Below are 117,979 nucleotides of genomic sequence, written 5' to 3'. Positions count from 1 at the left end.
TTGAAAGCTGTGAACAGCATCTACACACGTGGTGCATCATCTAGGCATGGGCGTGCACTTTTTACACAATTGCACAATTACATGGAAGTCTATGGTAACCATGGCAACGCGAGACATTGAAGAGAAAAAATCATTGCAACATAAGTGTTAACACAAATTTTATATTCTTTAATTGCAATCTAAAATATGAACCCTTGTAAAAAAAACAAAGTTGTCCTTTAAGCCACAGCTAGCGCAAGCTTGCCTTGTGTAGAGTAGCTTCGTAGGGACTACTTCAGTTGGAGTAAATTCGGGACACAATGACAGTCCTACTCGTTAAATTGTATGTATTTATTTCTATTTTATTTTGTTTCTGTTATTTATGCAGTTGATGAATCACACTCTGTGTAGCTAATCTATTGCGGGAATACGTAGCATTTAGAATGGCTGGTTTTAGATTGTGTCTGCGACTGGGCTCACACGCAATGCAGTCTCTCTAGGATATCAAGGGAATTAATTACCTGTGTCCAATTTTTATACTTCACAATCACATTGGACAAACCAGATGCATTGATATAAGTGATTTTAGCACAAGTGCTAATTCTCATCACCTGTCCACAGGAGGCTTTTTACAATAATCAAATCTAACACCCAGTCAAGTACAGTAAACATTAATACTAGTCTAAAACCCAATCAAGTACAAAAACAATAATACTAGTCTAAAACCCAGTCAAGTACAAACAATTATAATATGCGATTACTAATAAGAACTAACAATCCACAATCTGACCCATCAGTCTGTAGGACATACAAAATCATAAGTAGCCATAATCAATTCACACAGCAGGTAAGGAACAGAAACTATTCAAGTGAGCACAGTTGATTTGATTTCAACCATAACTTGAGTCCTCTGTAAAAGACATTACCATCTGTCTCTAGTTTTAAAACTTGATCATTTCCATATTTCCCAGCAACTTCAGAGGATTGAATGTTTGACCAGCAGGTGGCACCATGGAGCTTGTTCACACATGTATCAAATGCATAGAGCAGGGGTCTTCAACAGGGGGTCCGGGACCCCTATAGGGGGTCCTCAGAGTTACTACAGGGGGTCCTTAAAATCTTTGAGTGATAGAAACTTTATTTTCCTCCTATTTTATATTAACCACTTGAACCCTAACGTCCATATTCTGAGAACTTTAGCCAAAAATTGCAGATCTACAAGCGCGAGGCGTTGTGAGCTTGTAGATCGGCTATTTTCGGCAGAGAGGTTTGGTGTAGAGGGGAAAAAAGAGCACACTAAGTACAGAGTGAAAGGTCAAGTTTATTAAGTATTGACGGTTCAAGTGGTTACATATCTGATAACACAAATTGACATGAATCCAAAATACACTGGTGATTGTGCTGTCAAACGATTAAACTATATGGAATCTGGGGGTCCCTGCTTCATCGCTCTCTCGGCTAAGGGGTCCTTGGCCTGAAAACGTCGAAGACCCCTGGCATAGAGACGGTGTAGTGCCTCAGTAAACTAGGAGCACATGGCAAATCAACCTAGCATCAGTCTAGCTCTAAACAATGTATTATTAAAAAAGAAAGCGGTGCTATTTAGTTGAGATCAACTTAAGAGAGACTGATGCTAGTTTAGGCTATTGGTTTACCTGTGATCCTAGCATCAGTTTAAACGTAATATAAAAAATAAAGAAAAGAAAATTAAGTTAGCAGTGCTATTTAGTTGAGTTCAACTTAAGAGAGACTTTGCCACACAAAATGAATGAATTCTATATTTAACGATGAATAGAGATGATGAAGACATGAATGCAGTAGTATTTAATTGTTATTTATTATGCACTTATATTTGATATGATATTTTTGAACACTTTGGCGCAGGCAACATTGCAAGAGAACTAAACTCATGAATTAACATTTTTCTAGAAAGGTTTCATAAAGCAGTAAGACTCCCTAATCGGGAGATAAGCGACCGTCAGGTCACATGTATACACAAATAGGCCAAAATGTGTTTTGCAAGATTGCATGTGTATCGTAATACAGCTTGGAAATATATTGTGATATTGTATTTTTCCATATCGCCCACCCCTACTTTTAGTTTAATTTAGTGTCCCGTGAAGCTTGGCCAATGTGGGATGGGATGGGGCGGGACGTACGTACGACAATGGCAGATGAAGGAGCAGTTTGCACCGTTCATAAACATTTGAAATTGAACTATAGGATGCTAATAATGAACCTATCGCCTGAATAACATGCTATCTAAATGTCATTTTAACCTTTTTGCATAAGACAAGGTTTGGTCTAAGGTGGAGTCTGAAGAGGTGAGAGGTCAGATTACAGTGGTTCAACATCCCTTACAGTCTATGTCACTGGTTCCTTAACATAGTGAAATCTCACTGTTTCTACGTGTCGTTATTTCGACTAGGGTTTTGGTTGGGTTTAGGCATAGTTTTACTGAGGTTAGGGTTTGGGTTAGGTTTAGGCATAGTTTTTAACAATCACCAGGTTAGCATTCACCAGTGTCAAAAAAAAAGAACGTTGAACACATGTTACGTCGAAATATCGACACTCTCCCCCCAAACACTGGGTCTGGAGTCAGAAGGCATTTGTAGGTCATGGATAAATTGTTATGGGTCTCTTTATTTTATTGTATTTTGTTTCCTACTATTTGTTTTTAATCATTTATTTCAAAACATTTTCTAAAAAACATCCACCCCAAAAAAGCAATATTTAAGTAATTTCATTCATAAATAAAAGCAAAATCTAAGAAATTCCATAAATTAGGAAACATTTTTAAAAAGTAGTGAAGAAGCTCACATCAGCTATTTTCACTAGTTTGGGTCATGGGCAAATGCCTAATTTCTCTTTTGGGTCTGAACCACACACACACGGACGCATGCACACACACACACACACACACACACACACACACACACACACAGGGCAACGTGACATAATTAGAACCACAATACCTCCAAGTAAACAGTTTTAATATTTTATTATGGTGTTTGTTATAATTGTATTAACAGTGATTCAAGTGACTGCAGGGTTCATAGTCTACCTCAGCCGTTGTGGTTTCATAAAACTAATGTAATATTTAACATACTGACCTCTGCTAGCCATCATATTATAACATGTCATTCTTTATAATGTCATAAAGAGATTGTTCCAACGTGATGATTCTATAATCTATATTAGGAAATAGTGTAAAAAGTACAATATAGTTAAGTGCAGGAGTAAAAGTATCATAATAATCTGATACATTTTATAGTAAAGTATCTCAATGTTTACTATAGAGACAATTACATTTCTATAAATCCCCATAATATTAATTACCATTATTGTTGGCACTATTACTGATCTGATTAATACATCATCATCATCATCTCTAACTACGTGGTTCCAGAGTTACACTGATCTTCCATGGTAACATCTTCAGAGGGACAGTAAGAAAAGTGCCAATGAATGGAAAGAGTGTTTCAGTGAAAGTGTGTGTGAAGGTGTGTATGTCTGTGTTAGTATCAGGATCAGAGAAGGACAGCTTTCCTTTGTTCCAGTCCAGCTGGACTCTGATCTTCTTGGGGTTCTGCTTCACTGAGAGATCAGTGGATGACCCTGGTGAGGAGACTGCTGTGTATTTACCTTCATACCACCATATGCTCCAGGGTTGACCCCCTCCATATCCCTTCCTCTGATAAGACTCTGCTAGCACACCCTGTTCCCAGTGTGTATTGTCTCCAACCTCAACATCCCAGCTGTGAGTCCCAGAGTTAAAGCCCTCAGAACCCAGGACACGGCGCCAGTTGTCAAACCTCTCTGGGTTGTCAGGAAGCTGCTGTTCATCTCCACGTCTCACACTGGTCAGATCATCAGACAGGATGAGGTTTGAATGGGCAGTGTTGGGGTCCAGAATGACAGGAGTGTAGGAGACAATGTCCTTCATCTTGTCCCAGACTCTGAAGGTCAGGTTCTTCAGGTGTTTGGTCTCGTCTATCAGTGCTCCTGAGAGCACTGATAGACGAAAAAGCCCTCAGAGCCCTCAGAACCCAGGACACGGCGCCAGTTGTCAAACCTCTCTGGGTTGTCAGGAAGCTGCTGTTCATCTCCACGTCTCACACTGGTCAGATCATCAGACAGGATGAGGTTTGAATGGGCAGTGTTGGGGTCCAGAATGACAGGAGTGTAGGAGACAATGTCCTTCATCTTGTCCCAGACTCTGAAGGTCAGGTTCTTCAGGTGTTTGGTCTCGTCTATCAGTGCTCCTGAGAGCGGCTGTGGGTCCTGCAGTGTGAACTGGACTCTTTCCACTGTGGTCTTGTAGTTCTGCAGGAATGAGATGTGTTCAGCTCTCAGATCCTCCTCTATGGCTCTGATTGTGTCTGAAAGGGTTGATATGTCTCTGTTCAGACCCTCAATCTTCTCCTTCACCATCTGAGTCTTCTGCTGCTCTTCCTCCCTCAGTGCAGTGATGCTGGCCTCCTCTTCCTCTTGTAGAAACTGATGCATCTTCTTAAAGTGTTCCTTCATCTGCATCTCTGTGTGCCGGGCCCGGACCTTAATGTGTTCTGCTGTTTGGTCACATTTTGTTTTAAGTTCATTAAAAACCTTCCGTTTATCTTGTAAAGGCTTCAGTGATTTCTGGACCTCCTCCTTGTGTTCCAGTGCAACTTCATCGATGGGTCTGAAACTGTGTTTGGTGTGTTTTTTAGAATCCAGACACACAAGACACGCTGGCTGTTGACATTCCAGACAGAACAGTTTGAGTTTCTCAGCATGCAGACCGCAGAGAACCTCAGACCCTGTTGAAGCTCTCTGATGTCTCTCCTGTATGAAGGCCTCACACAGGTTCTTCAGAGCCAGGTTTCTGGGTGGATCCACTGAATGTCTCTCCTTACAAACTGGACATTCTTTTATTACCTTCTCTCTCCACCATTCCTGCAGACAGGCTTTACAGAAGCTGTGGCTGCAGGACAGGAGAACAGGATCTTTAAAGATGTCACAACACACAGGACAGCAATAATCCTCTTCTGGGCGAGTTGCCTTGGATGCCATTTTGTCCCTGAATGAAGCAACAAACACTCCACACAATAAAGGAAATGAGCCAGTCAGTGGTGGTAAAACTCCCTCTGCTAGAATGTTCCCTGAAGTTTACTTTCACTTTGAATGGTGGTTCTTGTTAAAGTCCATTCAGCTGACAGAGTCAGCAGCAGGTTCCAGTGGTCTGGGTCAGTATTCCCTCCTGTAGCTGTGGAAAGTCTGTCTGTCCTCCTCACTGGAAGTTGTGCGTTTGATCTGAACGTGAATCTTCGCCTGTCTCTGTGTGTGTGTGTGTGGACAGAGAAGAGTGTGCTGTTGTAAGTTTCTGTTTCCTGACTCCTCTGCGTCAGAGAGGGGAGGAGCTTTGACACACCACAGAGCTGTTGCAACACTGTCACACACACACACACACACACACACACACACACACGCGTGTGCGCGCGCGCACACACACACACACACACACACACACACACACACACACACACACACACACACACACACACAATGGGGTCCGCAAAAATAGTGAAACTATAGCCTCTAAACTGTAGAGGGAAAAAAGCTAGACCAAGTACAGAGCCAACAGTGAGGCTTTACTGTATGAAATATTATTATTGAGTGAGAAAGGCATTGCATTGAGAGAGACAGGCGATAAGATTCACGTTGCACCCTTGAATTACTCTGTTAACTTTTAGAATCTTACATCATATCAAGCCACATAAATATGCACATCTTCCCACCTGAGATACAGTAGGCTATGTTAAGGAGAAATATCCGTTTCCATCAGAACTGACTGAAAATAACGTTACAACTACTTGAAACCCAACATCCCTATTCTGGGGGGAAAGTTCACCAAAAATAGCAGATCTACAAGCTCACAACGCGTCTAATTTATGGAATTCATTTGATATTTCATAAGCGGGTGAAGCGAGCACAAACCTCTAATTCAGAGTTCAAACGGGTAAGGACGGGTAAGGACTAGTACTAGTAAGACGCCTAAGGGTCTAAAGGGCGAGGTTGCACAAGTCAGAATTCGCACAGGACGGACAAAATGTGGACAAAATATTTTCCCAAATATGGATATGACTGACATCATAGATGTCTTATGTTATAGACCACATGAGACTCACACAATATGTCCATATATGGGCATTCCAAGCTATGGGCTTAATATTGTTGACATCAGGGATCTCCATATACAGTATGGGGATACCAGGGACAAGGGTGGAATGTGATGTCACAACAATGTGATGTGACAGGTCAGCTATTGACAGATGGTGCCAGAATAACAATCTCTCTCTAAATGTTAGTAAAACAAAAGAGATCATCGTTGACTTTAGGAAATCTGAAGTCAATCACAGTCCTGTAACCATAAATGGTTCACCTGTAGACATAGTGGACAGTTTCAAATTCCTGGGTGTTCACATAACAAACTCACTCACATGGTCTCAAAACAGCGAAGGTATCCTTAAGAAAGCGCAGCAGCGATTGTACTTTCTGCGGCGCCTCAGGAGATTTGGCCTAAGCACCAAGGCTCTTGTTAATTTCTATCGCTGTACCATAGAAAGTGTATTGACAGGATGCATAACAGTGTGGTTTGGTAACGTGACTGCTCAAGACAGTAAACAGTTACAGAGAATTGTGAAGAGAGCTGCCAAAATCATTGGCACAGAATTACCACAGCTACACACAATCTATAACACACGCTGTAAGAAAAAGACAGAGAACATCTTAAAGGACAGCTGTCATCCCGCCCATTCCCTGTTCTATCTCCTCCCTTCAAAAAAACGTTACCAGAGCATCAAATCTCACACCACCCGTTTCAGTAATAGTTTTTATGCTCAAGCAATCAGGTTGCTTAACGAAGAGATGGAAGCGAGACGTAGGTAGTCATGTGCAATATACGCAGTTTTTAAGCTGTACACTGTCACACTGTATGGTTGTTTTGTTGTTTTTTGGGTTGTCCTGGGTGACCTGTTGTTGTCGTATTGTTTTGTGTGCAATAAGGCTGAGAGTGCTCTTGGCACAAGCATTTCATTGTTTGTCTGTACTTGTATGGATACGCATTTGACTAATAAACCGAACCTGAACCTGAGGGCGGTACACTCTGACGTTACTGTGATTTTTGAAGCGGTGAAAGCCGCTTCCAATGAGTGGCTTTGTGTGTCCCACGCCCATATATGGTCATTTCAGTCCAGAATGAACAGGTTTTTTCAAAAACAAAATGTGTGTTTCATGTCCATATACAGTATTTTCTGGACTATAAGGCGCACCTGTCTATAAGGCGCACTGTCAATGAATGGTCTATTTTCAAACTGTTTTCATATATAAGGCGCACCTGACTATAAGGCGCACATAATAGACGCTACCGTTGCGTTATGCATCCAACAGATGGAGCTGTGCTAAAGGGAATGTCAATGTCAGTGAATGATCCATATATAAGGCGCACTGGACTATAAGGCGCACAGTAGTTTTTTGAGAAAATGAAAGGCTTTTAAGTGCGCCTTATAGTCCGGAAAATACGGTATGGTCATTTCAGTCCAGAATGAACAGGTTTTATCTGTCCCGTACGTCCAGAATGTCAGTCCAGAATGAATAGGCTTTTTCAAAAAGCAAAATGTGTGTCCCATGTCCATATATGGCCATTTCAGTCCAGAATGAACAGGTTTTATCTGTCCCGTACATCCAGAATATGTGTATAGTGTCCCTATCCCTGTCTGATGATTGGATACTTTGAGGATTTGTCAAGCTTCACATGATAATTCGGCCCTCCAGATAAAATCATTCATTCATTCAGAATATATATAAAGAATGTAGAATTCAGAATACCTGTATATAAAGAATGTATAGATCACAGAGTTCATAACTCTAGAACACATAGAATAAAAGTTCACCGCTTCACTTCGAAACGAGGTTTGATTTTTATTATAACATCTCATAATTCTGATGTCATGAAAACTGCAATTTGCAGGAGATTCTGACATTATAGGCTGTCTATCTATTGACCAGCGTTGCAAGCTGGTAAATACAAAACAGAATTCAAGAAGGGAACTTTCTATGAAACTCATGGATTACAAGCAGTGGTGTAAAGTAACTAGATTTACTGTACAATTTTGTATAACCTTTGAGTACTTTTTCCACCACTGATTACAAGTGTGCAAATGGAGATCATGATGTGCTTGGACCTGAATTAAGTCTGGTGGCCGTGGATTCCTTGCGTCAGTGCAACCACTTTCCCACAATTGCACCTTTTCTAGTAGGGGTGGGTGATATGGTGATAAATATTGTTGAGACAAAATGTCTCCACAGTCCACAATATGCCTTTTCAGAGATATCGTATGTATTGTGATACAATGGAGGGAGCCTGGTTGAAATTAATACAGACATTCATTGCAGAATTCAATTTTAACCTGCATTTTGGTCTAGATTAGTAGTTCTCCAACTTTAAAATGTCAAGGTCCTTAACCTTAACTCTGACAGTATACAAATTAAACCAAATGGACCCGTTCATTTCTATACTGTCAAAGTACATACTTGTACCGGTATATGGGTCAATTTAGACCTCCCAAAAGGAACCCAGAGAGTCCCTCCCTGGACCCCACTTTGAGGACCACTGGTCTAAATGGTCTGTTACTCCTTTTTTTTTGTTTTTGGTTACCTTGTAGGCAGTGGTGTGATATGGATTTTAGAAGTGTGGGTCCTCTAAATTCATGACGTCATGCGCGCACGCTGTTTTTATTGTTAAGTGTGTGTTTAGTGTGTGCATATGAGGCACGCGTGCTTGCAGCAAAATAAGTGTGAGCTCGCCGAGCCCACGCGAGCCCATGGCATCTCACCCCTGCTTGTAGGTGGATGTACTGTTAAAGGACAACTTTGTTTTTTTACAACAAGGGTTCAAATTTTAGATTGTAATTAGAGCAAAGAAAATATGAGTCTTAAAATGTTTTCATTTACTGCTTTCTAACGTTTTAGCAATTTTAATGTCATTGATTTCATTGGTTGGGGGCATGCGTGAAAGTGGCTAAATATGTATTTTTCGATAAGCCCATTCCCAAGATGCACCGCAATCTTGGGAATGATCAAAAAGCGCGAGGCGTTGTGAGCTTGTAGATCGGCTATTTTCGGCAAAGAGGTTTGGTGTAGAGGAGAAAAAAAGAGCACACTAAGTACAGAGTGAAAGGTCAAGTTTATTAAGTATTGATGGTTCAAGTGGTTACATATCTGATAACACAAATTTACATGAATCCAAAATACGCTGGTGATTGTGCTGTCAAACGATGAAACTATATGGAATCTGGGGGTCCCTGCTTCATCGCTCTCTCGGCTAAGGGGTCCTTGGCCTGAAAACGTCAAAGACCCCTGGCATAGAGACAGTGTAGTGCCTCAGTAAACTAGGAGCACTTGGCAAATCAACCTAGCATCAGTCTAGCTCTAAACAATGTATTATTAAAAAAGAAAGCGGTGCTATTTAGTCGAGTTCAACTTAAGAGAGACTTTGCCACACAAAATGAATGAATTCTATATTTAACGATGAATAGAGATGATGAAGACATGAATGCAGTAGTATTTAATTATGTTATTTATTATGCACTTATATTTGATATGATATTTTTGAACACTTTGGCGCAGGCAACATTGCAAGAGAACTAAACTCATGAATTAACATTTTTCTAGAAAGGTTTCATAAACCAGTAAGACTCCCTAATCGGGAGATAAGCGACCGTCAGGTCACATGTATACACAAATAGGCCAAAATGTGTTTTGCAAGATTGCATGTGTATCGTAATACAGCTTGGAAATATATTGTGATATTGTATTTTTCCATATCGCCCACCCCTACTTTCTGGTTTAATTTAGTGTCCCTTGAAGCTTGGCCGGGACGTACGTACAAACAGACGTGGGACAAACAGACAATGTAGGAGCGGTTTGCACCGTTCATAAACATTTGAAATTGAACTATAGGATGCTATAGGTAAATAATGAACCTATCGTCTGAATAACATGCTATCTAAATGTCATTTTAACCTATTTGCATAAGTCAAGGCTTGGTCTAAGGTGGAGTCTGAAGAGGTGAGTGGTCAGATTACAGTGGTTCACCATCCCTTACAGTCTATGTCACTGGTTCCCCAACACAGTGAAATCTCGCAACATATTTCTAGTACGTGTCATTATTTCGACTAAGGGTTAGGTTTAGGTTTAGGCATAGTTTTACTGAGGTTAGGGTTTGGGTTAGGTTTAGGCATAGTGGCTAACAATCACTAGGAACAAATGGAACGCCGAACAAATGTTATGTCGAAACACTGGGTCGGGATTTGTAGGTCGAGGACAAATTGTTATGGGTCTTTTTATTTTATTTTATTCCCTACTATTTGTTTTTAATTATTTATTTCAAAACATGTTCCAAAAAACATTCCCCCCCAAAAAGCAATATTTAATTGATTTCATTCATAAATAAAAGCAAAATCTAAGAAATTCCATACATTAGGAAAAGTATGTTTAAGAAGTAGTGAAAATAGCTGATCTACAAGCTCACTGTGAGCTTGTAGATCAGCTATTTTCACTAGTTTGGGCCTGGTCAAATGCCTAATTTCTCTTTTGGGTCTGAACCACACACACACACACACACACACACACACACACACGCACACACACACACACACACACACACACACACACACACACACACACACACACGTGAGCAACATGACAGAAATTAGAACCACAATACCTCCAAGTAAACAGTTTTAATATTTTATTATGGTGTTATCATTTTATTAACAGTGATTCAAGTGACTGCAGGGTTCATAGTCTACCTCAGCCGTTCTGGTTTCATAAAACTAATGTAATATTTAACATACTGACCTCTGCTAGCCATCATAGTATAACATGTCATTCTTTATAATGTCATAAAGAGATTGTTCCAACGTGATGATTCTATATTAGGATATAGTGTAAATAGTACAGTACAGTTAAGTGCAAGAGTAAAAGTATTATAATAGTCTGATACATTTTATAGTAAAGCATCTCAATGTTTAATACTGAGATAATTACATTTCTATAATTCCCCTAATATTAATTACCATTTATTGTTGACACTAGTACTATTACTAATAGGATTAATACAACATCATCATCATCATCATGTCTAACTACGTGGTTCCAGAGTTACACTGATCTTCCATGGTAACATCTTCAGAGGGACAGTTTGATTAGTGGCAAAGTATGGAAGGAGTGTTTCAGTGAAAGTGTGTGTGAAGGTGTGTATGTGTGTGTTAGTATCAGGATCAGGATCAGAGAAGGACAGCTTTCCTTTGTTCCAGTCCAGCTGGACTCTGATCTTCTTGGGGTTCTGCTGCACTGAGAGAACAGTGACTGACCCTGGTGAGGAGGATGCTTTGTATTTACCTTTATGTAAACCTATGCTCCAGCGTTGACCCCCTCCTTCTCCCTTCCTCTGATAAGACTCTGCTAACACACCCAGTCCCCAGTGTGTACTGTCTCCAACCTCAACATCCCAGCTGTGAGTCCCAGAGTTAAAGCCCTCAGAACCCAGGACACAGGGCCAGATGTCAAACCTTTCTGGGTTGTCAGGAAGCTGCTTTCTCTCTCCACGTCTCACACTGGTCAGATCACCAGACAGGATGAGGTCTGGATGGGCAGTGTTGGGGTCCAGAATGACAGGAGTGTAGGAGACAATGTCCTTCATCTTGTCCCAGACTCTGAAGGTCAGGTTCTTCAGGTGTTTGGTCTCGTCTATCAGTGCTCCTGAGACCGGCTGTGGGTCCTGCAGTGTGAACTGGACTCTTTCCACTGTGGTCTTGTAGTTCTGCAGGAATGAGATGTGTTCAGCTCTCAGATCCTCCTCTATGGCTCTGATTGTGTCTGAAAGGGTTGATATGTCTCTGTTCAGACCCTCAATCTTCTCCTTCACCATCTGAGTCTTCTGCTGCTCTTCCTCCCTCAGTGCAGTGATCCTGGCCTCCTCTTCCTCTTGTAGAAACAGATGCATCTTCTTAAAGTGTTCCTTCATCTGCATCTCTGTGTGCCGGGCCCGGACCTTAATGTGTTCTGCTGTTTGGTCACAGTTTGTTTTAACTTTATTAAACACCTTCAGTTTCTTCTGTAAAGGCTTCAGTGATTTCTGGACTTCCTCCTTGTGATCCAGTGCAGCTTCATCGATGGGTCTGATTCTGTGGTTGATGTGTTTTTTAGAATCCCGACACACAAGACACACGGCCAGTTGACATTCCAGACAGAACAGTTTGAGTTTCTCAGCATGCAGACTGCAGAGAACCTCAGACCCTGTTGAAGCTCTCTGATGTCTCTCCTGTATGAAGGCCTCACACAGGTTCTTCAGTGCCAGGTTTCTGGGTGGATCCACTGAATGTCTCTCCTTACAAACTGGACATTCTTTTATTACCTTCTCTCTCCACCATTCCTGCAGACAGGATTTACAGAAGCTGTGGCTGCAGGACAGAACAACAGGATCTTTAAAGATGTCACAACACACAGGACAGCAATAATCCTCTTCTGGGCGAGATGCCTTGGAAGCCATTTTGTCCCTGAATGAAGCAACAAACACTCGGCTCAATAAAGGAAATGAGCCAGTCAGTGGTGGTAACACCCCCTTTCCCTTACTATGTTCCCTTTGTGAAAGTTTCCTTTCACTTTAATCGTGGTTCTTGTTAAAGTCCATTCATCTGACAGAGTCAGCAGCAGGTTCCAGTGGTCTGGGTCAGTATTCCCTCCTGTAGCTGTGGAAAGACTGTCTGTCCTCCTCACTGCAGGATGTGTTTGATCTGATCGTGAATCTTATCCCTGTCTCTGTGTGTGTATCTGTTTGTGTGGACAGAGAAGAGTGTGCTGTAAGTTTCTGTTTCCTGACTCCTCTGAGTCAGAGAGGGGAGGAGCTTTGACACACCACAGAGCTGTTGCAACTCTCTCTCTCTCTCTCTCTCTCTCTCTCTCTCTCTCTTTCTCTCTCTCACACACACACACACACACACACACACACACACACACACACACACACACACACACACACACACACACACACACACTCAGGGGTCCGCAAAAATAGTGAAACTAACCTCTAACTGTAGAGGGGGAAAAAGCTAGTAAGTACAGAGCCAACAATAGTATGAAAAATGCACATTATTATTATTATTAAAGCTGCAATATTTAACTTTCCTCTGCTGTCCTGGATTTGAACCTGGTTTCTTGCATTCAGCATTTTACCATTGAACCATGAGCTCAATGGTAAGCTGGCCTGCTTGATCAGGGGATAAATTGAATCTTGACCATCAGGTCAAACTGTGTGTCAGATCCTGTGTCTAGGTGAGACATGACCTTTGACACCATCTAAATGTCTCAATAGAAGAGCAGGGAGACACAATACAACCTCCCCTATTGTTATATTGTATTAACATACTCTACCATACAGATTATTATATTGTATTAACATACTCTACCATACAGATTATTATATTGTATTAACATACTCTACCATGCAGATTGTTATATTGTATTAACATACTCTACCATACAGATTGTTATATTGTATTAACATACTCTACCATACAGATTATTATATTGTATTAACATACTCTACCATACAGATTATTATATTGTATTAACATACTCTACCATGCAGATTGTTATATTGTATTAACATACTCTACCATACAGATTGTTATATTGTATTAACATACTCTACCATACAGATTGTTATATTGTATTAACATACTCTACCATACAGATTGTTATATTGTATTAACATACTCTACCATACAGATTGTTATATTGTATTAACATACTCTACCATACAGATTGTTATATTGTATTAACATACTCTATATTGTTATATTGTGTTAACATACTCTACCATACAGATTGTTATATTGTATTAACATAGGCCTACTCTACCATACAGATTATTATATTGTATTAACATACTCTACCATACAGATTATTATATTGTATTAACATACTCTACCATGCAGATTGTTATATTGTATTAACATACTCTACCATACAGATTGTTATATTGTATTAACATACTCTACCATACAGATTGTTATATTGTATTAACATACTCTACCATACAGATTGTTATATTGTATTAACATACTCTACCATACAGATTGTTATATTGTATTAACATACTCTATATTGTTATATTGTATTACCATACTCTACCATACAGATTGTTATATTGTATTAACATAGGCCTACTCTACCATACAGATTGGACTAAATAAGTAGATCTGCTAGTTTTGGCTAAAGTTATCAGAATATGGACGCTATAGGGGTTCAAGTGGTTCATATAAAAACTGAGAAAAAAAGTTTCTATCACACAAAGATTTGGAGGACCCCCTGTAGTAACTCTTGAGGACCCCCTAGGGGTCCCGGACCCCCTGTTGAAGACCCCTGGTATCCTGGAACAGTGGGCGTCTGGGAACTCGGGGCACCGTTTGTTTTCAGAACACTTGCCAGCTCCAGAACCAAAAGGAATCCGAATGAAGACTGGTTCACACCGAACGACCTTAGCCCCGAGTTATCCTGTCGCCGATCTGGTGTGAAATCGGGCTTCGTCCCCCCCCCAGAGGTTTCGCTCGCTGTCTCTGAACGGCTCAAAGGTGCGAGGCGGGTATGATTCCAGCCAGATTATCTCCAGATATCTGACGAGTTTAATATCCCGAGTTGTCGCTGACTGGAAAAGATGCAGTATGAACCAGGGCATTCACAAATAGTGATTTTTAGTATTAGAATTATTCGACCTCAAAGTATTCGAATAGTCGAATATTCGACAGGACTGGCCAAAGTAAGCAAGAGGCGAACATTGTGCGTTGCGAGGCGTTGTGAGCATGTAGATCGGCTATTTTCACAATATTTATCTGTGGAACAGAGTCACATTAAATGTAATACCTACAATTCCAAGTGCTTGTCAGGGTGGGGGTCCCCAGTTCAAATATGTTTATTTTGGGGGCAGGGGCGTAGCACCAAATTCTGGGCCCCTAGGACAGAAATCTGTATGGGCCCCCGGGGGGCCCGGCCAGAGAGGGGCCGGCCAAAGTGTTGCCGGCCAACCGGGAACACTTTGTTACTGTTTGAATGACAGGTCTCAAAATGATACGTAGACCCTGATTGCCTCAGCACATGTATTCCTGCATAATAGGGGAGACAGACACATTCACACTCACACAGAGGGGGGTAGTCAATCTAAGGTTTGACCAAAATAAATTGCAATAGTAATGGTTCAAGGTTTTTTATGATCCTTAGGGTCATCCAAATAACATATTAAAAGTTGTGAATTATATATTTAGTGGATTAAGGTAAATTTAAGGGGTTCATGTTTGGGTCCATTCACTTACTATACAGGAAAAAAAAGACCCCCCAAAAATCTTCTTTAAGTAGCATGTGAGGGGTCTAACTAGGGGTTTTTCATGGTCCTGAATCCATTGCAATTATTCATTTTGCACAAAAAAACATTTGTCGGCTTAAAAACGGACACCACAAAACGGAGCTGACCCCAGAAAAGTGATGACTCATCACTATACCATAGTTCTATGGGTCCATTTTTAGCCCAAGGAATGTTTTTTTGTGCAAAACAAATGCTTGCAATGTATTCAGAATCATGAAAAACCCCTAGTTAGACCCCACGCATGGTACTTAAAAAAGATTTTTTGGGGACTTTTTTTCCTGTATAGTAAGTGAATGGACCCAAACTTGAACACCCTGAATTTACCTTGATCCACTAAATATATAATTCACAACTTTTAATATGTTATTTGGATGACCCTAAGGATCATAAAAAACCTTGAACCATTACTATTGCAATTTCTTTTGGGTCAGGCCCTTTTTTAGCTTAGATTGACTGGCCTGTTCTATCCATCCTGTCATTCAATGTTATATGAGATACTTCAATGGTTTCCTGTGTAAATAACTGCAGCAATGTAGGACTTTCCTAGGATCTCCTTTTAGTTGAACTGTACCGTCATGAAACTGTACCTTTTTCTATACAAACTTCTAATAAAGTCTTCAATCAATCAATCAATTGACATAGGAATGTACTTTTTGCTGTCTACTGAAGCACCAGGAGAACAAGGGAGAAACTGGTCACTCATACCTTAGGGAAGACTACCATCTAGTGGCCAAAAACAGTACTCAAAACGTGGAAGCAGGATAAACCATTTTTGGGCTGTAGGGGTGTGCACAATATAGAGACTCAATACAACAGTCGCTCATTGGTTTTATTTCGGCGGCGGAAATGTTAAGTTTAGACACAAATGATAATGATAATAGTTATTATTATAATTGGGGGGGGGGGGAAAGTTTTACTCCAGACTTTTCGAGGGCCCTGGCACCTTGGGCCCCCCTACCTCAGTCTAACTTTCCTAGGCCCTTCAGCGCCACTGTTTGGGGGTCACGGCCTAAAAAGGTTTGAGAAGCCCTGGTATAGAGCATTAACAAATTCATCCACCAGGGGCATTGATAACTCCTTCTTATGACTTCCTATATAGATGCCTTAATGGTCCACGTCACATTGATATAAACCAGTATGCGCACGCTGGTCGGCACCAAATGAACCCCACCGTTCATAGGATGCAATGGATGGCACTCGTGTTTAAAAATGCATTCCATCAAACTTTCAGATGCCGTTTTTCTCCCAGTGTGGAGGAAGAATGCTTAGGATTTTTACTGTAAATTCTCACTCTTGAAATATATAATATATAAATATATAAAGTTTCTGTTGATTGTGAACAATAATAGCGATTCAAAACAGTTGTCCTTCAAACCCCACCTCTATTCACCGTCATCAGAACAGAGGGAGCGCTCCTCATGATCACCCACCCGATCCACTGGATCACCAGAGCGTCTACTGCTCACCCAGCTGCAGTCCATGAAGCCTAATTATGCTCGCGCGCAGAGCCGCAGACCTCCAAGCTCAGAGGGGTTGCATTGGTGACGCGATGTGAGTTTGTATATCAGCTACTCTTGACGAGGAACACCGTTGCGCAATGAAGTATATATGTCTCGATAAGGGCGCACCCATGGGAGCACCTCACTAGCACACAAGAGGAGGTTGAATAACCAGTGCTCCCCAAAACAACAGGTTTGGGGATCTGTTGGGAATTGATTACATGATACAGTCAGCTGTGCATTCAGTCTCAATGTTTGTAAACAAATAATTGGCCTATATATAGATTTTTTAAAGAGAAAACGATAAAAAAAGCGAATATTCGACTTCGGTGAACAACGTCGAATAATGACTTTGATATTTGAATATTCGGTGAATGAACCGGACTGAACGACCAGCACTGAGGGCTACTGCAGCTAGGGATGGGAAGATAATCATTATTATCGTTTATTGTGATAAAAAACGATAATCGTATTGTGGACATTTGAATTTATTTGTGTAATTATCCTCCGCCCATGCACTAGGATCAATTCACCTTTTATTTGCCAAGCTGCATATCTGGTACCACTTAAACCCTCTAATTCAGACCTGGGCATTGTGCGGCCCGGGGGCCGTACGCAACCCTTTGGTTCACTCTGACCAGCCCTTGTAGGATTAATGGCAAATTACAAAATGAACACATTTTCTAATTTTACCTCATGCATGGACTAAAGCTGCATTTCTTTTATTTGTATTCATTTTTATTCACGTACATATAGACGCAGTGCGTATATCAGCACGTGTGTGTGATCATTGGATGTTGTCTCAATAACAAGCAGGTGGTCAGACTGGTCACACGTCAAGACGACCTGCCTTATCTTACCTTACCCCTCAAAAATGAAAGTGGCTAAAAAAAGAAAAGTCGGTGCCGAATGCCGGGTTTTCAACAAGAATTGGACTGCTAATTATTTAATGAAGTCGGAGGTAAAGCTGTGTGTTTAATTTGCAGGGTGCACATCTTGTGGGGAGCACTGCCTTTAGGCCCCGGCTCTCCATAATATTTTCTGTTGTTCATGTGGCCCCATGGAAAAGAAATATGCAGTATGAACTGGGTTGAAGGACCAGTACTGAACAAAGCAGTCAACATAGCAATGCTTACTGTAAAAATATAGAGCCTCAACCTTTCAACTAAAAGTATTGTGTTTTAACCAAGTAACATCACTTAAGCACAATCGTTTGATTTGATTGTGATGACACCAATTAACTTGCCCTATTTCTTCTAGATATTAATAAATGGATGGATGGATGGATGGATGGATGGATAGATCTCTCACATGGCCCTCTTGTGCCACCATGAGGCCGATTCTTGCAAAACACATTTTTTTTACACTGCTCCTACAGATTTTGCAAAGCGGTACACAGTATCTCTAAAGTCATGTCATCAACACGGATCTGTCCCATTTCCCATATTCCCTCCTGCTTGGCTACCATTGCCTTATAAAGTGTGTGTATGCGACCTGACGGTCGCTTATCTCCCGATTAGGGAGTCTTAAGCCCTTTGCACACAGGCGCGTTTAACCGCACGGATAAAACGGACAATATCATTTTTTGAAAAGAAAACAATGATTCTCTATGACCTCATGCACACCAGCTCCGAATTAGCCGTGCGATGAGTGGCTGCCGCCGTGCGTTTTTTTCTCGATCGAACCCAGTTCGATTCGTGCGTCTTGCCGCATGCGGTAAAAAACTCATCACTCCTTTTATGACTCCTTTTTGGATCCGCAGCGCCGATACCGCACAGCCTTGCACACCAAATCCAATGCGTTTTATTCATGCCGCAAACGAAAAAAACGCAACTGTCCTGTGTGCAAAGGGCTTTAGGCCGCAATCACATATATGCGTGCAACATTTTCTCCGTCTCGTTTTGAGAATGAGGGTAGGCGGGGAGTCCAATTAATTTTCTATGTAAGTCACGTGTTTCATGTCGTTGCCGTGTCTCTTGCTCAACCGAAGGCTGTCTTTTGGCCAAGAGATTTGCAAGAGACAAAAAAAAAACATGTGACCTCCATTGAGAATGAATTGGACCTCCCCCTCCTCTCCCCTCATTCTCAAACGATACGGACACGATAGCTGTCGCAAATGTCTGGACGGCGCTGTACTGTTAACAATTTTGCTGCCATTTTAAACATAGCTGTAGTAAGCAGCTGCCAAATTGTCCTTACCTTTTAACGTGTGCACGCGCACGCATCGTGCACAATCTGTGCGGAACTCATCTAGTAGACGTGTAGACTCGGTGACAGCTTTCGAATAAAAAAAACCCCCATTGAAATAGACATATACGTTGCCACTTGCCACGCTGTATCCCTGCTTATCCGCCAGTGTTTACATGAAAAAACATTGAAAAAAGCCAGATGTGCGCTATGGTACAACGGGCATCGCAGAGAGGTACAGCGGGAAATCCCCGGTTTCGATGGGGATCGCAGAGTATGAGTTAACATAGTGTTTGTGTTTCTCCCCCCCCTCCCACACACTCACAGTCCATCATGGCGGCGCTGGCGTTCGGCTACAGCAACTACCTGCTGCTCCACTGGCAGCTGCTCATCCTGGTGCTGGTGGGCTTCATGGGCTCCCTGTCCTTCTTCCTGGCGGAGTGGACGGTGGAGGCAGCGAGGAGGGACTGGGACTACCACAGCATCTGACCTGGTGGAGGCTGCGAGGAGGGACTGGGACTACCACAGCATCTGACCTGGTGGAGGCAGCAAGGAGGGACTGGGACTACCACAGCATCTGACCTGGTGGAGGCAGCAAGGAGGGACTGGGACTACCACAGCATCTGACCTGGTGGAGGCAGCAAGGAGGGACTGGGACTACCACAGCATCTGACCTGGTGGAGGCCGCGAGGAGGGACTGGGACTACCACAGCATCTGACCTGGTGGAGGCCGCGAGGAGGGACTCGGACTACCACAGCATCTGACCTGGTGGAGGCAGCAAGGAGGGACTGGGACTACCACAGCATCTGACCTGGTGGAGGCAGCAAGGAGGGACTGGGACTACCACAGCATCTGACCTGGTGGAGGCCGCCAGGAGGGGTGTCGCACCAAATTCACCCTTTGTCAAGTCCCACCCGTTGTCCCACCCCTCTTCACACACATTGGTTGCTGTGTCTTGGTGGGACACTCGGTGGGACACTCCATCCACTAATTCAGTTGCTTCGTATTGTTATTCTGTGTGTTCAATTCAATTCTAATTTCAAACTTGGTTTCAGTAAAATGGAGCTGCTCAGTGTCCGTATATTGAGTCATCAAGTTTTTTAAATGTTTTTTATTTCTCCAAAAATTATGTTTTAGCAAATTCAACATAAAAAAGGTGGAACCAGGGTGGGTCAAGGCATAAAGAGCCTGCTGGTTGGTCAGTCAGGGACCAACCAGAAGGCTAACAAAGGGTGAATTCTGGGCCCGGGTACAAGGATTCACTGCCGGGCCCCCCATGAATGTTCTTCATAGCGGGAGGGGGTTCAACCCATTTAGACTGGGAACGCGTGACTTTGTGCTTTAACTACTGAAAAATAGCAGATAATACAAGCTTGCAGTGTGGCACCGAGTGCCGCACTGCAAGCTTGCAGATCTGCTATTTTTGAAAACTTGTGCAAGTCTGTGCAAAGTTTTGTTTTTTTTCTTTCTTTTTTTTCATTTTTTTTTTTGTTGAAAAAACTATGTTTCTATGTTAGGTGTGCTCAAACATTTTCATGTGAAGGAGACCCAAAATGATATCTATTTGGATAAAAAAAAGAAGATTTGGACCCGTGAAGATCTCTACTCTGAACCCCCAGCTGCTCCCGGTGAGCAGGTTGGTGCCTTGCATGGTTTCCTCCACCATTGGTGTATGAATGTGTGTGTAAATGGGTGAATGTAATGCACAATTTGTTAAAGGCGCTATATAAATGCACCATTTACCATTTATGATCGATTCATAGATTCATCGCGATACGAACATGGACGATTATGAATCGAATCACAAATGTAATTATTTTTTTATACCAATACATTTTGTGTATGTTGAAAAGAAAGCTGCTTAATGTACATTTGTTTATATTATCAATGAAATATAAAGATGGAATGGAATCGAGATGCATCAGTAATCGATTTATAATCGAACTGTAGCCCTCTGAATCGGAATCGAATTGAATCGTCGGTACCTGGCGATTTCCAACCCTAGTGGCCAGTGATTCTCAAGCCATTTCCTTTTTTATATTTTTTTATTTCAAGGATATGCATTCTTAGGCCGGGTTTGCAAATTTAAGGCACATGCCTTGTGCTTTACTTAGGGCGGCGGTCAGCAACCCGTGGCTCTAGAGTCGCATGCAGCTCTTTAGCACCACCCCAGTGGCTCCCTGGAGCTTTTTCAAAAATGTATTAAGGGAAAAAGATAGGGGGAAAAAAATATTTTTTGTTTTAAGGTTAGGAGGACAAACATGACACACACATTCTTATCGCTTTCCAATGCTGTAAAAATGTGTAGTAAATACATATTACATGTAATGCTCATTATGTATTTGTAGCCTACTTAGTCATTTTGATAGTAGGCTAATATAGCTAATATAGACGTTTAATATATTGTTACTGTCGGGCAGAAACCTTGTATCTCCAAGTTTCAAATTTGTATGTTTTTTTCCCCCGCAAAGTAAAGCCCTGCTTCATCATACAACACTGACGCACAAAAGTAGTGAAAACAGCAGATCTACAAGCACACAACGCCTCGCGGTGCGAGGCGTTGTGTGCTTGAAGATTGGCTGTTTTCACCAGTTTAGTTCATTTTGTAAATGATAAATACAAGGTTTCCACCGACAACGACGATAAGGCTTTTATAGTTTTTTTGCGGCTCCAGACAGATTTTTTTTTTAGTTTCTTTGGTCCAATATGGCTCTTTCAACATTTTGGGTTGCCGACCCCTGACTTAGGGGAAGGCGGGGTGGTAAAGCACCGTCCAATTCATTCCCTATGGCAGCGGTTCCCAAACTTTTTTGTCTCAGGGCAACTTTTTTTTTTAATCCGAGGCACCCCTACATTATAATTTTCACTCCCAGCACTTTATATTTATAGCATATCGTTGTTGTCGGGTGGAAACCTTGTATGTCCAAAACTGTTCGTTTTGTATTTATCATCTATACAATGTACTAAACTAGTGAAAACAGCAGATCTACGGCGTTGTGTGCTAGATCCGCTGTTTTCACTAGTTTTGTGCGACGGTCTTGTATGATGAAGCAGGGCTTTACTTTACCAAAAGACGTACACATTTGAAACTTGGAGATACGAGGTTTCTGCCCGACAGTGAGGATATTTTAGTGATCATGTTGCGGGGAAAACGTTGAGATAACAGCCATTTTGGTTAGAACTGACTGAAAATAACTTAGTTTGTACTTCAAGTTTAAAATGATACTAAATATTTTTTCAAGTGTCCAAATAAATTCCAAATGATCTCGCGGCACCCCTGGACTGCCGTCACGGCACCCCAGGGTGCCCCGTCACCCACTTTGAAAACCCCTGCCCTATGGAAGTCACATAAGGCAAGCTTGCTCTAAGCTTTGCATAAGGCTGTCCTTAAAGGGCAACATTGTTTTTTTACAACAAGGGTTCATATTTTAGATTGTAATTAGGGAAGGGAAAAATGAGTGTTAAAATGTTTTCATTTGCTTTGTTCTATTGTTTTATCGCGTTTACCGTGCAAAAATGTGGGGCATGCGTACGCATGGGGCCCCGATGGGGGCATGCGTACAAGTGGCTAAATGTGTCTTTTTAGACACAATAAGCCAGCAGTTTCTTTATTGCTATTTACAGTAACACTTCTAGCCCCCATAATTCACATCCAACCATGAAAGGTTGCGCTGTATCTTGGGAATGGGCTTATTCTGTGTAAAATGACATATTTCATACTTCATACTTCAGCCACTTGTACGCATGCCCCCAATCACTGAAATAAGAGTCTCTAAAACAACAGAAAGAAGTAAATGAAATAATTTTAACACATCTTTTATATTCTTTAATTGCAATCTAAAATATGAACCCTTGTAAAAAAACAAAGTTGTCCTTTAAGCCACAGAGCAAGCTTGCCTTGTGTAGAGTAGCTTCGTAGGGACGCTACTTAAGTTGGAGTAATTTCGGGACACAATGACAGTCCTACTCGTTAAATTGTATGTATTTTATTTCTATTTTATTTTGTTTCTGTTATTTATGCAGTTGGTGAATCACACTCTGTGTAGCTAATCTATTGTGGGAATACGTAGCATTTAGAATGGCTGGTTTTAGATCGTGTTTGCGACTGGCTCACACGCAATCTACAGTATCACTAGGATATCAAGGAAATTAATTACCTGTGTACAATTTTTATACTTGAATGAAAAAAATCACGAATTACATTATGCTTGCTTGTTTTTATTGTGTGCAGCGTAGTGTGTCTACCCTGTTAGCGACATATCTATGTTATGTTATGTTTTATTTATTTGACATGGACATCACAATCACATTGGACGAACCAGATGCATTGATATAAGTGATTTTAGCACGAGTGCTAATTCTCTTCACCTGTCCACAGGAGGCTTTTCTATTTTACAATAATCAAATCTAACACCCAGTCAAGTACAGTAAACATTAATACTAGTCTAAAACCCAATCAAGTACAAAAACAATAATACTAGTCTAAAACCCAGTCAAGTACAAAAAAAAAAATCAAACCTCGGTTTGAAGTGTGAATTTGTTATTCTATGTGTTCTAGAGCTATGAAATCTGTGTTCTAGATCTATACATTCTGTGTTCTAGATCTATACTTTCTATGTTCTTTAGTTCTATATTTTTACGAATTCTGAATGAATGAATGATTTTGTCTGGAGGGCCAAATTGTCATGTGAAGTTTCACCAATCCTCAATTCTGCATGCACGGGACATGTACGGGACAGACAAAATTGACCAATCAGATGGCCCACATGTACGGGACAGACAAAGCCACACCTTGGAAGCCGAAGCGGCTTTCACCGCTTCACTTCAACAATTATAATATGCGATTACTAATAAGAACTAACAATCCACAAACTAACCCATCAGTCTGTAGGACATACAAAATCATAAGTAGCCATAATCAATTCACACAACAGGTAAGGAACAGACACTATTCATGTGAGCACAGTTTATTTGATTTCAACCATAACTTGAGTCCTCTGTAAAAGACATTAGGCTACCATCTATCTCTAGTTTTAAGACTGTAGGCAAAGATCTTTCAATGGGATTTCCATATTTCCCTGGAACGTTCAGAGGATTGAATGTTTGACCAGCAGGTGGCACCATGGAGCTTGTTCACACATGTATCAATTGCATAGAGCAGGGGTCTTCAACAGGGGGTCCGGGACCCCTAGGGGGTCCTCAGAGTTACTACTGGGGGTCCTTAAAAGCTTTGTGTGATAGAAACTTTTTTTCCTCCTATTTTATATTAACCACTTGAACCCTAACGTCCATATTCTGAGAACTTTAGCCAAAAATAGCAGATCTACAAGCAGATCTACAAGCTCACAATGCCTCGAAGACCCCTGGCATAGAGACAGTGTAGTGCCTCAGTAAACTAGGAGTACATGGCAAACCAACCTAGCATTAGTCTAGCTCTAAACAATGTATTATTAAAAAAGAAAAATCACACCCAGGGTGAATTGAGTGGTGCTATTTAGTTGAGATCAACTTAAGAGAGACTGATGCTAGTTTAGGCTATTGGTTTACCTGTGATCCTAGCATCAGTTTAAACGTAATATAAAAAATAAAGAAAAGCAAATTAAGTTAGCAGTGCTATTTAGTTAAGTTCAACTTTGCCACACAAAATGAATGAATTTTATATTTAACGATGAATACAGATGAAGACATGAATGCAGTATTATTTAATTATGAATACACTTATATTTGATATGATATTTTTGAACACTTTGGCGCAGGCAACATTGCAAGAGAACTAAACTCATGAATTAACATTTTTCTAGAAAGGTTTCATAAACCAGTAAGACTCCCTAATCGGGAGATAAGCGACCATCAGGTCACATGTATACACAAATAGGCCAAAATGTGTTTTGCAAGATTGCATGTGTATCGTAATACAGCTTGGAAATATATTGTGATATTGTATTTTTCCATATCGCCCACCCCTACTTTTAGTTTAATTTAGTGTCCTGTGAAGCTTGGCCGGGACGTACGTACAAACAGACGTGGGACAAACAGACAATGTAGGAGCGGTTTGCACCGTTCATAAACATTTGAAATTGAACTATAGGATGCTATAGGTAAATAATGAACCTATCGTCTGAATAACATGCTATCTAAATGTCATTTTAACCTATTTGCATAAGTCAAGGCTTGGTCTAAGGTGGAGTCTGAAGAGGTGAGTGGTCAGATTACAGTGGTTCACCATCCCTTACAGTCTATGTCACTGGTTCCCCAACACAGTGAAATCTCGCAACATATTTCTAGTACGTATCATTATTTCGACTAAGGGTTAGGTTTAGGTTTAGGCATAGTTTTACTGAGGTTAGGGTTGGGGTTAGGTTTAGGCATAGTGGCTAACAATCACTAGGAACAAATGGAACGTCGAACAAATGTTATGTCGAAACACTGGGACGGGATTTGTAGGTCGAGGACAAATTGTTATGGGTCTTTTTATTTTATTTTATTTCCTACTATTTGTTTTTTAATTATGCATTTCAAAACATTTTCCAAAAAACATGATCTACAAGCTCACTGAGCTTGTAGATCAGCTATTTTCACTAGTTTGGGCCTGGTCAAATCAAATGCCTAATTTCTCTTTTGGGTCTGAACCACACACACACACACACACACACACACACACACACACACACACACACACACACACACACACACACACACACACACACACACACACACACACACACACACACACACACACACACACACACACACACACAAACACACACACGTGAGCAACATAACAGAAATTAGAACCACAATACCTCCAAGTAAACAGTTTTAATATTTTATTATGGTGTTATAATTTTATTAACAGTGATTCAAGTGACTGCAGGGTTCATAGTCTACCTCAGCCGTTCTGGTTTCATGAAACTAATGTAATATTTAACATGCTGACCTCTGCTAGTCATCATATTATAACATGTCATTCTTTATAATGTCATAAAGAGATTGTTCCAACGTGATGATTCTATATTAGGATAGTGTAAATAGTACAGTACAGTTAAGTGCAAGAGTAAAAGTATTATAATAGTCTGATACATTTTATAGTAAAGCATCTCGATGTTTAATACTGAGATAATTACATTTCTATAATTCCCCTAATATTAATTACCATTTATTGTTGACACTAGTACTATTACTAATAGGATTAATACATCATCATCATCATCATCATCATCATGTCTAACTACGTGGTTCCAGAGTTACACTGATCTTCCATGGTAACATCTTCAGAGGGACAGTACGACTAGGGCAAATGAATGGAAAGAGTGTGTCAGTGAAAGTGTGTGTGAAGGTGTGTATGTGTGTGTTAGTATCAGGATCAGAGAAGGACAGCTTTCCTTTGTTCCAGTCCAACTGGACTCTGATCTTCTTGGGGTTCTGCTGCACTGAGAGAACAGTGACTGACCCTGGTGAGGAGACTGCTGTGTATTTACCTTCATATAACCATATGCACCAGCGTTGACCCCCTCCCTTTCCCTTCCTCTGATGAGACTCTGCTAACACACCTAGTACCCAGTGTGTATTGTCTCCAACCTCAACATCCCAGCTGTGAGTCCCAGAGTTAAAGCCCTCAGAACCCAGGACACGGAGCCAGCGGTCAAACCTCTCTGGGTTGTCAGGAAGCTGCTGTTTCTCTCCCCATCTCACACTGGTCAGATCATCAGACAGGATGAGTTCTGGATGGGCAGTGTTGGGGTCCAGAATGACAGGAGTGTAGGAGACAATGTCCTTCATCTTGTCCCAGACTCTGAAGGTCAGGTTCTTCAGGTGTTTGGTCTCGTCTATCAGTGCTCCTGAGACCGGCTGTGGGTCCTGCAGTGTGAACTGGACTCTTTCCACTGTGGTCTTGTAGTTCTGCAGGAATGAGATGTGTTCAGCTCTCAGCTCCTCCTCTATGGCTCTGATTGTGTCTGAAAGGGTTGATATGTCTCTGTTCAGACCCTCAATCTTCTCCTTCACCATCTGAGTCTTCTGCTGCTCTTCCTCCCTCAGTGCAGTGATCCTTGTCTTCTCTTCCTTCTTTAGAAACTGATGCATCTTCTTAAACTGTTCCTTCATCTGCATCTCTGTGTGCCGGGCCCGGACCTTAATGTGTTCTGCTGTTTGGTCACAGTTTGTTTTAACTTTATTAAAGACCTCCAGTTTATCTTGTAAAGGCTTCAGAGATTTCTGGACTTCCTCCTTGTGATCCAGTGCAGCTTCATCGATGGGTCTGAAACTGTGGTTGATGTGTTTTTTAGAATCTCGACACACAAGACACACGGCCAGTTGACATTCCCGACAGAACAGTTTGAGTTTCTCAGCATGCAGACTGCAGAGAACCTCAGACCCTGTTGAAGCTCTCTGGTGTCTCTCCTGTAAGGCCTCACACAGGTTCTTCAGAGCCAGGTTTCTGCGTGGATCCACAGACTGTTCCTCCCTACAAACTGGACATGCTTTTATTTCCTTATCTTTCCACCAATTCTCTATACAGACTTTACAGAAGCTGTGGCTACAGGACAGGATAACAGGATCTTTAAAGATGTCACAGCACACAACACAGGAATAATCCTCTTCTGGGCGAAATGCCCTGGATGCCATTTTGTCCCTGAATGAAGCAACAAACACTCCACACAATAAAGGAAATGAGTCAGTCAGTGGTAACACTCCTTTCTCCTAGAATGTTCCCTTTGTGAAAGTTTCCTTTCACTTTAATCGTGGTTCTTGTTAAAGTCCATTCATCTGACAGAGTCAGCAGCAGGTTCCAGTGGTCTGGGTCAGTATTCCCTCCTGTAGCTGTGGAAAGACTGTCTGTCCTCCTCACTGGAAGGTTCGTTTGATCTGAATGTGAATCTTTGCCTGTCTCTGTGTGTGTATCTGTATGTGTCGACAGAGAGGAGTGTGCTCAGTGCTGTAAGTTTCTGTTTCCTGACTCCTCTGAGTCAGAGAGGGGAGGAGCTTTGACACAGCACAGAGCTGTTGCAACACTCTCTCTCTCTCTCTCTCTCTCTCTCTCTCTCTCTCTCTCTCTCTCTCTCTCTCTCTCTCTCGCACACACGCACGCACGCACGCGCACACACACACACACACACACACACACACACACACACACACACACACACACACACACACACACACACACACACACACATACACACACACACACACACACACACACACACATACACACACACACACACACACACACACACACACACACACACACACACACACACACACACACACACACCATCAGGGGTCCGCAAAAATAGTGAAACTAGCCTCTAAACTGTAGAGGGAAAAAAGCTAGACCAAGTACAGAGCCAACAGTGAGGCTGAAGGATGAAATATTATTATTATTGAGTGAGAAATTAAGGCATTGCATTGAGAGAGACAGGCGATAAGATTCACGTTGCACCCTTGAATTACTCTGTTAACTTTTAGAATCTTACATCATATCAAGCCACATAAATACAGTATGCACATCTTCCCACCTGAGATACAGTAGGCTATGTTAAGGAGAAATATCAGTTTCCATCAGAACTGACTGAAAATAACGTTACAACTACTTGAAACCCAGCATCCCTATTCTGGGGGGAAAGTTCACCAAAAAATAGCAGATCTACAAGCTCACAACGCGTCACAACGTTTTCACCTGTACATATTTTGTTTTCCGATTGTATTGTATTGTGTACACTTCTGCTTTGGCAATGTAAACGTATGTTTACTCATGCCAATATAAAGCCCTTTGCGTGTGTGCGTGCATGCGTGCGTGCGTGTGTCTGGGTGGGTGGCATGGCAAGAGAGAGAGCTAGATCTCACACCTTTCAACAAAAAGAACATAAAATAGGCCTAAGGCCCTGGCGGTTTGCATATCAAATAGCCAAGGAACTACATACAGGCCTATTTTAATGGCTGTGGCTGCATATCTGCGGGTCTTTGAAAAAGGGTGAAAATTCTGGATCAGGAGACATGGTCATTTGGTTAAATAACAGGAGACTTCTTCCAAAAACAGGAGGGTTGGCAGGTGTGTGTGTGTGTGTGTGTGTGTGTGTGTGTGTGTGTGTGTGTGTGTGTGTGTTTTGATTGATTTATTGATTGATTGATTGATTGATTGATTGATTGATTGATTGATTGATTGAAGACTTTATTAGAAGTTTGCATAGGAAAAGGTACAGTTTCATGACGACACAGTTCACTGGTACAAGGTCTACTAAAAGGAGATCCATGAAAAGACAGCTTATTTCCACAGGAAACCATTTAAGTATCTCATATAACATTGAATGACAGACGAATAGAACACAGTAGGCCTACTATGCAGTAGATATGTAAATAAAATAAAATGAGAGAACAAAAAAAAGAAAACAGTGTGTGTGTGTGTGTGTGTGTGTGTGTGTGTGTGTGTGTGTGTGTGTGTGTGTGTGTGTGTGTGTGTGTGTGCGTGTGCCGTGTGGTCAGTAGATGTCCTCATAGTGACACAGTTCCATGTTCTCGTCACTGACCGACATTCAGACCAATAGGAAGACGCGGACACATTGATTGACGGCGACTTCGTCCACTCACAATGCAAAGCACAGGCCGGGGGCGGGTTCCTTCTGAGGAGCGCTCGTTCATATGACCCGGTCCTTCCGGTTGCCGCAGATACAAAATGATATATCACCTCAAAGTGATGTTCTGCACTGTACCAATAACTATGTTTTGTTGTTACAACGTTTTTCAAAATAAATAAAAAGCCAATTATTTTTGGTGACATACAAGCAGAAGTGATGCATAATGAATAACAAATAACATATGAACAGTTACTAGACCAAACATTTATTAGCCTTTCAATGGTTCCCAAACTTTTATCTCAAGACCGAAAAGAGAAATGAGTTTGCCCGGAACCCAAACTAGTGAAAATAATTAAGCTCACAACTTTTGTGCCGCATTGTCGAGCTTGTAGATCTACAATTTTCCCTACTTCATCTTATGTTCTTAAACATTTGTTCTCTAATTTATTTTTTCATTTATTTTAATAGGCTAGTTCTTTAATTTCTTTATGGAGATTATTGAGGGGGGAAAAAGATTGTATATAGTTTTCAATTAATTAAATGTGTTGCTTTTTGGAAATGTTTTTTGAAAATGTTGAAATAATAGTGATAAAAAAGAAACTATTGGGAGAAAAAAATTAAGGGGTTTCGGAAACGGTGATATACATTTTTTGGTCTCCAGCCCCGCCCGCCGGCGGCAGGGCAGCAGGGAGCAGGCCATTCGCCGGCTGTTATTGAATCGAGCGCCCCCTCGTCGCAGTGTTTTTGTTGTTGTCCTCATCGACGGTAGAGACGGTGTGTGTGTGTGTGTGTGTGTGCGTGTGCGCGCGTGTGTTATTGTTATTGTTGTTGTCGAAGATGATGATGGTGATGATGATCCGATCGCAGCGTTGACATTAGCAGCGGATGGACAGGGATGCACATGACTAAAAAGTACCTTTTATCTTCTCTTCTACAGCACGATCACGTTCAGAAACAAGCACTACTAAAGTAGACATGTTAGCTAGAGCTGGGGTTAGCCAGCAGCTATCGCAGGCTAACTTAATAACAATATATAGGCTACTAAATGATGATGGCTGTGTAGCAGCTGTCGATTTGTCTTAAATAGTGCTTATTCCGTCGATTACTTTTTTTTCGATTATTGTATTAATCGAGAATGTGTGTTTTTAACATATAGGTCTATTACTTTTTGTTATTTTATGCATCAACGTAAACGTTGCATTGATTAAAAATATGTATAGGCTACTGCATTGATTTGTCCGATTAACTCATAAGCAGTATTTTATATGGTGGCATGCATACATTGTCTATGCCTACAAGATCACACCATGGCATGTTATTATCAAGGCGTAGTGAGGTTATTACAGATAGACGTGCTATTATACTATTACACTAAAGCTATATGCTATTTTTAAACAATTATTTTTTTGTTCATTGGATTTCGATTGATTGAATACTTTATTAACAGTTTGCAACAACACCAACAAAAGCTCAGAGGTACAGACTCATGCAAAAGGATGCTAAAAGCATAACCCAAGATAGCACCACTATATTTCCAAAGGGGTCCATGTGTGTATGTGTATTCAAAACATAATTCGTTATTAAATCGTTTTTTTTTTTGTTAGTAATAACTGTTTAATAACGTTTTAGAATAGTAATGATGAGGTTGACATTCATATGCATGGTCGATGCTGTGCCTTGTTTGTGATGTTAGTTTATCTGGGCTGGCCCATTGTGTTGGTGTCAGCTGACCAGCCTGGCTGCCAGTGGCGTCAGTTCAGCAACAGCTAAGGTATGGCAACACGACTGGTGGAAGGCGCCAGTCATACCTTAGCAACAGGCATGATGCATTTATTTTAAGAAGTACATTTCATAATTTTCCCCCTGTTGCCAAGGTATAGCAGCTGCCATACATTGCCATACCCAATTGACGCCTCTGGCCTAGCTGCTTGTTGTCACCTCACATAAACTTTGTTGTTCCTCCTAGTGACCAGTGTGTTGCCATGTCTGCTTATTATAAGTGTACATTTCTCTCTCTCTCTCTGTAACGCTTGAAAATAATAGTAGGTTGGGTGGGGGGGTTGGGGGGGGCTTGATTCTATAAAGTGTAGTTGCTTATTTGGGTATTTTTCCTAGTTTAAACAACGGTTTCTCAAACAATTACCCTCAAATTAATAAGGAGAGTAGCGTTAAAAGTAACACTTTTTACATTGTCCTTCATAATTCACAGACTACTTGAAATTCGATCACTAGTCATCTTTTGTTATAAGAAACATATGTGCCATAATTAGTAATACCACACATAAGATTTCAGTCACACAGCACTATTTTACAGTTACTCAAATGAATTGAATTGAATGTTTGTGTTTCTAAATGCCTCCTCCTCCACTTAATTAAAGAAAAACACATTATTTGATAACTTTCTATCGTGAACCTACAGTCACCACTCGCCCTTATAGCGTTTGACTTGTAATTGTTACTTATTCATGTTTTATATACAGTATTTCATTGCAATTATGTAAATATTAATTCATTTTTTTTTCTTCAAATGTATGCCTATACTGTTGTATTTAAATATGTTTTTACTTTGACATTTAGTGATTTTCCTTTTCCATTTACTAAGATGAAAGTATATAGATAGTGTAAAAAAACATCACAAGGATGCAGCTGGGACGTATCATCAGTGATGTAGCCTGGGGTCGACGGGTGTTTCGGGTCTCGCAACATCATACACCCTCGCCCAGGTGACCCAGCCGGGGTTGATCAAGTCCCGACTTACGTCCCAGTAGCTATCCACGATCAGTCCTATTAGGGAAAGACAGGGTCACTCAATGTGCAGCACCGGAACTACTCTGCCGGGATTGGGGGTACCATTCTGGCGCGTGGAAGAACTAGGCTCTATGGGTTGACTCCTGGCCGGGCTCCTCCTACGTCTCACCAGGTCCTCCCCTGCTCTCACCAGGTTCAGAACCTGTGCGTTGCACCAGACCCCAATCCAAACATTCCATTCAGCTGCTGCAGTTGAATGGCCCTCCTAAAGGCCTGACCGTGGATTTGTTGGGCTTCTTCCTCACGGAAGACACAGGCTGGGGCGCTAACCCAACCTGCTCCCGGGTGCCGTCTAAATTCCGGCCGTCAACCGAGTCTCCGGTGGTCACCAAACTATTCCTGGTTGTCACATAGTCTATTCCTATGAGCCACTATAAATAGAACTAATAGTGTAAAAAACATCACAAGGATGCAGCTGGGACGTATCATCAGTGATGTAGCCTGGGGTCGACGATTAGATTAGCAATCTAATTTGTGACCAATAACATAGCATAGAGCAGGGGTTCCTAAACTTTTTTGTCTCAGGGCACCCCATAAATATATATATTTTTTAATCCGAGGCACCCCTACATTATAATTTTCTCTCCCAGCACCTTATATTTATAGCATATCGTAGTTGTCGGGTGGAAACCGTTCGTTTTGTATTTATCATCTAAAATATGTACTAAACTAGTGAAAACCCGACAGTGACGATATTTTAGTGATTATGTTGCGAGGAAAACGTTGCGATAATAGCCATTTTGGTTAGAACTGACTGAAAACAACCTTGTACTTCAAGTTTAAAATGATACTAAATATTTTTTCAAGCGTTCAAATAAATTCTAAATATTATCAAATGATCTCGCGGCACCCCTGGACTGCCGTCACGGCACCCCAGGGTGCCCCGTCACCCACTTTGAAAACCCCTGGCATAGAGATACAATTCATCCAAGTTCAAATTTGATCAAAACATTTTACCAAAAACGCTTTGATCGCAAAGAAACACTTTTTTTCACGGCGACACTGGGCTGTGACTGTCGGCCGCGATTCGAATTTTTCATTTACTTGTGAAAGTAAACACCCCGGTCTACATCCGGATCTAGTGAATTTCCACAACGTGGACACGATTGTGGCTTTCGGGGCTCTTCAAAATAAAGCGCAGTGAATGGCGTCACACTGTCTGGATGATTAGAAAAAGAATGGCACTAGAAGTGTTAATAACCAGCTCATAACGTTAAACTAATCTTTCTATTTTATTTTATCTGTATTTATTTTTTTCTTTCAGGACAAGAAACACAATGAAGCCACCGTCACAGAGTCAGTCATCTCCCGTAAGTATTTGAATGTCTCTTTCTGGAACAGCTTATACACGAAATGCGTTTTTCAGGGCAAGGAGAGAGAGAGAGATAGAGAGAGCAAGGGACCGAGTGGTGCGCGAAACGGACGGCAGTGTGCAAACGTGACTGACATAACGTGAGGTTGATTTTTTTATTTGCGTGCTCCGAAATTCACTCCGATATTCGGCCCGAAAAACGCAGCAGTGTGCAACCACCTTAAGGCTTCATTCAAGCTCACAATGTGATGCGTTGTGATCTTGCAGATCTGCTATTTCCAGCACTTTTTGAAGTGTGTTTGAAACTATATTAACATTTCTCAACATGGAAATGATTATGACGATCATGCAAAATTATTGGGGCTTTTAAGCCGTGACATCATTTTGTAGGCAGAGAACTCTGCCCCCAGAGCATTTTCTGTCCCTCGCTATTTCAACAGATCCGAGACAAAAATAACGACTAAAGTATAATTCTAACACTTTCCTTTCAACAACAAAGAGAAGAAAAATGTGTAAATAGTAAAAAGATTCACGGAAACTGGGGGCAGAAATTCTGCTCTGCCTACAAAATGATGTCATACTTAACAGCCCCAACATCACATAATTGTGATTAGACGATTATTTAATAACTAGCCCTTACCCGTTCAAAGATATGAGCTCCGAAATGATGTGCAGTGTGTGGGTTATGGGATGTGCACTGTGCACACAGTATATGAGGGATGGAAAGTAACTTTAACTGGTGCTTGCATCATAATATGTAGGAGCATCAATGTAAGAAATACCCGTTTCGTTTAATGGCTACAGAGATACTGTGTACCGATCTGCATGATTTTTGGACAACATCTGTAACCCCCCCCCACCCCCCCCCACCCACCCACACACACACACACACACACACACACACACACACACACACACACACACACACACACACACACACACACACACACACAGCTGGTTAAACATGTTGCCTCATGCTAGATGCAGAATAGATATGCCTCATGCTAGATGCAGAATAGATATAGATACACCATAAAAATGCTAATATACAGCATATGATTTGTGAAAGTGACAAACGGGCTTCACAGTTATGTTAGGTGTGTTCATATGCTAATGGTGATGCGATTTCAGATCAATTGCTCCAGCCACTGAGGAGAAACGCTGTGACAGACAGACAGACACTCAGACAGACACTCACTCAGACAGACAGACAGACAGACAGACATTTGGAAAATTATATGTTTGATTGTGACAGCCCTAGCTAGCCATAGGAGACCTTGTATCTGAACTGTACTGTCCTGTGCTTTTCCTACACAAACGGCTAATGAAGTATTAGTAATAGTAATCAAACAATCAATCAAAAACAACAACAACCAGACTCTTTCTGTCTTAGTGATTCTCAACCCTATTGATTTCAAGGACCGACTTTTTTCATTTTCATGAATGCCCCTACTTGATCACACTGTAGCAGGGCTAAGCAACCTTAGGCACGGGTGCCAACATTGGCACAGGGGAGGGTGATCACCGGCACACTGGCAGAAGTGAGTGAGAGAACGTGGTCAATTAAATGAAGTTAGCTCATTTATAGCAAATAACATCTTGCACAAAATTCGACATTCATTAAAACTCTGAACTCTGACTGGGGAGGGAGTCGGGGAGATAGGTGGATTATTGCTCTGGGTCTACTGACCGTTATAACAATGTCCAGCCAATCAAAATTTGTCAAAATATGTGTCATTAAAATGTATGTTGACATTGATTGAAGACTTTATTAGAAGTTTGCATAGAAAAAGGTACAGTTTCATGACGGTACAGTTCACTGGTGCAAGGTCAACTAAAAGGAGATCCTAGGAAAGCACTTGGCTTATTTACACAGGAAACCATTGAAGTATCTCATATAACATTGAATGACAGACAGATAGAACACAGTACTATGCAGTAGATATAATAAAGTAAAGTAAAAAATATATACAGTAGGTAAATACAAAGAAGGGTCAGGGGAGGCTGGGCTAGGTTTGTTATTGCCAGTTGCGAATGGCTGCCGCCTGTGAGTGGTTTTTCAGGGCGATTTTAAAGGATGCTAGGAAACCACACTCCTTAAGGCCTTCGGTAGGGCATTCCACATTTTGGTTGTAAAGCAGAAGAACGAGTTTGACCCTTTGTTTGAGTTGTTTGTTGACTTTGGGTTGAACGTGATCTCTGGCGCTGCCTCTGGTGTTGTAATTGTGGACGTCCTTAACGTTTATAAAGTATTTAGGCACACTAAAGCCTCGATCAGAGTCTGCGGTGAAGAGCTATATCCACCGCAAATTTTAGGTGGAAAGCTTTCCACCTCAAGTCAGAAAATAAGTGAAGGCCATCATAGTCAGTCACCGTGACTGACTGGGTCAGGTCGACCAATCAGTGAACGGGGTGAAGAGCCTATCTGTCTGAAAGTAAAAACAGAGAGATGTGTCGGGACTCGCGGTGGAAAGCTCTTCACCGCGAGGAATGACGTAACGTTGTAGTTTCATGATTCAAAAAGACTACACGACTCTGATCGAGGCTTTACACTCTAGAAAATAAAAACATGGCACTTCATTTCAAAAAAGGTTGCTGACCCCTGCACTACAGCGTCACATGTCTACTGCTTTAACTATTGAAAAATAGCAGATATACAAGCTCACAGCGCGGCACCGAGTGCCGCGCTACGAGCTTGTAGATCTGCTATTTTTGAAAAATCATGATTTTTCTTTGCAAGTCTTTGGATATATCTACTTAAAAGCTTAGTCCATTATTATTGACGTTATGTCCACCAAAACATGTACTTGTAATAGCATACATTTCTAAATTGTGTCGGTCGAGTGCAAAGAGACACCATTGGAGTGCCTTGTCAGGGTCTATGGAAGTCAGAATTAGTACGCCACGGGGGGTGTAAACGATGTGTTTCTTTTTGTTTTGTTGTTTAAGGTCAAGGTTCAGAGCTAGTGTGTCATTTGAGAGCCTGACCTTGGTGCTCGTTGTGTTGTCTTTTGCCCTGCAGGTGTTTGAGGGCGTCTACAGCAATGCCCGCATGCTTCATTTTCTCACTGCGGTCGTGGTGAGTCCTGTTACACACACGCACGCACGCACGCACGCACGCTCGCACACACACACACACACACTTTGTGTATCGCAGGGGTCTTATACAGGGGGTCCTCGGAGTAACTGGGAGGGGGGGGGGGCTGCACAGTGGCGTCAGTTCAGAAAAAGCTACGGTATGGCAACATGACTGGTGTCTTGCACGCGCGCGAAGGCGCACAATACATTTATTTTAACTCTTACAGTGCCTATCCCGAACAACCTTGCTCGTCCAGCGCTAGCCAACGAGAGATGCTAGATGGTCCGACGATTTATTCCATTGAAAATGGTTTAAAATAAAGTTTAGAGCCCCCCAAAAAAACCTCAATATATACTGTCGGCGGCGCGACGTATGCCAGGGTGCCTATCCCGAACTAGTTCGGGATATTTAATAAAATGAATTATTTAATCAGGGTTAGACTCGGCCATCCACGGGCCGTAGTCGCGCTAACGGCCGCATCGCGCCGCCCACTCCAATGATAAATCACATCTTTAGACAGGATTTTCTCCGGATTGTGTTCCCAGACCCAAAGAAAACGTTTTTTGCGACTGAAATAGCTTTAGATCGGGCTTCTAAATGGGTTATTTTGGCTACGAGTCACCTCTCGTCACCCATAGCATTGGCTGGAGTGAAATCCCAAGGCACTTGGGACAGTGTCGACGGAAGCTAGAGCGAAGGTCTATGGAGAAATTTCTGGCACTCTAGCGCCCCTTGTGGCCGGCGGCACTGTATGAGTTAAGAAGTACATTTTATTTCCCCCCCCCCCCCTGTTTCTACGGCTGGATATGGCAGCCTGGAACGGTCGTTCAAGTGCAGCTAAACTTGGCATGTTAGTAAACGTGCCACAATAGACCTTTTGTCAGCCTTCTGATTGGTCCCTGAGACTCCCTGACTGGCCAACCAGAAAAAACATTCACTTTTTGCTATCGGGGGTGGAGTTTGTGCAGTGGAGAATGTTGCTTCAGCCTTTCAAAAACTGTCCGCACTGCGGAGCACGGCAATCGCCCGGTACGGCCGCGGCAGTAGGGGGCGATCTCGCTCATCATAATGAATAAGCTTCAACAAACTAGTTCACATGGACCTTATCAATGGTCTAACTAGTTACGATTGGGTACATATATTTTAAATGGGCAGAATTACGTGTATGTGAGGAGAACAGATTATAGTTCTCCTCTTCCTACCCAAGATTCAATGCGCTTTCTATTGCTATTTCTATTCTCTCTCTGATCCAGAGGATTAAACTAATTAAAACATATATTTTCGGGGGGAAACTACTGTTTTGCTATGTAATTACTGTACCCTTTTCTTCCCTTTTTATTAATATCACGTAGATGTGGTTTTTTTTGGTACTTTATATAGCTGTAATGAGGCTATAAACAAAAAAAAAATCCCATCCACTTCCACTATAAAAGAATCTGCAATAGTGATTCTGTCCCACTGGGATTAAACAAATTAAAACATATATTTTCGGGGAAACCCCCTGTTTTGCAATGTAACTACTGTACCTTTGTCTTCCCTTTTTATTAATATCACCTAGATGTTTTTCCTTTGGTACTTTATATAGCTGTAATGAGGCTATGAAAACATAAAAAAATCCCATTCACTGCCACTATAAAAACAATCTGCCCAGGGAAAATGTCCCATCATAGTAACAGGGCAGAATGGGGCGGGATTTGCAAACTAGTCTATTAATCTGGGTTCCCAGAAGTTTTTCACTTTTTGGCCACTAGGGGCGCGGTATGCCACAATTAACAATTATGTTAAAGTGACCATTTTGTTAAATTTTGCATTTGTAGTTATTTTACTGTAATTTAACAACATAATAACCAGAACAGATAGACAAAGAGACATTCATTGATTTATATTTAAAAGTAACTTTTATTTTCCCCCCTGGACCCAAGGTATGGCAGCTGCATACCCCTGCCATACCCAATTGACGCCCCTGGAGCTGCCAAATCTCTGTGTGACAGGCTCTTTATTACATTAACCCCTTCAACTCTAGCATCCCTATTCTTATTCTGAGGAAAACTTTAGCCAAACATAGCAGATCTACAAGCTCGCAGATCGGCTATTTTCGGCAAAGAGGTTTGCTGTGGATTTCCAATTTTCAGTAGTTTTACTTCTACGCTACTACATCTAAGAGGCACATGTTGTACATTTACTCCACTGCATTTATTTGAAAACTTTAGTTACCAGTTTTTGATGATTATCACAAAACATTACCCACTTCAGCCCTGTATACTACATTTCGGCCTTTTGGAAATTGCCGATATACAAGCTCACAATGCGTCGCTATCTGACCCATTGTGAGCTTGTAGATCTGCTATTTCCAAAGGTATTTTTAAGCATTTTATACATATGAAAACTTTATTACCCGTACTTTTACTTTTGATACTTTTAACTACATTTTGATACTAACATCTTTGTGCTTTTATTCAAGTGAAATGTAATTCTGAATTCTGAATGTTTACTTACTGTCTCGGGGCACCCCATAAATATTTTTTTTAAACTAGTGAAAACAGCCGATCTACAAGCACACAACGCCTCGCGATGCGAGGCGTTGTTTGCTTGTAGATCTGCTGTTTTCACTAGTTTTGTGCAACAGTCTTGTATGATGAAGCAGGGCTTTGCTTTACCAAAAGACATACACATTTGAAACTTGGAGATACAAGGTTTCTGTCCGACAGTGACGATATTTTAGTGATTATGTAGCGAGGAAAATGGGTTAAGTGTCCAAATAAATTCCAAATATTATCAAATGATCTCGCGGCACCCCTGGACTGCCGTCACGGCACCCCAGGGTGCCCCGTCACCCACTTTGAAAACCACTGCTGTAGTACTTTCTTTCCCTGCCACGTGTCATGGTGTTTGTTTTGCAGGGTTCCACCTGTGACGTGCAGGTGAAGAACGGCACAGTGTACGAGGGCATCTTCAAGACACTAAGCTCACAGGTAAACACACGGGTCCAAGTTCTCAGTAGTGGGATGGGACGATAATCTCTGTTATTGTTTATCCTCCGTCATGCACTGTGATCAATTCACTTTCTTTTTTTTTTTGCCGAGCTGCATACATCCGGTACCATTTAAAGGACAACTTTAGTTTTTTACAACAAGGGTTCATATTTTAGATTGCAATTGAAGAATATAAAAGATGAGTGTTAAAATTATTTTATTTACTTCTTTCTATTGTTTCAGAGATTCTTATTTCAGTGTTTGGGGGCATGCGTACAAGTGGCTAAATATGTCATTTTACACAGAATAAGCCCATTCCCAAGATACAACGCAACCTTTCATGGTTGGATGTGACTTATGGGGGCTACTGTGTTACTGTAAATAACAATAAAGAAACTGCTGGCTTATTGTGTCTAAAAAGACACATTTAGCCACTTGTACGCATGCCCCCATGCGTACGCATGCAAACATTGAAAACTTTTTAACACTCACTTTTTCTTTTCTCTAATTACAATCTAAAATATGAACCCTTGTTGTAAAAAAACAAAGTTGTCCTTTAAACCCTCTATAATTGGTAAAACAGACCTGGAAATAACGTTCTTGATATACCGGTAGTCTTTTTCTTTCATACCAAATCTCTTTGCCAGAAAAAGATCGATCTAGATCTGCTGTTTTTGGCAAACGTTCCGCCCCAGGATAACGGATGTTGGGGATATTTTGATTATCGCGATAATATCGTAAATCGAGATTTCTTTGGTCACAATAATCGCAACATGACATTTCCATATCGTTCCGACCCCTAGTCGCGGTGACTGATTTCCGTCATTTGGCTTCCACAGAAGTCTTCAATGGAGTTATCTAACATATAATTAGAGAGAGAGGTCAGTCAGTCACAAAATGCATTATCTATTCACTCGCTTCAGCGACTGATCTCAAATTTAACATGGCATTGGCCATTAGCATTATACACACGATGACGGAGCCCGAATTTCATTTTTCCCAAATTCTAGCGATTTCTTAGCGTTTCTTCACTCTACAGCTCTACAGCCTGTTGTCAGGGTTACGGTCCGTTCCTCCAGGCCATGGGATCTGTAGCCCCGGGCACACACACACCTCTCTCACAGTTAGGAATGTTGCAGTCTCTCTCTCTCTCTCTCTCTCTCTCTCTCTCTCTCTCTCTCTCTCTCTCTCTCTCTCTCTCCATGGGTCACGCATGCAACGGGTGATGTGTGTCTCATCGTCCAACGGGTATAGAAAACGTATGTGGAGCAAATACATCCTCATACTTCTATTCACCTAATTTTGCTGTTAAATTATTTGTATCCATCATAAATATACACTCCTCCATGGGCTGCTCCTTACATTATGATGCTCCCACATATTCTCACGCACGCACCATGCAGTTACAGTTACTTTCCCCAAAACCCACACTCTGCACATATTTTGCAGCACATATATTCGAACGGGTAAGGTCTAGTAACTATAATTACACAGTGTTATAACAGTGTTATGCCTGCCAACATTTGACGGCGTGCATATTATATTTAGCCTAGGGTCCCTTCACTTTTCGGGGTTTGATCCAGTCGGGAGCGGAAACCACTCTACGTCATGTTGTTGTCCTAGACGGACTACACTTTGGCCGGAACTATCAAACCGAATTCAGTTTTAACCCAGCTGCTTATTCTGCTTGTGGTTTCCACCTAGACAGGATCAAACGGCCCGTTGTAAACGAACGCTTTCCCCCGAGAAAGCCTGGTGATGCGAGCTTAGTCCGTATCAGTATCGTATATCAGTGATGCTGTTGAGCAGAGCCTGCTCGTATTTATTTGTTTCTCTTTTTTGTAGTGCGACCTGGCCGTGGACGCCGTCCACAAGTGTAGCGACGGCGTGCCGGCGGCGGGCGAGGGAGAAGGAGAGGGGGGAGGGGGAGGAGAGGAAGGGGGAGGGGTCGTGTCCCCAGAGTCCCCGCCCCCCAAGATGGAGGAGATCACAGACACCATGGTGTTCAGCCCCGCCGACCTGGTCACCATGACCTGCCGCGACGTGGACCTCAACTACGCCACCAGAGGTACCCTGGTGTTTTTTGATTGATTGATTATTTTATTAGACAAAAATGGAGAACAGTACAAGTGTAGTCAATACAATAGAAATGTAGTACAGTACAAGTACAGTTGGAATTCCTTGGTATTTACCGGTAATTCATGGACATAATAAATAGCAAGCAAAGGAAACATTTGCAAAACAAATGCAGTTATAAAAACACTATGTGTACAAGGTAGGGGAAACAAGGGGGTGGGGCTCGAACCTTTTCATGTCAAGGACCCCTAGAATGATATCAAAAGGGGGCTTGAGCCCCTGCCCTTTTACCCCTCTGTAAAAAGTTCTCTCTCCAGACCATGATTGCAGTTTTTACTATGGTGAAAGAAATGCAAATGCCCCTCTTTCCATGCCTTACTATGAAGGCAGCATTCAAGAGAATTGCCTTGTCCAAACTCTCCTGAACTTGATTGCAGCATCTTATGCTGAAAGAATTGCCCACTCTGTGTAGAAATCCATGCAGTACGCTACATCTCCAGTATTGAATTGATTATGCTTAGTTCAGTGTGGTATCAAGCACAGAAAATAGCCGACCTCCAAGCTCACAAAGCGTCACGCTGCGGTGCGTTGGGAGCTTGGAAGTCTGCTATTGCACTGCGACGCGCTGTGAGCTTGGAGGTCTGCTATTTTCGATATTTTCACCAAAAGGCCCTTTTAGGAATTTCAGGCCCTGCCCCTCTAACATTCTCTGCACGTCCCTGTCGATGACCTCTGAAACGATGACGCCTTCTTTAGTAGACAGGAATCAGGTTGGATTCTGTTAGTTCCAATGGAAGAGTGAACGTGAACACAGCTTCTGAACCATTCTTTAGCTTCATGCTCACTGAACTAAATATTACACCCCATCGTCACAAACCACACAATCTTCCCAAGATGTTCTCATTCTAAAATGGCTTTTGTCAGAGAGACAAAATCAGGAGAATGTCTACTTTGTTATTGATCTTTCTCTCTCCCAGCAAAACACTCTTGTGGGATCTAGTACAAGTACGGTACACATGGGTAAGGATGGAGCTTAGGCTTGTCACGATACTGGATTTCTAACTTCGATACGATATTTCGAAACATTTCGATACTCGATACCATTTTCGATACCACGCAACCAAAGCGATTTCAGTGCAAAAATGTTTATTTTTATTTAAAGAAAAATACAGAACTTCTTGAGGTAGATGGCAGTGCACTTTTTAAAGGCCTGCCTTTGATCTTTTTCACATTCTAAGTACAAATGGGCCTTTAAAATAACTAGGAATAAGCCAAAGTAGGAAGGACACACATACAATTAATGTTGGTGTAAACCAACGAGAGAGGTAAAAACTGATCAATATTATCGATATTATCGATATTATTGAAACTATGGAAAAGTCATATTGAAAAGCGATACTGTATTCAAAATCGATACTTTTCGATAAATCGATATTTTTGACAACACTAATGGAGCTGGAAACAAGGGCCCACTACTAAGGCTGGGAAATATATCGAAAAATGATCGATATCGAGGTATCAACATGCAAGGTATGCATATCGACAAAGGTGGCTTGAAATTAGGTATTGGTTAGGGGTGTAACGATACATTTTAATAGCGATTCGATACATGCCATTTAAAGCCATTTAACACTTATTGCACACTATTGAATGATTGTTAATTATATTTAATGATAATATTTGTTACTTTTGTCAATTGTCATCTTCATAGATTGGTCAGCCACAAACTCACAGTCACAACGACTGGACAAAAAAAAAAAGATACCAGTTCTGTTCGGAATTTGTCGTCTCACGTCTTTCCACAAAATATTAGAAAACGCTCAATAGTGGGCTTGATAAAAGCATTAACGACTTGTGATTTTTGCAAGTCGACTCGACTCAGTAAAAAGTTGAGTCGAAGTCGACTTTATCGTTTGTTGACGTCATCACATCACACACGACCCCCCAATTATTTTGGATGATTAACTTAATGTGAAACATTGTTTTCTCACTCAACTGTAAACAAACCGACATAAAGTTTAAGTATATAGACTAGAGGGTATCTTCACATTTCTAAAGTGCCAATTTAAGGACTTTTTAATACCTCTAAAATGACAAATTAAACATTGTCCAAATTGTCAAATATATAGAGGCAGAAATTGCGTTGTGAGTATGTAGATCTGCTATTATCACAATAGAACCATGTTATACCAAATGTAATGTATTTGATCCTTCCGTCCTTGACAATAAGCAATCCTACTGTTTGAATGCTGTACAGTACTTGAGTACATTTGCTTGGTTGCTTTATCCCACTGTTTACATCCCTATTGTGTGTGTGTGTGTGTGTGTGTGTGTGTGTGTGTGTGTGTGTGTGTGTGTGTGTGTGTGTGTGTGTGTGTGCTGGTGTGCACGTAGACTCGTTCACAGACACGGCCATCAGCTCGTCGCGGGTCAACGGCGAGCACAGAGAGAAGGTGCTGCAGCGCTGGGACGCTGGGGACAGCAACGGAGAGAGCTACGAGCTGGAGGCTGACGCAGTGAGTGACATAGTTTTGCCATAACTAAGTAAGGGATAACATCTCCGCTATCGCGTCGGTGGCATATCAACCTGTCAGGCTCCTATCACTCGATAATCACCACTAAGCGAGATGTTATCCCGCTTATTACCCTGCTACTCAATACAATTGATAATTTGACTCAAAACAAAAAGAAAGAAAAAAAAAAAAGTATTTCCATGTTTACAGACGGCTGAAAGTATTCCACAAGTGTTGCGCTGGGCGTCCCCCCCCAGCGCAACACGGTCGCATTGGAAAACAAGGAAGTGCCGATCAAATAGAATCCATTTTCTGATACTGCGTTGTCTATTTCTCTACTGAAATGTTTTTATAAAGATTCTTGAGAGCAACGTTTAGTTGTAAATGACACTGTGTGTGTGTTTACATGGCTGACATGTTGGATACGGAACTAAATTCACACAGCGTAGCCTGAATGCAGCAGGTGCTCTGAGCCTTTGATTAGGCAGCGGTCCGTTATAGAGCGGAGCGGTCATTATATGCCTGTAATTCACAGCTGATTTCAGCGCTTGACCAATCAGAATCAAGCATTCAACCAAGCCGGGTAATAATGTAGATTAGCTGCTACGGCTTTTTCTTATTGTATCTACCTGATTTCCGGGGGTTCCGTTCACACGGCACGTGTCCATTGTGCGTGCGGGAGCTCCGGTTCAAGAAAAACTACAACCACAATGATCCGTGCGTAAGTTATGGTCCATAGAAAACAGGCCGTCAAACTACGTCCGGGTTACAACCTCAGGCTCAGTGATTCCATTGATACAGAGATACATTGTTAGCTTGTAGATCTGTGATTTTTGTCACGTGACGCCTTCGCTCGAGTCAGTCTTGGGGCAGCCTCATCATCATTGCACAACTACTTTTATTGCAATTAGTTCATATTACCTTTCATGTTGCAGCACACATATGACATCTTCTGGCAATTGTTTGTATTGCACCATTTGATTGCTGTGGGCCTGGAAATGGGGTAAAATACTTCTGAAATGTTATGGAAAAGTTTTGAAAATGCATTGTTAAAATGAGTGGGAACCATGCTCATATGTTATTTACTTTATCTGCTCTCTTGCCCCCCCTGCAGGCAAACGGCTGGGACGCCAACGAGATGTTCAAGTCCCACGAGGAGACGTACGGCGTCAAGTCCACCTACGACTCCAGTCTCTCCATGTACACGTGAGTTCAGTCTCTCCATGTACACGTGAGTTCAGCCTCTCCATGTACACGTGAGTTCAGTCTCTCCATGTACACGTGAGTTCAGCCTCTCCATGTACACGTGAGTTCAGCCTCTCCATGTACACGTGAGTTCAGCCTCTCCATGTACACGTGAGTTCAGCCTCTCCATGTACACGTGAGTTCAGCCTCTCCATGTACACGTGAGTTCAGCCTCTCCATGTACACGTGAGTTCAGCCTCTCCATGTACACGTGAGTTCAGCCTCTCCAGTCTCTCCATGTACACGTGAGTTCAGCCTCTCCAGTCTCTCCATGTACACGTGAGTTCAGCCTCTCCAGTCTCTCCATGTACACGTGAGTTTAGCCTCACGACCTCCCGTGGACCCGCAAGGGTCCATTTGGTTCCATTTATACACTGTCACAGATGTGTAAAGCCATTATCAGAGTCTGCGGTGAAGAGCCTACCACCTCAAATTTATAATCCACCTAAAGTGAGAAAACAAGTGGATAGTCATAGTCAGTCACAGTAAAGTCCGGCTATCACTGTGACTGACTGGTCTAGATCGACCAATCAGTGAACGGGGTGATGGGCCGATCTGCAAGTAAAAACAGAGAGATGTGTCGGGGGTCGCGGTGGATAGCTCTTCACCGCGAGTAATGACGTAATGTTGTAGTTTTATGACTTAATTTAAGGTTTTAAGACTACACCGCGGTGGATAGCTTATCACCGCGGTGCCTACTATGATAGGGGCTTTAGGTTCCATTTGGTTCCATTCCATTTATACACTGTCACAGATCTGTAAGGGTCCATTTGGTTCCATGTGTACACTGTACACTCTCAGAGTTACAGACCTGTAAGGGTCCATTTGGAACCCCTTCAATGTTACGTTTATGAACACAGCTCTGACTTGATATTAAACACAGTGACGTCATTACGTGCGCGTCCCGCGTCTCTGACGCATTCACGTTGCCTAGAGACGCATTCACGCCAGTGTCCTTGGGTCCCACGGACGCATCGCCTCCATTGGAGTCCACGTTAAAATAATTTACCACGTCGCGAAAAAAAATATATTTTAAAAAGTCCACAGACACCACCATTGTTCATGGGTGAAGGCATGCTACTTAACGCTATGTTAACAAATGAAATCCGCGTAGAAAGTCTTAAAACAGACGATAGAACTAACGACAGTGTGTTTTGAACGCCATTTTGTGTGTCCGTGCTTGGTCACAGAATTCAATGGGTGCCTGAGTTTTAGCGTAGCACCGGGCCGCTCTCTGACAATAGTGGCACAGCGTGTTAGGTGATACACCAAAAAGGGTTCCCCCACAGAACGTGTATGGCAGGGCACGGCGCGGAAACGTGACGTGCTCACTGCTCACACAGCGACCCGCCTCCTCAGCCGCGACCGAGTATTTCCCGGTGAATCTGTGCGTAAAGGTGGGGGCTTGGGAGTGTGGGGGACACGCACCACTGACTATTGCTGATGATGGAGAGGTTATTTAGCTTAGCTTTTATGTATCATGTTATGTAATGTAATCTTGCCGATTTAGTAAGAGACTCGTCGCCAATTGCAAGATATTTAAAAGTTATTTGGGGCCATGATGATATCCTTTTCTTCCCACAACTAGACTAAGGATTTATATTGTCTGTGTTATTGTTTACAACCACAATTATTCACGTGTGGCAAGATCGCGGTTCACTAGTTTTTAGTAGGCTATAGGCTTAGAAGCCTTTTCAGAATTTAATGTTTTCCATTTAATGATTTCCTTTATCCTCATCTAATCTTGCGCTAATGCACGCAACTGTTTTTGCCATGTTTTAAGGCCATGTAGGCTTTTCAGAAGTTAATTTAATGTTTTCCATTAAATGATTTCCTTTATCCTCACCTTCCGCTAATGCACGCAACTGTTTTCGCCAGGTTTTAAGGTCTTATTTTAGTTGTTTCTCATAAGCTCGCAACCCTCCTTGCCCATCGGCCCCCACCTTTGCGCACAGATTCACCGGGAAATACTCGGTCGCCTGTCCTCTTCATTCAATAACAACTGGATACACGCGCTATTGTTTATAGATGTGGTGGACATTGGACAACGTGTTAGAAGCCACACAGGTCTTCATTGCGTCTTTACAACAATAGCGACGATTAACGTCGTGGTGAACATGGTCAAATAACCTTTATTGGCTCAACTACAACACGGAGGAAGCAAGCTAGCCTAGCATGTATGCTATCTGAGACAGTATGTATGTAGCCTAGGCTGCCTAACTGTTTGATTGATTATAGTGTTTTCGTGGCGGCACCGTCCATTTGGACCACCGCGGCCGCCTGTGCCTTGCCCTCCCGCATCCATAGAGGGGCGGCACGTCCAGTGACGTCATTACGTGCGCGTCCCGCGTCTCTGACGCATTCACGTTGCCTAGAGACACATTCACGTCATTGCCCTGGGGTCCCACGGACGCATCGCCTCCATTGGAGTCCACGTTAAAATAATTGACCACGTCGCGAAAAAAAAATATTTTAAAAAGTCCACCATTGTTCATGGGTGAAGGCATGCTACTTTACCCTACGTTAACACAAATGAAATCCGCGTAGAAAGTCTTAAAACAGACGATAAAACTAACGAGAGTGTGTTTTCAATCCACCGACGCCATTTTGTGCGCCCATACATGGTCACAGAATTCAATGGGTGCCTGAGTTTTAGCGTAGCACCGGGCCGCTCTCTGACCATAGTGGCACAGCGTGTTAAGGTGATACCAAAAAGGGTTCCCCCACAGAACAAGGCACGGCGCAGACACTTGACGTCTCTACACTGCAGCGACATGCGCATTGGCAACGAGCGGTCTCCGAAAAGAATTGCTTTAGTAAACTTGCGTAGTTGCGTTACTGTGAAAATGTCCCACAACTGAAAACATCCGACAATAGCCAATGATGTTATTATGATGATCCAACGGCTATGATCTCCGGTTGGAACTAGTGACAGCGTGAGCATTGATCGTCGTCACCTCTCCTCTCCCCAGTCCCCACGCTAACGCTGTGGACCAGAGCGTCTCCCCCTCTCCGCTCGCTGCTCTGTCTGCAGGCAGCAAAGGACTGTCACCCTTTCCGTGAAAGCCCTTTTCTGTGTCGTATTAAAAAAAGAATACAGTCCCGGGAGAGATGTGTAGTATGGTACATGTGTCTTTAGTTCCGACCGCTTAGAAAAGGTAATTGATCGGTTGAAAGAAACTTTATAAGCGTGTTTGAGTTTGTTTCGCCAGCACAGCCACCCTGCCTCTGTGTGTATCTGTAACTCCATGCTGCGCTTTCATGTATGCAGTAGACGCGAACGCGCATTCACGTTCACTGTAGTTGCATTCAACAGCGCAAATTGTTGATGTTTAAGAATAAAGAGAAGCAAGGTCTTATTGTCACTACTCTACAGGGACAAGAAGCAATATGCAATGTTGTGATCGAGGTGATAATAATAATAAGAAAAACTAAGATAAGGGATGATGATGATGATGATGATAATAACAATAATAATAAAATAAAATAGAAACGTCAACAGTATAGCCATAGAATAGCTGTATAAAGAATGTGTTCTATTGCAGACATATGTGTATATAAAATGGCAGCCATAGTAACAGTAATAGTAGTTCCATCAACTACAGTAAGCCTACTACTTGACATGACAATAGCTGAACCACTGTCTTTAGACGGCCTTAATAACCTATTGTGGTGTGTAAAATAGCCTATAGAAAAAAGATAATAATAATAATGGTAATAATAATGGTAGGGGTAATAATAATAATAATAATACATAAAAAAGTATCGAAAACCGTATCGAAAAAGGTATCGTATCGATTCCCAGGTATCGAAAAAGGTATCGTATCGATTCAGAGGTGAACGATACCCATCCCTACGCGGCGTTGAATTTTTGTGGGACCCATAAAATATCCCTGGGACTCATCCGAAAGACCCTTCTTGGGTCCCCGGGACTCATTACATTAAAAACCTATTAACATCACTGGCTCCTCTCTTAGTAACTCGTTGCTAACGTGGTATTGGACAAGGACGGGTTGGGGAGGGGCATAGTGAAGGGCTAATTATCACATAATCGTCTAATCGCAATTACTTGAGGTGATCGCGAATATTTTTGCATAATCGTCATACTTGTTTCCATGTTGAGAAATGTTCATATCATTTCAAACACTTTCAAAAAGTAGCCGATCTACAAGCTCACAGCGCATCGCATCACTATTTCCACTAAAAATGCATAATGAATAAAGTTGCCAGTCATTCCTTTGTATATGTAGGTTATTTGTCATATCTGCCGTGTGCAACTTCAAAGCCAAACAGAAATGTAATGTTTTTTTATTCATATGCTCCAGTGTGCAGCGACAAAAACACAATCAAATCGTTTGACAATGAATCGTCACTTAAAATATCATAATCATGTCAGGCCATACGTGTGGCCCTACATGTGACATTGTGCACAATGAGTGCCTTTTTTGGTCAGGGGCGTCACACCAAATTCTGGGCCCTGGGTACAAGGATTCACTGCGGGCCCCCCATGAATGTTCTTCATGGGGGGTGGGGGTTTAACCCATTTAGACTGGGAACGCATTATTACGCATTATTTTGTGCTTTTAACTATTGAAAAATAGCAGATAGATCTGCTATTTTTGAGAAAAAAAATCTAGTTTCCCATCTCAAAATATTTAGTTCCAGGGACCACCCCAGAAGCAAAATTTTAGTTACAATTGTTCGCTTAAAAAATACATATCTGCTATTGTTCAATAGCTAAAGTATAAAATAATCAAGGCCCCTCCACCTTGGGCCCTAGTAACTCAGTCCCACACAGGGATGCTGACAGAACCCTTGCTAAAAAACCCCAGGACAAAATCCACTCGTCCTAGTAGACAATTTGCCCTCCTGGCCCCCAAACTGTGGAATAAACTCCCTGTCGCACTTAGAAATACAGACTCACTCCCTAGCTTCCATTAGAACTACAGACTCACTCCCTAGCTTCCATTAGAACTGCAGACTCACTCCCTAGCTTCCATTAGAACTACAGACTCACTCCCTAGCTTCCATTAGAACTACAGACTCACTCCCTAGCTTCCATTAGAACTGCAGACTCACTCCCTAGCTTCCATTAGAACTACAGACTCACTCCCTAGCTTCCATTAGAACTACAGACTCACTCCCTAGCTTCCATTAGAACTGCAGACTCACTCCCTAGCTTCCATTAGAACTACAGACTCACTCCCTAGCTTCCATTAGAACTACAGACTCACTCCCTAGCTTCCATTAGAACTGCAGACTCACTCCCTAGCTTCCGCCGTGGACTGAAGACTCACCTCTTCAGACTCCACCTAAACCCATAGCACTACTGTAACACTCCCCCTTCCCTCAATGACCACACATGAAGCTAGATAGCATTTTTCAGGTTTTAAAGGTGTTTTTACTGCTTAGGTGCGTGGTCTACCTATGTTATTGTTTTTCTAGATTGATGCATTTCTTATATTGTTGTTAATGTACTGACATATTATCTTGCTTATTATAGTGATGTGTATTACCTGCTTATTGTAAGTCGCTCAGGGGCGTCAATTGGGTATGGCAGGGGTATGCAGCTGCCATACCCTGGGTCCAGGGGGGAAAAGTTACTTTTAAATATAAATCCATGAATGTCTATTTGTCTATCTGTGCTGTTTATTATGTTGTTGAATTACAGTAAAATAACTACAAATGCAAAATTTAACAAAATGGTCACTTTAACAAGGTATTATAATTGTATTCTCCACACTTGTATTCTCTCCATCTTGACAGAATGGTATATTCCCAGGTTCCACAGGTCAGCTGCACAGGTGCAATGCATTATTGTTAATTGTGGGAGGTTTGTGCCTGTGGCAAGTTTAGCTGCAAGTTTAGCTGCTAACGTATGGCGTGCAAGACAGGTGTGCAAGACTGGTGTCTTGCACGCGCGCTTTTGGGCACGTGCAAGACACCAGTCATGTTGCCATATCTTAGCTTTTTTCTGAACTGACGCCACTGAAGTCGCTTTGGATTAAAAGCGTCTGCTAAATGCCTAAACTGTAAACTTTTCCCCCCCTTGTGACGCCCCTTTAGGTCCCGGTGGAGCGCTTTGAGAGCGTGTGCGCGGAGCTGCGCCAGGCCCTGAACAGAGAGCAGGAGGCCCAGGGTCTGCTGAGGGAGCAGTCTGCTCAGCTACGCACGCTGACCGCGCAGCTCCACACGCACACTGCTGACACCACCCGCACGCAACACACACTGAGCCAGGCTGCACAGGTACGCACGCGTGCAACACGCTAACGTGTCCTTGGTTCGAACTCCCTTTGGTCCGACCACCTAAATTAAACCTTAACCCTAACCTCAGTAAAACTAACACTGTTGAGTAGCTAACCTGCCGACGCTGGTGAGTAACTAACCTGCCGACTGTGTTCGGACCAAGTTCGCAACATATGGGGCAGTCCCCGCACACACACACACACACACACACACACACACACACACACACACACACACACACACACACACACACACACACACACACACACACACACACACACACACTATATATTTACATCACTTGTAAGGACATTACATAGACTTCCATTCATTTTTATGCAATTCCTGTGGCCAACCTCTATCCCTAAACCTAACCCCTAACCCTAACCTTAACCCTAACCCTAAACCTAACCCTCCCTAACCCTAAACCTAACCCTAACCGTTGTGGGGACCTACTATTTTGTCCCCACACTGTCAGAGGTCCCCTGCAGGTGACTGTGTGAACATGCGTTTAGTCCCCATAAGTATAGCTAGACAAACTCTCACACACACACACACACACACACACACACACACACACACACACACACACACACACACACACACACTAGGGATGGGACAATGAGAAAATGTCATGTCACAATTATTATGACCATAAAGAATTGCAATTTGCAATTTACAATATTATCGCGATAATCAAAATATCCCCCAATATCCATTATTCTAGGACGGAACATTTGACAAAAGAATTGCCGATCCACAAGATCACAACGTTTCACATTGCGACGCGTTGTGAGCTTGTAGGTCGGCTATTTTTTTGGCAGAGAGATTTGGTAGAGAGTGGGAAAAAAGACTATCAAGTACGTTATTTACAGGTCCTTTTACCATTTACAGGGTTTAAATGGTACCAGATATGCAGGTCGGCAAATAAAAGGTGAATTGATCCCAGTACATGACAGAGGATAATTTTGCGATACATTTAAAATCTCCACGATACGATTATTGTGAGTGTTTTTTTATCACGATAAACGATAATTATAATTATCGTCCCATCCCTCTTTCTCTCTCTCTCACTCACACACACACACACACACACACACACACACACACACACACACAGATTACTCATCAATGTTACTAACGAGCTCTCTGTCTTTCACGCACACACGTGCACACATCCTCAGGAGGTTCGCCGTAAGGAGCAGTCGCTAAGGATTCTGGGTAAACGTTTGTCGGCGGCACAGCGAGAGAAGAGAGAGTTGGAGGACCGTCTGAGACAGATGGAGGATTCACTGACAAACACACACAGGTAATAACACACACACACACACACACACACACACACACACACACAGGTAATAACACACACACACACACACACACACACACACACCACCACGTTTCATCAATTGAAAATAATTCCTAAATATGTTTAGAATTATTGAATGCTTTAACCAGTGAAAAATAGCAGATATACAAGCTCACAGCGCGGCACCGAGTGCCGCGCTGCGAGCTTGTAGATCTGCTATTTTTGAAAAAGTCGTGAAAATGTGTGCAAATCTTTGAATATAATGTATTTTCAAAGCGAACGTTTGTAACTCAAATGTTGCTTCTGGGTGGTCCCTGGAACTAAATATTTTGAGATGGGGGTCCGTGGCCAAATACATATCATTTTGGGGGTCCTTCACATGAAAAGGTTTGAGAACCACTGAAATAGTAGTCTCTCAAGAACAGACTAACTGAGCTACATTTAAGTGAAAAGGACCTTTTCTTTGACGATGGCTGGCCAGATTGCTGACACAGAAACATAGGTTTTTCAAAAAACCTTTGAAGGATTCAAAAATTCTAATTTTCACGATTTTTCAAAAATAGCAGATCTACAAGCTCGCAGCACGGCACTCAGTGCTGCGCTGTGAGCTTGTATATCTGCCATTTTTCAATAATTAAAGCATAAAATAATGATACACAATAATGTGTACCCGTTCTAAATGGGTTAAGTTAATTAATAAAAAGGAAAAAAAGGGTTAAAGTAGTGAAAATAGCAGATCTATAAGCTCACCACATTGAGTGAAAGGAGCTTGTAGATATGTTGTTTTGAACAAGCATTTGCACGTTACATGATTATATGTTCTTGTTTGTGTTATTTGCTGTCCTGTTTAACATTTATACAGGCTTTTTTTTTCTTTTCTAACTGCTTTAGTACCCTGTTTATTTTTGTATGTATGTAAAGCAGTTTATGAGTTCTCTCTGTAAGAAGTGCTATATAAATAAAATGTACATACACGCTAAAGCATATCTACATGTTAATTTATATCAAGTGACTCTTTATATCTTTGTCTCATCCCTCTATCCTAGGAGTAAAAAGTCTCTGGTCAACTTCATGACCACTGTAGAGAACACCTACAAAGAGGTAACACGCACGCACGCACCCACGCACGCACGCACGCACGCACGCACGCACGCACGCACGCATGGTACAGTACTTGGTAGTATATACAATATATTAGGTATTTTTACTATGGCTGCTATAGTATATCGTTGCTGTCAGGCAGAAACCTTGCATCTCCTAGTTTCAAATGTGTACGTTTTTTGCAAAGTAAAGCCCTGCTTCATCACACAAGACTGTCGCACAGAACTAGTGAAAATAGACGATCTTCAAGCACACAACGCCTCGCAGCGCGAGGCATTGTGTGCTTGAAGATCTGCTATTTTCACTAGTTTAAATCATTTTTAAAGTGATAAATACAAAACGGTTTTGGACATAGAAGGTAAGGTTTCCACCCAAATCATGGTCTAGTGTTGTGGCTCTGGGTGTCACTCTTTTCCCTACTGTATCTTAGTTTTTTTTTTTCACCCTCTCCCTCTCTCAGGTCAGGTGTCCCCTCTCCCAGGTCAGAGACGGTCTGGTCCAATCACGTTGCTCTGTGACGGGTAAGCCCCTCCCCCTGCAGTTACCCAGAGTGCACGCGGAGCTGTCGGGAACGGAGAGGATGATGGGAGGTGTGGAGGTCACTGCGTGTGAGGTAACTATCACTTCATTCATTCACTTACTGTATTCATTCATTCACTTATTTATTTGTGAAAAGTAGCCTCGGAGTACCAGTGCGTTTTTTGCTCAAACCTTTTTAGGCCATGACCCCCAAAATAAATATTTGATCTGGGGACCCCCACCCTGACAAGCACTTGGAATTGTAGGTATTACATTTAATGTGACTTGGTTCTGCAGATAAATATTGTGAAAATAGCCAATCTACAAGCTCTCAACGCCTCGCAGATCGGCTATTTCCACAATGTCTGCCTCTTGCTTACTTAATATTTGACTGTTTGGCCAGTTTGGTATTAAAACAGTCTTGAAAGTCCTTAAATTGTCACTTTATAAATGTGCAGATACCCTGTATACACTTATACTGTGTGTTGGTTTGTTTACCGTTGAGTGAGGAAAAAAAAATACATTAAGCTAATCATCTGGGGACCCCACAAAATAATTTGGGGACCCCACTTGGGGTCCCGACCCCAAGTTTGAGAACCACTGGTTTAACAGAAAAGGTAACTGTCTCTCCGGCTCTCCGTCTCCCTCTAGAGGCTGGTCTCCACGTTTGCTGATCTCTACCAGGCAGCAGGCTCTCGGATTGGCTGGCTGGAGCAGGAGATCTCCGCCCAGCGCGGTCATGTGACTGCGCTGCGTGGCGAGCTGCAGGACGCCTGCCTCCGCGACAACCTGGCCTACGTCCCCGTAAGTAGGAATGTGACGATATGAAAATGTTATATCACGATTATTGTGACCAAATAAATCACAATTTACGATATAATCGCGATATAATCAAAACATCTATTATCCTGGGGCAGAACATTTGCCAAAAATAGCCGATCTATAAGCTCACAACGCGTCGTTGTGAGCTTGTAGATCTGCTAGTTTCCCTCTCTTTTTTTCATAAATATGTGCTATTGAACACCCTTTACGTCTGTGTGTTGGTTAAAATAATATTGAACCAATGAAAACTAGTAAAAGCCCTTCGGTCAAAACCTCCTAACTCCACTTGAGCTCATTTTCCCGAAAACGTACATTTTGGTCTGACAGCCTGGCAAATAAGAGGTGAATTAATCCCAGTGCATGATGGAGGATGATATCATGATAAATTAAATTTCTGTTTTTGGCCAAAGTTCTCAAAATATGGACACTAGGGTTCAAGTGGCTAATATAATCGATTTAGTTGATTATGAAAAAATCTCTCTCTCTCTCTCTTCTCAGGTGGCTGAATTCTCCCCATTGGCTGATCCAAAAGCCAGTCATCGAAGCCCGCTCTCCGATTTGTCGAAGGAGCTGCCGATCAGCCGTAGCTCCGCCCAGCCCTGTCCAAGCCCCGGCGCCTCCTCATAGCTTTCTGTCCGGGGAGCGTGAAGTTACACTGAAGAAGCCCACAGTTTATGAGGACATTGTTGTTCAATTGGGACCAAAGTGTTGGACAGACAGACGGATGGACCAATGGACTGACTGACATAGTCGTAGCACTAAGAAGACACAGGCCAAAGAATGGATCAGGAGGGTGTGGTGGGTGGATGGACATTATTTTCATTCAGAACGGGTACACATTATGGTGTATTATTATTTTATGCTTTAACTACTGAAAAATAGCCGATATACAAGCTCACAGCGCGGCACAGAGTGCCACGCTGCGAGCTTGTAGATCTGCCATTTTAGAAAAATGAAAATTTGAATTTTGACCCGATTCTATAAGTGTCTTTTGAATCCTTCTAAGGTTCTAAGGTTATTTCTATGTCAGCAATCTGGCCAGCCATCGTCAAAGAAAAGGTCCTTTTCACTTAACTGGAGCTCAGTTAGTCTGTTCTTCAGAGACTACTGTGTCAGTGGTTTTCATGTGAAGGACCCCCAACATGATATGAATCTGTCCACGGGCCCCCTTCTCAAAATATCCAGTTCCAGGGACCCCCTAGAAGTAAAATTTGAGTTACAAACGTATGCTTTAAAAATACATATATTCAAAGATTTGCACACATTTTCACGACTTTTTCAAAAATAGCAGATCTACAAGCTCGCAGCGTGGCACTCGGTGAGCTTGTATATCTGCTATGTTTCAATAGTTAAAGCATTCAATAAGTCTAGGCCTAAATGGGTTAACAGAGAAACATGAAGATAGGCAGCTTGACTTGATGAAATACAAACTCATGTATTATACTCTGTTGATTGAATAAAGTTTTATGATCTCGTAATTCTCTCACAGTCTCTCATTTTCATCTAAATACATTCACAATGCGTCGCATCTTGTAGATCTGCTATTTTCAAAAGATCTTTTACCCATTGTATGCATTTGAAAATGTTTTTGGTAAAGTCTATTTATAATCCTGGACTTTTACTTGTAACAGAGTATTTCTACATAGCAGTTTACTTAAAAATAATGAGTAAGCTATTACTAGAGGCTTCCACCACTGCTATAAATAATGTTCACTGAGGATAATGTCAAATGAGTTGTACTCCCGACCTGTGGAGGGCAGTAATACGCTGTGCATTGTCTACGCTGCAGGAATGAAAAACAGAAGAAGAGCTGCCTGGAAACAGTGGAAAGACTACTTCATTCGTTGTCCTACTCTAATCAAAGAGTTGTTTCTTAGCTCTTGAATTATTATCATAACATATGTATTATTTCTTACTCAGCTAAAGTACCATGTTGATGATGTGGCTATGAGCTGTCAGCCTGTCACAAACTATAGCAGCCACAGGGTTGAACTACATGCAGACAGAAGGTGAGTTTGATTTCATATGATAATAACGCAAACAAACACTGCAATAAATGACTCTTGTGATCAAAGGTCAAACCGTGTACTTCTGGGATTGCTGACAACTTGTGAATGAATTATTTTAGCCTTCTAGTTTACTACTTTGTGTCCAATGCTATGGGTAGGCTACACTACATGCAATACATTGTGTATGGGTATTTGATCTGCTGCTTTTTGGTTTTAGAATGAGAAACTGTGTCACACACTTTGACATTTATTGTTGTATTTACTCATAGGCTACTACTTTGGCATTAGGCCCTATACTTTATTTAAAATGCTTTTGATCATTGTCTCTGGGTTGGCTTCTATTGTGTTTTCTGATTTTAGTACAGGTATGTCTGCCTAACTTGTGGCTCTCTCTGAACCCTATGCAGGGGTGTCCAAACTTTTTTTCAAAAAGGGGGCCACCTTAGAAAATATAAAAACACCCTAAGGGCCGACTAAATCTAGGCATAATGTACACATTTAAACAACTGTAATTAACTATCATCAATATTTAATATCAATGTTCTTTTGTCAGGTGTGTGCTCTGAACGAAACACAAATAACTCACATTACCAAATGTTACCGGATGTGCAAGGTAAAAATTACTATAAAATAGCCTTTCTTTGACCCCTTCACTCGAGACAACAGGGAACAATCCTGACAAATTATACGCTGGGAAAATATTCTTGTTTGGCGGTGCTGACGGGCCGTTTATAAAACAATTTATGGGAATAAAGTCACAGGCCGTATAATATTTGTCCTCGGGCCGCATTTGGCCCCCGGGCCGCACTTTGGGCACCCCTGCTGTAATGTGTCATGATTGTCTCCACCAGGCCGAAAGGCATGGCTGAGACTGTCTTGCACCCTGTCTGTCCGTCCATGTGTCCCTGTGTGGCATCCAGGGAATGTGTTTGTTTAGCTACCAGCTAATCTCCGGCACCGCTGGCCCGGTCGCTGCCAAACTGCACACACATTACCTGAATGCCAATTCAGAACCTCTGCCCCACATTTATTTTCACATGGGCCTGTTCTAGCGCCACCATGAGGCCGATTTTTGCAAAACACAATTTATGATAGTACTTCTACAGATTTAGTACAGAAATCACGCAAATCGGTAGACAGTAGCTCTACGGGCTGTCTGATTGTCCATATTCCATCCTCATTGGCCAAGACTGGCTTCCAAAGTTTGCAGGATTGCTCTGTTTTGAACAAAATGCCTCAATTCACGAACACAGCCTGCAATTTTGGTGATATCGTGCACACACACATTCCCACTAGGCAGAGGAAGGAAATTAGATATTGTCAAATCAGCCTCATGGTGGCGTGTAAACCTTTGTATGCGCACTGCCTAGAGGCCAAGGAAAAATCATGACCTTGCATTTTTCATATGCCTTCTAGATGTCATCTTTCTCCTGACTGGAAAGCAATTCCTGTTGTTTTAAGGCATGTTTATACAAATAAATGGAACTTGGCTAGTGGGCTTGCAATATTTGTGTGAAGCTTGCACCAAAGACACTCACCTAATCAGTTGATGAGTTGATTATATAAATGTGTGTCTTTTTCTGTTCCATTTAGGAGGAGTAGACACTGATTACACTTGACTTGTTGTCACACTACACGTCATCATGTCTCCAGAGGGGAGATCGCTGTTGAACATCATCATCCTGGGATTTGCCTTCATGTTCATGTTCACTGCTTTTACAACATGTGGCAACATAGAGGTAACAAACTGGATAGCATTGATTACACACATCTGATCATATTGATTGCATAGAACCTCTTGATTTAGGCCTGATCATATTGATCAGGACATCATCAGTCAATCCTGATCATATTGATCACACACAACCTCATGTAATCCTGATTTTGATTGCGACCGCCAGGTCGCAGTTACTATGAAAAGCTCCACCAGCTGTCTGTCAGTCTGTCCGTCACGTCACACTTTTGCCCTAGTCATATCTCTGCCACCGTTGGCCCTATCAATGCCAAGCTTTGCAACACACTCCTTGGATGGCAAATCATCATCCACCCCAAATTTCTCACATGGCCCTCTTCTAGCGCCACCATGAGGCCAAATCAAAACACATTTTTGGACACTGCTCCTACAGATTTTGGCCTAAAATCACACAAAGCTAAAGTCATGTCATCAACCTGAAGCTGTCCCATTTTGGCTACGATTGCCTTCTAAAGTTTGTGTATGCGATCTGACGGTCGCTTATCTCCCGATTAGGGAGTCTTACTGGTTACATGGAACCTCATATACATACAGTAGAACTGTAGCCTTGGCCGGTTGCGTACCACTTGACTAAAGAGCAGCAACGCACACACACTGTATAGCCTACAGTCTCCCCCCCCCCCCTACCTGGAAGCACGTCCACACGTGCCAGTCAGTAGCTAGCAGAGATGCGCGGATAGCGGTTTTAGCCGCGGTGGACCGCGGTGATCCGCGGTGCAGTCGGATTTGGATCAATCAAATATAATTATTAATTAATTTCGGATATCCGCGGATGAAATAATGCAGGAAATAAATTATGGCCTAATATATCTATCAATAAAAAGCGAAATCTAGGTATGCTTGTGTCTGTGTTAGTGTGTGTTATTTTGTATAATTTGTAAAGTAACCATCATTTTTCATGAGTGCAGTCCGCGATAAAACTAAGCTGTGTCCACTTAAACGGCATCACGGCATGCATCGTCTCACTCATTACCTCTGGTCGCGCTGCTAAAAAGTGAATCTCTCTCAGCTCCATAGTCCATATTGTAAAGTACTGTACAGTAGGTAAGTTAAACTTCCCACTAAGTTGTTTGTTCCTCTCTCTTTCGCTCTCTCCCTCGCTCTCTCTCTCTCTCTCTCGTGTGTCAGACTCTGTCTGTCTGCCTGCATGTCTGTCTGCATCGATGCGCTGCACCGACTCCAAAAAAAAAAAAAAAGAAAGAAAAAAAGACGAACGGAGACATTCCGTAGGCTAGATCAATGCATTTCTGTGATCGCACAACTAAGAAAACTAACAGGGAATAGCCTACCAGAAAATAATATTAGCCTAATAATAATGGTAATAATAATAATAATACTTTTAAAGTTGCGGATGAGGATGGTGCGGAATTATAAATTGGATGATATAATTAATGCGGTTGGATAATGGGCGGATAATGAATTTGCACGGATGGATTCGGATGACTTCAGAAGCCTATCCGCGCATCACTAGTAGCTAGGCTCCACTGACAGTCTGTCTACAATATCCAAGGAACTGACGGAGCACTCCGACAGTACCTATTTGTACCGCTGCCACCAATGTAGCCTCGGCCGGGAGGCGAACCCGGGACCTATGTATCCGATGGCGCGTACGTTACCACTCAACTAAAGAGCCAGGCTTGCTCGCGAGCAGCAACACACACACTGTATAGCCTACAGTTAGGGCTGTCACGATTATGACATTTTTCATGGCGATTAATTGTCACTCAAATAATTCCGATTAATGATTTAATTTAGTTTTTGACGTTTTAATTACATTTCTGTTTGGCTTTTAACCTTTGAAGTCGCACATGGTAGATATGACACATAACCTAAATATACAAAGAAATTACTGACATATTTGACATTGTTATACTTACACTTATAGTGATAGTGGAACTAGCCGTTCTACAAGCTAACAACGCATCGCATCGCGACACGTTGTGAGCTTGTAAATCTGCTATTGTCACTTTTTTATTTTTCATCGTATTTAAACATTTTTCAACATGGAAATGATTATGACATTATGAAAAAGACATAATCGCGATTAGACGATTATGTAATAATTGTGACGGCCCTACCTACAGTACCTCTTCATTTAATCCTGATCATATTGTTTACACGCAACCTCATCAATCAATCCTTATGGTATTGATTGATTAGAACCTCTTCATTTTGTCCTGATCATATTGATTACATAGAACCTCAGCAATCAAACTCTATACTGTAATGCCTAATTTCTACTTAGTTTTGCAACGGTGCCAATAACCTACAAGGTCAGCTATTTGCACGCGACACCGATGTACGAGGAAGTATAAACCAGGCATAACCGTCCATTTTCTTTGTCTTCCCAGCAAACGGTGTTGAAGAGCTTCAACAGCTCAGAGTTTCATGGCAGTGGATACACAAGGTAATTTATGACTAAATTGTTGAACGTTTTATATTTTTTTAATCCGAGGCACCCCGATCTACAAGCACACTACGCCTCGCATCGCGAGGCGTTGTGTGCTTGTAGATCGGCTGTTTTCACTAGTTTTGTGCGACAGTCTTGTATGATGAAGCAGGGCTTTGCTTTACCAAAAGACATAAACATTTGAAACTTGGAGATACGAGGATTCTGCCCGACAGTGGCGATATTTTAGTGATTATGTTGCGAGGAAAATGTTGAGATAATAGCCATTTTGGTTAGAACTGACTGAAAATAACTTTGTACTTCAAGTTTAAAATGATACTAAATATCTTTTCAATAGTTAAAGCATTCAATAATTCTAGGCCTAAATAGCTTGTTTCATAGTTCTTTTTTTCTTTTTTTTTTGCCATGGAGCAATTGGCAGAGTAAAACTAAATTGATAAAATGGGCTAGTAGTTATTTTTGTCAGGCAACGTTTGTGTGAGATGAGAATCTCTAAAGAACCCTAGCATCCCTATCCTGGGGTGAACATCCCTTCAAATATAGCCGATGTTTGTCTATTTTCACCAAAGAAATGTAGTGTAGGGAAACAGGAGGGACCCTATAGACCCCTGGGGGACAGTGGTTCTCAACCTTTTCACACTGCGACCCCCAAAATAATCATATTTTAACTGGGGACCCCCCACCCTGACGAGCACTAAGAGTTGAGCCATTACATTTTGTATAACACGGTTCTATTGTGAAAATAGCAGATCTACATGCTCACAACGCCTCACAAACGCGAGGCGTTGTGAGCATGTAGATCAGCTATTTTCACAATGTTTGCCTATAATATTTGACAATTTGGCCAATGTTTAATTTGTCATTGTAGAAGTATTAAAAACTAAAATTCTCACTTTAGAAATGTGCAGATACCCTCTATAGTCTATACATTTATGTTTGTTTGTTTACTGTTCAGTGAAAAAACACATTAAGCTAATCATCTGGGGACCCCCCCAAAATAATTTGGAGACCCCCCTAAGGGTCCCGAACCCACAGGTTGAGAACCACTGAACTAGGGCAGTGGTTCAAAATCTTTTGAGAACCACTGGTTCTCCTATTTTAACTGGGGACCGCCCCACGCTGACGAGCACTAAGAGAATTTTGTATAATTATGGTTCTATTGTGAAAATAGCAGATCTACATTGCGAGGCGTTGTGAGCATGTAGATCAGGTATTTTCACAATTTCTGCCTCTAATATTTGAACATTTGGTCAATGTTTAATTTGTCATTATAGAAGTGTTACAAGTGTTACCCTCTCTATACACTTAAACGGTATGTTGGTTTGTTTACTGTTGCGTGAGAAAACAATGTTGCACATTAAGTTAATCATCTGGGGACCCCCCACAATCATTTGGGGACCCTCTTGGGGGTCCCGACCCACAGAACTAGGGTTTCAATAAATGGATGTTTGTACAAGCAGACTCTTTCCATCTAACTGTCCTGTCCTGTCCTGTCCTGTCCTGTCCTGTCCTGTCCTGTCCTGTCCTGTCCTGTCCTGTCCTGTCCTGTCCTGTCCTTCTTGTAGCATGTCCATCATCTATGGCGTTTTCTCTGCATCCAACATGATCGCTCCTTCAGTGGTCGCGGTCATAGGACCACAGCTGTCCATGTTCTTTAGTGGACTTTTATACAGGTAACACACACACACACACACACACACACACACACACACACACACACACACACACACACACACACACACACACACACACCACACACCACACACACACACACACACACACCGCTTGTCTTTCAGTTAAAGAGGTGGTACCATAATTTTGTACTTTTTGTATTTTTCTATGTGTCTATGGAGTTAACATTACTCTAATAGACCCCCGGGTGTGCTTATAATGTGCAAATTTGCCTTCACTGTGTATTTTTTGGTTTCTTCCTGAAAGCTGAAAGCCCCCAAGCCGATCAAAAAAACATTGATTTAATGACATCATAAAATCATCCCTCCCCTTTTACCATACACACTGTGGGTATGGCTACATTCAGCTACCTTTTCTTTTTTTTTTCTTTTCTTTTTTTTTTTTTTACATATCGTCGCTGTCTGGCCAAAACCTCTCAACTTTGTGGCATAAATCAGTGCTATTGAACACCCTTTACATCTGAGTGTTGGTTAAAATAATATTGAACAAATGGAAAGTTGTAAAAAGTGCTTGGGACAAAACCTCCTAAAGCCCTTTGCACACAGGCGCGTTTAACCGCACGGATAAAACGGACAATATAATTTTTTGAAAAGAAAACAATGATTCTCTATGATCTCATAAACACCGGCTCCGAATTAGCCGTGCGACGAGTGGCTGCCGCCGTGCGTTTTTTTCTCGATCGAAACCAGTTCGATTCGTGCGTCTTGTTGCATGCGGTAAAAAACTCATCACTCCTTTTATGACTCCTTTTTGGATCCGCAGCGCCGATTCCGCACAGCCTTGCACACCAAATCCAATGCGTTTTATTCATGCCGCAAACGCAAAAAACGCAACTGTCCTGTGTGCAAAGGGCTTAACTCCACACTCTCTGCCAAACCAGCTATAACTCCACCCGATTGGCCCTCTCTTTTTTTCATAAATATGTGATGTTGTTATGTTTGTGTGTTGGTTCAAATAATATTGAACCAATGAAAAGTAGTAAAAAGCCCTTCGGTCAAAACCTCCTAACTCCACTTGAGCTCATTTTCCCGAAAATTAACATTTTGGAGTTAGGAGGTTTTGGCCCGACAGCAGAGATATACTAGCTGTGCCGGTCTCTCCTAATGACATGTGAATGTTGTTCTCTCCCCCCCTGCAGTGGCTACATTGCCATGTTCATACATCCATACACATGGACCTTTTATACAGCCTCTGTACTCGTTGGCGTAGCAGCAGCAGGTAAAATGAAAGTGATGAAATATCACGCTTGTTTGTTTGTTTGTTCTCGCATATCAATTCAAATGGTTGAACAATTTGCAAATAAAATGTGAAGAGGTTGCCTACGACCCTTCCACAGGCACGAGTTTGAGAAATAGAATTCTCCTAGCCTAGGGAGGGTCCGTTCACTTTTCGGTGGTTTGATCCGGTCGGGAGCGGAAACCACTCTACGTCATGTTGTAGTCCTAGACCAGGGGTTCCCAAACTTTTTTGTCTCAGGACACCCCCATAAATGTATAGCATATCGTTGTTGTCGGGTGGAAACCTTGTATGTCCAAAACCATTCGTTTTGTATTTATCATCTATAAAATGTAATTAACTTGCGAGGCGTTGTGTGCTTGTAGATCGTCTGTTTTCACTAATTTTGTGTGTGACAGTCTTGTATGATGAAGCAGGTCTTTGCTTTACCAAAAGCATTTGAAACTTAGAGATACGAGGTTTCTGCCCGACAGTGATGATATTTTAGTGATTATGTTGCGAGGAAAATGTTGCCATTTTGGTTAGAACTGGCTGAAAATTAACTTTGTACTTCAAGTTTAAAATGATACTAAACATTTTTTCAAGTGTCCAAATACTATAAAATGATCTCGCGGCACCCCTGGACTGCCGTCACAGCACCCCAGGGAGGGTGCTCTGTCACCCACTTTGAAAACCCCTGTCCTAGATGGACTACACTTTGGCTGGAACTATCAAACCGGAAACAGTTGTAACCCAAAATAATTCCCCTGCACTCAAGGACATACACTGTTAAATATTACCAGGATCTCACAATACTTTACATTATTATTTCACAATATAATACTGTATTCTGAATATTACTGTGTAATCACACCATCATCTGTGATAACACAACAAATGACTGTACTCTAAATTGTTATCAGGATTACACAACACTTTACAATATATCTCACAATAAAATATTGTGTTCAGAATGTTATTGTGCTATCACAACAAATTACTTGTACCGCGCTGCATTGTGGGATTACATTTCAAATTTATATCCATTGTGAGCAGATTGTGAGAGGGAAAGCAGTGAACTGATGGTGAAGATGGAATTATGAAGTCAATTTCAATTCAAAGGAACTTTCAGAAGTCATGTGAAGTTCATAACATTGCTCTGATAAGGTAAGTCACGCTCTTTTTTACCCCCTCCACTTTAATGACAACTAGTTTTGCTGTCGCCTGTGGTTCAGTCTTGCTCCAGCAAAGTATCACCACTGCTGCCCCGCTGACGTGAGCTTGTCGAGCAGCAGAAACCACCCAAACACACCGGTGAACCGGCTTGGCGTACGCGACGCGCGCCACTATGAGCTTGTATATCTGCTATTAGTTAAAGCGGTGTGTGAGGGAAACACACATTTAAACTGTCGAGTTAAATGTGTCTTTCCGTCACAAACCGCTTTAACTAAATAGCAGATATACAAGCTCATAGTGGCGCGCGTCGCTCGGTGTATAGCCTACGCCAAGCCGTTTCACCAGTGTGCCGATAGGCTGCACGTCAGCGGGGTTTATCTATATCATGTCGGCTGCTTACTAGCTAGCGGACCGCGGTAGGGAACGTTCCCTGCCCGGTTCAATACGGCCGACGCGCGTGGAAGAACTCCCCGCGACGCACGCACGAGTTACAGACCCATACGGGTCCATTTGGTTCCTATATCATTTAGCTGTGGACCATCTGGAACTCCATCACTCGGACGCGATAATGACCGGACACTACTTTGAGAACCACAGACAATCCTTGTGTCAGTTGTACGTATCCTTACGCCGGGTCCATTTGGTTCTCAACTATATCAATGATAATATTTGCACCGGGGGAGGTTTTATGCTCCAGTGTGGCTAAAAGTTGCTGTTGTAAAAGCAACCGATCCACAAGCCAAGCGTCACGACAAATGGGAGCCTGTGTAGATCATTGGTTTTCAAAGTGGGGTACAGGACCCCGCAGGAGTCCTTCAGGGAGTTCCAGGGGGTCCCTGGCTAAATGATAACAGGTCCATTTTGTTCCATTTGTACATTCTGAGAGTTAAATTAACATATATCATCTCAGAGATAGAAATGCCATTAAATATGTCCTGGGGGTCCTTGAAATTAAAATGGAATCACTACAGAGCCTTAAAAATCTTCTCTTATGGGGGTCCCTGGCGTATATCTTTTCAAATGGACGTCCACTGGCTGATAAGTGTTAAATTAGGGTTTGTGGACGTGAAAAAGTTTGAGAACCACTGCTGTAGATGGTTTATATTCGACGGGTGACACCATCAGATTAATGATTGATTATTAGCCTACCTGACGATGTGCTGTCCACTGCAGTAGGAGCTTAATTTCCGTCAAAAATCCCATCATAAGTATAATGTCCTTAAATCTTTATGCATGGATTAAATGTATATATTTAATTGCCTACATTAAAACTTTGTTTTGACTTTGATGGAATCTCCTCGCCCAGTCGCCCCTCCCCTTTCCTCCACATGTGAGACATTATGGTCATTAGGGTGACATAGGGTGATTTTTTCCCCCTTAATATCATAATGTAAGCATACTTAGAAAATAATGTAAGTCAGAAAAATACTGGAATGTTTCTGAATAGAGATTTTATTTTTTATATTATCTTCATCAAATAATATTAAAGTAAAATAAACTGAACATTTTGGAAAGATTTCATTTCTTTTAAACTGTACCAAAACAGTACATGCCACAGAGTGATAAGCCACTCTGTGGGCATAAATACATTGTGTGTGTGTGTGTGTGTGTGTGTGTGTGTGTGTGTGTGTGTGTGTGTGTGTGTGTGTGTGTGTGTGTGTGTGTGTGTGTGTGTGTGTGTGTATTCTATTGTGGAATGCATTTAGCATTTCACCTCTTAACAATATCACACGATGGGTATCTCTGTTCAGGTGATATAATGAAGGATGCTGTCCATTGAAGAATAAGATGGGACCACGTGATGGCTACTGCAAATTCAATCTGCAGTATCCTGAGGATGGCACTTGCACTCTGGAGTTTATCCAAAGGTATTATACTTATAGGCTACTGATAATGTATTATACTGAATTTAAATAGAATTTGGCATAGAATAATACAAAGTAGATCTAATGTGATTGAGATCTCTTGGGCATGGTCAATCATTGAGGTGGTTGTTGTCTTGTCTTGTCTTGTCTTATTTATTTTACAGCTGTGTGCCACAGCCACTGATGTGCAGAGGACGGAGAAATTACCAAGCACCCCCTGCTTGATTGTCCAAGGTACTGTTGATATCTGGATTTTATATTATAATCTACGTGATCATAAGCTACTTTTCACATAAACTGATCAGTGTCTTGATCTACAGCAGTGGTTCTCAAACCTTTTTGTGTCAAGGACCCTCGAATTGACACTTATCAGCCAGTAGACCCCATTTGAAAAGCAATGACAGGGACCCCCATAAGATAAGATTAGGCTACAGACCCCCCATTTAATGGCATATCTATTTCTGAGACCCCAATCTACAGTATATTGTAAAATCAATGTTAATATAATTCTCAGTGTACAAATGGGACCAAAATGGACCTGTTAGGGTCCATTTGGTTCTGAGTTACATACCCAATAAGGGTCCATTTAGTTGCTAATTATCATTTAGCTGGGGACCCCCTAGAACTCCCTCAAGGACCCCTGGGGGTCCCCGGACGATTCATCAACCTGGTCGTAAAAATAGTGTAAGTAAAGTTACTAAATCTGGCTTATATTTCTGTCTTACCTTCAAAATCCCAGACAAAAAACATTGCTGAATCTGACCCTAATTTGAGAATTGTCTTAAATGCCCGTAAGATCAAAATAAAGTGAGTTGTGTCACAGTTTGTGATGTTGCTGATCATTGAAATTCTACTCTTGTTCAATTAGCATTTCACCTCTACAATATCACATAATGGGTATCTCTTTTCAGGTGATTTAATGAAGTCTATGGCCTGGATGCTGTCCATTGAAGAGCAAGTGTGATGGGACAACACGATGGGATCATTATTGGATAGCTGTGGTTTTCGCGATCTACTACAACTTCAATCTGCTCCTGAGGATGGTGTGTGTACTCTGGATTGGAGGTATTGTAACACTGAAATTGTACTGAAGCATTGTACTGGATTGCTTGCAACATTGATACTTGAATGTTACTTACTCTCAGTACTACTTTCTTTCTGTGGTGTAGGGCAGGGGTTTTCAAAGTGGGTGACGGGGCACCCTGGGGTGCCGCGACGGCAGTCCAGGGGTGCCGCGAGATCATTTGATAATATTTGGTATTTATTTATTTGGACAAATATTTAGTATCATTTTAAACTTGAAGTACAGTTATTTTCAGTCAGTTCTAACCAAAATGGCTATTATCTCAACGTTTTCCTCTCAACATAATCACTTTTCACTAGTTTAGTACATTTTATGGATGATAAATACAAAACTAACGGTTTTGGACATAAAAGGTTTCCACCCGACAACGATGATATGCTATAAATATAAGGTGCTGGGAGTGAAAATTATAATGTAGGGGTGCCTCGGATTAAAAAGTTTGGGAAACCTGGTGTAGGGTTTACTTAAGGGAAAGGGGAACTGCTGCATGTGCCTTGTATAAACTATATGTTTATGTGAAAGTAAAAGTTGTTGTCTTGTCTTATTGTTTACAGGTGCTTCATGGGCATTAACCCTGAGAGAGGCTCCAAATCGAAGAAGCGTGGCGTATCAACCCACACGTGAGCACACTTGTGAGACAACTTGTGGACTTGGTCGATGGTATTCAGGACTCCAATATGAGACACACTCATACGCATTTGAGAAAACTTGTGGACTTTGAATGGTCGATGGTATTCAGGACTCGAATATGAGACACACTCATACGTGTTTCAGATGCCCTACTCTTGTTTGTCCAACTCCACCAGCCATTATTCTTATTTGGATGTAAAATTGCCAATATTCTTTGCTGATGCCCTGTCACTTCATTCAGCAATGCTCGCCTCTTCTGTCTCGGCCTGCATGTTAGCAAGGTGCATACTGTAATCATTAGGTTGCTATGTTCTTACCACTGCTGTGTTGCCTTATACCTTCAGGACTTATGTGACTGAGTGCAAAGTTGAGGTGTACTTCACATACTTCGTGCCTGCTGAAGTGTGTTCATATAACACACAGGAGGGTTGCCAGAGAGAACCAGTCACCATTTCTCCCCAAGTTGTGAAGGCAACCTCCATTTGTGTTATATGGACACATTTCACCTCTGTTCCAACTGGCATGAGGGTGAGTAGATGAGTTATTTTGCAGTTAAAGGAACAGTTCACCCAAAAGTGAAAATGTTGTATCTACTCACCACCATGCTGATACAAAGTCAGGTGAAGTTTTTTAGTCCACAAAATCACTCCTGGAAGTTTCACAGGAAAACAGTGTTGCAGACTCCTAAATAACTAAAGTCTATGACAACCAGTTTTCAAACTGGCCTCCAGACACCAGACCAAACTCCAGGAGTGTTTGTAGACTTAACACTTCTACTGAGTAAAAGGCTTCAAGTGTGGTTCTTCTTTGTCCATTTGAAATGTTGCACTTTGTATTGGAATTGTACAATAAAAAGTTTAAATGAATGAAGTTGTTTTTCCTTTCTTTTTTTTTTCTTTTTCTTTTTTTCTTTTAGCATGATTGTGTATGTATGGTAAAATCACAGTTAAGGTCCATTCCCACTGAGCCAGATAACAGATAAAAAAAATCTCTTTCTTCAGATATTTTTCCATTCAAAGTGGATGATAGATACAGATAAAGAATATCTGTCACAGATAAAAGAAATATCTGTGGCAGATATTTTTTATCTGTATCTACCATCCACTTTGAATGGAAAAATATCTGGAGAAAGAGCTTTTTTTTATCTGTTATCTGGTCCAGTGGGAATGGGCCTATAAATTCAAATTTACAATACTTTACTGTATTAGATACAATTTACTGTAAATTTACAGTAAATTACTGCCTACTGAGCTGCATTACATTCACAGTAATAGTGTAAAAATACAAGCAACTACTGTAATATTACAGTAAATAACTGCAATACATACTGCTAAATCACAGTAAATTACTAAAATTTCACAGCTGTGAAATTACAGTAATTTACTGCGCAATATTTACTGTGAAAATTACTGTGAAAGTAATGCAATTAGTATCCAGTAATTTACTGTAAATTTACAGCGAAATATTTTACAGTGTACTTTTAGGGCCTACCCTACCTAATAAACTCCTTGATGCGGCGTAGTTTTGCTTTTGGAAAATTTGTTTGGTATATTAATCTTTTAGTCCAACTCGTAGCGCCTGGCAAACTACACTAGGCTACTGGAGCATTTTAATAGGGATTGGGGAACCAAAACAAAGCGTTGTCGCTTCTTCTGCTTGTGGTTTCCCCCTAGACCGGATCAAACGGCCCGTTGTAAACCACTCTACGTCATGTTGTATTCCTAGACGGACTAGGGACTACACTTTGGCCAGAACAAAATAATTCCCCTGCGTGCAAGGACATACTTTTAAGGCCTACCTAATGAAACCCTTGAAGCAGTGTAGTTTTGCTTTTGGAGATTTCGTTTGGTATATGCATCTTTTAGTCCAACTGGTAGCGACTGGCAAGACTACACAAGGCTACTCAAGCATTTTAATTGGGATTGGGGAAACAAACAGGGGGAACCAACACTTCTTCTGCTTGTGGTTTCCGCCTAGACCGCATCAAATGGCCCGTTGTAAACGATCACCAGGCTTTCCCCCGAGAGGCGTTGTGAGCTTGTAGATCGTCTATTTTCGGCAAAGAGGTTTGGTGTCGAAGAGAAAAAAGTACGGAGTGAAAGGTCAAGTTCATTAGATAAGGTTAAATATCTGAAAACACAAATTGACATGAATCCAAAATACACAGACGATTGTGCTGTCAAACGATGCAACTATATGGAATCTATGAAAAGGTTGTGGGGGTCCCTGCTTCATCTCTCTCTCAACCAAGGAAGGGGTCCTTGGCCTGAAAACGTTGAAGACCCCTGGTAGTCTACTTGCCAGCCCATAGAGCCCCATTGTGAACCCGGACATATTGAGTACACCAAGGCTTTATGTCATAAATGTTGAGTATGGGTCCCCAGCATGTAGAAACTGCCGGATGCTAACTTGCATATGTTGAGCAATTTTCATAATTTGCATAATTAGCTTTAATTAGCATAATCCCCTATAATAATGGATAATATGTCAAAAACTGATTGGCCGATTTGAACAATATTGGAGTGGTTTTGGGGGTTATTGAGGATGCTGAATCCATTTTCTAAATTCAAAATGGCCGTTTTAAACCGGAAATGGCCTTATACCAACTTAAAGTGGGGTGATTTTGATACTTTTTTATGTTGTATATGGCAATTTCCGGTTTAAAACGGCCATTTTGAATTTAGAAAATGTCAGAAATGGATTCAGCATTCTCAATAACCCCCAAAACCACTCCAATATTGTTCAAATCAGCCAATCAGTTTTTGACATATTATCCATTATTATGGAGGATTATGCTAAATAAATCGAATTAGGCAAATTATGAAAATTGCTCAACATATGCAAGTAAGCATGCAGCAGTTTCTAAATGCTGGGAACCCATACTCAACATTTCTAACATAAAACCTTGGTGTACTCATTACTCAATATGCCAGGGTTCAGATTCTGTCCTCTGATCTATGTGATCTATACTTCTAGTGTTGTGGACGGCCCAGGGCTATGTTCTGGCCGTCAACTCCAGTGATACGACCATCGGCAGGAACAGTGGCATATTCTGGGCCTTGCTGCAGTTCAGGTGACTCTCGTTTACTTGCCGTCATTAGCTGCGTATCCATAACGCTTTTTTTGAAAATAGGAAGCGAATCATCATTAAATCGAAAAAGAAAATGTGCATTTTGCCTGTTTTTCCATTCAATGATAAAATGTGATTCTTAGACTAAAACGTCAGGGAGGGACTAGTGGAGAAGAGAGTCATTTTATGTTTGGTTGCTCTCAGGTGTTGCGTGCTGAAAATAGACGATCTACAAGCTCACAACGCGTCGACGCTTTGTGAGCTTGTAGATCTGCTATTTTCAGCACGCAACCAAGTGTAAGATCGGTCATTACGATGCCATCAAGGCCTGCCAAAACACATTTTAGTTGACTAAATCAACTGTAGATTTAGTCGCCTAAAACGTAATGATATTTAATCGACTGAAATTAGACTAAAACTAAAACTTTTCAGGTGACTAAATTATGACTAAAACTAATGGCATTTTTTCAAAAGACTATGACTAAAACTAAATCAAAATTCGCTGTCAAAAACAACCTTGGCATACCTCCCCTGCCTCTCCGAGAACAGCGGAGGGCTGCGGTGTGTGCGCGCGCGCTCACCGCTCACTGTGTTTCAGACACCCTCCTCAACTAGAACAGAGTAGGCTGACCTGTTTCCATTGCACTGATGCGTGTTTCGTTTTTTCGATAAAGCCCCAAAATTCACCTCCTAAGCGCAAACATGTTTTTGCGAAAAGTCAAAGTTTTTGCAAAATTTGAAATGTTTCCACAAAATGATTTATGCGGAAAAGCCTTAATGCGCCAAAAAAAAGAGAGAAAAAAACAGCTTTATGAAAATGCCGCTATTGACTAGCTGTGTTTTGTGCACAGCTGTGTGTTTGTGTGTAAATACTCTTTGAACATGTCCATGTCTGTCTTTGCAGCTTGTTCTTTGGAAACTTCTATATATATTTCGCATGGCACCATCAAACTCACATAACAGGTACTGTATTTTAGATGTTTCTTTTTTTAATCACAGTTTTTACATGGAACGGATGGAGAAGATTACTTTATTGTCGGTGTATGCAAAGCAATTAAAATTCATGTTTTTGCGTATCTCGAGGGAGGGAGTTTTTTTTCTCATTTACTGCCACTTTTTAACGTGGGCACATGCGTGTCCATCGTGTGTGTGTGTCCGCGTGTGCGTGTGTCAGACAAAGCACGCCAGACGGTGTTCATCTCGCTCACGGTCATCAGCCTGGTGGGCTGCTTCCTGTTCTTCCTCATCAGGAAGCAGGACCCTGACCCCACGTCGTCCTCGGAGACGACGTCTGGACCGGGCCTCCTGGTGGACTCGTCGTCAGAGAGCTCCTCCACAGAGCAGTGAGTAAAAGCCCCAGGGGCGTCACAAGGGGGGGGGGAAAGTGGGTCTGAGATACTAGGGCCCAAGATGGAGGGGCCTTCAGTATTTTATACTTTAGCTATTGAAAAAATAGCAGATCTACAAGCTCACAGCGCGGCACTGAGTGCGAGCTTGTAGATCTGCCATTTTTGAAAAGTCGTGAAAATGTGTGCAAATGTATTTTTTAAGCGAACTTTTGTAACTCAAATTTTGATTCTGGGGGGTGTCCCTGGAACTCAATATTTTGAGATGAGGGTCCGTGGGAATGAGTTGCCCAAGGTGGAGGTGCCCTAGTATTTAGAAAAGCTAGTGAAAGCTATTGAAAAATAGCAGATTTACAAGCTCACAGTGCGGCTACGAGTGCCGTGCTGCGAGATTGTAGATCTGCTATTTTTGAAAAGTCGTGAACATGTGTGCAAATCTTCCAATACATGTATTTTTTAAGCGAACATTTGTAACTCAAATGTTGCTTCTGACTGGGGGGTCCCTAGAACTAAATACTTTGAGATGGGGGTCCGTGGCCAAATAAATATCATTTTTGGGGTCCTTCACATGAAAGATTTTGAGCACCACTGACATTAGCCTGATTTCAGACTCTACGCTGGGGCTTGAGTCTGAAGTTGTCTCCATTCTATTTGATTGAAAAGGGGAGGGGGTTTAAAATTTGAAATTCCCAATCACAAGAGATCTGGTGGGAGGGGTTGTGTTTGACTTTTGCACACAAAACATTCCCTCCTCCCCCTCCCCTCTATGACATGCACCAAACAGGTCATTGTCTTTGATGTTAACGAGCTATCGACACTGTAGTTGCAGCTCTTCTGAAGATCAAAGGAGGCAATTAAGAACGCTGGTGAGCCACCCCTCCCTCCACTGTTTCTGTTGATTTTCAAAAGTTAGACGCACCCCTCCTCCGTATTGCATTGATTTCATTGGTCGGTAGGCCAAGATACCGTATCAAGAGACGCGTCATATGACACATCCAGACCAAGAGATGCAGTTCACTCAGAGAGTAGGCGGGTCTATTGGCTGGAGCCAGGCTACACTGACATAGAAACGTAGATTTAAAAAAAAAAAAAACCTTGGAAGGATTTGAAATATTCAAAAACTTGCACAAATGTTACATTTTTCAAAAATAGCAGATCTACAACAGCGCGGCACTCGGTGCCGCACTGTGAGCTTGTATATCTGCTATTTTTCAATAGTTAAAGCACATGGGGGGCCCACAGTGAATCCTTGTACCCAGGGCCCAGAATTTGGTGTGACACCCCTGTTGATGGCGCCATAATGTCAGATTGTACACTGGTTGCATGCTGAAAACAGCAGATCTACAAGCTGTGAGCTTGTGGGGCCCCGACCCCGAAATTACCCGAGGACCCGAGAGACCCGTACCGGGTTCGGTCAGTGTTTTATTGCGACCGTCAGGTCGCAGTTTAGTATCAAAACCTCCACCGGCCGTCCGTCCGTCCGTCCGTCCGTCGGTCACACGTCACACGTCACACCTTTGCCCTGCTCATATCTCCGCATCAGTATGACATCACACTGCTTGGTGTGTGCCGTCAGGGTCATTTGTGTACGGTGTGATGTCATACTGATGTCAGCAGTGTGATGTCATACTGATGTCAGCTATGTCTCTATATATGGAGTTATATGTTGTTCGTGTCCAAATATGGGGCTTGTGAGGTCAGACTTAGTGAGATTCGTCGGTTATCTCCATATATGGAGGGATGTGTTGGTTATCTCCATATCTGGAGATTCAACCTTCAACGATTTTGACATCTTGTTACTAATCTGTCGGTAGATAATGCCGGTCTTATATAAGGGTCATTTGTGTACGGTGTGATGTCATACTGATGTCAGCAGTGTGACGATTAGGGAGTCTTACTGGTCATAATCACTCGTAGCCGGGTTGGAAACGGTCGCATTTCCCTCGGAACACTTCGGAACACGGGGCTGTAGGCCTAATCATCATGTGTATAACCCTAGCGGACCCAGGACCCGTACTGTGTGTGTGACGTGTGTGTACTTTCTGCTTTTTATGCAAACTATAAAGCAAGTAATCAATCAATGTGTGTGTGTGCGCTGGCGTGCGCTGCTGCGCTATGATCAGGATACGGAACGAACTGGGGTTGTGTTTAACGTGTGTGCTGTGCTGTGTTTAGGCTGACCTAGGATCAGATTCAGGTCCGTTATTGGCCGCGAGGCAGCGACATGAAGAATGGCTGTAACTGTGAGATGATAATGCTGGTCTAAGATCAGATTTACTGCGGGGGAAAAAGAGCTTGGTGCGTGCGTAATGCATGCGTGTGCGTGATGCGTAGCAGCTTCTCCTGCTGTCGCCCGTCAGGCTGATGAGAAAGCACTCGCCTACAAGTTAAACCATGACAAACAAACCGAAAATGACTTGCCTCTGTTGATAGAAAATAGCCTAAAAGTATTCCTTTATCCCTTGCATTTGTTTCGATGTTAATGTTAGATTCCTCCTTGGCACAAGTTCACGCCGCACAGCTGCCGTGAGTGAGGGATCTCGGTACATGAAAGGTGATTTAATGGTCGGGTCTCTCGGAACCTTGGAAATAAAAGGATTTCGGGACAACATGTCACGGGTTTCGTTCTGTAAAAAAAGAAAGAAAGTCGGAACGGGACGGAATCGGACGAGACCGTCACGGGGCCACTCGGCTTTGGTTTTGTAATTTGATTATTATTTCGGAACCGGTCTAGTTTCTATTTGTTGACGAAATTGTCAACATATTTAGTCTTAGTTTTAAATGGTAAATGGTGCTTTTATAGAGCGCCTCTATCCAAGGCGCTTTAGATAGATAGATACCTTTATTATCCCAAGGGGGAAATTCAGTTGTCCAGTAGTAGCACAGCAGTATACAGTTATTTACAAAGTTACAGAGACGTAAGAAAAAAATAGATAAGAGGGAAAAAAACAAAAACAAAAAAAGAGCAGTACAGTACCAATAAAGAGAAGGTGCATCAATAGAGGGGGCGAATAATATATAAGTATATATACATAAAGTGTCTTGCAAAAGAGACCATAGCAGTCAATGCTAGTTAGTGCAAACAAGTATCTCACTGTCATTGTTAAACAAAGCAAAAATACTCAGAAACTACCAACACAAACTAATAGTGCAATGTCAAAAATCAGTGCGAAAAAAGAAGAAACTAGGAAGCGTGTCACCGCAAGACGCACATGAGCACTCTTCCTGGCCGGTCCTTATAGGTCAAAGTCAATACAGCAATAGTTCCTTAGAGGTCAATGTCAATACAGCAATGGTTCTGTCAGTCTAAGTTAGGAAGGGAGACCTTTTCAAGCGTCCGTTATGTGTCTCGTTGTACAGCTTAAGGGCAGCCGGTACAAAAGATTTTCCTAATCTCTCACATCTCCGTCCTGGGTAGATAGATTGTGCATTACATTCATTCACCCATTCACACACACATTCACACACCGATGGCGGAGGAAACCATGCAAGGCACCAACCTGCTCACCGGGAGCAACTAGGGGTTTTAGTCATCATAGCATGGATTTGATTTAGTTTTAGTCAGTAAAAAAGGCATTTAGTTTGATGAAAATCTCATGAGATATAGTCAACTACTACAAAAACTTTTCAGATGACTAATATATGACAAAAACTAAACAAACTTTTATTCAGAAGACTATGACTAATTTTGCTGTACAAATCAACACTGTAGGGAGACATGGTAGAATGATATTTCATATTTTTCACTTATCCAAACCAAATTTCGACCATAGAAACTCAAAGATGCTGGCAGCGCAAAATACACTTTTTGTTTTATTTTTATCTAAAGAAACAAGAAGTCCTGTGATTCTCACAGTGCTACCCATTCTGTCTTTCTTATAAACATTTCCTCCTCATCTTTGCAGAACACCCAGCGCAGGCACGTGTGCCAAGGCTACGGATGCTTTTGGTGAGTTCAGCCCGCATTGACCATGCTCACACCGCGGCCATCTTGGATTGTGTCTCCACATCGAGTGGCAACACATCTGCGCTTGCATTACAAACCATTGTAAACAATGGAGCGATGGTCTCAAAAATATGAGTTCTGTTCTGTACTTTTTAATCAATCTCTCTCTCTCTCTCTCGTTGCAGTCAAAGCCTGTAAACTGTTGGTCACCAAAGAGATGCTACTGCTCAGCATCACTATAGCGTACGCAGGTTGGTCCACATAAACACGAACCCTAATAGAGCTTTGCAGCGGTGGTTTACTGGTGCCACTAAAAATCTCCCATTCATTTTCCCCATTGACTGGAACCAAGCCATCCAGGCAGGGTCTCAGTGAATCATTCATGACCATAAAACCTTTGATCCTATGTAAAAACATAAACTCAGCACAAAAAGAAAGGAAACATATTAATAATTAATTATATCTCCCTTTTAATTATGCCAAATGGTATTGTGTTTTATATCATTGTTATCGTTGATTTGTCACCTTTACAACGAGGTACAGCTTGTAAGCATCGGGCATTCGGGACATGAGCTACACAGCCAAACATGTTATTTGCCAACATTCGGTCCATTATATCCCCCCTTTAATTATGCCAAATGGTATTGTGTTTGATATCATTGTTATCGTTGATTCGTCACCTTTACAACGAGGTACAGATTGTAAGGATCTGGCATTCGTGGAATGAGCAACACAGCCAAATGTGTGGTTAGGTCCCCTCCAAAAATGGTCAAAATGGCCTGGCAGGCCTGCAATACTGTTCTTTTGGTGTTCACCTTTGTTACTTGGGGCATTGAATGATCACACTCTCTCACAGTAATAAGGAAAAGAAAAAACAACACATATTGGCCATTTTTACACTTTGTTAATGTTAAGCTCAGTGTCAGGGAAGCCCAAAACGAGAGTAAATGCCAGCAGAACTGTATATTGCAAGCCATTTTGGCAAAATTCTGGTCGGCGCTACCCATACGTTTGGCTGTGTAGCTCATGCCTCGAATGCCCGATGCTTACAAGCTGTACTTCGTTGTAAAGGTGACACATTTGATAAATACCCTTTGTTTAGCGATTTAAAAAAAATATATTTTCACAGAAACAAAGGTTTCATGGTCATGATTCACTGCCATCCTGGATGGCTTGGTTCTAGGCTTAACATAATTGTTATAAATATTTTTTGTGAAAGTTTATGAGGAAATGATTTTTAGTGGCACCAGTAAACCACCAGTAAAGGTCTTGCATATTTCATTATAGTGTCATTCTGTGATTTCTTCAACTGGTTGGGTTGTATGTGGAACAGCAGGACAATAGCTTAGCTTTAGAATGATACTAATATCATATTTCTACATATTTTTTTTTTTATGAAACGCTGCAGCCGTGTGCCGCCTCTTTTCGTGCTTTTTCCCGAATCACAGATTAGGACTTTGCCTGTCAGAATGTTTTGGTCATGAGATTTAGCTTCGTTCCGTGTGATAAGTGTGTGGATTTGGGACCTTTGCTCGCTCTTCCACTGAGCAGAAATTAGATGTTCACCGAGACCCAAACTAGTGAAAAAAAAAAGCAGATCTACAAGCTGTGTCGCTTCGCGCAGCGTTGTGAGCTTGTAGATCGTCTGTTTTCACCACTTTAAGAACGTTTTGTCTTCAAACGTATGGAATTTATTTGTTTATTTTTTTTTCTGTGATTTCGTCATGATATTACTGGAAAAAAATATTGAATTTGTTTTTTTTAATTCATGAGAAAACTAAGCTTTTTTTTGGATTGTTTGAAAATGTATTGAAATAATAATTAAAAACAAAATGCTTGAAATCACTGCTTAAGAACGACACTACCTAAACATCGTAACATGTCTACATATTGTGTTTAGGGTTGTCACGATTATGGCATTTTACATGACGATTAATTGTGACTCAAATAATTGCGATTAATGATTTAATTGTCGTTGACAATTACATTTCTGTCTGGCTTGTAGGCTTTGAAGTTGCACATGGTAGATATGACGCATAACCTAAATAAACAAAGAAATTACTGACATATTTGACGTTGCGATGCGACACGTTGTGAGCTTGTAGATCTGCTATTTCCACTACTTTTTGAAAGTGTATGAAACTATAGGAACATTTCTCAACATGGAAACGATTATGACGATTTTGCAAAAATAAATGATTACCTCAAATAATTACGATTGGACGATTATATAATAATTTTGACAGCCCTAATTGTGTTCATTGTCTCCACCAGCCGAAGGCATGGGGGAGAGTATGTTTTCGCCCCTGTCCGTCCGTCCATGTGTCCTCCAGTTTGTCAACAGCTAATCTCCGGCGCCGTTGGCCCGGTCGCTGCCAAAATGAGCACACACACTCCCTGGATGCCAATTCAGACATTTTTTCAAATGGCCCTGTTCTAGCGCCACCATGAGGCCGATGTTTGCAAAACACATTTCTGTACACTACTCCTACAGATTTTGTCCAAAAATCACGGTAGACAGTATCTCTACAGTCATGTGATTGACATGGATCTGTCTGATATCTGAATCTGTCCATATTCCATCCTGATTGGCTGAGATTGGCTTTCAAAGTTTGTAAGATTGGTCAGTTTTGAACAAAATGCCTCAAATCACGAACACAGCGTGCAATTTTTGTGAAATTGTGCACACACATTCCCACTAGGCCGAGGAAGAAATGCCACTTCAAACTTTTCAAATCCGGCTCATGGTGGCGCTATAACAGGCCGCCTGGCCTGGTGGAGACCTGTGCTCGGAAGATCACTGCTTCTAGTTATTTATGAAACATAAATCTCTTCCGCGGAGCAGGTCTGGAGCTGACCTTTTACAGCGGGGTGTACGGGACGTGCATCGGAGCCATGACGCAGTTCGGCCAAGACGCCAAGAGCCTGATCGGCCTCTCTGGCATTTTCATTGGCTTAGGAGAGATCTTGGGTGAGTCTTCATAAGCCGTGGTAGAAGAAGTGCTTAGATTATTATATTATATATGTATAGCCCTAGGCTTTTTGTAAGCCTATATTATGAATTACAAAAAGTACAAAGTATTTGCATGAACATACAGTACCAAAACAAAGGTACTCGACTCTTTCAAAAATTACCAAACTTTATTTTTTGTAATGTCTCCAAGCGTCACACCGTGGCGAGTTGTGAGCTTGAAAATTGGCTGTCATGAAATAAGGCATGAATTGTTAATGTATGTTTTGTGACAATAATCTCACATTTTCAAATTGTAGTGGAGTTGAAGCATAGACTTATTGAAAAAATGTAAACAAGAGTGATCTTGACTTTTTTTGAATAATGCTTAGTTTTCACTTTTGCAACACGTCAAATATTGAATATGAAATGTGTACGGTAATATCGTATCGATATTGAAATATAATATCGATAATATTTGGCATGAATATCGAGATTGGTCCATATCATGCAGCCCTACTCTGAAGCCCTGATTGCTCCCGATGAGCAGGTTGTATGAATGTGTGTGTGAATGGGTCAATGTAATCTATGTAAAACGCTTTGGAATAAAAAGCACTATATAAATGCACCATTTACCATTTCGTCGTTATCGGGTGGAAACCTCGCATCTCCAAGTTTAAAATGTATACGTTCTTTCGCAAAGTAAAGCCCTGCTTCATCGTACAAGGCAGTCGCACAAAAGTAGTGAAAACAGCCGATCTACAAGCACACAACGCCTCGCGGCGCGAGGCGTTGTGTGCTTGTAGATCGGCTGTTTTCACTAGTTTAAATCATTTTTAAAATGATAAATGCAAAACAAACGGTTTTGGACATACAAGGTTTCCACCCGACGACGACGATTTGTTTTCCGTGTGGGGGTCGGTTTGGGTTGCTTTTCTCGGCGTGGCCAGGAGGGGGCGTGTTCGGGATGCTGAACGTGTGCAACCGCTTGGGGAGGAACCCCGTGGTGCTGCTGGGCCTCATCACGCACTTCCTGGCCTTCTACCTGATCTTCCTCAACATCGCCAGCGACGCTCCCATCGCCCCCGAGGAGGGGACCTCACTGCAGGCCTACATCACCCCCAGGTGAGGACCCTCCCTCCCTCCCTCCCCTAGGGCTGTCACAGTTATTACATAATCGTCTAATCGCAATGATTTGAGGTAATCGCAATTATTTTGCATAATTGTCATAGTCGTTTCCATGTTGAGAAATGTTAATATAGTTTCAAACGCTTTCAAAAAGTAGTGGAAATGGCAGATCTACAAGCTCACAACGTGTCGCGATGCGGCGCGTTGTGAGCTTGTAGATCGGCGATCGATGTTATTTTTTAATTATAAAGTTGTCAAATATGTAATTTCTTTGTATATTTAGGTTGTGTCATATCTGCCATGTGCAACTTCAAAGCATAAAAATCAAACAGAAATGTAATTGCCAACGACAACAATGAAATCAGTAATCGCAATTATTTGAGTGACAATTAATCGTCATGTAAAATGTCATAGCGTGACAGCGTGAATAGCAGATCTACAAGCTCGCGAGCTTGTAGATCTGCTATTTTTTTTCTCCTTGTCTGTTAAGGAGAACTAGGAGTTTTTGTAGCTGTGTTAGCTTTTCATCGAGAAATTTAAATACAGTAAGAAAGAAAGAAAGAAAGAAAGAAAGAAAGAAAGAAAGAAAGAGGACAAAGGGGGTTACAGTCAGTGGTGGAAAAAGTACTCAAACATTTCACTTAAAGAAAAGTTTCAATACTGTTAAAAGTAGAAGTCCCATATTCAAAAAATATATATACAAAAAAAGAATAATAAAAGTTCTAAAAGTGTGTGTGTGTGTGTGTGTGTGTGTGTGTGTGTGTGTGTGTGTGTGTGTGCGTGTGTGCGTGCGTGCGTGCGTGCGTGCGTGTGTGCGTGTGTGCGTGCGTGTCAGTGTGCCGGTGGCGTTGCTGTGCAGCTTCCTGTTGGGTCTTGGTGACAGCTGTTTCAACACACAGCTGTTCAGCATCATCGGCTTCGTGTGGCGAGAGGAAAGCGCTCCGGCCTTCGCCTGCTTCTATTTCATTCAGGTACGCCGTCGCCTACAGTAGGCAGCTTACTTCATTATTGTCAGCGGCGACATACAGTATAGGGCAGGGGTCTTCAACGTTTTCCGGCCAAGGACCCCTTAGTTGAGAGAGAGATGGAGCAGGGACCCCCACAAGCGGCCACAACCTCTTCATAGATTCCATATTGTTTCATTGTTTGACAGCTCAATCATCAGTGTATTTTGGAATCATGTCAATTTGTGTTTTCAGATATTTAACCACTTCAATACTTAAAAAAACTTGACCTTTCACTCTGTACTGAGTCTGCACTTTTCTCCCTCTACACCAGGGGTCTTCAACAGGGGGTCCGCGACCCCTAGGGGGTCCGCGGAGGTACCGCAGGGGGTCCGCGAAATTATTGGTAAAAAAAAAAAAAAAAAGATTTCAAAAAATGTTTTTTTTTTTTTTTTTTTTTTTTTTTTCATTTTTCACATTTATGTTAAAAAAATAATCATGATTCTTGAATAGCTTGAATACATGATTACTATGCAATTGACAGATTGTTGATATTATTGACATTTGGTTCTCAGTTAATAAGTAGTATGTTTAGAAATGGTAGTGGTACGGCCCACCCTGCTCGCTGTAACTTGTACATGTTTAAAATAAAAAATAAAAAAGTCGTAGCCCCGACCCCCCCACCCTACGAGGTGGTAGGGGGTCCCTGCTCCATCTCCCCATCAGTTTGGGGGTCCCCGGCCTGAAAACGTTGAAGACCCCTGCTCTACACCAAAGCTCTTTGCCGAAAATAGCTGATCTACAAGCTCACAACGCCTCGCAGCGTGAGGCGTTGAGAGCTTGTAGATCTGCTATTTTTGGCTAAAGTTCTCAGAATATGGATGCTATAGGGGTCAAGTGGTTCATATAAAAAAGGAGAAAAAAGTTTCTATCACACAAAGATTTGGAAGTCCCCCTGTAGTAACTCTGAGGACCCCCAACAGGGGGACCCAGACCCCATGTTGGAGACCCCTGGTATAGGGCTTGACGGTATCCGGGAACAGTGGGTGCCTGGGAACTCAGGGCACCGTTTGTTTTCAGAAAACTTGCCTGCTCCGGAAGCAAAAGGATCCAAACAAAGCCTGGTTCACCCCGGTTATCCTGTCGCCGATCTGACGTGAAACGGTGAAATCGGGCTCATTTAAACCCTCTAATTCAGACCTGGGCATTGTGCGGCCCGGGGGCCGTATGTGGCCCTTTGGTTCACTCTGACCAGCCCTTGTAGGGTTAATGGGAAATTACAAAACATTTTCTAATTTTACCTCATGCTTGGACTAAAGCTGCATTTCTTATATTTTTATTTTATTTGTATTCACGTACATATGGAGGCAATGCGTACATCAGCACGTGTGCGTGATCATTGGATGTTGTCACACGTCAAGACGACCTGCATTATATTCCCTTACCCATCAAAATGGCTAAAGTGGCTAAAAAAGAAAAGTCGATGCCGAATGCCGGGTTTTCAAAAATGTTTTTACTGCTAAGTATTTATTCGGAGGTAAAGCCGTGTGTTTAGTTTGCGGGGAGCACATCTTGCAGGGAGCACTGCCTTTTGGCCCGGCCCTCCACAACATTTTCTGTTGTTCATGTGGCCCCTTGGAAAAAAATAATAACATATTTTAGTTTTTTCCACTCTCTATGAAATCTCTTTGCCAAAAAATAGGCGATTTACAAGCTCAAAACGCGTCGCACCAGTCGAGCTGTCGCCAACTGGAAATGATGCGGTATGAGAGCACAGGAGAGGTGTTGAGAGCTTGAGAAACCCCTGTTTCTGAACAAAGCAGTCAATAGCAATGCTTACTATCAAAATATACAACTTCAACTTTTCAACTAAAAGTATTGTGATTTAACCAAGTAACATCACTTACAGCACAATCATTTGATTCGATTGTGATGACACCAATTAACTTGCCCTATTTCTTCTAGATATTAATAAATTATTGGATGGATGGATGGATGGATGGATGGATGGATGGATAGATAGATAGATAGATAGATAGATAGATACCTTTATTATCTATCTATCGGATGGATGGATAGATCTCTCACATGGCCCTCTTCTTCTGCCACCATGAGGCCGATTCTTGCAAAACAATTTTTTTGACACTGCTCCTACAGATTTTGCAAAGTGGTACACAGTATCTCTAAAGTCATGTCATCAACATGGATCTGTCCCATTCCCCATATTCCCTCCTGCTTGGCTACCATTGCCTTCTAAAGTTTGTGTATGCGACGTGACGGTGGCTTATCTCCCGATTAGGGAGTCTTAGGCCGCAATCACATATATGCGTGCGACATTTTCTCCGTCTCGTTTGAGAATGAGGGGAGGAGGGGGGGTCCAATTCATTCTCTATGTAAGTCACGTGGTTTCATGTCGTTGCCGTGTCTCTTGCTCAACCGAAGGCTGTCTTTTGGCCAAGAGATTTGCAAGGGACAAAAAAAACATGTGACCTCCATTGAGAATGAATTGGATCCCCCTCCTTCCCTCATTCTCAGACGATACAGACGCGATAGCTGTCGCAAATGTCTGGACGGAGCCGTACTGTTAACATAGTGTTTGTGTCCCCCCCCCCCCCCCCCTCCCCACTCACAGTCCATCATGGCGGCGCTGGCGTTCGGCTACAGCAACTACCTGCTGCTCCACTGGCAGCTGCTCATCCTGGTGCTGGTGGGCTTCATGGGCTCCCTGTCCTTCTTCCTGGCTGAGTGGACGGTGGAGGCCGCCAGGAGGGACTCGGACTACCACAGCATCTGACCTGGTGGAGGCAGCAAGGAGGGGTGTCGCACCAAATCCTGGGCCCTGGCCGTACAAGGATTCACTGCGGGCCCCCCATGAATGTTCTTCATAGGGGGAGGGGGTTTAACCCATTTAGACTGGGAACGCATTATTTTGTGCTTCAACTACTGAAAAATAACAGATATACAAGCTCAATTGTATATCGAACTTGTAGATAATCTTGAAACTTTGTGCAAGTCTTTGAATATTTCAAATCCTTTGATTGATTGATTGATTTTTTATTGATTTTTATAAAAAAAAAATTGGCTTTTATGCCTTTATTGATAGTATACAGTAGACTGACAGGAAATGGGGAGAGAGAGAGATGGGGAGTGACATGCGGCAAAGGTCGTCCGGATCTGGAATCGAACCGGCGACGCCGCGGCAACCATGCCTATGTGGCGGTGCCTTACGGCTTATTTACACAGGAACCACACTTTATGTATCTCATATAACATTGAAAGACAGACAGATAGAACATAGTACTTTATCTAGGATAACATCAATTTCAAAAGCAGTGATTTTTCATACCAATTTTGAAGGAGGCTAGGGATTTGCTCTCCTTTAAGGCTTGCGGAAGGGCGTTCCACATGTTGGTGGTATAGCAGGAGAACGAATTAGAGCCTTGTTTAGTGTTAAATCTAGGTTAACACCAGTAAGACTCCCTAATCGGGAGATAAGCGACCGTAGGTGGCTTATCTCACTCACACGGCTGCAGTGAGTGAGCGTGGTTCTCGGCACATGAAACAAGGGACTTTAAATAATCATTACATGGTCGGGTCTCTCGGAACCTCGTAAATAAACGGATTTGGGGACAAATGTCACGGGTTACGGACTGTAAAAAAAGAAAGAAAGTCGGAACGGGGCGGAATCGGACGAGACCGTTACGGGGCCACTCAGGTTTGGTTTTGTAATTTGATTATTATTTTCGGAACAGGTCGGAATCGGGGAAAAAAAGATTTGGACCCGCGAAGATCTCTACTCTGAACCCCTAGTTGCTCCCGATGAGCAGGTTGGTGCCTTGCATGGTTTCCTCTTTCATTGGTGTATGAATGTATGTGTGAATGGGTGAATGTAATGCCCAATTTCTGGAATAAAGCGCCTTGGTTAAAGGCGCTATATAAATGCACCATTTACCATTTATGATCGATTCATAGATTCATCGCGATACGAACATGGACGATTATGAATCGACTTTTTTTTTTAAATATACCAATACATTTTGTGTATGTTGAAAAGAAAGCTGCTTAACTCATCTGCCGCCTTACACGTTTATAAACGTTCTATTTTGCCCAGCTATCTACCGCCTCACACGTTACTGTACGTTCTACCATTTTTGGCCACTGGGGGTCACTGTTCACTAATATATGAGACAGCAATGGGTTCACTGCTCTTTGGGCAGCCTGTGATGCTGATAAAAAAATATAAAAATGTTATTCATGTAATCAGCTTTCTGCACACCTTCTTCAAGATGGCTGCCAAAATGGCCACCATCCACATGCTGTAATTGTTTGTGTGTGTTAATCTAAAAATAGATTTTTCTTGGGGTTGATTATATGTTTCTGCCAACTGCAAGGGGGCAATGGACATCTTCTGAGAGCTTATTTTTTTTCAAAAAATGTTTATTTATTTTTTTATTTTCAATTTTTTTTTTTGTAAAAAGCCGGGCAGTACTAAGATAGATTTCTTTTTAACCCTTGGCAGGCATTGTGTTAATGTACAGTATTTTTGTTTGATTTTGGATGGTTAGCAGAAGTATTTAGTTATAATTTATGTTATATTTTTTACTACAACAACTCCCTTCCATTTGTTTATATTATCAATGAAATATAATGGAAGTAAATTAATCTGTTTTCATTAGAAAGCACTTTGTTTTATTTGTACACAGTGAAATGGAATGGAATCGAGATGCATCGGTAATCGATTTATAATCGAATCGTAGCCCTCTGAATCGGAATCAAATTGAATCGTCGGTACGTCTAGCGATTTCCAACCCTAGTGGCCAGTGATTCTCAAGCCGTTTCCTTTTTTCATTTTTATTTCAAGCATATGCATTCTTAGGCCGGGTTTGCAGTTTCTTTATTGCTACTTCCAGTAACACTTTTAGCCCCCATAAGTCACATCCAACCATGAAAGGTTGCGTTGTATCTTGGGAATGGGCTTATTCTGTGTAAAATGACATATTTAGCCACTTGTACGCATGCCCCCACTGAAATAAGAATCTCTAAAACAACAAGAAGAAGTAAATGAAATAATTTTAACACATCTTTTATATTATTTAATTGCAATCTAAAATATGAACCCTTGTTGTAAAAAAACAAAGTTGTCCTTTAAGCCACAGAGCAAGCTTGCCTTGTGTAGAGTAGCTTCGTAGGGACTCTACTTCAGTTAGTAAATTCGGGACACAATGACAGTCCTTAAATTGTATGTATTTTATTTTTATTTCATTTTGTTTCTGTTATTTATGCAGTTGATGAATCACACTCTGTGTAGCTAATTTATTGTGGGAATACGTAGCATTTAGAATGGCTGGTTTTAGATCGTGTTTGCGACTGGGCTCACACGCAATCTACAGTATCACTAGGATATCAAGGAAATTAATTACCTGTGCACAATTTTTATACTTGAATGAAAAAAATCACGAATTACATTATGCTTGCTTGTTTTTATTGCGTGCAGCGTAGTGTGTCTACCCTGTTAGCGACATATTATCTATGTTATGTTATGGTTTATTTATTTGACATGGACATCACAATCACATTGGACGAACCAGATGCATTGATATAAGTGATTTTAGCACGAGTGCTAATTCTCTTCACCTGTCCACAGGAGGCTTTTCTATTTTACAATAATCAGTCAAGTACAGTAAACATTAATACTAGTCTAAAACACAATCAAGTACAAAAACAATAATACTAGTCTAAAACCCAGTCAATTACAAACAATTATAATATGCGATTACTAATAAGAACTATCAATTAATCCACAAACTGACCCATCAGTCTGTAGGACATACAAAATCATAGCAGGTAAGGAACAGACACTATTCATGTGAGCACAGTTGATTTGATTTCAACCATAACTTGAGTCCTCTGTAAAAGACATTACCATCTGTCTCTAGTTTTAAGACTGTAGGCAAAGATCTTTCAATGGGATTTCCATATTTCCCAGGAATGTTCAGAGGATTGAATGTTTGACCAGCAGGTGGCACCATGGAGCTTGTTCACACATGTAGCAAAATGTATAGAGCAGGGGTCTTCAACAGGGGGTCCGAGCACACTAAGTACAGAGTGAAAGGTCAAGTTTAGTATTGACGGTTCAAGTGGTTACATATCAAATTGACATGAATCCAAAATACACTGATGATTGTGCTGTCAAACGATGAAACTATATGGAATCTGGGGGTCCCTGCTTCATCGCTCTCTCGGCTAAGGGGTCCTTGGCCTGAAAACGTCGAAGACCCCTGGCATAGAGACAGTGTAGTGCCTCAGTAAACTAGGAGCACATGGCAAACCAACCTAGCATCAGTCTAGCTCTAAAGAACATATTATTAAACAAGAAAAATCACACCCAGGGTGAAGTGAGCGGTGCTATTTAGTTGAGATCAACTGAAGAGAGACTGATGCTAGTTTAGGCTATTGGTTTACCTGTGATCCTAGCATCAGTTTAAACATAATGTAAAAAATAAAGAAAAGAAAATTAAGTTAGCAGTGCTATTTAGTCAAGTTCAACTTAAGAGAGACTTTGCCATACAAAATGAATGAATTTTATATATAACGATGAATAGAGATGATGAAGGCATGAATGCAGTAGTATTTAATTATGTTATTTATTATGCACTTATATTTGATATGATATTTTTGAACACTTTGGCGCAGGCAACATTGCAAGAGAACTAAACTCATGAATTAACATTTTTCTAGAAAGGTTTCATAAACCAGTAACACTCCCTAATCGGGAGATAAGCGACCGTCAGGTCACATATATACACAAATAGGCCAAAATGTGTTTTGCAAGATTGCATGTGTATCGTAATACAGCTTGGAAATATATTGTGATATTGTATTTTTCCATATCGCCCACCCCTACTTTTAGTTTAATTTAGTGTCCTGTGAAGCTTGGCCGGGACGTACGTACAAACAGACGTGGGACAAACAGACAATGTAGGAGCAGTTTGCACCGTTCATAAACATTTGAAATTGAACTATAGGATGCTATAGGTAAATAATGAACCTATCGTCTGAATAACATGCTATCTAAATGTCATTTTAACCTATTTGCATAAGTCAAGGCTTGGTCTAAGGTGGAGTCTGAAGAGGTGAGTGGTCAGATTACAGTGGTTCAACATCCCTTACAGTCTATGTCACTGGTTCCCCAACACAGTGAAATCTCGCTGTTTCTACGTGTCGTTATTTCGACTAAGGGTTTTGGTTTAGGCATAGTTTTACTGAGGTTTGGGTTTGTGTTAGGTTTAGGCATAGTTTTTACAATCACCAGATTAGCATTCACCAGTGTCAAAAAAATAAAAATGTTGAACACATGTTACGTCGAAATATCGACACACTCTCCCCAAACACTGGGTCGGGAGTCAGGACGCATTTGTAGGTCATGGACAAATTGTTATGGGTCTCTTTATTTTATTGTATTTTATTTCTAACTATTTGTTTTCAATTATTTATTTCAAAACATTTTCCAAAAAACATCCCCCCCAAAAAAGCAATATTTAAGTAATTTCAATCATAAATAAAAGCAAAATCTAAGAAATTCCATAAATTAGGAAACATGTTTAAAAAGTAGTGAAAATAGCTGATCTACAAGCTCACATCAGCTATTTTCACTAGTTTGGGTCATTAGCAAATGCCTAATTTCTCTTTTGGGTCTGAACCACACACATGCACGCACGCACGCACGCACACACACACACACACACACACACACACACACAGGGCAACGTGACATAATTAGAACCACAATACCTCCAAGTAAACTGTTTTAATATTTTATTATGGTGTTATAATTGTATTAACAGTGTTTCAAGTGACTGCATGGTTCATAGTCTACCTCAGCCGTTCTGGTTTCATAAAACTAATGTAATATTAAACATACTGACCTCTGCTAGCCATCATATTATAACATGTCATTCTTTATAATGTCATAAAGAGATTGTTCCAACGTGATGATTCTATATTAGGAAATAGTGTAAAAAGTACAATACAGTTAAGTGCAAGGGTAAAAGTATCATAATACCAATCTGATACATTTCATAGTAAAGTATCTCAATGTTTACTATTGAGACAATTACATTTCTATGAATCCCCATAATATTAATTACCATTATTGTTGGCACTAGTACTATTACTAATATGATTAATTCATCATCATCATCATCATCATCATCATATCTAACTACGTGGTTCCAGAGTTACACTGATCTTCCATGGTAACATCTTCAGAGGGACAGTATGACCAGTGTGAATGTATGGAAAGAGTGTTTCAGTGAAAGTGTGTGTGAAGGTGTGTATGTGTGTGTTAGTATCAGGATCAGAGAAGGACAGCTTTCCTTTGTTCCAGTCCAGCTGGACTCTGATCTTCTTGGGGTTCTGCTGCACTGAGAGAACAGTGTCTGACCCTGGTGAGGAGACTGCTTTGTATTTACCTTCATGCCACCATATGCACCAGAGTTGACCCCCTCCCTTTCCCTTCCTCTGATAAGACTCTGCTAACACACCCAGTACCCAGAATGTACTGTCTCCAACCTCAACATCCCAGCTGTGAGTCCCAGAGTTAAAGCCCTCAGAACCCAGGACACGGCGCCAGTTGTCAAACCTCTCTGGGTTGTCAGGAAGCTGCTGTCTCTTTCCACGTCTCACACTGGTCAGATCATCAGACAGGATGAGTCGTGGATGGGCAGTGTTGGGGTCCAGAATGACAGGAGTGTAGGAGACAATGTCCTTCATCTTGTCCCAGACTCTGAAGGTCAGGTTCTTCAGGTGTTTGGTCTCGTCTATCAGTGCTCCTGAGACCGGCTGTGGGTCCTGCAGTGTGAACTGGACTCTTTCCACTGTGGTCTTGTAGTTCTGCAGGAATGAGATGTGTTCAGCTCTCAGATCCTCCTCTATGGCTCTGATTGTGTCTGAAAGGGTTGATATGTCTCTGTTCAGACCCTCAATCTTGACCTTCATCATCTGAGTCTTCTGCTGCTCTTCCTCCCTCAGTGCAGTGATCCTTGTCTTCTCTTCCTTCTTTAGAAACTGACGCATCTTCTTAAACTCTTCCTTCATCTGCATCTCTGTGTGTCGGGCCCGGACCTTAATGTGTTCTGCTGTTTGGTCACAGTTTGTTTTAACTTTATTAAAGACCTCCAGTTTATCTTGTAAAGGCTTCAGTGATTTCTGGACCTCCTCCTTGTGTTCCAGTGCAACTTCATCGATGGGTCTGAAACTGTGTTTGGTGTGTTTTTTAGAATCCAGACACACAAGACACGCTGGCTGTTGACATTCCAGACAGAACAGTTTGAGTTTCTCAGCATGCAGACTGCAGATAACCTCAGACCCTGTTGAAGCTCTCTGATGTCTCTCCTGTATGAAGGCCTCACACAGGTTCTTCAGAGCCAGGTTTCTGGGTGGATCCACTGAATGTCTCTCCTTACAAACTGGACATTCTTTTATTACCTTCTCTCTCCACCATTCCTGCAGACAGGCTTTACAGAAGCTGTGGCTGCAGGACAGGAGAACAGGATCTTTAAAGATGTCACAACACACAGGACAGGAATAATCCTCTTCTGGGCGAGTTGCCTTGGATGCCATTTTGTCCCTGAATGAAGCAACAAACACCCTGCTCAATAAAGGAAATGAGCCAGTCAGTGGTGGTAACACTCCCTTTTCTAGAATGTTCCCTGAAGTTTACTTTCACTTTGAATGGTGGTTGTTGTTAAAGTCCATTCAGCTGACAGAGTCAGCAGCAGGTTCCAGTGGTCTGGGTCAGTATTCCCTCCTGTAGCTGTGGAAAGACTGTCTGTCCTCCTCACTGGAAGTTGCGTTTGATCTGAATGTGAATCTTATCCCTGTCTTTGTGTGTGTATCTGTGTGTCAACAGAGAGGAGTGTGCTGTAGGTTTCTGTTTCCTGACTCCTTTGAGTCAGAGAGGGGAGGAGCTGTTGCAACTCTCTCTCTCTCTCTCTCTCTCTCTCTCTCTCTCTCTCTCTCTCTCTCTCTCTCTCTCTCTCTCTCTCTCTCGCACGCACGCACGCACACACACACACACACACACACACACACACACACACACACACACACACACACACACACACACACACACACACACACACACACACACACACACACACATATCAGGGGTCCGCAAAAATAGTGAAACTAACTGTAGAGGGAAAAAAGCTAGACCAAGTACAGAGCCAATATTATATTACATATTATTATTATTAAAGCTACATTATTATTATTAAAGTGATCCCTGACTAATACGACAAATATGCCTTAATACATTATAATTGTCCTCTATAACTACAATGTAAAATTAAAAACACCTCAATAATTTTATTTCTTCTAGAAATAGCTAATCTTTCACTCAATAGGGGAAATGCCCGTCGCAAGTTGATGATGTCATAAATGTCAAGTGTGATCTATCCCTATGGAATTAATGGCATGCATGTGAAAATAAAAACAAACTTAATACTTCCTATGGTTAATATGAGCATCAAATCAATATTTCAAATGTGTTTGTGTTTTGTTTTTTTGCACATGCATGCCATAAAAATGACACATGACATTTATGACATCATCAACTTGCGACAGGCATTTCCCCTACTGAGTGAAAGATTTGCTATTTCTAGAAGAAATAAAATATTTAAGGTGTTTTTAATTTTACATTGTAGTTATAGTAGACAATTATAATGTTTTAAGACATATTTGTCGTATTAGTCAGGGATCACTTTAAAGCTACAATATTTAACTTTCCTCTGCTGTCTGGATTTGAACCTGGTTTCTTGCATTCAGCATTTTAACATTGAACCATGAGCTCAATGGTAAGATGACCTGCTTGATCAGGGGATAAATTGAATCTTGAGCATCAGGTCAAACTGTGTGTCAGATCCTGTGTCAAGGTGAGTCATGACCTTTGACACCATCTAAATGTCTCAATAGAAGAGCAGGGAGACACAATACAACCTCCCCTATTGTTATATTGTATTAACATTAGTGATGTGAGTATCGATATTTATATCGATATATCGATCGGCCCCCTGAGAATAATATTGTATGGATACTTTTTAAAAAGTATCGATATCCGCATTATTTTTTCTTTTCTTAAAAAAACTTGCTGTGAGGGAGAGCCGTCACTCACGCAAAAGGGAGAGTCTCCTCTCTTGGCTTTCAGGCTTTGACAGTGCAGTGTGCAAATGCAAGCCGATCTACAAGTCCACAATTCGTCTATTTGATAGTGAATGCAGACAGTTTACAAGACTCGACCACCAAAACGTGATGTAAAATGGATTCTTATCCCTCATGGTGAAACTCCCCCACATGTCTCTTGCAAGTTCTAGCTGACCTTAATTTGATTTAGATAAAAAACAGATCCATTGGTTTAAATATTATTGCCCGTTTCATGTCATGGTAAAGATTCTTCCAACTTCCATCACAGCACAATGAGCACATTGTTGAAGCAATGTGTCTCCATTCTCCAGATAAGTCAGGGCTTGTATCTAAACCATACAGCTTTTTAAAATTAGCCTTTAAAATAAAATAAGTGAATCATTAATTTGATCACGCAAGAGAGTGCATTTATCAGCACCCACGGCTGGCACATATAGAAAGAAATTGACCTCTGCTTTTGAATTAAGTTTTAATTATCGGTCACACACACACACACACACACACACACACACACACACACACACACACCGTACTTCCCGGGTATCGGTATTGTATCGATATCGACGATATAGACCCCAAAATATCGAATATCGTATCGAATTGGAAACAATGGTATCGGCACATCACTAATTAACATAGGCCTACTCTACCATGCAGATTGTTATATTGTATTAACATACTCTACCATACAGATTGTTATATTGTTTTAACATACTCTACCATACAAATTATTATATTGTATTAACATAGGCCTACTCTACCATACAGATTGGACTAAATAAGTAGATCTGCTAGTTTTGGCTAAAGTTATCAGAATATGGACGCTATAGGGGTTCAAGTGGTTCATATAAAAAAGGAGAAAAAAAGTTTCTATCACACAAAGATTTGGAGGACCCCCTGTAGTAACTCTTGAGGACCCCCTAGGGGTCCCGGACCCCCTGTTGAAGACCCCTGGTATCCTGGAACAGTGGGCGTCTGGGAACTCGGGGCACCGTTTGTTTTAAGAACACTTGCAGCTCCAGAACCAAAAGGAATCCGAATGAAGACTGGTTCACACCGAACGACCTTGCCCCGAGTTATCCTGTCACCGATCTCACGTGAAATCGGGCTTCGCTCCTAGAGGTTTCGCTCGCTGTCTCTGAGCGGCTCAAAGGTGCGAGGCGGGTATGATTCCAGACAGATTCTCTCCAGATATCTGACGAGTTTAATATCCCGAGTTGTCGCTGACTAGAAAAGATGCAGTATGAACCAGGGCATTCACAAATAGTGATTTTTAGTATTAGAATTATTCGACCTCAAAGTATTCGAATAGTCGAATATTCGACAGGACTGGCCAAACTGTCAAAGTAAGCAAGAGGCGAACATTGTGCGTTGCGAGGCGTTGTGAGCATGTAGATCGGCTATTTTCACAATATTTATCTGTGGAACAGAGTCACATTAAATGTAATACCTACAATTCCAGGTGCTTGTCAGGGTGGTTTTTTTTTTATAAAACAAATCTTAAAATTGTCCTAACTGTTAAATCGCTAAAGTTTTAGAACACCCACTCCGTTATTTTCAGCTTCTGAAGCCTTCTCTTTATGTTTTCTATGAGCCGTGAGGGGGGTAGAATTTCGCGGCAAAATGACGTAATCTGCATCATCTGTATACGTTGTGTATACGTTGGCCAATCACATCACAGATCATACACACATGATACACTACCGGCCAATTACAGTGCATCTTGGGTCTTTTCAGGAAATAGCTTGCTTCAACAGCTTTGTTTACGCTGGACTAGAAGTCTAGCATGTAACTCCCCAACCGCTGCTCGTAGAGGGATACGAAAGACCTCGATGGATGCGTCTCGGCGAGGCGAGGCGGACGCGGTCGTCTGAAGGCCCGGTCCGCGGCGAAAAACGACCGAAAAAAGCAGACGCGACCACGGTTTGCTATACTGCTACAGACCACTAGTTGAGCAACTTACACAGTATAGCTTTAACTTGCCCTATTTCTTCTAGATATTAATAAATGGATGGATGGATGGATGGATGGATAGATGGATAGATCTCTCACCTGGCCCTCTTCTAGCGCCACCATGAGGCAGATTCTTGCAAAACACATTTCTTTACACTGCTCCTACATATTTTGCAAAGCGGTACACAGTATCTCTAAAGTCATGTCATCAACATGGATCCGTCCCATTTCCCATATTTCCTCCTGCTTGGCTACAATTGCCTTCTAAAGTTTGTGTATGCGACGTGACGGTCGCTTATCTCCCGATTAGGGAGTCTTAGGCCGCAATCACATATATGCGTGCGACATTTTCTCCGTCTCATTTGAGAATGAGGGGAGGGAGGCGGAGTCCAATTAATTTTCTATGTAAGTCACATGGTTTCATGTCGTTGCCGTGTCTCTTGCTCAACCGAAGGCTGTCTTTTGGCCAAGAGATTTGCAAGAGACAAAAAAAACACGTGACCTTCATTGAGAATGAATTGGACCTCCCCCTCCTCTCCCCTCATTCTCAAACGATACGGACGCGATAGCTGTCGCAAATGTCTGGACGGCGCTGTACTGTTAACAATTTTGCTGCCATTTTAAACATAGCTGTAGTAAGCAGCTGCCAAATTGTCCTTACCTTTTAACGTGGGCACGCGCACGCATCGTGCACAATCTGTGCGCGACTCATCTAGTAGACGTGTAGACTCGGGACAGCTTTCGAATAAAAAAAAACCCTATTGAAATAGACATATACGTTGCCACGCTGTATCCCTGCTTATCCGCCAGTGTTTACATGAAAAAACATTGAAAAAAGCCAGATGTGCGCTATGGTACAACGGGCATCGCAGAGAGGTACAGCGGGAAATCCCCGGTTTCGACGGGGATCGCAGAGTATGAGTTAACATAGTGTTTGTGTTTCTCCCCCCCTCCCACACACTCAAAGTCCATCATGGCGGCGCTGGCGTTCGGCTACAGCAACTACCTGCTGCTCCACTGGCAGCTGCTCATCCTGGTGCTGGTGGGCTTCATGGGCTCCCTGTCCTTCTTCCTGGCTGAGTGGACGGTGGAGGCCGCGAGGAGGGACTCGGACTACCACAGCATCTGACCTGGTGGAGGCCGCAAGGAGGGACTCGGACTACCACAGCATCTGACCTGGTGGAGGCCGCAAGGAGGGACTCGGACTACCACAGCATCTGACCTGGTGGAGGCCGCCAGGAGGGACTCGGACTACCACAGCATCTGACCTGGTGGAGGCCACAAGGAGGGGTGTCGCACCAGATCCTGGGCCCTGGGTACAAGGGTTCACTGCGGGCCCCCCATGAATGTTCTTCATAGGGGGAGGAGGTTTAACCCATTTAGACTGGGAACGCATTATGTTGTGCTTCAACTACTGAAAAATAACAGATATACAAGCTCAATTGTATATCGAACTTGTAGACCTGCTATTTTTGTTTTAATCTTGAAACTTTATGCAAGTCTTTGAATATTTCAAATCCTTTGATTGATTGATTGATTGATTTTTTATTTATTTTTATAATTATTTTTTTTGGCTTTTATGCCTTTATTGATAGTGTACAGTAGACTGACAGGAAATGGGGAGAGAGAGAGATGGGGAGTGACATGCGGCAAAGGTCGTCCGGATCGGGAATCGAACCGGCGACGCCGCGGCAACCATGCCTATGTGGCGGTGCCTATGTGGTTTGCGCCTTGACCAGTAGGCCACCGGACGCCCCAATTGATTGATTGATTGATTGATTGATTGAAGTATTTATTAGCAGTTTGCAGTAGAAAGAAGTACAGTTTCATGACAGCACAAATCACTGGTACACGGTCAACTAAAAGGAGATCCTAGAAAGCCTTACGGCTTATTTACACAGGAACCACACTTTATGTATCTCATAACATAACATTGAAAGACAGACGGATAGAACATAGTACTTTATCTAGGATAACATCAATTTCAAAAGCAGTGATTTTTCATACCAATTTTGAAGGAGGCTAGGGATTTGCTCTCCTTTAAGGCTTGCGGAAGGGTGTTCCACATGTTGGTGGTATAGCAGGAGAACGAATTAGAGCCTTGTTTAGTGTTAAATCTAGGTTAACATGATTAGTGGCTGCCTCTGGTGTTGTGATCGTGGACATCCTTGACCTTGGCTTTAAGAAGTAGTTTGTCAGGTACATGGGTATCTTGGAGGTGTAGTGTATCTTGTACACCAGGCCCATTGCAAGATGCTGTACTCTGTCAGCTACTTTAAGCCACCCTACGCTTTTGTGGTGATGATCGTTAAGGTGGGCCCGAGGAGGAAGACCAAGCACAACACTAATTAGTTTGTTCTGGGCTGTTTGGAGCTTTAACTTTAAAGGAGTAGTTCACCTCCAGAATGGAAAATGTTCTATTGATTACTCACGCCATTGAGACATGAGTTCAATAATTATTTTGTATTTGTTGCATTCCTAAGGCAATAATTTGATTACAATAAATGTACCCCCATTGATTCCGGATGGGGACCCGGAATCAATGGGGTTAAATTTACTATAAACCCGTAAAGTTTTTTTTTTTTTCTTCTTTTTTCTGAAAAACAATGTTTCAGTGGTGCTCAAACTTTTTCATGTGAAGGACCCCCAAAATTATATTTATTTGGCCACGGACCCCCATCTCAAAATATTTAGTTCCGGGGACCGAAGCAAAATTTTAGTTACAAATGTTCGCTTAAAAAATACATACATTCAAAGATTTGCACACATTTTCACCACTTTTCAAAAATAGCAGATGTACAAGCTGAGCTTGTATAAATGCTATTTGTCAATAGCTAAAGTATAAAATAATTAAGGGCCCTCCACCTTGGGCCCTCGTAACTCAGTCCCACTCCCCCCCACCGTGTGACGCCCCTGGAGGCCGCAAGGAGGGACTCGGACTACCACAGCATCTGACCGGCTTACACCTCCGCTCTGACTGTTGACAGTGCCTGTCAATCAGTTTACAGTGCACGGCTGCAGTGAGTGAGTGTGGATCTCGGCACATGAAACAAGGGGCTTTAAATAATCATTAAATGGTCGGGTCTCTCGGAACCTCGTAAATAAACGGATTTGGGGACAAATGTCATGGGGACTGTGAAAAAAAGAAAGAAAGTCGGAACGGGGCGGAATCGGACGAGACCGTTACGGGCCCCTCAGGTTTGGTTTTGTAATTTGATTATTATTTTCGGAACTGGTCAGAATCGGGGAAAAAAAGATTTGGACCCGCAAAGATCTCTACTCTGAGCCCCTAGTTGCTCCCGATGAGCAGGTTGGTGCCTTGCATGGTTTCCTCTGCCATTGGTGTATGAATGTATGTGTGAATGGGTGAATGTAATGCCCAATTTCTGTATTAAAGCGCCTTGGTTAAAGGCACTATATAAATACACCATTTACCATTCATGATCGATTCATAGATTAATCGCGAAACGAACATGGACGATTATGAATCGAATCACAATTTTCTTTTTTTTTTATATATGTTCCAATACATGTTTTGTATGTTGAAAAGAAAGCTGCTTAATGTACAGTATTTTTGTTTGATTTTGGATGGTTAGCAGAAGTATTGAGTTATAATTTATGTTATATTTTTTTACTACAACAACTCCCTTCCATTTGTTTATATTATCAATGAAATATAATGGAAGTAAATTAATCTGTTTTCATTAGAAAGCACTTTGTTTTATTTGTCACACAGTGAGATGGAATGGAATCGAGATGCATCGGTAATCGATTTATAATCGAATCGTAGCCCTCTGAATCGGAATCAAATTGAATCGTCGGTACGTCTAGCGATTTCCAACCCTAGTGGCCAGTGATTCTCAAGCCGTTTCCTTTTTTTATTTTTATTTCAAGCATATGCATTCTTAGGCCGGGTTTGCAGTTTCTTTATTGCTACTTCCAGTAACACTTCTAGCCCCCATAAGTCACATCCAACCATGAAAGGTTGCGTTGTATCTTGGGAATGGGCTTATTCTGTGTAAAATGACATATTTAGCCACTTGTACGCATGCCCCCAACCACTGAAATAAGAATCTCTAAAACAACAGAAAGAAGTAAATGAAATAATTTTAACACATCTTTTATATTCTTTAATTGCAATCTAAAATATGAACCCTTGTTGTAAAAAAACAAAGTTGTCCTTTAAGCCACAGAGCAAGCTTGCCTTGTGTAGAGTAGCTTCGTAGGGACGCTACTTCAGTTGGAGTAATTTCGGGACACAATGACAGTCCTACTCGTTAAATTGTATGTATTTTATTTCTATTTTATTTTGTTTCTGTTATTTATGCAGTTGATGAATCACACTCTGTGTAGCTAATCTATTGTGGGAACACAGAGCATTTAGAATGGCTGGTTTTAGATCGTGTTTGCGACTGGGCTCACACGCAATCTACAGTCTCTCAAGGATATCTAGGAAATTAATTACCTGTGTCCAATTTTTATACTTGAATGAAAAAAATCACGAATTGCATTATGCTTGCTTGTTTTTATTGTGTGCAGCATAGTGTGTCTACCCTGTTGGCGACATAATATATGTTAGGTTATGTTTTATTTATTTGACATGGACATCACAATCACATTGGACGAACCAGATGCATTGATATAACTAATTTTAGCACAAGTGCTAATTCTCATCACCTGTCCACAGGAGGCTTTTCTATTTTACAATAATCAAATCTAACACCCAGTCAAGTACAGTAAACATTAATACTAGTCTAAAACCCATTCAAGTACAAAAACAATAATACTAGTCTAAAACCCAGTCAAGTAGAAACAATTATAATATGTGATTACTAATAAGAACTAACAATCCACAAACTGACCCATCAGTCTGTAGGACATACAAAATCATAAGTAGCCATAATCAATTCACACAGCAGGTAAGGAACAGAAACTATTCATGTGAGCACAGTTGATTTGATTTCAACCATAACTTGAGTCCTCTGTAAAAGACATTACCATCTGTCTCTTTTAAAACTTGATCATTTCCATATTTCCCAGCAACTTCAGAGGATTGAATGACCAGCAGGTGGCACCATGGAGCTTGTTCACACATGTATCAAATGCATAGAGCAGGGGTCTTCAACAGGGGGTCCGGGACCCCTATAGAGGGTCCTCAGAGTTACTACAGGGGGTCCTTAAAATCTTTGTGTGATAGAAACTTTATTTTCCTCCTTTTTTATATTAACACCTTCTAAGCCTGGCCGTACTCCCTCGGACTTCCTACTGGGTCCCATCAGCCACACGTCTATTCCCGGACTTTTGATATAAATTATAATAAAAAATAAAAAAAATATCGGAAATTCTTCTCTGTGTCTTTTTGGAGCGATCTGAAACGGTTAATATGCTCTGACAGTCATTTTCTGGTGCTGGGTGTGATACTCCTAATATCCAGCAGGCCACGCCGTTGACTCACATTCTGGATGGATGGCTGGCCAGGAGGAGCCTCATCCTCTCCCCAGTGTTGAAAATCAACAAGAAGCTCAAACAAGATGGCTGGTCTTTGTCTCTGTTCGTGGATCGCGGTTTCAATCACGTTCGGGCGCCGCTTCTCTATCGCTCCTTTCCCTGCTTCGCCGCACGTAAACGAATGGAATTGATCTCCCCTCCGCCTCGCCAAAGTAAGATCGCCGACCTCTGCAGGATGAATATGTACGCTGTGTCGAGCACTCCATTACGTGTTGTTATCATGTGGGCTTTGTTTTTTTAAAACATGTTTGTAAATAAATGGCTTATTTCTTCGGCGCTACCTCTGTTCAGAGGGTTCTGCCGCGGCTTGCAACGTGTTAACCACTTGAACCCTAACGTCCATATTCTGAGAACTTTAGACAAAAATTGCAGATCTACAAGCGCTAGGCGTTGTGAGCTTGTAGATCGGCTATTTTCGGCAGAGAGGTTTGGTGTAGAGGGGAAAAAAGAGCACACTAAGTACAGAGTGAAAGGTCAAGTTTAGTATTGACGGTTCAAGTGGTTACATATCTGATAACACAAATTGACATGAATCCAAAATACACTGATAATTGTGCTGTCAAACGATGAAACTATATGGAATCTGGGGGTCCCTGCTTCATCGCTCTCTCGGCTAAGGGGTCCTTGGCCTGAAAACGTCGAAGACCCCTGGCATAGAGACGGTGTAGTGCCTCAGTAAACTAGGAGCACATGGCAAACCAATCTAGCATCAGTCTAGCTCTAAACAATGTATTATTAAAAAAGAAAAATCACACCCAGGGTGAAGTGAGCGGTGCTATTTAGTTGAGATCAACTTAACTCATTGACTGCCAAGGCCCGAGTTTCCCGAGTTATTACAGTAGTCCCAGGCTGCCAGAGCCCGAGTTTCCCGAGTTGGAAGCCATTTTGAAAAAAAAAAAATTTTTTTTTTTTTTTTTTTTTCAAAATTTTTTTTTATAAAAAAAATGTATTAGGCATGATCGCAATTGTGAAATTGCATGTGTAGCCCCATAACAAACAAACACATCTTTCAAAATGTCAAAAATGGCTGTTTTGTCTGACTTTGAAGGCTTGTAACTCATGAATGGCTGAACGGATTTCCAAGCGGATTTTTTTGTTTGAAAGCTGTTAAAAAGTACTACACATATGATGCATATATGGTGCATGGGCGTGCACGATCCGTGCACTAAAAATTGATCCGTGCACTAGAAATCTAGGATAGTGGCAGTCTGGTACTTGGGGGCCATCTTGAAATGGCATTCAATGAGTTAAGAGAGACTGATGCTAGTTTAGGCTATTGGTTTACCTGTGATCCTAGCATCAGTTTAAACGTATGCAAAAAATAAAGAAAAGCAAATTAAGTTAGCAGTGCTATTTAGTTAAGTTCAACTTAACTCATTCCCCGCCTCCCCCGATAGTCCCGAGAAAATCCCAATGTCGTTCCCCGCCAGGCCCGATAGTCCCGAGAATTTGCTTTTATATAATGTAATGTTTAATTACACTCTCCCCCAGCTCGTGACAAATTTTTATCCTTTTATCTTACAGAGAACCTAAAATATCACACATCAAAGTAAGTGTGTTTGAAAAAAAGACTGTAATAATGTATAAATTGCAATACAAATGCATATAAATCTCCCCATAACCCACAGTGAACTGGCACAGTGACGCATTTTGCGCACACAAGGCTGGCGGAAAAAAAAGAGAAGAAAAAAAAAGTGTGAGAACAGCTGTGTGTGTGTGTGTGTGTGTGTGTGTGTGTGTGTGTGTGTGTGTGTGTGTGTGTGTGAACATCTCTTAGCTGGCTGGTGGTCCACGGACCACTGTCTGTTTCAGTGGTCCCCCTGTCCTGATCAGCACAGTGCTATCAGAGTCTCTGATTCAGAGATCTGTCTCTCTCTCTCTCTCTCTCTCTCTCTCTAGATACAAAATAATTATCGCCAATTCGCCATATAAATGCTTCTAAAACATACCTGAGAATGATGATGGTTGATTAGAATCCACAGGTTATAATCCATATATCCAGGCTATAATATATTGTTTTGTAATGGTCCACAAGCAGCCAAGCAGGCCATTGGCGCCAGGCGGTCCTTTGCAAAGGGGGGTCCCTGGTCGGCTTTCTAACAGGGGGTCCGCGGGCCCAACGCTTCGCTCCGCAGAGCAGTGGGAACACGATAATCAACTCTTACAAAATCAATCAATAAAACTGCCCGATTACATAAAGTTCACGACGCGATCCAGTTGAGTCAGAGACAAGTGAAGTGGTCCCTGGAAGGGGGTCCGTCCTCTCATTACCCTGCCTGGTCTCCAGCCAACACTTCTCACGGACCACCACCAAAACTCCCACGCTCCCCCACCACGCTCCTCCCAAAAAGCAAGAGATCAACTAGTGTCGTTACTAACGAGCAAAGACGCAGAGGAGCTGTTTAGCAGGGCAGTGCAGAGGATTTTTTTAGGGGCAGGGGGAGACATTTTTCCAACATGTCCTAGAATGTGAAAATAGCAGATCTACAAGCTCGACTTTGATTGATTGATTGAAGACTTTATTAGAAGTTTGCATAGGAAAAGGTACAGTTTCATGACGGTACAGTTCACTGGTACAAGGTCTACTAAAAGGAGATCCATGAAAAGACTAAGCTTATTTCCACTGGAAACCATTGAAGTATCTCATATAAAATTGAATGACAAGCTCTCAATGTGTCACAGTCTCAGAGCGATGTGTTGAGCTTGTAGAGCTTGTAGATCTGCTATTTTCACATTCTAGGACATGTTAGAAAAAAGACTCATGCCCCCTTTTATGTCTATTTGTGTGTGTGCACCTGTACAGAGCAAAAGACAACCAGCAGACACACAGAGACAGAGAGAAAGCGCCCCCAAGTGGGGGCTCACAGAAATACTCACAGAAATACTGCAATATAGTATGTGAGTTTTTTGGTCAGATATAGCCAATAAAAATATTTTTCTCTGCATTTTTCTAAACAGAAAATTCTAAAAATAAATCCTATTACATAATTACATTAGTACACTTATCTGATAATGCCTGAAGCCATAAAGACACATCTCAAGTGAGTTATCCACTTGAAAACAGATCATTCACAAAAAGGTCAATAACTCCAATTATTTTGAATTTCCACCTGGATTTTGAAAAAACAAGGGGTTTGAAATGGCCAAAACTCTAGATTGCTACATCGTACATACAAAAAAATATTTTTTGGAGAGACTAGAGGATGTCCTCTTTTAATCCATGCACTGTATGACATTTTCGTGCAAACAGGGAATTTAGGAAAAATGTCTAAATATGAAGAAAATGCTTAAACAAAATGGCAGGGGAGCCTATAGTGAATGTTAAAATGGCGGTCAATGTGTTAAGAGAGACTTTGCCACACAAAATGAATGAATTTTATACAACAATGAATAGAGATGATGAAGACATGAATGCAGTAGTATTTAATTATGTTATTTATTATGCACTTATATTTGATATGATATTTTTGAACACTTTGGCGCAGGCAACATTGCAAGAGAACTAAAGTCATGAATTAACATTTTTCTAGAAAGGTTTCATAAACCAGTAAGACTCCCTAATCGGGAGATAAGCGACCGTCAGGTCACATGTATACACAAATAGGCCAAAATGTGTTTTGCAAGATTGCATGTGTATCGTAATACAGCTTGGAAATATATTGTGATATTGTACAGTATTTTTCCATATCGCCCACCCCTACTTTTAGTTTAATTTAGCGTTCCTTGAAGCTTGGCCGGGACGTACGTACAAACAGACGTGGGACAAACAGACAATGTAGGAGCGGTTTGCACCGTTCATAAACATTTGAAATTGAACTATAGGATGCTATAGGTAAATAATGAACCTATGGTCTGAATAACATGCTATCTAAATGTCATTTTAACCTATTTGCATAAGTCAAGGCTTGGTCTAAGGTGGAGTCTGAAGAGGTGAGTGGTCAGATTACAGTGGTTCACCATCCCTTACAGTCTATGTCACTGGTTCCCCAACACAGTGAAATCTCGCAACATATTTCTAGTACGTGTCATTATTTCGACTAAGGGTTAGGGTTAGGTTTAGGCATAGTTTTACTGAGGTTTGGGTTAGGTTTAGGCATAGTTTTACTGAGGTTTGGGTTAGGTTTAGGCATAGTTTTACTGAGGTTTGGGTTAGGTTTAGGCATAGTTTTACAGAGGTTTGGGTTAGGTTTAGGCATAGTGGCTAACAATCACTAGGAACAAATGGAACGTCGAACAAATGTTATGTCGAAACACTGGGTCGGGATTTGTAGGTCGAGGACAAATTGCTATGGGTCTTTTTATTTTATTTTATTCCCTACTATTTGTTTTTAATTATATATTTCAAAACATTTTCCAAAAAGACTCCCCCCCCCCAAAAAAAAAAGCAATATTTAATTGATTTCATTCATAAATAAAAGCAAAATCTAAGAAATTCTATACATTAGGAAAAGTATGTTTAAGAAGTAGTGAAAATAGCTGATCTACAAGCTCACTGTGAACACACACACACACACACACACACACACACACACACACACACACACACACACACACACACACACACACACACACACACACACGTGAGCAACATGACAGAAATTAGAACCACAATACCTCCAAGTAAACAGTTTTAATATTTTATTATGGTGTTATAATTTTATTAGCCTCGGAAACCCAGACTTTTATTTTAACAGTGATTCAAATGACTGCAGGGTTCATAGTCCACCTCACCGTTCTGGTTTCATAACACTAATGTAATATTTAACATGCTGACCTCTGCTAACCATCATATTATAACATGTCATTCTTTATAATGTCATAAAGAGATTGTTCCAACGTGATGATTCTATATTAGGATATAGTGTAAATAGTACAGTACAGTTAAGTGCAAGAGTAAAACAGTCTGATACATTTTATAGTAAAGCATCTCGATGTTTAATACTGATATAATTACATTTCTATAATTCCCCTAATATTAATTACCATTTAGTGTTGACACTAGTACTATTACTAATAGGATTAATACATCATCATCATCATCATCATCATCATCATCATGTCTAACTACGTGGTTCCAGAGTTACACTGATCCGCCATGGTAACATCTTCAGAGGGACAGTAAGACCAGTGGAAATGACTGGAAAGAGTGTTTCAGTGAAAGTGTGTGTGAAGGTGTGTATGTGTGTGTTAGTATCAGGATCAGAGAAGGACAGCTTTCCTTTGTTCCAGTCCAGCTGGACTCTGATCTTCTTGGGGTTCTGCTTCACTGAGAGATAAGTGAGTGACCCTGGTGAGGAGTATGCTCTGTATTTACCTTCATATAAATATATCCTCCAGCGTTGACCCCCTCCTTCTCCCTTCCTCTGATAAGACTCTGCTAACACACCCAGTACCCAGCATGTACTGTCTCCAACCTCAACATCCCAGCTGTGAGTCCCAGAGTTAAAGCCCTCAGAACCCAGGACATGGGGCCAGTAGTCAAACCTCTCTGGGTTGTCAGGAAGCTGCTGTACATCTCCCCATCTCACACTGTTCAGATCATCAGACAGGATGAGGTTTGGACAGGCAGTGTTGGGGTCCAGAATGACAGAAGTGTAGGAGACAATGTCCTTCATCTTGTCCCAGACTCTGAAGGTCAGGTTCTTCAGGTGTTTGGTCTCGTCTATCAGTGCTCCTGAGACCGGCTGTGGGTCCTGCAGTGTGAGCTGGACTCTTTCCACTGTGGTCTTGTAGTTCTGCAGGAATGAGATGTGTTCAGCTCTCAGATCCTCCTCTATGGCTCTGATTGTGTCTGAAAGGGTTGATATGTCTCTGTTCAGACCCTCAATCTTCTCCTTCATCATCTGAGTCTTCTGCTGCTCTTCCTCCCTCAGTGCAGTGATCCTGGCCTCCTCTTCCTCTTGTAGAAACTGATGCATCTTCTTAAAGTGTTCCTTCATCTGCATCTCTGTGTGTCGGGCCCGGACCTTAATGTGTTCTGCTGTTTGGTCACAGTTTGTTTTAACTTTATTAAAGACCTCCAGTTTCTCTTGTAAAGGCTTCAGTGATTTCTGGACTTCCTCCTTGTGTTCCAGTGCAACTTCATCGATGGGTCTGAAACTGTGTTTGGTGTGTTTTTTAGAATCCAGACACACAAGACACACGGCCAGTTGACATTCCAGACAGAACAGTTTGAGTTTCTCAGCATGCAGACTGCAGAGAACCTCAGACCCTGTTGAAGCTATCTGATGTCTCTCCTGTATGAAGGCCTCACACAGGTTCTTCAGAGCCAGGTTTCTGGGTGGATCCACTGAATGTCTCTTCTTACAAACTGGACATTCTTTTATTACCTTCTCTCTCCACCATTCCTGCAGACAGGCTTTACAGAAGCTGTGGCTGCAGGACAGGAGAACAGGATCTTTAAAGATGTCACAACACACAGGACAGCAATAATCCTCTTCTGGGCGAGTTGCCTTGGATGCCATTTTGTCCCTGAATGAAGCAACAAACACTCTGCTCAATAAAGGAAATCAGCCAGTCAGTGGTGGTAAAACTCAGAGTCCTCTAGAATGTTCCCTGAAGTTTACTTTCACTTTGAATGGTGGTTGTTGTTAAAGTCCATTCAGCTGACAGAGTCAGCAGCAGGTTCCAGTGGTCTGGGTCAGTATTCCCTCCTGTAGCTGTGGAAAGACAGTCTGTCCTCCTCACTGGAAGGTGTGTTTGATCTGAACGTGAATCTTATCGCCTGTTTCTGTGTGTGTGTGTGTGTGTGTGTGTGTGTGTGTGTGTGTGTGTGTGTGTGTGTGTGTGTGTGTGTGTGTGTGTGTGTGTGTGTGTGTGTGTCTCGACAGAGAAGAGTGTGCTGTAAGTTTCTGTTTCCTGACTCCTCTGAGTCAGAGAGGGGAGGAGCTTTGACACAGCACAGAGCTGTTGCAACACTGTCACACAAACACACACACACACACACACACACACACACACACACACACACACACACACACACACACACACACACACACACATACACATACAAACTAGACCAAGTACAGAGCCAACAGTGAAGCTTAACTGTATGAAAATGCATATTATTATCATTATTATTATTACCCTTATAAACTGCCTGAAGTGTTCGTCAGTATTATTGTTATTGTAGTGTATTATTTTAACATATTGCACACACCTACACACACCTGTATACATGTGTACAAAAATCCCTGTGCCTCATGGATTGAAGGCTTTCCAGTACACGTGTGTAGCCCAGTGGCAAGTATGCCTGCAGTTTTATATAAACTCCACTATGTGGCACTGTCATTCTAGGCTAGGAGCAAATATGCCTGCAGTTCTTTGTGAGTCCTCTGTGCGGCACTGTCACTTTAGGAGTTCCCTTTTTGTTGGGGTCAAGGGTTACACAACATTTTCTGGGAAAGTCTTGAATGCAAACAAGCTGTGATGTGAAGGACTCTGAAGAGATTATCCTGGTAAAGATGCTATACTTTCATGGTATATTTACAGATACAGATGTAAACACATCTTGATTCAGCATACTGTAGTCCTATATTTTGTGGGTTGAAGTTAAGGTGATTAAGAATGCATTTTGGTGGTTGCAGATTGTAAACCAGAGAGGAAGCTGGCCACTAGTGCTTTAACACTTTGTTGAATATGCCCTCACTGTTCTGTAAGTACTGTTTAACACTGATTGTATTTTTATTTCAACATATTGAAATGTAAGAAAATGTCAAGCTGGTTCTCATAGCAGATGTTTTACTGAAAATGTTAATGTTTTTCCCAGAGGAAAGGGGGTGAAGTTTATGAGGGACCAGTGTGTGTTCAGTATGTGAGCTGGCCATCCCAACATACTGTGCATGGTGAGTTTTAGACATAACTCCCATTTAAAGTATTTTGTTTCTGCTTTGTTGTAAACTAAGGGAATATCTAAATTGCTTATGGTATGTTGTTGTTTATTTCCATAGAAAGAGCCGCTACCGTATTTTGTTATCTTTTGTGTACTACATACTGTATAGTGTATACAGTGATTCTCCACTTTAAGAGCCAAACTTGGGCCAATTTGCATTTTGTTTTCTTTACTGGCTTGCATGCCCTACCAGCCAAACTGTGGCATATAGTTGTTTTTGGTTTTTATCCACATAAAACAAAGAAATACAGTAACACCAACTTACTGGGAATAAAGAACCCATAATTTTGTTCTGTGTCCTGTGCCACTCCCTATTAGCCAGGTTACACATTTTGGTACCAGGAGTGGGGTTTCTGATAGTTGGTGGTCCTGATAACAATTTGGCTCTTATAGTAAAAGTGGATACAGTACACAAAATACGGTAGTGGTGAAGAGGTGATACTGGACGGAGGAGGTCTCTGCAGGAGGTGCAGCAACCAGAGCAGGGATCCAGGCAGCACCAACGACCAGCGTAGAAGACGTATCCACATAACGTCCAGTTATTTTATTTTTTGGGGGGTTTTCAGAGACTGAAGTATTTTTGTAATAACAACACTTCAAGCTGTTCACAATGTCTAGGGATGAAGGAGGTGGGAATATTGACCTTCCTGGGGATGTAGGCGGTGGAGCCATAGGGGGAGCTGCAGCAGACAGTATGGATGCACTTAGAGCTCAATTACTGGATCTAAGCAGAAAACAGGACCAAGCCATGGCTACTATTGCTACCCTAGGTAATGAGCCCAGACGGTCATATGTGTATGTACCTAGAGAACGCACTATTCAGCCCTTTAGTGGTGATATAATCAAAGATGGTCGCTCTGTTGATGAATTCATAGAAGAGGTCGAACGTGTGATTAGACCCAGAGACCAAACACCTGCCGACCAGGTCGACTTTGTGTTATCACTTCTAAAAAGTCCAGCCTTAGATGAAGTGCGCTTACGTATGGGTGGGGATCCTGGTGCAACAAAGGACATCTTTAAATATCTCCGAGAGGCCTTTGGAGAAAAGCGCAGTACTTCTCAGTTATTACAGGCTTTCTATGGTCGTAAACAAAGGGAGGGGGAAGACCTACGTAATTTTTCTCATGCTCTCTCACAAATGCTCAGCTCAGTAATGAAGCAGTCACCTACTGCATTATCAGACGGGAGGCGTGCTATCAGAGACCAGTTCATGGAGGGGGTTAGCGATTTGTCTCTGAGGAGAGAACTTCGGAAGTTTATCAGGGATAAACCAGATGCTACCTTCATTGAAGTGCGTGATGAGGCCATCATGTGGTCAATAGAGGATAAGCCTTGTACCTCTAAAACAGTCAAAAGCAATGTAGTAGCATGTGATTGCGCAGAAGAGTTGACTCAGTGCTCTGCTATTGATGCCCAAAAGAAAAGGCCTCTAACTTTAGAAGATGTATTAAAAGTGGTGGCTGAGCAGGGCAAAGCTATTGGAGAATTGACCAGTGCAGTAAAGGATCTCACTGTACAGAGGGAGAAAAGCCGCAATAGAGATGAGAGCAAACCTAAGGCCAGACCTAGGTTTACAGATAATGGGGAGCCTATCTGTTTCAAGTGTCAGGGGGTGGGACATATAGCCCGAAACTGTTCTCAGAGAAACAGCACACCATCAGATTCCCCCACCGCACAGGAAAACTAGAGCCCTCGGTTGCTATGAGCCAAGCAATACGAGGGAAGTCCATAGGCTCAAGCAGACCTGACCATGATCGTGACAAAATACTGGAACGTGCTGTTGGTAAATGTCATACTGTTAATGTGAACATTGGGAGTGTCATAATGTCATGTTTGGTGGACACGGGTAGCCAAGTTAGCACTATCAGTGAGGGGTTCTTCAGAGAGCATTTATCAGGGGAAGACGAAGATATGCTTTCGACAACAGGATGGCTCAAGTTAACTGCAGCTAACGGGTTGGGAATACCCTACCTGGGTTATATTGAGTTGGAGATGGAGGCGATGGGCATGACAATCCCTGACTGCGGTTTTCTAGTGGTGAAGGAGCCTCAAGACTCTCGTTCCTCTGCTCCCGGCCTCCTAGGCATGAATATACTTAGCAGGTGCAGACAGCTGGTGTACGCTCAGTTTGATACCACCCTGGGCGGCCAGCTAGATTCTGATTGGAGAGAGGTATTTCAGCAGATGCATAAGGTGGACCTCACTGAAAAGTCATGCATGGGGCGGGTAGCAGGTCGTGATGCTGTTCGTATCCCTGCCACCACGGTTGCTACCATCTCAGCGAAAGGTTTCAGAAACGGTGGAGATGGTGTAACAATGTTGTTGGAACCTGCAAACGTGGCCTTGCCGAGTGGCCTGATTGTCATGCCCACGCTAGTGTCCACCCAGAGCCCTCAGTTTCAGGTCCAAGTCATAAACCTCTCCCAGGAAGATGTTTGGCTTCAACCGAAGACCAAATTAGGCATGCTATTTCCTGTGAAGTGTGTGGAAAATGGCCAAGAGTGTGAGGTTAATTTCCAACGTGTATCAGCCAAGGTGGAACAGATAACTGTCGATAAGAAAGCACCACAACTGTCTGATAGCAGCTTACAAGAACTACTGGGCAAACTTGATATGGGTGGCACTGTTGAACAAAAAGCTGAGTTGGGTGCTTTACTGACAAGTTATTCTGAGGTCTTTGCCCTGGGGGATGATGATCTTGGGTACACTGACAAAGTCCAGCATGCGATACATTTAGTGGATGACGTGCCGGTAACGCAGCCATACCGCCGCATTCCACCGACTCAGTACAGCGAAGTTAAGGAGCACATCACCCAGCTTTTGAAGAAGGGGATTATTCAGGAGAGTTCTAGCAGTTATGCAGCACCCATAGTCTTAGTCAGGAAGACAGATGGAAGTCTTAGACTGTGTGTAGACTATAGGAAACTTAACGCCAAGACCAAGCGTGATGCTTTCCCCTTACCTCGTATCGACGAAAGCTTTGATGCTCTGTGTGGGGCGAGGTTCTTCTCGACAATTGATCTAGCCAGCGGGTACCATCAAGTTGCAATGCATAAAGATGACAGGCAGAAGACGGCATTTACCACTCCCTTTGGGTTATTTGAATATCTGAGAATGCCATTTGGAGTTTGTAATGGCCCTGCTACATTCCAAAGACTTATGCAGGCCACCATGCATGACTTAGTGTTCCAGATCCTGTTAGTCTACCTCGATGACATTCTGCTGTTCTCTCAGACGTTTCAAGACCATCTAGAGAGGCTAGAGACAGTGCTGAAGCGACTGAAAGAGACTGGGTTAAAAGTTAAGCTGGAAAAGTGTAATTTCTTACAGCCAGAGGTGCGCTTCCTGGGTCATCAGATCTCGGCAGACGGCATAGGTACAGACCCAGACAAAATAGCGGCAGTTAGACAGTGGAGTGTACCTAGCTCTGTCAAAGAGCTTAGGTCATTTTTAGGCCTCTGTAGCTACTATAGGAAATTTCTGGAGGGTTTCTCCAAGCTGGCTGGTCCTCTTCATGATATTGTCAACTCTTGCCTCCAGGAAGACAGCCCTGCAAGAGCAAAGCAGATTTTCAACAATTCATGGACATCTGAGTGTCTGAATGCATTTGAGCAGTTGAAGGCAAGGCTGACCAGTGCCCCGTTATTAGGCTATGCCGATTTTACCCAGCCATTTATCCTGGAAACGGATGCCAGTGGCCTTGGTTTAGGTGCTATCCTCTCCCAGCAGCAAGGAGATAGGAGAAGAGTGATTGCTTATGCTAGCAGGAGACTTCGCAACGCAGAGAAGAATGACCGTAATTATAGTAGCATGAAGTTGGAGCTCCTTGCGCTCAAGTGGGCTGTGTCAGAAAAATTTAGAGGCTATCTTCTTGGATCCAAGTTCACTGTGATCACGGACAACAACCCTTTATGTCATCTGTCTACAGCAAAGTTAGGAGCCATAGAACAGAGATGGGTGGCTCAATTATCAGTCTTTGACTTTGAAGTCAAGTACCGTCCAGGACGGTGCAACACTGCCGCTGATGCCCTCTCTAGGCAGCCTTTAGCAGGGGAGCCCAAGGCTGCCTGGGATGATGTTGAATATGATGATTGTGTGGCTATATGCAATGTCATTAATAAAGGGACACCGATAGAGCCAGCTCTAGCAACAGCAGGGATTAGATGCCACAAGGTAAAACAGATCCGTGCTTTGGAAAATGGGGACGACCAAGTTGACCAGTGTGAGACAATGAGTAACACCCCAACTCTTCCAGGGTACACCCACAGTGAGCTTCGGCAGTTCCAGGAGGCTGACCCTTCTCTCAGTGTGTTACGCAGGTGTTGGGAGAAGCAGCAGAAACCAGGAAAGAAAGAGAGGTCAACTATGTCTAAATCTACTTTGTCCTTGCTGAAACAGTGGCATCGCATTCGAGAGCGAGATGGGCTGTTGTACCGGGTGATAGAAGATCCTCATGATGGTGAGTGCTTTCAGCTCCTGTTGCCAGACTGCATGAAACCACAAGTGTTGGACAGTGTTCATGGCCAGATGGGACATCAAGGCATCGAACGCACACAGAATCTATTGAGACAGAGATGCTTTTGGGTGGGCATGTATGACGACGTTGAACAGTGGGTTAAGAAGTGTCAGCGGTGTATCATGACCAAAATGCCTCAACCAAAGATACAGGCTCCCATTAAACCATTTCTGGCAACGAGACCCTTGGAAGTTGTTGCAGTTGATTACACTGTCCTAGAACCCGCTTCAGATGGGCGTGAAAATGTGTTAGTGGTCACTGACGTGTTTACTAAGTTCACACAGGCTTTTCCAACCCGCGACCAGAAGGCTGACACTACTGCCAAAGTCCTGCTTAAGGAGTGGTTTATGAAGTTTGGGTGTCCTGAAAGATTACACAGTGACCAAGGGAAAACGTTTGAGAGTCAAGTGGTTGCAGAACTGTGTAAGCTTTATGGAGTGAAGAAAACCCGCACAAGCCCATATCACCCAGAGGGCAATGCGCAATGCGAGAGGTTCAACAGAACCCTCCATGATCTCTTACGCACACTGCCCCCCGAGAAGAAGCGCCGCTGGCCTGAACACCTGCCGGAGTTGGTCTATGCCTATAATGTGACGCCTCATGCCAGTACGGGATACTCACCCTATTTCCTTCTTTATGGGGTCAACCCACACCTTCCTGTCGATGCACTGCTGGGCACCGAGCAAGTGATGGACAAGAAAAATGACTGGCTGATAGTCCATCAAGAGCGTTTGAACGAAGCACATACCAGAGCAAAAGAATATGCGGAACAAAAGGCAGCAGAACGAGTTTCACAGCAAGAGAGCAAAGTGTTCTGTCCCCCCGTCACCATTGGTCAGCTAGTTTACTTGAGGCACCGGCCACCGGGGAGAAACAAGATACAGGATGCTTGGGGGCCTACCATGTACAGAGTGGTAGAGGTGCAAGGTACGACACATGCAGTTGAACCAGTGGGCGGGGGCCCCATTAAGAGGGTTCATAGGGTTAATTTGAGACCATGTGTGAGTCCTATATCAACCCCAACACCGGTTAGAAGTCGGTCTCCTATTAACACTCCAATGCATGTGCTTTCTGAATCTTGCCCAGGGGACTCAGACCCGGGGTTTGTTGTGCTTGAGGAAGAATCATTGCCTGAAGTAACTCAGGAGGCCAGCACTGAACCTCTTGCACCCGCTAGGGATGTGTCACAGGGTAGTAGGGCCCACATTGATGTTGACCCTGGTAGGGTTGAACCGGTTACTGACTCGGAGGTTGAACCCGAGTTGGATGTGTCTGTCAGTGAACACACTGACTCAGCCACTGACTTAGTGGTTGAACTCGAGCTGGATGTGTCTGACAGTGAACCCGCAATAGATGTACATACTCCTCGCAGGAGTTGCAGAACAAATGCAGGGGTGCATTCTAATCCTTTCAATGAGCCAAGATCATCCTGTCGATCTATTTCTCTCAACTCAGAGGTGTTCTCACCGGGGATGACACATAGGCCTATGGAAGCAGCCTTTTTCAGGGAGGCTATAAATGAAGTCGGAAATGTATGCTAGTCACCGGGACGTTGACTACTTAGCAGGGGAGAATGTAGCCCAGTGGCAAGTATGCCTGCAGTTTTATATAAACTCCACTATGTGGCACTGTCATTCTAGGCTAGGAGCAAATATGCCTGCAGTTCTTTGTGAGTCCTCTGTGCGGCACTGTCACTTTAGGAGTTCCCTTTTTGTTGGGGTCAAGGGTTACACAACATTTTCTGGGAAAGTCTTGAATGCAAACAAGCTGTGATGTGAAGGACTCTGAAGAGATTATCCTGGTAAAGATGCTATACTTTCATGGTATATTTACAGATACAGATGTAAACACATCTTGATTCAGCATACTGTAGTCCTATATTTTGTGGGTTGAAGTTAAGGTGATTAAGAATGCATTTTGGTGGTTGCAGATTGTAAACCAGAGAGGAAGCTGGCCACTAGTGCTTTAACACTTTGTTGAATATGCCCTCACTGTTCTGTAAGTACTGTTTAACACTGATTGTATTTTTATTTCAACATATTGAAATGTAAGAAAATGTCAAGCTGGTTCTCATAGCAGATGTTTTACTGAAAATGTTAATGTTTTTCCCAGAGGAAAGGGGGTGAAGTTTATGAGGGACCAGTGTGTGTTCAGTATGTGAGCTGGCCATCCCAACATACTGTGCATGGTGAGTTTTAGACATAACTCCCATTTAAAGTATTTTGTTTCTGCTTTGTTGTAAACTAAGGGAATATCTAAATTGCTTATGGTATGTTGTTGTTTATTTCCATAGAAAGAGCCGCTACCGTATTTTGTTATCTTTTGTGTACTACATACTGTATAGTGTATACAGTGATTCTCCACTTTAAGAGCCAAACTTGGGCCAATTTGCATTTTGTTTTCTTTACTGGCTTGCATGCCCTACCAGCCAAACTGTGGCATATAGTTGTTTTTGGTTTTTATCCACATAAAACAAAGAAATACAGTAACACCAACTTACTGGGAATAAAGAACCCATAATTTTGTTCTGTGTCCTGTGCCACTCCCTATTAGCCAGGTTACACGTGTCTCCAACAAACGTGACATAAGTAATGACTTTTCTCCTACTTATTTAACCATAGATGTAACCATGACTGTCCACTCTAGACACTTGGTCAACTTTCACACATAGAGATACTAAGGACACCTGAGCAATTAATGGTCATTGTATAATGATAACCAGACATCAGCCCATGTATGTTATACAATGGGCAGGCAAAGAAAGCAGGACATGCATGTTATATCAACTGTACACTGACCATTGGTCTCATGCACTCTCATGCACAGCCACTGAAGCCACACCCACATGATAAGATGTGCACACGCCTTGACCACTTATCTCTGATATGTGCATGTGAACACACACTGTTGTAGAATATGGTATAAAAGCAAGACCTGAGGATGAGCACTTGGCGCTTGCAGCCGAGGCTTATCCAAACAAAAGCAAGTTAGCCGGTTGACTGTATTACCACACTTTGTGTAATAAACCTATCTTGATTATTATACAAGGTCTGGTCCTTGTTATTGTCTCATCTTTTCAATTATATTTGTGCCAAACCTCCAGACTATTATGGTTAATATGCACCACATGTTAATTTGTTGTTACACGCTCCATTTTGTTGCGTTTGGGATTACAATGCAAGCAAAGTACTAGGCCTAAGTAGGCCTACATTTATGGTCTGGTTATGTCCATACATGTACAAGATGGTACATCCAAGTCATTGTAACGCCTTACGTTAACGTACACACTCATATGATGGGTACATACAGGTTAGGTAAGCATGAACCAGCACATCTTTATGTAAGTGTGACTGGACAAATAGCTGTGGTCATTCTCACCTTTGAGCCTATTCTTGGCTCTTTTCAATGTAATGATTGACACACATGCCAATATAAGTAACACTGACTGTATGTTTAGGGTGTGTCCCACCGGCAAGCTGACCGCTGGGAGCTCAGTCTCTGCTGCTGTCTGTCTCTGTGCCTAATAAAACTGATGGAAGAACCTGATTACCTGCCTGCGTCTCTCGTCTCTCCTCGCAGCACAAGGCTAAGAACTATGCACAGCAACTTCGTACTTATGAATTCAGTCTAATATCTGTGTCAGAACTCTCCGATGTAGTGTTTTTAATACACTACATAATGGTGCCGAAACCCGGGACCACAATACATAACACCAGTAAGGCTCCCTAATCGGGAGATAAGCGACCGTAGGTCACTTATCTCCACAAATAGGGCAAAAATGTGTTTTGCCAAAATCTTCCTGATCCATGTTGATGACATGAGTGTAGACATACTGTGTAGTGATTTTCGTGATTTTAGGGCAAAATCTGTAGGAGCAGTGTCCAAAAATGTGTTTTTAAAAATCGGCCTGGAGGTGGCGCTATATGGGACAGATTCATGTTGATGGGATGAGTGTAGACATACTGTGTACCGATTTGCGAGATTTT

The 117,979-nt window shown here is 42.0% G+C and overlaps 6 protein-coding genes across 7 annotated transcripts; 3 read left to right on the top strand and 3 right to left on the bottom strand.

Annotated features, from left to right (window-relative positions):
- Positions 1 to 3,370: 3,370 nt before the first annotated feature.
- LOC308283121 (uncharacterized protein) lies at positions 3,371 to 12,574 on the bottom strand (the record flags this gene model as incomplete). Its single annotated transcript, XM_080723502.1, has 4 exons — positions 3,371 to 3,993; positions 4,254 to 5,041; positions 10,882 to 10,886; positions 11,192 to 12,574. 4 exons carry the CDS (start codon positions 12,572 to 12,574, stop codon positions 3,371 to 3,373), a joined length of 2,799 nt encoding a protein of 932 aa, XP_080579628.1.
- A 13,553-nt stretch (positions 12,575 to 26,127) lies between these two features.
- On the bottom strand, positions 26,128 to 27,754 carry LOC308283417 (nuclear factor 7, brain-like; the record flags this gene model as incomplete). Its single annotated transcript, XM_080723848.1, has 1 exon — positions 26,128 to 27,754. One exon carries the CDS (start codon positions 27,752 to 27,754, stop codon positions 26,354 to 26,356), a length of 1,401 nt encoding a protein of 466 aa, XP_080579974.1. The 3' UTR covers positions 26,128 to 26,353.
- Positions 27,755 to 30,488: 2,734 nt separating this feature from the next.
- Positions 30,489 to 52,003, top strand: LOC308283423 (ataxin-2-like protein). The gene is made up of 8 exons (XM_080723855.1): positions 30,489 to 30,615; positions 33,776 to 33,821; positions 36,846 to 36,902; positions 39,803 to 39,874; positions 41,720 to 41,942; positions 44,345 to 44,466; positions 45,578 to 45,669; positions 51,775 to 52,003. Exons 1-8 carry the CDS (start codon positions 30,599 to 30,601, stop codon positions 51,824 to 51,826), a joined length of 681 nt encoding a protein of 226 aa, XP_080579981.1. The 5' UTR covers positions 30,489 to 30,598; the 3' UTR covers positions 51,827 to 52,003.
- On the top strand, positions 51,402 to 57,121 carry LOC308283425 (coiled-coil domain-containing protein 171-like). 2 transcript variants are annotated; one of them, XM_080723858.1, is made up of 6 exons: positions 51,402 to 51,954; positions 53,139 to 53,263; positions 54,310 to 54,364; positions 54,846 to 54,977; positions 55,535 to 55,687; positions 56,204 to 57,121. In XM_080723858.1, the coding sequence occupies exons 2-6, from the start codon at positions 53,235 to 53,237 to the stop codon at positions 56,330 to 56,332; spliced, it is 498 nt and encodes a 165-aa protein (XP_080579984.1). In that variant the 5' UTR covers positions 51,402 to 51,954; positions 53,139 to 53,234; the 3' UTR covers positions 56,333 to 57,121. The 2 variants fall into 2 exon arrangements, with proteins under 2 accessions (XP_080579984.1, XP_080579983.1); XM_080723857.1 differs by having other exon boundaries at positions 54,825 to 54,977.
- A 425-nt stretch (positions 57,122 to 57,546) lies between these two features.
- Positions 57,547 to 87,397, top strand: LOC308283419 (UNC93-like protein MFSD11). Its single transcript, XM_080723850.1, has 14 exons — positions 57,547 to 57,714; positions 59,308 to 59,453; positions 61,819 to 61,874; positions 63,443 to 63,550; positions 64,708 to 64,787; positions 72,516 to 72,612; positions 73,514 to 73,572; positions 73,784 to 73,952; positions 77,861 to 77,904; positions 78,087 to 78,152; positions 80,747 to 80,872; positions 81,802 to 81,976; positions 82,815 to 82,950; positions 85,556 to 87,397. The coding sequence occupies exons 2-14, from the start codon at positions 59,358 to 59,360 to the stop codon at positions 85,715 to 85,717; spliced, it is 1,374 nt and encodes a 457-aa protein (XP_080579976.1). The 5' UTR covers positions 57,547 to 57,714; positions 59,308 to 59,357; the 3' UTR covers positions 85,718 to 87,397.
- A 3,743-nt stretch (positions 87,398 to 91,140) lies between these two features.
- On the bottom strand, positions 91,141 to 108,050 carry LOC308283119 (uncharacterized protein; the record flags this gene model as incomplete). The annotated part of the gene is made up of 4 exons (XM_080723500.1): positions 91,141 to 92,551; positions 97,085 to 97,154; positions 97,255 to 97,346; positions 106,690 to 108,050. 4 exons carry the CDS (start codon positions 108,048 to 108,050, stop codon positions 91,141 to 91,143), a joined length of 2,934 nt encoding a protein of 977 aa, XP_080579626.1.
- Positions 108,051 to 117,979: the final 9,929 nt, after the last annotated feature.

The sequence above is a fragment of the Nannobrachium achirus genome, assembly GCF_963921795.1.
Source record: "Nannobrachium achirus genome assembly, chromosome: 4".
Classification (NCBI taxonomy): domain Eukaryota; kingdom Metazoa; phylum Chordata; class Actinopteri; order Myctophiformes; family Myctophidae; genus Nannobrachium; species Nannobrachium achirus.
Note: the sequence above shows the minus strand (reverse complement) of the source record. Positions and strands in the feature narration are given on the sequence as shown.

Excerpts from the sequence above, each read along its gene's own strand:
- LOC308283423 (XM_080723855.1), top strand. Across the intron at positions 33,822-36,845 it reads CACAGAGTCAGTCATCTCCC|GTGTTTGAGGGCGTCTACAG; the intron begins GTAAGTATTTGA and ends TTTGCCCTGCAG. Across the intron at positions 44,467-45,577 it reads ACGAGCTGGAGGCTGACGCA|GCAAACGGCTGGGACGCCAA; the intron begins GTGAGTGACATA and ends CCCCCCCTGCAG.
- LOC308283425 (XM_080723857.1), top strand. The coding sequence starts at position 53,235 with ATGGAGGATTCACTGACAAACACACACAG. Across the intron at positions 54,365-54,824 it reads TAGAGAACACCTACAAAGAG|GTCAGGTGTCCCCTCTCCCA; the intron begins GTAACACGCACG and ends TCCCTCTCTCAG. Across the intron at positions 54,978-55,534 it reads TGGAGGTCACTGCGTGTGAG|AGGCTGGTCTCCACGTTTGC; the intron begins GTAACTATCACT and ends GTCTCCCTCTAG.
- LOC308283419 (XM_080723850.1), top strand. The coding sequence starts at position 59,358 with ATGTCTCCAGAGGGGAGATCGCTGTTGAACATCATCATCCTGGGATTT. Across the intron at positions 78,153-80,746 it reads CATCACTATAGCGTACGCAG|GTCTGGAGCTGACCTTTTAC; the intron begins GTTGGTCCACAT and ends TCCGCGGAGCAG. Across the intron at positions 80,873-81,801 it reads TGGCTTAGGAGAGATCTTGG|GAGGGGGCGTGTTCGGGATG; the intron begins GTGAGTCTTCAT and ends CGGCGTGGCCAG.